The sequence below is a fragment of the Cyanistes caeruleus genome, chromosome 11 (genome assembly GCF_971803275.1).
Source record: "Cyanistes caeruleus chromosome 11, bCyaCae1.hap1.1, whole genome shotgun sequence".
NCBI classification, from domain to species: Eukaryota; Metazoa; Chordata; class Aves; order Passeriformes; family Paridae; genus Cyanistes; species Cyanistes caeruleus.
This window is the reverse complement of record NC_141711.1, coordinates 21,599,762-21,739,726: the sequence shown is the minus strand read 5'-3', so window position 1 is coordinate 21,739,726 and position 139,965 is coordinate 21,599,762. Positions and strand designations below refer to the sequence as shown.

The 139,965-nt window shown below is 46.8% G+C and overlaps 5 protein-coding genes, 2 long non-coding RNA genes and 1 pseudogene across 16 annotated transcripts in view; 6 read left to right on the top strand and 2 right to left on the bottom strand.

Moving 5' to 3' along the window:
• LOC111944907 (TOG array regulator of axonemal microtubules protein 2-like) overlaps window positions 1–16,317 on the top strand; it is an 18,955-nt gene extending 2,638 nt beyond the window's left edge. Inside the window, exons 1-9 of one of the 6 annotated variants that reach the window (XM_086846588.1) lie at window positions 1–126; window positions 3,539–3,671; window positions 5,847–5,952; window positions 6,666–6,854; window positions 8,425–8,577; window positions 9,757–9,874; window positions 10,836–11,498; window positions 12,870–13,074; window positions 13,996–16,317. The exon at window positions 1–126 is cut by the window's left edge and continues 2,638 nt beyond it. In XM_086846588.1, coding sequence (XP_086702714.1) covers window positions 81–126; window positions 3,539–3,671; window positions 5,847–5,952; window positions 6,666–6,854; window positions 8,425–8,523 — 573 coding nt within the window. In that variant the 5' untranslated portion in view covers window positions 1–80 and the 3' untranslated portion in view covers window positions 8,524–8,577; window positions 9,757–9,874; window positions 10,836–11,498; window positions 12,870–13,074; window positions 13,996–16,317. Of the gene's footprint in view, window positions 127–2,330; window positions 3,123–3,255; window positions 3,463–3,538; window positions 3,672–5,846; window positions 5,953–6,665; window positions 6,855–8,424; window positions 8,578–9,756; window positions 9,875–10,835; window positions 11,499–12,869 lie in introns of those variants that run through there. The other 5 variants (XM_086846586.1, XM_086846587.1, XM_086846584.1 and 2 more) reach the window with 5 other exon arrangements.
• A 5,898-nt stretch (window positions 16,318–22,215) lies between these two features.
• LOC111942938 (uncharacterized) lies at window positions 22,216–39,527 on the top strand. Its single transcript, XM_086846574.1, has 19 exons — window positions 22,216–22,414; window positions 23,530–23,601; window positions 24,241–24,348; window positions 24,633–24,704; window positions 24,793–24,864; window positions 24,949–25,038; window positions 25,455–25,574; window positions 26,065–26,142; window positions 26,242–26,331; window positions 26,784–26,891; window positions 27,545–27,616; window positions 27,718–27,893; window positions 32,785–32,940; window positions 33,140–33,590; window positions 36,420–36,588; window positions 36,714–36,785; window positions 36,988–37,059; window positions 37,147–37,245; window positions 37,822–39,527. The coding sequence occupies exons 2-12, from the start codon at window positions 23,571–23,573 to the stop codon at window positions 27,729–27,731; spliced, it is 855 nt and encodes a 284-aa protein (XP_086702700.1). The 5' UTR covers window positions 22,216–22,414; window positions 23,530–23,570; the 3' UTR covers window positions 27,732–27,893; window positions 32,785–32,940; window positions 33,140–33,590; window positions 36,420–36,588; window positions 36,714–36,785; window positions 36,988–37,059; window positions 37,147–37,245; window positions 37,822–39,527.
• LOC147651125 (uncharacterized) lies at window positions 28,367–29,797 on the bottom strand. Its single transcript, XM_086846537.1, has one exon. The coding sequence runs from the start codon at window positions 29,795–29,797 to the stop codon at window positions 28,367–28,369; it is 1,431 nt and encodes a 476-aa protein (XP_086702663.1).
• A 7,238-nt stretch (window positions 39,528–46,765) lies between the features above and the next one.
• LOC147651123 (uncharacterized) lies at window positions 46,766–76,354 on the top strand (annotated as a pseudogene). The gene is made up of 14 exons (XR_015275085.1): window positions 46,766–49,264; window positions 49,903–50,023; window positions 50,313–50,358; window positions 51,655–51,730; window positions 53,475–53,600; window positions 54,910–54,941; window positions 55,716–55,825; window positions 58,181–58,235; window positions 61,018–61,090; window positions 62,112–62,181; window positions 63,057–63,211; window positions 72,462–72,561; window positions 74,137–74,245; window positions 75,818–76,354. The product of XR_015275085.1 is annotated as an uncharacterized LOC147651123 (transcript).
• LOC147651124 (uncharacterized) lies at window positions 52,375–53,003 on the top strand. Its single transcript, XR_015275102.1, has 2 exons — window positions 52,375–52,458; window positions 52,916–53,003. It is a non-coding gene; the product is annotated as an uncharacterized LOC147651124 (long non-coding RNA).
• Window positions 76,355–81,622: 5,268 nt separating the features above from the next.
• On the top strand, window positions 81,623–88,895 carry LOC111942303 (E3 ubiquitin-protein ligase PHF7-like). 4 transcript variants are annotated; one of them, XM_086846530.1, is made up of 16 exons: window positions 81,623–81,895; window positions 81,991–82,266; window positions 82,594–82,685; window positions 82,771–82,872; window positions 83,128–83,252; window positions 83,329–83,491; window positions 83,578–83,684; window positions 83,901–84,014; window positions 84,161–84,279; window positions 84,439–85,251; window positions 85,572–85,857; window positions 86,752–86,878; window positions 87,327–87,397; window positions 87,610–87,697; window positions 88,408–88,490; window positions 88,706–88,895. In XM_086846530.1, the coding sequence occupies exons 2-10, from the start codon at window positions 82,224–82,226 to the stop codon at window positions 85,203–85,205; spliced, it is 1,632 nt and encodes a 543-aa protein (XP_086702656.1). In that variant the 5' UTR covers window positions 81,623–81,895; window positions 81,991–82,223; the 3' UTR covers window positions 85,206–85,251; window positions 85,572–85,857; window positions 86,752–86,878; window positions 87,327–87,397; window positions 87,610–87,697; window positions 88,408–88,490; window positions 88,706–88,895. The 4 variants fall into 4 exon arrangements, with proteins under 4 accessions (XP_086702656.1, XP_086702657.1, XP_086702660.1 ...); XM_086846531.1 differs by having other exon boundaries at window positions 81,812–81,895; window positions 85,575–85,857; XM_086846534.1 differs by having other exon boundaries at window positions 81,812–81,895; window positions 85,575–86,039.
• Window positions 88,896–102,531: 13,636 nt separating this feature from the next.
• Window positions 102,532–109,006, top strand: LOC147651122 (uncharacterized). The gene is made up of 2 exons (XR_015275111.1): window positions 102,532–102,754; window positions 103,644–109,006. It is a non-coding gene; the product is annotated as an uncharacterized LOC147651122 (long non-coding RNA).
• A 2,871-nt stretch (window positions 109,007–111,877) lies between these two features.
• Window positions 111,878–126,702, bottom strand: LOC147651121 (TOG array regulator of axonemal microtubules protein 2-like). The gene is made up of 6 exons (XM_086846610.1): window positions 125,272–126,702; window positions 123,502–123,590; window positions 121,575–121,736; window positions 119,306–119,438; window positions 117,025–117,130; window positions 111,878–116,297 (listed from the first exon to the last, which is right to left on the bottom strand). Exons 3-6 carry the CDS (start codon window positions 121,618–121,620, stop codon window positions 116,073–116,075), a joined length of 510 nt encoding a protein of 169 aa, XP_086702736.1. The 5' UTR covers window positions 121,621–121,736; window positions 123,502–123,590; window positions 125,272–126,702; the 3' UTR covers window positions 111,878–116,072.
• Between the last annotated feature and the right edge of the window lie 13,263 nt (window positions 126,703–139,965).

Below are 139,965 nucleotides of genomic sequence, written 5' to 3'. Positions count from 1 at the left end.
GTGTGCAGAGAAAACACCCTGGTAGTGCCTTGAAGAAGAAGGTCTTGAGGAAGCAGGACAATGTGCCCGTACTGCCCAATATGCCCATCATCCATGGGGATGGCAGCTTCCCACAAAATTCCTCAGGTAAGCCTGCTCCGAGGCAGCTTTTTCCCACACGGGTTTTTTCCTGCCCCAAGAAGCCCAAACTGCCACCTGCCTCACCCAGCACAGCTTGGATCTTGGGTCCCTAGCCTGTCCTGAGAATGAAGAGCAAATGTACTTTTGAGTCACTCCAGCTCTGCAGTAGTGGAGCAGCTGGTTCTTAGAGATCCATTGGAAAGTGGAGCTGAATAAAGTAGTGGTGAAGGCCTAAGCTCTGGCTTTTGCCCCACCTGATAGTCCAAACTTCAGCACTGGTGCCAGGAGGCAGCTGTAACTGCAGGTATGTGGTGTGGGGCAGTGTGCCAGGGTGTGCTCACTGGGCACCCACGAGTACCACCACGATCAGTTGTCCACTCACCATCTCGGCCCTCTGCCCGTGCTGCTGTCTGGCTCTGCAGCCAGCTTTCTGCTATCCCAGCAAGGGCTGTCTCTGCATGGCAGTCAGCCCTTGGTGCAGTCGTGCTGCTGCTCCCAGAAGTGCCCAGTGGCTCCTCACTGCTGCCATCCCACGGCCTGCAATGCCAAGAGGGAACAAGCAGTGCCTCCTGTGTCCCCCCAGCCAAGTACAGTGGCCGTATGTAGCAGGTGACAGCCGGGCGGGGCTGCCTGGTGCTCCCAGGCTGTTTGCTGCCTGCAGTAAATACCCAGCAGATAGTCCCCAGTGGCTCTTGTCTCTCCCTTGTGGGTAGAGTGCCTGTGCTATCATTCCAAGTAGGGAGAGATGAAAAAGAAAGGAGCTAGGATTGATACTTGGAATGCTCCTTTCTAGAGGTGCTACTTCCATGTTCAGAATTGACCAGAACTAGCGTGACGTGGCTCTCCATTGATAGTGAACCTAGATGTGTATGTCTACACACTTCTGCAGTGACATCACTGATGTCAGTGTCTGAGGTACATCAGTGACATCCACATTAGCTCCTGGCTGAATATTTTTGATGTTACAGTATACTTTGTGAGAACAGGCAAGGTAGCACAGAAACCCTAGAGAGTCTAGAGCAGTTCATCTGGGTTCTGTGCAATGTTTATACTCCGTCATTGTAGACAGCTCAGATGTTTTCATCCACACATTAGTAAATGATCTTTTGAGTGCACAACATGAAATTTTGGATGGACAGTGCTTTTGATGACAATTTGGTTTCATAAGAAATGTTTTTATCATCTGATATTTCTCATACCATGTTGTCGTGGTTTTAAACCAGTAACTAAAAAACTACTTATTTTTTTGTTGTGAGATATGGATTAAAACAAGAGCAAAACAGGCTTAAGACTTAAAAGGAATAAAGACAGTTTATTAACAAACTACAAGAATGAGAATACCAGAATAAACTTTCAGAAAACCCCCTTATCTTCTACATCTTAACTATTTCTCTGTACACATGACAACATAGAGACAAATAACTTTAGGACTTTGGTGGTTAAAAACAGTCTTAATTCTTGCTACAGTCTTTCATCAGTCTTTGTAGAGAAACAGAAGTCTCTTTCTGTTAGCTTACGGAGTTTCTCACGAGAAAACTATTTTTCATCATAGTTTTCTATTTCTCTAATGCCAGCTGCCCGGAAATCTGTCATTAGATCTTCTCCTCCCATTTCACATCTCTCCGAGGTGTGTATGGGTCACAGAGTTTAGGAATCTTATTTTTAAGGATAAGTTATTCAAAGGCAGAAGTCTTCTTCATTTGTCTCTGTGAGCCTTCCTGGAAAACAGTTTTCTCTTTGCCCCCAAAGCTTCAAAATCTTCACTCAACTCAATTCCAGCAACTCACAGTATCACAAGCACTCTCTCTCTCCCTCTTCTGCTCAAAAGTTACACTTTGAATATCTCATTCCTCCTAATACTCTTATCATGAATTAAAGGAGTCTTTTTATACTATTATTGTCCATCTCCATAGCTTTAACAGAAAGATATTTCAGCTGTAAAGCATCTCCTTATTCTCTCTTTCTTATTTAAACTTAACTCTTTTCTTCACTGTTTTTGGTGGCTCTATGATGTCTCCTCTATGTTGATTGTCTCTGTCTTTCTGAGAAAAGGAGTAATCTGTATGTTTATCCAGGTAGTAAAAGAATTAAAAGCTTTAAGAAAACTGCAAGAGTTCATGGTGTTAAGTTTCAGTCTAGCAGCAAAAACTGAAAATCAAGCCCGGCTGACCAGCGCTGCTTCTCTTCCCCCTCCCCCCCCTCCACCCCGCGGCCTTGTAGGCCTGGAGAGGGGGGAAGGAGGCCGAGACAGAGCCTTGCTACCTTGTCCGAAGCCGGAAACCAAAGAGAACAAGAGAATTCTGTCTGTACTTCTTAAGGGGGTGTTTACAAGTTGAATTCACTTTTTAATGGTCAGATCTGCTGTCAATTCTTGGAAATGACCGATAATTGGTCAGGAGGGAAAAACTCCCATCAGCCACCAGCAGCTTCAACTTCCTCTCCCTCCAAGCTGTCTTAAAGGTAAAGCTACCCCATGACACATGTACATTTTTTTCCTTACAAAAACTTCAAATAAGGAAAAGCCTGGACACCTGATTATCAAGAGCATGTGTCTGGCAACCATTTGCAGCTGCATTTGCATATTTTTATCAGAGTTTGTATTTGGAAGGCTATTTTATCAACTGTCTAGACTGGAAATTGCATTTTTCCACAAGTGAAGGCTTAGGCACTGCTGAGTTCACAAACATGAACATTTGATGACAAACAAATTTCACCTCAGCATCTTTGAAATACAGCCAGTGTGTACCTCTGCAAGAGCAAAGATTCATGATGCTTGGAAAGAGCAAAATCCATAAAGTACTCCCTGGCCAACTAGGCTACAATGTATGTGCAGTCAGCTGCCTGCTGTCTAGAAGATTTGAAGGCAATGGAAAGAGAGGCGCTGTCAGGAGTGAAGGGTCAGGTATCGCTGCTCCCTGGTCGCTGCTGCGTGGGGATTCAGCCGGGCCCAGCAGGGCTGGGTTGTTCAGCCTTGGCTTGGGACTGTGGCGAGGCAGCTGCAGGTGCTTCCTCAGGGAGCTGCAGAGTGCCTCTGTCCTCGGGGCTGGGGGAAATCAGGGTGCTGAGACAAGAGAGGCAGCTGAGGGGTTCCCTCCTGGGGTAGCAAGTGCTGCTGGTGGGCGCTGTCTGGCAGGCAGTGGGAGCTCGGCGGCCTCAGGAAGCTGCCGCTGCCTGTGGTAGCTGTGGCACTTGGGAGCTGGTGTGTGTGGGCAGCTGTCAGCTTTAGCCTGGAGCTGTGCCCAGCTGGGGGGGCTGGGAGAAAGCAAGCAGCCCAAGGAGCCAGGCAGCAGGGAAGTGTCTGAGCCAGTGCCACTCTGTCCCACATGGAAGCCTGGCTGGGAGGTGGGGCTGCAGGCCGCTCCATGGCGGGGTGCCTTGCCCGGGGCTGCAGCGCTCATGGCTGACCCTGTCCTTACAGTGACCTGGCAGACGGCCACTGGTGCCAAGCGTCGAGAGGAGCCGCTGCGTGGGAACAGGCAGAAGGACACAGCCTCTTGTGACCTACAGCAGGCCTTGCTCAAGGCACTCTCCTTGCTGGGCAGCGATGACTGGTAAGAAAGGCCCCGTTCACTCTGTCTCCCTCTTAGCGTTAAGGTAGCTCAGAAGTGGATCTTGCTAGTGCCTCTGAGCCCCAAGAGCCCAGAGGGCCAAGGAGCACCAGTGAAACCACTGCAGAGCAGTGGGAGGATAAAGATCTGACAGCAGCCTTTCCTTGGCCTTGGTCTGCAGCAGTGCTCCAGCTGCAGCAGGTCCCTGCTCTTTGCTGGCTTTGCCTGCTGCTTCATGGAGCTGCAAAGGCAATCTTGAGGGAAGAGAGAAAGCTGTGGGACAAGATGATTTGCTGGCTGAAGGCAGAAGCAGGACGGCAGCACTTTTGAGTGTAGAGATTTGGGTGCCTTGGGGCACTGGCCCAGTGGGATTGAGTAAGGTTTCTTCTCTCTGGTCCCACTGCTGACAGCGATGGCAGCTGACAGGGTCTCCCTGGCACCTCCTGCATGTGAATGCCACAGGCAGCTCCAGGGAGTTCCTCTTTCTGAGAAATGGCCTGACTTGTGCTTTCAAGTCCCTCAGCCTGTCATTACTGTAGAAGGGCTCATGGCAGAAGAGAAGGAAAAAGAAATATAATCCTCTAGGAATCTTGCACTTTTGAAATTCAACGTTTTCCTTCAACTTTTTCCTTCTCACTGCATCATATGGGCCTGAGATGCCTGGTCAAAACTCACATCGTGTCCCAAAATCTGACACAGGCAGAAGGAGGCCCAGAGGTGCTAACTTGACAAATGTTAGTTGGTATTGTTAGCGTTCAGGAACACATAATCATGGAATGATTATATGAAGGTGCTTTATTGAAGAGCTCTGGGTGTCAGGGGTACTCATACCCAAATCTGACCTGCCTTGGTTTCGTGCTGAACATGTTTTTATACTCTATCATTATATAACTTACATGTTAATTATTAAACTTACATTGTTCTATTGTATCCATTGTTTTTACTCAAGCAGGAATTTCTCATGATCCCCTCAAAACCCCCTCACATTGTTTCTCATGTTCTTTAAACAATAATTGTATCTAATCACATCTAACAATTGTATCATTCATCATATACTGATTACACAGGTGCAGTTTCACATGATCTTTAGCAAGCACAAGGCCGACCATTCCCAGGACCTACTTTTCCCAGGGCTTGCCAAGCCTAAATTTCTTTCTAAGTCCCCAGATTTTCTATGATTTTAAAAGACTTTACTATCAGTATTGATTGTCTTTTTGATGTCTGTGTTAGCATCCACTCACTGGTGGATGCTTCATTCACATGGGGATAAGGACTCCATTCACATTGGGATAAACATGAAAAATCTGCTACAATGCATCTCCATGTGCAGTCGCCTTTGCTTTGCCCTTTCTCTTCTGCTTTCTCTTCCCCATTTCTCTTTGGTGCCCTGTGAGGTGCAGAGAGCATCTGCAGGTGTGGGGGTGTCTGGGTGACACTCAGGGGTGCCCGTGGGATCATCACCAGCCCTGTGCTGCATCCCTGATGCCTCACCAACTTTGCTGTAGCTGAGGGCCTGCACAAAGGAGGTGCTGAGAGATGGAGTTGTTGTTTGCACCTTTTAAATAACACATTGCTGTTATGGGGGTTGTTTTAGGTAGGGGGTTTTGCCAGAGTTTCAAGTGTTCTTGCCCAGATGTGGAGTCTTCTGGGACATGCTGCTGCTTTTTTCTGGGCAATGTGGAAGAGGAGTGGAGTGGGTGACAGACAGGCGTAATTGCAGAGTGGAAAGTCAGCTCCAGAGTGCCAGTGCAGTCTCTTACTGCTGAACTGCCTGCTGGGGCTGGTAAAGAAGGAAAATGCCCCAGGAACAGCCCAATGGGACTGTGTTTCAGGGACAGGAACAGGGAGGTGACAGGAAACAGCAACTTGGTCTGGTCTCACAGCTTCTAGGAAGCAGTGACAGAGGAACTTCATGGGCCAGAGGTTTCAGAAAGGCTATCTTGTAAAATGGCCACAAATGAAGACTCTGAGAAAAATCCTCTATTTGCCTCGTCGATTTGTGTATGCTTTTGACAGCCACAGCATCCTGTGGCAACAAGTTGCACAATTTGCTTAAGTGCTCCTTGAAAAGCACCTCCCACTGAGGTGCCCCTGAGCTGCCAGCCTGGTCATTTCAGAGGGTGCTGCCTAGTTCTTGGGTGGAGAGAAAAACCAATCTTTTTGGTACTTGCCTTTCAGGGAGCTGAAGGAGAAGGCACTCTCCAGCATCAAACAGCTGGCTGGGTCCCATTCAGAAGTCGTGCTTTGCAGACTTTGTGAAATTTACCTGGCAGTTACCAGCGAGGTGAGAACATTCTTCTGAATTGTCCCCTGTACTTCATACATGGTGTGTAGAGTAGATATGTGCATGTTCATGTCCATGTGTGCTCAGGAATTGCCTCCAGTTCTGTTTTTAGACCTTATATTTCTAGTGTCTGTCAGCTAGGATGTGTGTGTGCATGTAGCTGTATTTCCTGGTAGGTTGGGTGTCTGACGCTCATCTTTGAGTGAGGTGTCATTGTAGTGCAAGGTGCAAATGCACAAACTGAGACACTAATTATGTTATTTACCAGAGTCTTAACCTCTGCCTGAGCTGTAATTCAACACTGCCAATTAGTCTGTAGACTTGAGCCTGTGCTTTCCGTTTCTTGGCTGAGTGCTTCAACTTCTGGTGTTGCTTTTTTGAACAGGAGCACATGATTCTTCTGTCTTTATGACTTGTGCCTTACGGTTTGCTAGCAGCCCGTGTTTAATTTGTTTGTTTCTGAACAAAAGGACCTCAATCAAAGGGGTGGACATTATAGAAGAGTTAAGTGAAATTGTTTTTAGGCCTGCTGTCAGCAGGTCTGAGGCCCGAAATTGGTACCAGACTAAGTGTCTTTCTGTGCTTGAGCTCTCCTGCTCTTATTGTGCTTTTTGTTCTCCTGGACAAAGTGTTGTCATTTCCTGAGACTTTTGTCTAAGGCCACAGGTTTTCTTTTCAAGGTGATTCTTATGTTTCTCTCATCACTTCCCCAGGTGAGCAACCTCCGCTCCAGGGTGTCCTACGCTGCAATCGTCACTCTTGGAGAGCTCTTTGCAACCTTGAAGAAGGACATGGACTCCGAGGTGGATGAGGTTGCTCAGGTCCTGCTCCCAATGGTTTGGAATTCCCCAGAGTTTGTTGAGAAAGCAGCCAATCAGACCCTGGGGATCATGGTTGAGAACGTGAGTCCTGCACGAGCACTGGCTGCTCTCATGGACAGGGAAGACAAGTAGTTTCTTCTTCTTTTAGTGATCTTCTTCACCTTCTTGTGTGTGGGTGGGGGAAGGGATGAGAGACAGAATGGGAATGGTGGGAGGGAAGGCTCCTGCACCCTGCATCTTCTGTGAACTCAGTGACTTTGTTCTCCCACCAACCTCACTTCTTTCGTCTTGTCACCTATTTCTGCCCTCCTGCAGCCTATTAGTTCACAGAATCACAGAGCTGTAGAATGTGGGGAGTTGGAAGGGGCCCATCAGGACCGTCGAGTTCAGCTCCTGGCCTTGCACAGAGCACCCCAAGGATCACACCAAGTGCCTGAGATTGTTGTTAAAATGCTTCTTCAACTCTGTCAGGCTTGGTACTGTGAGCACTGCCCTGGGGAGCCTGTTTCAGTACCCAACCACCCTCTGGGTGAAAAACCTTTTCCTGATATCCAACCTAAACCTCCCCTGACTCAGCTTCCTGCTGCTTCCTGGAGTCCTCCCAGCCTGTCAGAGCTTCCCAGAACTGGTGAATGGTGGGGAAGGGAAAGTGCCTGCAAAGGCTAAGGATAGAGCCTTGGGCTTTTGTGGGAAGAGGGACAGTTGCAGTTGCAGCTGTGAGCACTCTTTGATATTTCACAGTGCCAAGCACAGAGGCCCAGGGAAAAACCATGCATCCTCATTATGCCATTAGCTTGAGAAAGAAGGAGGGGACTTGCTGGGGTGAGGAGTACATGGGGGAGAATGTACTGGATGGGGCACAGCCTGCACAGCTGGTGCAACTCCTGCCAAAAGGAGTCTTGTAGTACTGTCCTGGCCTTAGAGCTTTACTTTCTATTCAAACTGATGTTTCATGTTAGCTTTGAGATGATGAATCACTCTACTGGCACCTTCACAGGCTGACTGCCATGGGACAGCTGAAGCAAATGCTGCCTTCAGTGTTGGTGCTGGGCCTGATAGTTCCCAAGAGACACTCTCTAGAACAGGACAACCTGGCTAAACTGCCTGCCACCCCTTCCTCAGCTTTGGAATAGGGTAAAACATTCAGATGTATCCCTTGCCAAGCCTCCCAGAAGGAACAGGCAGCATTGCTGGATATTCTGCAACGTCAAGCCCCACAGCATGTTTTTCCCTGCATTTCTTTTTTATCAAAGGTCTGCAGATTTGGGGATAAATGGGTGGAAAGAGCCTCAATCCTGCTGCAGCTCTGTGTAGTGAGTGTCCTCTGATAAGACAGCATGAGTTGTCATTAACTTCTAAAGAATTTCTATGTAATCTATTTCTTTAATCTTTCTCAGAGCAAATTTTGGGAAAGAGATTGAATATCAGATAATGCAGGGAGACTGAATTCCTCCCTCTTCCTTGCAGGCAGTCCTTCTGTTCAATGCTAACTTTGTGTTTAGCTGAGGACAGAACCTCCTACAGGTGTCTAAAGTTGCAGGAGAACCCAGGCCTCCTTTGCCCAGCAACAACAGGGAGCATTCTCTGGCCAAGGCCTGTGCTGCTGTGCCTCCTTCTCCCTGTGTCCCAGTGTTTGCTCTCTTCTTCCCAGGAGCCGCTATGTCCAGGTGCGGAAGTGTGCGGCCAAACTCCTCCTGTCCTTGATGGGGAAAATTGGAGTCACGAAGCTCGCAGACACACCCAGGGCTGAGAGCCTGGCACAGGTGGCAGGGAAGCTTGCTCAGGACTGTCACAAGGACACAAGGTAATGATCTTCATTTCACCTCCTAAAACAGGAAATCTGTTTGGTGTCTGGCATTAAAAGGGAAATCCAGAAAAGTGTAGGAACTACAGGAAATAATACTTTGCCTCTCCGTGTGGATAAGGGTCATAGAATCACGGAATACGCTGAATTGGAAGGGAATCATCAGGGTCATCGAGTCTAGCTCCTGGCCAAGTGCAGGACACCCCAAGAGACACTCCATGTACCCAAGAGCATTGTCCAAACGCTTCTTGAGCTCTGTCAGCCTTGTTGTTGTGACCAGTGCTCTGTGTTCCCTGGGGAAATGAGTGTACTGGGTAACCTGAGCATGTCCAGCAAGAAGGAGCATTGCCAACTTCCTGTGACTTTAAGGATTCTTGACTGTGATCAAAAGAGCTCAGATTAGCCAGACTAACAGTTTTGTTTGGCCTTAGGTGCACAACCCAATGCCAAAGTGGTGGCTAATGTTCATCACTGAAGGATCCCAAACATCAATTTCTCATTAACTTAGGACTTTCCTAGAAATATTTCAGGGACCTTTAGCCAAAGTATTCAGTCTTTCTAAACCTCTCTTGCAAATTTCTATAATGCTGCTATCTGTGGCTGAATGACCTCCAAATTTCTTCTTGAAGAGCACTGCGGTTTCCTAGTGGCAAAATCAACCCAAACCACCAACATCCCCTTACTTTGATAATTATATTCATTTACGTTGATGATTAGATTCCCATTAATAACTGCCAATAACACAGGAACAACTAGCTGCCCCTGTCCATACATATGGTATAGAAGAATCAATAGGAAGCATGAGGTGTTTTGTCCTGGCTTCCCTGCCAGTCAAAGGAAGGCAAATTATTGTGCAATGGCAGCAAGACACTGCTAATGGTCTCTGACAACAAAGCAGATGTGTTTTGCTTGTTCCCTGGGATCCATTGATCCAAGAGCCACACACACAGTTTCAGAATGAAATGGTATTTTCTGTTGCCTCATATTCTCCTCTTGCCTCTTGTGTTCAGCTGACAGCACTGTGCAGCAACAAGTGGAGGTAAATGTCTCTCTTTGCTGAGTAGGTAATGCCTTCTTATGCAAGGATTGCACCTGATGAGTTTGAGGTATCAGCCTCTTCTGTTAACACTCTTCCTATGTTTGTTCACTTTTCTTTCTTCTCCTTCCTTTGTTCCTTAGGCACTATGGACAGGAGATGGTGAAGATGTTGCTAAATCATCAAAAATTTAAAAGGCTTTTGGAGCAATCTGTTTCTACCCATGACCTGGAAGATATTCTGTCAAGAATTAAGAAGAAAGTAAGTGTTTGGCAGGAGAAATGTCTCCTTTGTGCAAGGATTGCCACTGCTAATATGAGTTCAAACATACCTAATCAGTCTTTATCTCATTCTTCTTCTGAATCACTTTGCTTCTGGGAATGAGCTGTTAATCCTCAGCCTGTTCATCTGCAGACTACAAAGGAACTGATATTCTTAGGGAAGAAGTGGGGTTTTGAATATTTTGAATATCACAAAGGGGAAAAGGGAAGAGGAGAAAATGGGGTTTCATTTCAGCGTAACCCCTCACCATGCTCTCCAAACTCTGCCCCCAGTAAAGGAATTAAGTGAGAATTGTGCTTCTGAAGATAACAGAATCTTTGGAAAAGACATTGGACATGTAGTAGTGCCATGAAAATTTCCAAATATACAAAAGATGTACATGTCAATCCCAATTACAACAATTACTGTCTGTCTGCTGGGAATACTGCCCTGCTCTCGAGCCCTGTGGAGCTAGAGGAAGCTTAGTGAATTCAGCAGAGTCCAGTGGAAAACCATAGGCTTGTTTGTGGGTTTTTGTTTTTGTTCTTCTTATCTACATTATAGAAGGGAGTGTGACTTTGTGGAGGAACAGGGAGAGCAGGTATTGAATCAAATCAACTTCCAACACAATGGGCCAGCCCCCAGAGAATCTAAATTTTTCTGCTGCTTCCTTTAAGAACACTCATTGCCTACCAGTTTGCATTATTCCCATTCCTGCTCAAGACTAATGAAATTGGGATTTTAGAGTGCTGCTCAGTATGGCAGCACCCATAACCTGCCTTGGGCTATTGAGAACAAAGAGTTGGCATCACTGAATCTCTGGTCCATTTCCTTCTGTAAGCCAGGAAATGTCTCCCTAAGCCTTGGTAGCTGTGATCCTGAGGTTCTAACCTTTGTTTTAAACAGGGACTGTCCTACTGTATATTCTAAAGAGTCATGGGCTTTCTTTATGTCTTTGTAGGAGATGGAAAACCAGAAGAGTGAAGGCCCATCTAGCTAGCTAGATGACTACTAGCCAGGCCTCTACAGCTGATGTTTTCAGGAGCATCCAAATAATCGGGAACATCAGGAACTCAAGGATGGTTTTGCTCTCCATTTTCTATAACAGGACATAAAAGACTAGCTCTGATTTTTGGAGGGCGGGGGCGGGGTTTATTTTCTTTTTTCCTTTTCTCTCCCATCTCCCCCCTCTTTAAAACAAACCAAACAATTATAAGCAAGGTTATTCTGTGTATTGGGGACACATGACCCGGCACCAGCAGCAGCACAGAGGTACATTTTGGTGTAAACTGGCAATTTGGGCTAGGCAACGAGGGCAAGAAGGGGAAGGGGGAGGGAGTTAAGAAGACTTGTGAACTGTCACAGTGTCAGGTATGACATTGGCAGTCGTCTCTCGTCGTGGCCCTGGTAGCAGGACGGTTTGGCCTCTGTCTGGTTGTTGGTCTGGTGGCAGGTCGGTTCGGTGGACTCCGACAACGTCTCCGTTTTCAGGCTGCAGTGGACTGCTGTTTTTCAGGACCTGTGTGGGTCTCAGGAGACTTTGAAAGTTCTGAGTCAAGATGCCAGTGAAGAAGAGCAGCGATTCCTCAGAGTAGCCCCAGGCCACATTGCCTTCTAGCAAACGGTACTGAGCACTTTTGTTAGATGGGACAAAGCACATGACAAGCTTTACATGTGTCTTCCTCAGGAAATTCTTTCTGCTTGAGATGACCTGTGCCAGAGATTGTTTCCATCCCCTGCAAATGTTCTATGATAAAAATTGGCTACTTCTGCATTACACTGAACACAGCTTCTCTGGAGAGGTTTCCACAGAAATTGGGTGACAAAAAGACACCCATTGGTTGTGGCTCAGACGATCCAGTGCACTGGCAAGGGCAGTGTTGTGGAGGCGTGGAGAGGGCTGTGTCTCTGCTGCCTGACTTGGGACAAGTAAATTCAATCAGGGCTGTTCTTTTTCATCAGAGAGGAGTCTTTTTCAGATTGGTGTTTTGATGAGAAGTCCCAGTCAAGAAGCAAGATGCCATTCCCCAAAAAAGCAGCTCCTGTGCAAGTTGTTTGGCCTGGCTGATTCATGGCTTTCTTACTCTCAAACAGTACCAAGTTTGAGTAGTAAGTATCAAGGCAATTCCTAAGCAACATTGGTCAACAGGTGTCTCAATGTGGATTTATGATATTCCTGTCCTTCACACTGTTTGCTTGATGGACAGCATGTTTGGTTTATTTCCCCCTGTGCTGCAGTCCAAATTCAAGACAGGAATTTGGTCCTTGCTGTCCTTTCTGGCAGGGGCAGAGCTACTTGTACCTGTTCTCCTCTGATAAGAAGAGAGTTATTTAGCTCTGTCATGCTCAGTGGTGGCAGAAGAGTGACCACATGCCTCAGTAGCATAGCTAGGATATTGGAATGCTCATGGAAGAGACAGGTTGATCCAGGAGAATTGTTCCCTGTGGGTTTGTTAAGTTGTGGATCTAGTCTCTGGGAAAGCAAACATCATGTTAGCATAGTGCTGGGATGTCTGTTTTGACTATTCTGATTTTATCTCTGTTACTGATTTCCTGGATCCTTCAGATATGCCCCTGTTCATCTGTTCAGATGCATCTGAGCTACTGTTACAGATTGTCATGCCTGGTGTAGAGACACTTCTCCAGAGTGATGAGTTTCCTTATTATAAGACACACATGTCCCCTATGAGGAGGCATTTAAACTTGGAAGTAATATCCGTCTGTCCCCACAAAGCAGTGAGACCTGTGTGCCTGGGAAGCCATCTGAAGGTAGATCAGATACATCTCATCCTTGGTTTTCCTGAGTGAGCACTGGTGAGAGTGTTACTCACAGACTGTCTCCTGTAATGATTGTCATGAGGTCCATGTTGTTTTTCAGAGCCTCATGATTTTCCAGCTTGAAATCACATCATTAGGGAAGCTCCTCGAGATGTTTTGCTCACAATTAACTGAAGGTATTATCACCACCAAGTTCTAATTTGGTTTTATTTCCCAGGGTGAAGTCTACCTCTGAGGAACACCTCCTACACCATGCAAAAGCCCAGGTCACGTTACCTCCATCTGTGGAAGAAACGGAGCCGCTCCAGAAGCTTTACAATCTCCTGGAAGCCAAGGGGTTTCAGACACAGCTGGAATGAGTGGCATTCCTTCTCGAGCTGTGCAAAACCAGCCCCCAGCTCATCTCCACTAACATTGTCCAAGTATGTAGGGTATCTTCATTGTTCCTTTCCTTTAGCTCCTTTCCCAAGCCTGGAGCAGTGAAGTTCATTCTGTGTGTCTTGGCACTACATCCTGGCAGTTTGGGACAGGCTGGTCCCTCTTACACAGACAAATTTCATTTGGGTCCAGGCTTCAGAACAAGTTCTTTCAGTCCAGCTGTATTTGTCAGGCAGGGGCCTATTGATGCTGTTCATCAGATGATGACAGAGTTTGCTGCTGCTGTAGCTCCTGCTGTCTCCTACTCCCAACTGGGTTAAGTGAAGGGAATACCAGCGCTGAAAGCATGGCAATTATTCTCTCGATAAAAAATGGTTGATCATGAGGAAGAGAAGTATCAGGCTGGGTTGGTTTAAACCCATATTTTTTGAAAGGTTACTTCTGTAAAGACCACCTTGTCTTGCACAGGCACAGCTCCGGGTTACTCATATCTATCTTTGTCCCTATTCCTCTTGGTAGAGATGGTGCTCACCCTCCCTATGGGGGGCCTATTTTACTCTCTGGAAAGGGAGGAAAATGACTAAGAACAGATCTGTGCCTTCACCTCCCAGAAGCTGCATTTCCCTTTCTCCAGAAAATGGTGCCTGATAATGTGGTTGTCAAGTGACTGAACCTGCTCTAATGAGAGCTGTAGAGCACATTAAATTTCAGAAGCCTTCCTGTTAGTTAGACAAATGGTGTGGATCCTGGAAGAGTTGATCAGAGCCCTGCACTTCTCCAGACCCAGAGACAGACAAAAGAAAACTTAGATCTCCTCCAGCCATAGTTTTGACAAAATCAAAACTGCCCTCAGTACTTGAGGCAAGTGCATAGAAAAATGGGCACATTAAATATCTGGTTCCATACTTCTAAAGCAAAGGTCACCTTTTTGAATTAATAAATGGAATTAATTTAATGATTTACAGGTGGAGAGAAACACCACAGGAATTATTCTTTCCCCACTCAAACCTCTTCAAAATAGATGAAAATCTTTCAACCAGCATGAGGTTGTGCAACCACTCCAGTGAGTGGCCCCCAGGAAAACAGTGACATTGTGCAAGCAAGTGCTGACCTGTCCAAAAGGATCAGATTCATCTTTTACGTTGCTGAGTGCGCTTGTCCACATCCCCTCTTCAAACAAGGACATTGTAATCCAGCAGTCATGTTGTTTGCTCTCTCCAGATTTTTGATTATTTTGTCCTGAGAATATCTGACAGCCACGAGAAGGTGAAGCAGAAGGTGCTGGACGTGCTGTCAGAAATCACAGGCATCCTGGAAGATGCCTTGAGCCCGGTGATCATCCATTTGGTTGAAGGAGTTACAAAGAACCTGAACTCAAAGGATCCCGGGGTTCATGCTGCAGCTGTGAAAGCACTGGAAGAATCCATTTCTCATTTAGACAAGGCTGAGCCCTGACATGGACTCTCCTCAGCTGTGTCTCTGCCTCTGCCACACAAGAGATCACTGAGAGCCCTGATAGCTCTTGTTGTCTGTGGAACACTGCAGCTGACATCCACCAGAAGCTGTGGAGCTGCAGTCCCTACACACCAGTCCCCCAACAGGCTTGAATGTGCATCAGCATTTCCCAAAGGTCCCAGGAGCCCTTGGCTCTGTGCTGCTTGTCTGAAGAGGAAGCCCTGGACTACAGCTTTGCTAGAATTCAGAGCCAAGGGGGTTTTGGAGTTTGCTTGGGCCCCATTTGATTTCCCAAATGAATAGCTTGGCTGTTGGCATGAAGGGACACAGGCCCATCAGAGCTTCTGCAGAGCAGCCTCCTGGAAGGCTCTACATTATAGGCATTCGCTGCCCATTTCCCACCTTTCTTCTTTGGCTTCTTTTTTCAAAGGAGAACTTTTGATTCACCAAGTTCATTTCCTTATAACAAACAGGTAGAAATCCAGCTGTCAATGATGCCTTGTTCCACATGTTGTTTTGCATGGGGCAAGATGGCTGTAGCAAATAGCTACCTAGGCAAGGGCTGCTGCAAATTCCTTTGCCACACAGATTGATGTCAGCTCTGAAAATGCCGCACTGGAGAATGTGCCTGAGCAATGAAGTGTTAAAAAGGCAGGTCTTCCAGGGGAGTTTCCACTTTCTCCACCTCAGCTGCTCTGTGAGCACATGAACTGCCTGACTCAGTGCCTTTCTGTGTTCCAAGTATGGGATTCTTCCTTTTTACTCTGGGATGCAAACCCTTTCCACTGTTTACATGTGATTGAACTCTTGAGGTCCCTGGTGTGAAATGTTTAATGTAGCTCCTGGTACAGCAGACGACTTTGGATCTACAAATGTGAAAGGAGAGCTTTTCTTCTGGAATTAAAAAGCCCTCCCAAGGAAGCTGGAAGGAAAGAAGAAAAGGATTCAAAAATAAAATTTTATTTTATAAAATGGGCTTGCCCCTGCCCTTTCCCACCCCACTGTCCTTTCACTTAGGACTTCTGAAGAGTGAGCAGAAAAGTGTGTTTCTCTTGTAGATAAAGATCTACTTTATCAGTAGATAAAGTATCACTGATGAAAGAGTTTGGCCACCAATGGAGTCAACTGAGTGGCCAAGCTCTGCTGGATGTCACAGAGTGTATCACAGGTATGGCCAACCCTTCTAAGCCAAGAGGTCTTCCAAGGGAGAATGTACAGGGAATGCCTGTGAATAGACAGTAGAGTAGCTCCTCCAAATCAGGAGGTGCTGAGCTTGTCCCTCCTGCCCAACACCCATGGCAGGTGTATTGGGCAGGTTTTCCTGGCTGCTGCTGTGGTGTGCAGCATCTGAGACGGGGGCAGCGCTCGGCCTCGGGGCTGAGCTCTCACTGGGGCATCTCAGAACCCACCTCTAGGAAAGGGAAGGGCTAAAAATACCCTAGCTGGCTCCTCTCTTGGAAGTTCAGGGGCATCTGTGATCCTTGAGGGAAAGTGGTGGCAAATGCTGTTTCAGGGGATCAGTTTGTTTTGTCCTCACAGAATCCTTATTTTGGTCTTGGAAGGTTTTGAGGCTGAACCCTGCAGGGCCTGGGGCTCACAGCTTAGGTCAAAGCTCAACACACATATTAGAGGCACAGATTTAGTGCAAGGCAGACACCTGTCTTCTAAAACCGAGACACAAAGTAAGTTTCCCAAGTTAACAGGGTCCTCCATGTGGACTAGCAGGAATTCCATTCCATGCTCTATCTCCACAGATTAGGAATATTGAACTAGGTAATCACCTTGGTAATTGTCCTTTGAGATTGCACCGTGAATAAAAAACTTTACTTTCAGTGTGAGTAATGAGATCAACTATAGGACTGACTGTAACCCAGTGTTGCACCACTTTGTTGGAATGACTTTTTGTCGGGGACTCAAACATTATCCATCCACCTGAGGTATTGGTGGAGCCTAACAAATCCAATTCTTCTGGGGGCCCTATGGTAACATTAAGAACTTCAATAATTTTTGCTTGCCAGCAGGCTTCAAGTTATTTTGATGTGAAGCCAACAGTGTGATTGTACTCTTGTAATATTGCCAATCGATTCAGTCATGTCTCGTTACTAACTAAACCTTTAAATGCTTGAGGATCCCATTCAGGGACTCCTCTGGGACAGGTGTGAAAAGGATCTCCAGGTGTGACTAGGCTAAAACACGTTGATTTTTGGCCACTCAAGTGTGCTAGAGTGACCCATATGTTCTGTCACTTTTGGATGTTAGTTAGCAGACAGCTGGGACTATACACAGCACAATTACCATAAGCAGTGTGTTCCATGCAAATGACACCATGCCTGCAGACTCACAATTAAGGCATTAACGTTAAATGAACTTTCAACTATGGTCACATTAACTCTTGAAGGGGGAATACTTATACTTTATAGTAATATCTTTTCTAAACTTATCAATAACCTACAAATAACAATTATCACACAAGCTACACTCTTTATCTTAAACTATTATCTAACTACTTTTAACACATGTGCTCTGGTATTCATGCAATCAAGGCATGCAAGCAATTTGCTGAAAGGGTAAAATACAATTACAATTTGCTTTTATATGCAGTTAGATGGAGTCTCTACACTCTTCTAGATCTTCTATAAAACTCTTCTCACAAACAATGATTTAACGTGATTCAGTCTTGGAACGTCCGCTGCTCCTGTGATGTCAACTGGCAGCTGATCGGTGACTGACTGAGGGCATCGAAGTTCAGCTTGTTCTTCACATCCTTCTAAATCTTAAAACAGAGAATAACTGAAAAAAATTCGTAGAGACACAACATCATGATAACAACATAAAATTTCTGTTGGCAAACTGTCTGTGTAGAGCTCAGACACAACTGTGTCCTGACAGCTCCACTTCTGATTTTGTTTGGAGTACCAAGGTTGTGTGGTGACGTCTGTGTTTACTGGATCTCATCTGTTCAGAGGCAGACAGTCTGGTCAGATGAACAGGTGACCTTTTTGAACCTGTCAACAAAACACAGGCATTTCTCCCCTTGAAGTTAATGAATTACATTAATCAAATGCTTCTAAGGCATCAATTTCCCCCATTTTTTAAAGAAAAAAAAAAAGTACATGAACTGCCCGCTCTGCTGCTGCTCTCTGCTGTTATCTCTAGAAGGCTTGAGCAAAGTCTCCGTCATCCCCCACATACTCTCGCAGAGAGGAAAACAGAAAGAAAAACCTCACAAAGTTAACTTTAACAAATGCAGTTCTTTCTCTCAATATTTTTCTCATTGTTCACAGATAGAGGAAAAAGGGCACCATTTTACTAAAACAGGCGATGTTACACGAAAAGCCTCTCAGGGCCAGGTGGTAACAATGGTGACCATTGCAGCTTATCAACTTTTAATTACAGTGATAAATTTCAAAGTTAGCAGTTTTTTGGCTGTTTTGTCTCTCTTTGAAGCTGTCTGAGCCACCTGTTTCTGCTCAACTGCTCCTGTAATTGCCCAGCATGGCCTTGCAGATTTTTTTTCTGCTCTGCCTCTGCCCTGGGGGTGCCTTTGCTCTCTGTGCACACCTCAGTGCTTTCCCCCGTGTCCCCCTGGTTTGGGTAGAAACCAATCTAAATTTGGCTTCTCTTCTTCCAGGGTAATAAAGTTGGAACTTAAATAATACTGTAGTGTTAAAAGTGTCTCCAAAAGGGAAGCAAATAGTTCAGGACGTATCACATCCTGCCATAGCTGAAAAGATTCTGTTCGTTGTTTCAGCATTTGCTGTGGAATTTCTTTCTCATTATTTTCTTCTCTTTGACTCTCCCTCCCTCTCTCCAAGGACGGCATAGACAGGAATGCTCTCCCAGCAGAGGGAGGCAAAGACATCTGCTGCTGTGACGCAGGTAGAATTACGGGGCTCACAGCCTCAGCATATCTCGCTTTTCTGGTTTTTAAGGTATTAATTACAATCTGCCAAGTGGGACTGAGAGACAGTGTCCTTGCTTTTCTCTGTAATTATTCTCTGTCACAACAAATCTCCTATATCTTTCGATTCTTCCAGGCGCCCACGCCTATTATCTCTAGCCCATAGAACGAGCTTGTCCAGGTCTTATCCCCTGACTGCTTTGCCTTGTTTAATGAGAATAATCAGAAGCAGCTTTTTCGCTGCCACAAACTCAATTTCCATGCTAGCAGCGCACGGCAGGGGGAGGGTCACGACCCCTCACTTACTCCTCCACCTTCAGTCTCCCCCAGTGACCTGACTCCTTTTTCCACATCTCACCGTGCTGCGTCTCACCACGCTCAGGTCGCCTATTCGGTACCGATCCGTGTCCGCGGCTTCCAGCGCCCAGATCCGCTCCACCAGCTCCACTACTGAATCCCCTCAGCCCGTGAGAGGTTCCTGTTCAGAGAGCCAGATGTTGAGAGACCGCCAGACTATTCACGAGTCTTCACAGAAGTAAAAGTTAACGCCATTTATTCCTATCTTTAGCACCTTTTAAAGGGTTTGCAGTATCTGCGGTCTAAGCAAGTTACTATTGGCTAATACACATTGGTTTACATTTTTTCTCTCATACACAAGGATATTGTTTTGCTTCATTCTCTCTGCTTCAGGAAAGTTTCAAGGACATTAGCCTTTAATATCATGACTTATACCAAAGGCTGGTTTGTGCAGACAGGCCTTTACTAAAATATCATGCCCACCTTCTGTTAAAATATTCTCTTCACCAGTGTCTCCATCTGTCTGCTCTGTGCAGCTACGGAGAAGAGCAGAGAGGGAAGGGGACAGGCCCAGGGCTGGGCCCCAGGGCTGGGCCTTGTGTGGCTCCTCTGCTGGCCTCAGGGAGCCTGAGCTGCTCCTGTTGCCGCTGCCAAGCTCTGGCCCTGCCTGAGGCTCAGTTCAGAGCTGCTGGCAGCTCCAGTCAGCTTCTCCCCTGACTGCCATGCAAGGGGCTCCTTCCATCCCAGTGTGGGGCTACTGCAGGCACGTGGTCCCCCTGCCCCTGCTCCTGAGTGGAAGGCAGAGATGAGGGAGTGCCTTGGAGGGCAGCAGTCACCCAGGTGCATTCCATGCCCCTCTGGACTGAACGAAAATCTTGAGCACTGTCTAGGACCAGTCCTGTCCTGCCTTTCTTTGCAGCTGAGCCTGTTAATGAAGGTGATCTGGCTTACTATCCCATGTCCTGAACTGTGCCCCTGGGATCCAGGAGTGATTCTCTGGGAGATGGTGATGGTAGGTCAAGGCTTTTCCCACTGGGAGAGCTGCCACTGCAGAGCCCAAAGGTCAGCCCCAAGAAACGGGACTCATGCACCAACATCACCCCTCTAAAGCTGCTCCCGGAGCTGGTCAGGAGTGCCCAGAGGCCCAAGGCACAGGAGCAGCTCTGAGTGGGAGCCCTGCCATGAGGGCAGCTAGCCCTGGCTCCCAACTGGGCAGGGTCTGCACTGGCTCCTGACAGGGTTAGGAGCTGCTGGGGGAGCAGTCACAGAGCAGAGAGGTTCAGGGGTGGCTGTGGCTGCTCAGGAATGGGTCCGGCCCATGTCCCTGGAAGGAGCCACTGCCCAGGCAGCTGCACTGTCCCTGGGCTCTGCTCCTGGCCTTCTGGGCTCTGTTGGGTGGCACAGCCTGTGCCAAGGGGCAGCAAGGTGCCTGTAGGCCCCAGCTCTGGGGCAAACAGAGAACATCCTGGAAGTATCCAGTGTGCTGTCAGCTCAGCAGAGCACAGCACGGGCTCACACTGCCCAATGCTTCTGTAGATGGAGCCAGCACCACAACTCATGTTCCTGATTCCCAGAAGGACATTGAAAGGGCTTTCTATCAGGGAACACGCTGCTGACTAGAGATAATGGCCATGGTAGTGAGTGGAGAGCTTGTCTTCATGTTGTGCTGCTTTGGAATCTGCTATGCCTGGAAGAGAAAACGGTGAGTGTTTTGTTCATTTTTCCCTCAAACAGCTTCTTTTGAAAGTCTATTGCAGACAGGAAATATTCTCAGTGAGACTGCTGTGGACTTGTGGGTAGTCAGTGGTTGTCCAAATAACTCCACTGAGAGTTCTGCTGCTGCTGCCCAGGCCTTTCTTTGGCCTCTTCACTGCGGGGCCTTGTCTTGCGGAGCCCGCTCGGGCTGCAGCCAGTGCTGGCTGCCACTGAGGCTGCCTGGCCCAGAGCAGCCCCAGGAGCAGCAGGCAGAGGCAAAGCAAGGCAAGGAGGAAGAAGAGAGGGGAAGAGATTGCCCTTGAAAGGCAGACATGCTCTGGGGCCTGCTCCTGGCCAGGGACGCTGCCCAGAGCCATCCCCTGCTCGCCGGGGCCTTGAGGGGCAGCTCTCCAGCTGGGCCAAGCTGTGCCAGCAGCTGCAGCTGTGCTGGGGAGCCTTGGCTGCTCTGGGCCCTGCTGTGCAGGAGGGTCTCTGTGTGCCAGCGGCAGCTGGGGGCCTCAGCCATCTCCTCTCTCCACAGGAGCATTTCTGGACAGCATTTGAATGACAGTGGCTGCACTAAACACCCTGACAGCTTGAGCAGCTCTTCTTCAGTAATGAGGGCCTGGGCAGCTCTCTCAAGAGCTCTGAGAAGAGGACCCCAGAGCAGCCATCCCAGAACAGGAGGAATCCTCCTATAACCCTGTAGATCCCACAGTCAACTCTTCTCCCCATGGGTATCCCCAAGGTCCCTTCAGTCCCTTTTTTGGTCTTCCTCTGCCCCAGCCTAGACCAATCCTTAGTTCTTGTAGAGACACCAGGACCAGCCCAGCACCCTTCAGCCCCACCTGAGACCAACATGGCCCTTCCTCTGTCCCTGAGGCCCCTAGCCCTGCCCTCTAAACAGCACTGCAGGTGAGCCCATCTGCCAGTGTAGGTGATGGCCCCTTCATCCATTCCAATAAAGAGATGGAGCTGTTACCCCAGTGTCCGGCTGGTAGCGCCAGCAAAGCCCACACAGCACCAGCCACAGCTGAGCTGTCCACGTCCATGTCCAGGAGCTGCTGGGGCTGACCACGGTGCCAGGAGCCAGGCAGGGGCTGCTGTGACCAGCGCTGGGGCCCCGAGGGGCTGGGGGAGTCCAAGCTGAGCATCCCTGGGCTGAGGGCACATTTCCTTCAGTGGCATCACCTGAGCCTGAACCTCCTCCACTGGAGTGCCCAGGAAACCATCAAGAGCAACACCAGGGACGCAGCCTGACTGTGGACATGATTTTCGGAACCTGAGAGAATTTCATGCTCTCGGGAGCTGATTGTTCCCAAGAGAAAGTCTTTTGAGGAGTTTTTCTCTCTCAAGGACTGTTTATGAAAATAAGCTTTGGTTTCCCAAAACAAGACACAGATGTTCTGAGAGTGTTTTTCTCTTGTCCCACCAGTGGGATGAAGGAGGTCTTGTTCCTTCTACCAGTCAAGATAACCTGTATCAGAACACCTTATAAAAGTGCTGAAAAACCCCAGAATAAAGGATTTTTGCCTCTTGAAAAAAACTCTGGTTGCTGTGTGTGATTGGAACCCTCGTTCTATAGTTCGTGTCCTCTAGCAACACCTGACCAGCAATGTCAGCAGGCAAAACCAAGGTTTTGTTTAGCAATGGCCCTTTGATGAAGTAAAAGATTTACAATCAGGGCAGTCAGATGGGAAAACACTTGAGGGGTACAGCCAAGGCTGTGAGGTCACAGCAGGCTCTGGGGTTACACAGGTTGAGGTCACGGCAGGCTCTGAGGTCAGAGAGGTTGCAGAGCCCCGTGGTTGCACAGCACCACAAGGACGGAGCAGTCAGTCCTTTACGACTGTTGCAGCAGCAGCGGCGGCTATGGCAGCGGTGCTGACACTGGGACAGCGGTGTCAGGACAGTGGTGACAGCAAGAGTTGGAGGACTGGCAGTGGGCAAGGCACCATGGCCTTTGCTCTGCGCCTCTTCCTCCTGCTCCTCCTGGCAGTGGCCCTGCCTGACAGGGCTGCCCAGGCTGCTCCCTGGTGAGCACAGGGAGCAGGTGAGCAGGCGGCCTGGTTCCCCTTTCTCAGGACAGCACTCCCTTCTCCCTGGGAAGTGCGGCGAATGGTTTTCCCCAGGGCATAAGGGAGGGTTTCCTCTGTGGGAGGGAGAGAGTCCCCAGGGGCCCCAGGCTAGTCCTGTCACCCCCCCAGGGATGTTGCACAGGGCATGGAAAGAGGGTGTTGAGAGTGACCAGAGCCAGCCCAGAGCTCCCCAGGTCTCTCTGCAGCTTTGGCCATGTCCATTGACATCTGTCTGCCACGGCCTACCCCAAACCCCTTGCAGTGCCCAGTTCCCTAGAACACAAGGGGATCCCAGAATGCACCATGGACATGGTTCTGATCTGTACTCCAATCTAGATTGGAATCATCACATGGATTACCTGGAAGTAATGAATGATGGCTTGAAATTCTTGGAGGATGTTGGAGGCAAGTTCTCAATACATCTTTCCTGACAGAATAATCAGTGTCAAGGTGGCAAGAGCTCAGTCATGTGCCATTTCCCTTAACATAATCTCAGGGGTGATGCATTTGGAAACCTTGTCCCACTGGAGCCCTGAGTGATCCCACAGGATTGCTGTCAGTGGGAGGAAGGAGCATTTAGCTGTCAATGTTCTTCCCATGTGCAATGCCATGTCCCATGTAATTCCCTAGTGCAGTGTCTCCTTCCGTGTGCTCTGTGCAGCCACGGAGAAGAGCAGAGAGGGAAGGGGCCAGGCCCAGGGCTGTGCCACGGGGCTGTGCCTTGTGCAGCTCCTTTGCTGGCCCCAGGGAGCCTGAGGATCTCCTATAGAGCCATGGGAGCTGTTTTGTCCTGCCTTTCATTGCAGCCAAGCCTCTTGGTGAAGACAATGTAGCTTCTCATCCAACACCAAATACTGAGGCTGTGGGAGATGGTGAGGGTAGGTCAAGGCCTTTCCCCCGAGAGAGCTGCCAGCTCAGAGCCCAGAGCTCGGCCAGGGCAGCATTGCTGCAAGTGCCAGGACAGAGCCGTGCACGTGTGTGCCCTCGGCCTGCACGATCCCCTCACCTCTCCTGCACCTCAGTGTTGCCTGTGCAGATCAGCAGAGATGAGAGAAGCTTCTGTGACTGTTTAGTTACAGGTGTGTCTGCAGGGAGGACTTTGCCAGCTCCTGGGATGGTTACTCCACACAAGCCCAGCTCCCAGGGTAAGTGGTGTGTCATGGCTGACCCCACAGACTGAGCACTGGTTTTGGGGGATCCAATCCTGGGAAATGGAAATATTCTGTTCTAAGGTCCTCCAAGAGAGAAGACCCAAGATACAGCATTAAAGAAAACCCTGAAACGATCTGAACATATATGGCAAATGCTGAAGGAAATGTAGCAGGGAGGACAAGGTCGGTCTGTGTCCCTCAGCTTTCTCCTGACACTCAGCAGCCGGGGGCTTTCTCTGCACATCTGGACACGCCGTGCCCGGCACTGCAGGAAGGGATCCATGGCAGCCTCTCTGCCCCCTGCTACTTTCACGGCCTGCAGGGCTGTTTCCCAGCCTGGCCTGGCTGCAGCTTCTCCCCAGCCTCAGCAGGAAGGCATTTGGCATTGGCTGACAGGGAGCCCAAACTGCACCACAGGCCATGCACACCCTGAGATCCCCTGCAATTTCTCAGTTGCTGAGTAGATCAGGTCGAGGGGCTGTTTGGTGAAGGGACCAACCAGGGATAATCCTGAAATCCTGGGTGTTTGCTGATCCTCATCCATGCCTTTCACAAATATTGCCTCCTGAAGATGGCACCTCCACAATGAGGAACAGCCCCATCTGATCCAGCTGTCCCTCTTCCATTCTCCAGAAATGAAACGAGAGCCTGTGCAGCAGGAAACAATTACTGAAGGAATCAGTGACTCTGTGCCAGCCTCTGCTGCAGGAAGGGAGGCCATGCCAGGCACAGTAACAAAAGGTAATTGCTGTGCCTCTGGGCCTGAGCCCTGCTGAGGCTTGAGCTGCCATCTCTGCTGCTTGGCAGTGCCTGCCCTTCAGGGATGTTGCACAGAGCATGGAAAGGGTGTTGAGAGTGACCAGGAGGCAGCCCAGAGCTCCCCTGGCCCCTCTGCAGCTTTGGCCATGTCCACTGACACCTGGCTCCCACGGCCTTACCCAGCCCCATTGCAGTGCCCAGTTCCCTAAGGCTGAAGGATATCTCAGCACACTCTGAAAAAGGTTCTCATCTGTGCTCCCTTCCAGATAAGGTTCCTGGCAAGGCTTCTCCATTAGCTTGGCTATATAAAGTTTTGAAGCCCAGTCAGCCTCCTGCAGGTATGTTCTCAGTGTCCCATGGAAGAATAATCATTGATAGCCTGTCAGGGACCAGGTGACAGAAGCTTCTGTGACTATTGAGTTGCAGGTGTGTCTGCAGGGAGGACTTTCCCAGCTCCTTTGCTGATTGGTGTGCAGAAGCCCCACTTCCATCGCAGGGGTGAGTAGTGTCTCCCTGCTGACCCCACAGGATGAGCACTGGTTTTGTGGGAACCACTGGGAAATGGAAATGTTTTCTGTTGAGGTCCTCCAAGTGACAAAGACAAACGTACAGGAGAGAAGGAATCAAACAACATCCAGAAACAAATTGTGGACGAACTGCAGAAAGGGCCTGGTGGGTTCATGTCCCCCTAAGCCTCCTCCTGAGACTCAGCAGCCAGGGGCTTTCTCTACCCATCAGGACACGCTGTGCCCTGCACGGCCCCCTGCTGCTTTCATGCCCTGCAAGGCTCATGAAAGCTGGCCTGGCTGCAGCTTCTCCCCAGCCTCCACAGGAAGGCATTTGGCATCAGCTGACAGGGAGCCCAAACTGCAGCACAGGCCATGCACACCCTGAGATCCCCTGCAATTCCCCAGTCTCTGAGCAGATCAGAAAGGGCAGCTGTTTGGAGGAGGGAGGGCCCTGGCCCAGGCCAAATAACCTGGGCACTTTCCTGGTCCCTGTCATTGATAAATACTGGGTCCTGAAGATGCCACCACCCAAATGGGGAACAGTTCCATATGATCCAGCTGGCTCCTTTCTTTCTCAAGACATGGACATACAGGTTCTGTGGAAGGCAGCATTTCCTGCAGGCAGCAGTCACTCGTCGGCAGCCTCTGCTGCAGGAAGGAATGGGATGGCACACATGAGTACGGGCCCAGACACAGGAGGTAATTGCTGTGCTGGGCTCAGCCCTCGGCGGGGCTGTGTGCCAGCAGCTCTCCCCCCAGGGCCGGCCCTTGCACAGTGCGGCGGCAGCCAAAGCTGGAGGTGCCTCAGCTCCGAGGCCTCTGGAGCTCGTTCCCAGCCCTTGGGAAATGGGACTCATGCACCAACATCACTCCCTCTGCATCTGCTCCCGGAGCTGGTCCTGAGTGCCCAGAGGCCCAAGGCACTGGAGCAGCCCTGAGTGGGAGCCCTGCTGAGAGCCCAGGGCCACAGCCAGCCCTGGCACACCCTGGGAATGATTCTCATCTTGGTTTACTTCTAGATTTGGTTGCTGGGAAGGCTCCTCCCTTAGCCTTGAGATATGAAGATCTGAAGCTCTCTGGGACACCTGCAGATATATTCATTATATATATATTATTATATATATAATAAGGAATATTCATTAACAACCTGGCAGGGACCACGTGACAGAAGCTTCTGTGGCTGTTTTAGTTACAGGTGTGTCTGCAGACAGGATTTCCCCAGCTCCTGGGCTGGATGCTGCACAAAAGCCTGACTCCCATCACAGGGGTGAGTAGTGTGTCCTTGCTGACCCCACAGCCTAAGCACTGCTTTTCTGAGATCCATTCCTGGGAGGTTGAAATATTTTTTGTTAAGTTCCTCCAACAGAAAAGACCAAATACACCTCAGAGAAGAAATCCCAGGAGCGATTTGAAGTCATGTGGAAAATGCTGAAGGAATTCAAGCAGGGAGCACATGGTGGGTCCATGTCCCTCAGCTTTCTCCTGACACTCAGCAGCCAGGGGCTTTCTCTGCATACCTGGACACGCTGTGCCCAACACAACAGGAAGGGATCCATGGCAGCCTCGCTGCCCCACTGCTGCTTTCATGGCCTGCAGGGCTGTTTCCCAGCCTGGCCTGGCTGCAGCTTCTCCCCAGCCTCTGCAGGAAGGCATTTGGCATCAGCGGGCAGGGTGCCCAAACTGCAGCACAGGCCATGCACACCCTGAGATCCCCTGCAATTTCCTGATCTTGGGGTAGATAAGGAGGGGCAGCTGTTTGCAGGAGGGAGTGCTTTGGCCCAGCCCCTACAGCCTGGACATTTTCCTGATCCTTAACTGTGCCTTTGACAAGCATTGCCTTCTGAAGATGCCACTTCCCCACTGGGGAATGTTTCCATCTGATCCAGCTCTGCCTCTTCCTTTCTGCAGAAGTGCATGAAGAGGCTGTGCTGAAGGCGGTGTTTCCTGGAGGAAACAGTGGTTCACTGGCAGCCTCTGCTGCAGGAAGGGAGGCCATGCCAGGCACAGTCCCAGGAGGTAATTGCTGTGCCTCTGGGCCTGAGCCCTGCTGAGGCTTCAGCTGCCATCTCTGCTGCTTGGCAGTGCAGGCGCAGCCTGGACAAAACCGGCAGAGCCCAGAGGAATTATCCCCAGCAGGCTCAGGGCACTTGGCTACTGAGCGGTCCTGCTGAGGTCCCTTCATGAGAGACACATCCTGAAACCTGGCAGTGGCTGCAAAGGGGTGCCCATGGTGGGGAAAATTCAGAGGGGGAGGTCAAGGCTCCACTGCATCCTGAGAGGGCCTGGCTCTGTCCCCCTGGGCTGTAGGAGCTGTCCCAGCAGAGGGAGGGCAGGAGGGATGGAGCGGGGAAGGGATATTTGTGGCACTGCCTGCTGTTGTTTTCCCCAGGGCTTTAGGGAGGGTTTTCTCTTTGGGAGAGGAGAGAGCTCCCAGGAGCCCCCGGCTGCCCCACTTACCTCTCCACGGAAGTTGCACAGGGCATGGCAAAAGGGTGGAGAGTGACCAGGAGCCAGCCCAGAGCTCCCCAGGCCCCTCTGCAGCTTTGGCCGTGTCCATTGGCACATGGCTCCCACAGCCTTCCCCAAACCCCTTGCAGTGCCCAGTCCCCTAAGGCAGAAGGGGATCCCAGAATGGACTGAAAAGGGTTCTCATGTGTGCTCCGTTGTAGATTGGGATCGTGATATGGATTATGTGGAAGCCCTGGTGGAAAATGGCTTGAAATTCTTGGAGGATGTTGGAGGCAAGTTCTCAATTCCCTTTTTACTTACAGAATAATCAATGTCAAGGTGGCAAGAGCTCAGCTGACGCTGCCCCTGCCGCGGCTCTCCTCGCCCTGGCTAGCTCTTGCTCCCTAGCCGCTGGCAGTGCCGGGAGTGGGGAACGGTCTGGGAGCCTGTTGTCCCAGACTGAACCTTCAGAGCCTGTAAGCCACCAAGCTCTGCGGTCTCAGGTGCGTCGTGGGTGCCCGATGAAGGCAAGGAGGAGGCTCAGAGTCCCAGGTTCTCTCCAGAAACCAGGTTTTATTCCAGGGTCGGGAGCAGTGGATGGGGGAAGGACTGGAAAGGTCAACGGTGGGACGGTCTGAGCAAGGAGCACCTCCGTGCGCTCCAATTTAAGGTGGGGAGGGTACAAACACAGGAACCAATCAGGGCATCTCAGGGGAGGAGTTGGGGGAGGGTTTACAATGTTGGGGACCAATAGGAATAACACGTGGGAGGGGCGGCAGTCACAACGCCAATGGGGCTTCGAGTGAGGGATAAATGACAGGGAAGGAGCTAGAACAAGAGGTGGGGTTTACATAGATTGATGGGGTTCAGGGGCAGGAACAGGGTGATGGACAAGGAAGGTTCAGGAAAAAGGGGAGGGGTTTACAAAACTGACAAGCGGGTAAAACCATTACAACTCATGGGGGGAATAACATCAAGAACAAACCATTTAAATTAATAACCTGAACAAAATAAACGGACGGCAACATCTCCCCCTTTCTTTTTTAGAAAGAGGAGGTTGCATCCGCAGGAGGTGCAGAGGGCTCAGGGAACCAGTCTTTAAGGGAGGGAGAGGGTGGAGGAGAGGAAGAAGGAGAAGGAGCATTCACACAATTAACTTGGGGAGGAGGAGATACAAGGTGGAGAACGGATTGAATTAAACATCTTCTCAAAATGGCGAACGCAACTAAAACTATAAAAATGATGAAAACAATCCATAAAACAGTTTTCAGAACGGATGAGAGCCATCCGGACAGTCCCCAGTTAGAAAAGATGTTGGTGGCCCAGTCTTCGTGTTCTTGTTTTATCTGGTGGACCATGCCTCTCATTTGCTCAATGGTCTGGCGAATGGAGGGACTTTTTGATGTTAAGTTCATGCAGCAAAGCCCCTCAAATTCCCTGCAGTCGTGGTTGTGCAGGAGCAGCAGGTAGTCTATGGCTGCCCGATTTTGGAGGGTGGCTTGCCTGGTGATTTCCTCGTCTTTGAGGAGGTCGCTTAGCGCAGCTGACATTAAATTTGCTTGTTTTACTACCCAACACTCGAATTGGCCTAATTCTCCAAGGGCTTGAGCAGCGGCCAACCAGGGCAGAAAAACAGACACTGCTACCCGTTTTAGCTTACTCCAATGGAAAATTTCTGAGTCGCAGTCTGGGTCTAAGTCGTCCAGGCTGCGCTTCTTGATGGCCGAATTATTCTTTTGGCTCCAATTTTCGATTTGGGTCGTGTTGGGTGAAAACAAGGACAGCCGGCCCAGTGTGCACGGCCCTCCGAGAAGGCGAGAGGGGATGCCTGCCCATGCCCGATCCCCACAGATCAAAAATAAACCTTTGGGCAACTGAAGAGGGGTAGGGTTAAGGGTTGAGGGCATCTTCACGTGGGCAATGTTTTGGCACCATTTGGCTGCCTGAAATTGCTTGTTCACTTGCACCACTTTGGGATAGGGGGCAGGGTCAGAAGGGTAGTAACGAAAATGAACACAAAATGACACTGGGGAGGAATCCAGAAGGTCAAACTCTTGGGGCTCAACGGTCGCCTTCTCCAGCGTGGCTTGCCAGTCTCTCCAGAGGAGGAGGGGGTTCTTCGCTGGCCTTCTGATCTTATACATCGGCGCTGAGCGGACGACACGTTGAGCCGGCCTTCCCCGGTTGGCGTCATGGAGCAGGGTAGTAAGGGAGTCGGGAAACTCTTCAGGCTTCAAAGGGATCCCCACCAGGCATGTTGACATTGGGTTTCCCGCTGCTCCGGTGGAGAGGCACAGCTCATCACGCTGCAGGGACTTCGCCAACATGACCCACACGTTTTGCTTTGGCTGAGGCACGATCCACCCTTCCATCTGGGCCACTACCAACATCACACCGAAGATGATCTCGGCGACGCTTGGGGCTGTCATGTCTTCAGGGATGGCTCTCTCTAAAACAAAGCAAACACAAAACATAACTCAACTGAAAAGAGGAATCTTCAAAATAAAAGATTTGGGGTTTTTCTCCTCCTCCTCCTTGGGGGGTCCGGAGATGACCTATTCGGACGGGACAGAACCCTCATATTGATCTGGTGGCCTGCTTGGATGTTTTGGGACGTACGGTTTCACCCACTTTTGTGGGATCCACCGCAGTCCTTGGGGCGAGGAAACGCAAGCGTATCCCCGTCCCCAGGTCACCAGATCGAAGGGACCCATAATTCGTTGGGTCTCGGGGTCTCGGACCAGCACTGGAGGGCGCTGCTGCAACTTGTAGCTGTTGGCGGATGTAAAATGCCGGGCCACTGGAGGGTTAGGATCACTGTCTGAGCAGTTTAAGAAGTTTAGGGTGTAAAGGGCTTTGCACAACCGTTCTTGTGGGGTGCAGCCCTTCACTGTCTCCTTTTGATGGACGAGGACGTGCTTGAGCGATTGATGGGCTCGCTCAACAATCGCTTGGCCTGTGGGGAAGTGTGGGATGCCTCTCTTGTGTGTCACTCCCCACTCTTGCAGGAAATCCTCCAGTTTCCTGGAGGTATAAGCTGGGCCATTGTCCGTTTTGATCTCTTTGGGGACCCCCAGCACAGAGAAAGCCTGCATGAGGTGTTTACATACATGCTCGGCTTTCTCCCCTGTGTGGGCAGAGGCATAGATAGCACCTGAGAAGGTATCAATGGAAAGGTGCACATAGCGGAACCTGCCGAATTCTGGGACGTGTGTGACATCCATTTGCCACACCTCACAGCTCCCCAGGCCTCTGGGGTTGACCCCAGCTCCCAGAGAGGGCATTGCAGTGGACTGACAGTGTGGGCATGTGGCCACGATGGCTCTGGCTTGATCTCGCCTCAGGTGGAATTGGCGGATCAGCCCAGGCACGTTCTGGTGGAACATCTGATGACTCAGCTTGGCTTGCTGGAATACATCAGGGAGCTGAGCCATAGTGACAGGAGTAGCGAGGGAATCAGCTCTTTCATTTCCCTCGGCTACTGGGCCAGGGAGTTCAGTGTGCGACCTCACATGCATCACGAAAAATGGCTGCTTTCGGTGGGAAACGGTAAAGATTAACTTGGAAAGCAGCTCAAACAGTTGCGGATTGGAGACCTCCTTTAGGGCGGCATTCTCTGCCCTAGCTACCACCCCAGCAACATATGCTGAATCTGTAACCAAATTAAATGGTTCAGGAAATCTCTCAAAAGCTCTGACGACAGCATCCAACTCAGCGACCTGTGGAGATCCTTCCACATACTTAACATCCGCTTCCCACCGCTGAGTTTGAGGATCCACCCAAGTCACAACTGTCTTGTGGGATGCTCCAGATGCGTCAGTGAAAACTGTCAGGGCCTTGAGGGGTTTTCGACTCCGAATTGAACTTGGAATGATGTTAAATTTAGCATTGAAGAATTTGTGTGCTGGGGCGTGGACTGAAACTTGTCCACTGTAGCTATCAAATGCGATTTGGAGAGCCTCGTTCTCCTGCAGCAGCTGTTCAAACATCTCCTTTGTCAGCTTATCCGGGGACGCCCTGTCCCGCGACAAGCTGACAGGCACCCGTACACACGCAAAGTCGCACCCTGCCATCTCCCTGAGCCTGGCTCGAGCCTTCCTGACAAGCTGAGCCACCAGCTCTTGTGGCCGGGTGATACTCTTGGATCGTTGATGGCTCAGGAATACCCACTCTATGATCAAGAGTGGGTCCCTTGAGCCTTGATCCCACTGAAAGATGAGCCCACACAGGTGCGGCAACCTTCCCAGAATGATGCACTCGAACGGCAGGGTCGGCTCATATCGATGTGCCTGCCTTTCCATTAACGCAATTTGTGCTTTCCTCAGTGCTTCCCTCGCCTCTGGAGTCAGGGTCCTAGAAGAACTAAGCTCCTTCTCCCCCTTCAAAAGCATGAAGAGGGGGGCTAGGTCTTCGGTGGTGAGGCCCAGCCAAGGCCTGACCCAGTTCAAGGTCCCGCACAGGGAGTGAAGGTCTGCCAAAGTCTTTGGATTACTGTTGATAGCCAATTGTTGAAGAACAATGGTCCTCTCAGTAATCCTCAGTCCCAGATACTTCCAGGGTGGCATCCTTTGAACTTTGTCTTCCTGGAGCTGGAATCCTGCAGATGTTAGAACTCTAACCACTAGGTCAAGTGATTGAGTAAGCATATCATCATGGGGGGCGCACACTAGGACATCATCCATATAGTGATAGATGATGACCTCCCCCATTTTGGCGCGAACGGGAGACAGCAACGAAGAGACACTGGCAGATGGTCGGTGAATTTTTCATTCCTTGGGGTAGCACTCGCCAGTGGTATCTCTTCATTGGGGCTTCTCGGTTAAGAGTGGGCACCGAGAAGGCAAACCGTGGGGCATCGTCAGGGTGTAGGGGAATTTGAAAAAAGCAACCTTTGATATCAATCACTGCCAATTTCCAATTTCGGGGGAGCATGGTAGGGGTAGGCATCCCTGGTTGAAGGGGTCCCATGTCCACAATGACCTCATTGATTTCACGAAGATCGTGAAGGAGCCGCCACTTATCCTTCCCCGGCTTACGGATAACAAAGACCGGGGAATTCCAAGGGCTTGTGGTTTCTACTATATTTCCCTTATTAAGTTGCTCCTCCACGAGTTCGTTGAGCGCCTTTAATTTATCTTTTCTTAGCGGCCACTGGTCAATCCAGACGGCTGTATCAGTTGTCCAATCTAATTTCTGGAAAGGGCGCTCTACAGTGGCCGCCTCTAAAAATCCCGAGGGGTTTTCGGGATCTCGATTTTAACCCCCCACTGGGACATGAGATCTCTTCCCCACAGGGGAACCTGATAGTCAGCAACAAATGGGCGTAAATTTGCCAATTGCCCATCTGGCCCCGCAATTTGCACCACGCTCTTTGAAATTCTTGCCAATTGGGTACCCCCTATGCCCTGTATCTTGCCTGCCACGGGTTGCAACTCCCAATGTGACGGCCATCTCCTTTCAGGGATGATCGTCACATCTGCTCCCGTGTCAAGCAGTCCTTTCATCTGAAAGGACTCTGCACCCTGCTTGACGCTGCAGTCCAGAATGGGCTTTTCCTCACCCACCACTTCTGCCCAGTAGACGCCTGGTGCGTGGTCGTCTACTGGGACCTGCTCAGGTATTGGTATAAACTGGGCAATGATTTGCCCCTTGGGCAAAAAGAAGGGTGGGTGAGTGCAGCGCGCCAGGAGAATGAGATTCTCCGGACCACCCAAAAAGGTGATCGGCGAAATCTCAATCTCCGGGGGTGTGTGCTTGGTGTCCCCGATGGCGATGCACTTACTGTCACGTCCGGTGTCCATTGTCTTTTCCTCCAGTGGGTCCACAGCTACTACCGTCCAGCGCTGGGACCGGAAGAGGATGTCCCGTGTGGTTACTAAGTGTCTCGTCCTGTGAATAGGCCATGTCCGGCTTTCGTTCCCACCCCCCCTCTGCGATACCTGCCCCATTTGTAGCTTCGCGCGGGGCAGGTTCGCGCCGCGCTCTTAGTTTTTTTTATTAAAAACTCCCTCTCCCCCTTTTCCCCCCATGTTGCCCCTCGCAGGTCCAGGGCAGGGAAGTACAGCAGGGCAATCCCGGGCCACGTGCCCCAGCTGCCCACAGCGGTAACACTGCAGAGGCCTTCCAGTTGGTGGTGGTAGTTGGCCTGGTGGGTGCTGGGTCACTGCAGCTGTTGGTAGTCTCCTGGCCGCTTGCGGTGGTGGTGGCACCCTGGACGCCCCCATTAACGGGACCTTCTTTTCGCAGGCGTCAATGAGGTCATCCAAGGTTGGCGGCGGATACATTGGCAGGCTAAAAATGACTTGCTTACAAATATCATTACAATTAGCTTTGGCCATTTCTAGAATTAGCTGCTCTTGCATCTCTGGTTTATCAACCTGCCTCTCGATTTGTTCCTGCAGGCGGTTGATAAAGATGTTAAAGGGTTCATTGGGGGATTGTTTAATGTTAGAAAAATTCGTGAGGGGTTCCCCCCCCGGCAAGATGTTGAACGCCTTCTCAGCGGCCTCTGTTATTTTGATTAGGACAGACCGGGGTAAGACCCTGGCCTGTTCTTCTGGCTTTCCCCAATTCCCTTCACCGCACAGGTGATCTATTGAGAGGGGGTTTTCGTCCGCGTCAACTGCGGTCTCCTCGCTGCGCAGCAGCTCAGGAAGGATGGCCTCCAACGATTTCTTCCACCTCTGTTTCCACAACCTATAGTCAGCTGGGGAAAGGAGGCAGGCAAACAATTCTTTTAAATCATGGGGGACCATCTCGTTCGCGGAGAAGGTGGCCTTTAACAAGCCTTTAAAATATTCACTTCTCCTGCCGAACTCCTTCTGAGCCTTGCACAGCTCCCTCTTTGTTTGGAAGGAGAAGGGTTCCCATTCTCGGTACCTCCCCCCCCTTCCTCTAAAACTAACCGGTGCGGCAAAGGGAATTATAACCTGTTCCGGGCTCTGGTCCTCAGGCTTGTCACTTCCGGTTCCCGAAGCGTGGGAACTGGTAGGAGGGGCGTGGGAACCGGAAGGGGAGGCGTGGGAACCGGGAGGAGGGGCATGGGAACCAGAAGCCGGAAGAGGCAGGGCTGGAGGACCGACTGAGGGGGAGGGTTGAAGGGAGGAGCGGCGGCCGGAAGGGGTGGAGTTTTGGGTAGTAACACCTTGGGGACACACCCCCGAGGAGGAGGAACCATCTGTGGACAAGTGGGAGGGGTCAGGGTAGGAAGAGAGGGAGGAGCTAGGGAGGAAGGGGTTGGACTTTGAGGGGAGGAAAGGATTGTGGGAAGAAGGAGCACAAGGGAGGGGTCCGACCATGCGGTCTCCGCCATCTTGTGTCCCTCGGGGGCCATTTTGGGAATCAAGTAGGGTATAGGGAGACTTAGGGGAAGATTTAGGGGAACACCGGGAATGAGGGAGTGTAAGGGAACCAGGGTTCTGGGAGAGTAACTGGGGATCAATAACTTTATCAAACTGGGGATTTGGAACTTGGAAAGGGGAAAACTTGGAGTTATTAACTGGGGAAGTAGGAGAATGGGTAAGGGCTCCGGCAGCTTGGCCAGGGCTACCGGGGCAAGGGTTCTGAGGGAGGCTTGGGGAGCCAGGGAGACTACTGCCGACTTCGGAGCCCTGCGTTTTACGGGTTGCTCCGCAGGTCTCCCCCAACTTAGGGACAAGGGACGAGGAGCAGGGGTTTGGGGAAACTGGGGAAACTGCAGAAACTGGGGAAGGCTGCGTTGGCTGCTTCTGCATTTCCTTCTTTTCCACTAAGGCGGTCCGAATTAGAACGAAAAGCGGGATTAATTTGGCGGCTGTTTTGTCCCCCTGAACTGCCAAAGCTGTTAATTTGGACCCGACCGAATTCCAAAATGACACAGAAAGAACATCTTCGGAGGACACATGGGGAAAATGCAGAAAAAGCCAACGTACAAGCCTCTTAACCAACCCACGCGAATACTTATGTTTCCCACCCTCAAGGAGACCCACAACTTGGAAATAAATCCCCCTCTGCGGAGCCGACAAACGTGCGCCCATCTTCTATCCCCCGGCTCCGCAGTTCCACCGCCTCCCAACAGCAAACGGGAACTTAACAAACAAAAGAATAAGGGTCAAGACCCAGCTCACACACAATACTCACACAATGCTCACAGGGGCCACACACACACCCCCTTTTCCCCCACCGGGGAATACTCACCGGGTCCTGACTTGGGCTGTGGGAGACGTCCGAGCACCCCAGAAGCGGTCTCCTGCGCACCGGGAGATTGTCGCTTCTTCCCCTGGGAGCGCTGCCGGACAGAAACCGGCCTGCTGCAACCAGGGTAGCCGCCGCCCAAAGAGTCTTTATAATTCCACACAGACTCCTCCGGGGGTCTCCACGGGCTGTAGAGGCCCCACGTTGGGCGCCAGCTGACACTGCCCCTGCCGCGGCTCTCCTCGCCCTGGCTAGCTCTTGCTCCCTAGCCGCTGGCAGCGCCGGGAGTGGGGAACGGTCTGGGAGCTCGTTGTCCCAGACTGAACCTTCAGAGCCTGTAAGCCACCAAGCTCTGCGGTCTCAGGTGCGTCGTGGGTGCCCGATGAAGGCAAGGAGGAGGCTCAGAGTCCCAGGTTCTCTCCAGAAACCAGGTTTTATTCCAGGGTCGGGAGCAGTGGATGGGGGAAGGACTGGAAAGGTCAAGGGTAGGACGGTCTGAGCAAGGAGCACCTCCGTGCGCTCCAATTTAAGGTGGGGAGGGTACAAACACAGGAACCAATCAGGGCATCTCAGGGGAGGAGTTGGGGGAGGGTTTACAATGTTGGGGACCAATAGGAATAACACGTGGGAGGGGCGGCAGTCACAACGCCAATGGGGCTTCGAGTGAGGGATAAATGACAGGGAAGGAGCTAGAACAAGAGGTGGGGTTTACATAGATTGATGGGGTTCAGGGGCAGGAACAGGGTGATGGACAAGGAAGGTTCAGGAAAAAGGGGAGGGGTTTACAAAACTGACAAGCGGGTAAAACCATTACAACTCATGGGGGGAATAACATCAAGAACAAACCATTTAAATTAATAACCTGAACAAAATAAACGGACGGCAACACTCAGCCATGTGCCATTTCCCTTAACATAATCTCAGGGGTGATGGATTCTGGAAATCTTGTCCCAGTGCCTCCTGCAGCCTGGAGGGATCCCACAGGATTGCTGTCAGTGGGAGGAAGGAGCATTTAGCTGTCAATGTTCTTCCCATGTGCAATACCAGTGTCTCTTTCTGTGTGCTCTGTGCAGCCATGGAGAGGAGCAGAGAGGTAAGGGGCCAGGCCCAGGGCTGTGCCACGGGGCTGTGTCTTGTGTGGCTCCTTTGCTGGCCCCAGGGAGCCTGAGAATCTCCTACAGAGCCACAGCAGCTGTTCTGTCCTGCCTTTCTTTGCAGACAAACCTCTTGATGAAGGTGATGCAGCTTCACAACCCACACCTAGGACTGAGCCTCAGAGAGGTGGTGAGGGTATGTCAAGGCCTTTCCCCCAGGGAGAGCGGCCAGCTCAGAGCCCAGAGCTCGGTCAGGGCAGCATCGCTGAAGGTTCCAGGACAGAGCTGTGCACGTGTGTGCCCTTGGCCTGTGTGATCCCCTCACCTCTCCTGCAGCTCAGAGCTGCCTGTGCAGATCAGCAGAGATGAAAGAAGCTTCTGTGGCTGTTTAGTTACAGGTGTGTCTGCAGGGAGCACTTCCCCAGATCTTGAGGTGGTTACTGCACCCAAGCCCGACTCCCATCGCAGGGGTAAGTGGTGTGTCCCTGCTGAACCCGCAGACTGAGCACTGGTTTTGCGGGATCCATTCCTGGGAAATTGAAATATTTTGTGTTAAGGTCCTCCAAAAAGAAAGACCCAAGATAATGGAACCAAAAAGTCTCTATTGTCAAATGATTTCCTGAGACCAACAGAGAAAGAAGTGCAGGGAGGACAAGGTGAGTCCATCCTTCTCCTGACACTCAGAAGCCAGGGGCTTTCTCTGCATACCTGGACACGCTGTGCCCGGCACAGCAGGAAGAGATCCATGGCAACCTCGCTGTCCTGCTGCTGCTTTCACAGCCTGCAGGGCTGTTTCCCAGCCTGGCCTGGCTGCAGCTTCTCCCCAGCCTCCGCAGGAAGGCATTTGGCATCAGCTGGCAGGGAGCCCCAAGTGCACCACAGGCCATGCACACCCTGAGATCCCCTGCAATTTTTCAGTCTCGGGCTAGATCAGTTGTAGGGGGTGTTTGGAAGAGGGAGGGCCCCAAAGCAGTTTCAAAAGCATGGGCTTGTTCCTGATCCTTATCCATATCTTTGACAAGCATTTTCTGAAGAAGACCAGCACAGCGAAGAGGAATTATACCATGCAAGCTCAGGGGTTTGGGTACTGAGATGTCCTGTGCAAAATGGGGTGGCAAGGTGCCTGCAGGCCCCAGCTCTGGGGGAAACAGAGAACGTCCTGCCATATCCACTGTGCTGCCAGCTCATCAGAGGAGCACAGAATGGACTCACGCTGCCCATTGCTCCCACAGCTGGCACCACAACTCATGCTCAGAATATCGGGGAAAGCATGAGAAGAATTTTCAGCCCAGGAACACATGGTTTGATTAAGCTAATGGCCATTTTGGTTGCTGGAGCCCTTTTCCTGATGATGTGCTGTGCTGGAATCTGGTATTGTTGGAACAGAAAAGGGTGAGTGTTTTGCTGATCTCTACCTCAAACAGCTTCTTGAAAGGTTGCTCATAGTAAACATTCCCAGTGGAGGCTGCTGTGGACTTGTGGATAGTCCTTCGTTGCCCAAATAACTCTGCTGAGGGTTCTGCTGCTGCTCAGCCCTTTTATTGGCCTCCTAATTGCTGGGCCTTGTCCTGGGGAGCCCACTTGGGCTGCAGCCAGTGCTGGCTGCCACTGAGGCTGCCTGGCCAAGAGCAGCCCCAGGAGCAGCAGGCAGAGGCAAAGCAAGGTGGGCAGGACAAAGAGCGGGAATGAGATTGCCCTTGAAAGGCAGAGGCGCTCTGGGGCCTGCTCCTGGCCAGGGACGCTGCCCAGAGCCATCCCCTGCTCGCCGGGGCCTTGAGGGGCAGCTCTCCAGCTGGGCCAAGCTGTGCCAGCAGCTGCAGCCGTGCTGGGGAGCCTTGGCCGCTCTGGGCCCTGCTGTGCAGGAGGGTCTCTGTGTGCCAGCGGCAGCTGGGGGCCTCAGCCACCTCCTCTTTGCTCAGGAGCACCTCTGCACCTTCAGAAGACCTGACAAAGACTTTAGTCAGTGAGCACTTGACCTGTTATCCCTGCGCTTCAGCTCTGTCCCCATCTGCTTTGCTGCGGGTGCAGCCCTGTTTTGAGGGCGTCATAAAACCCAAACCTCCAAAGCGAGACCCTCTGCCCCTGAGCCCCCTGGCCCTGCACCCTGGCCAGGACTGAAGGTGGGCAGCCCCTGTCCACCAGAGCAAGCCTTGGCCCATGTTTTGTGTTTAAATATTGGCCCATGTTTTGTGTTCAAATATTGGCCCATGTTTTGTGTTCAAATAAAGAGTTGAAACTGTTACCCCAGTGTCTGGCTGGTAGCACCAGCAAAGCCCACATGGCACCAGCCCCAGCTGAGCTCCATGTCCAGGAGCAGCCGGTGACTCAAGCCAGAGTTTTCCAGCTAGCTCAAATACAGGTTTTCTTCTCTCTCCGGCCCACTGCCAGGAGGGATCTTGGCCAGAGCTGCTGTCTGGGTTTAGATCAGGATTTGAGCAGTCCAATTCCCTCTGAGCACAGGTCTATAGACCAAGTAAAGAAGCTGTAATAAATTTTTATTATTTGTTAATCAAATTAAATATTATTACTAAAACATGATTGCTAAGGTTGTTTTAAAAAAGCTAACATAGCAGAAACGCCTAACCACAATGACCACATATGCGGCTGTGAAGGCAAGAAGCTGAAACTGCAGAGCTGGAGCTGCAAAATGCCATCCAGCTGTACAAAGGGGAAGTAGAACATCTCCTTATTAAGGACAATTGCCTACCCACGACCACCAAGAGGCAGAAGAAGACCCCTAGCAACAGGAGGCGCAGGTGCTGATGCGATCCAGGAAGACACAGATGCAGGGACTGTATAAAAAAGGGAACCTCCTCAGCCAAGGCGCGCGCCATGTGCAGGACACTTAAGAGGAAGTGTCCTCCAGCTCGCCCCCAGCTGGGTTTTTGCTTGCTTTACTGCTTGCTGAATTAATAAATTTGGCTTTCATTAATTATTATATAAATTGTCCCTTCTATTTTGTCACGACAATTTATAACAGAAGCCATAAGGGGGACTCTTCTGGGTTATATTTCACAATGTATTCTTGCAAAGGGAACGCCAGGAAGAGGCAAAGGTTTGGGGGTCTGGGCTGATTATTTTAACAGGACTTCTTTGAAGGGTGCGAGTTTCAGAAAGAACCAATTATTTTTCACAGCTAGCAAACTTAAAAACTTTTTACAAATCAATGTTAAACACGCTAAGATAAGAAATAACAGACACAGACTCCTTCGAATGCCTACAAAGGTGTAGGAGTAAACTCACAGGAGGGGACTTGGGTATTCGGGGAGAGCGGGGCGGTGGACAGTCACCCGACCTCCTTTAGATGGGACACAGGAGACGGAAATGCCCCAGGGACCACCGGCGAGAACACTTCACTATCCTCGGGAAACCAAAAGGCTGAGTCCCCCGCATGTTCCTGGGCTGGGGCCGGAGAAACACGGAGCGGCCCCGACTGCTGGAAATGACAGCGGCGCTTTCTCTCCGTCCCCTCAGGCTCCCCGCTGCATCCCCGCGGCGGGGCAGAGGGGGAGGGCGGTCGGCACAGCCCCCGGTGGCGGCAAGGACTCAAACAGAGGGGTCCGGAAAAAGGAAACTCCAGTAACAACGATAAACCCGGGCCCCGGCAGGGAGCAGGGAAGGACAGAGGAAAAAAGCCTCAACCTGTGGCGCTCCCCCCGGAGTGGGGTAGGGGGGAGGAGTGGGCACTCCCCGAGCTGACAGCCAGAGGGGAATGACACAACAAGCCGGGGCTGACCACGGTGTGGGCAGGCAGGAGCCAGGCAGGGGCTGCTGTGACCAGCGGTGGGGCCCCGAGGGGCTGGGGGAGTCCAAGCTGAGCGTCCCTGGGCTGAGGGCACATTTCCTTCAGTGGCATCACCTGGGCCTGCACCTCATGAGGCACGCAGGGCAAATTTCGGCTCTCTCCTGAAGTGTGCAGTGTTCCCACATGAGGTGTGCAGTAGGGTTTAATTGAGAGGGTTTTTTACTCTTCTCAGCACAGCAAAGGGGACACTCTTGGCTGAGGTTTTGCAGTGCTTGGAGAAAACCTCTTGCGAGCCCTTGGGCCTTGCCTGTGGGCACAGTGGGCAGGTAAAGCCCATCCCTTGAGGCCAGTCTGGGCTGCTCAGGCCGGGCTGGGCCTGGTGAGGGCCCTGGCAGGGAATGGCCGCAGCTGTGAGGTCTGATGAGGCTGCCAAGCTTCAGCCTGGCCCTGTGCTGCAGCCAAACACACATTTACAGCTATGGCCATTCTCTGGGGCACAGGAGGCACCCAGGGGTATAACTGGGGCAGTGGCTTCTCACCCTGAAGGGAGGCTGGCTCTCTTGGTTCCGAGGGCACAGCTTCGATCCCAGTTACCTTTGTGAACCTGCTGGGGAAGTGTTGAGGGGCAGAGAATTCCAACCCTTCTCACTGGGAAGCATGGCTGCTGGTGTGGCATTTTTAAATTTTTTGCCCTCTAAATTTGTGTCCTGGCAGAGGGTTAAGTTTGCTTGCTCTCAGTAAGAACCTTTTCTTCTTGGTGCTTGGGGGGCTGCAATGCAGCCAGGATTGAAGAAGGATCAGCAGCTGCTTGGTCCATGTTTGTGGGATACCTTGTGGGGCACCTTTTGGCTGTGATTTATGGTAGTGCTTATGCAGGCATTTTACAAAAACGGGCTTCAGTTCTTTCATCTTGTCAAAGTTGGGAATAAATGTCTTTAACGCAGCTTTAATATTAAGAGCCAGGCATTACTTGCTTGAAGTGCTGCATGCACAGGTCATTGGAATCACAGGCCCAAGGCACAGGAGCAGCCCCGAGTGAGAGCCCTGCTGAGAGCCCAGGGCCACAGCCAGCCCTGGCTCCCAACTGGGCACGGCCTGCACTGGCTCCTGACAGGGCCTGGCTCTGTCCCCTTGGGCTGGGGGACCTGTCACAGAGCAGGGAGGGTCAGGGGTGGCTCTGGCTGCTCAGGGATGGCTTTGGCCTGAGTCCCTGGAAGGAGCCACTGCCCAAGCGGCTGCGCTGTCCCTGGCTCTGCTCCCAGCCTTCTGGGCTCTGATGGGTGGCACAGCCTGTGCCAAGGGGCAGCAAGGTGCCTGCAGGCCCCAGCTCTGGGGCAAACAGAGAACATCCTGGCCGCATCCAGCATGCTGCCAGCTCAGCAGCAGAGCACAGCACAGGCTCACACTGCCCATTGCTTCTGTAGATGTTATCACTGAAACAGGAGTCTATGTCGAGGATGCAGTGAACTGTCTGCCCCCAGGATGTCCACAGGTCCTGCATGATAGGCACAGTAGTGACACTGTTCACTGTGCCACTTGTCCTGATATGCTGCTGTTTTGGGATTTGGAAGCTCTACGAGATGAGATGGAAAGTTGTTGACTTTTGTCCACAGTCATGCTGTTGTGCACTTGTGGGTAGTCCTTGGTAGCCCAAATAACTTTGCTGAGAGTTCTGCTGCTGCCCAGGCCTTTCTTTGGCCTCTTCACTGCAGGGCCTTGTCCTGGGGAGCCCGCTCGGGCTGCAGCCAGTGCTGGCTGCCACTGAGGCTGCCTGGCCCAGAGCAGCCCCAGGAGCAGCGGGCAGAGACAAAGCAAGTTCACAATATTTGGCAATCATTTCATGATAGGACAGAGGTTATTTAAGAGCTCAAGTTTCATGGTAACAGTGATGTTACTGGACAAGCAAATTTGCTACAATTCAGTGTTAAAACCAATCCAACCTGATGAAATTTTGGCTTTGGCCTTGAGACTTCGCTCTTTGTGTGAGCCCTGTTCTGGATTGACTCCCAATCAGTCTTGGAGCCAGTTCTGGGTGAAGGCTCATCCCAGCCCTGACCCTTAGCAAATTTGGGCTCCAAGAGGAAACTGAGGCTGCACTGCACGTGACTAGGCTGCAGGGCTCCATTATCAAAGGGCTTTGAGAAGTTTAAATGACTATATTTTTACTACATGGCTTTGTGTATGAAATTAATTTACTTTTTTTAAACTTAGTTTTAGAAAAACTTATTTTCCAGTTCTTTTTCCAGTTCTTTGATTAATTGAGTGTAATTGAGTAAATTACAGCATAATTATCCTATGGCTGAATTACAAGGCTGTAAGTACTATAAAATGAAATAATTTTTATACTCTTCTGTCTTTCACAGACTATTCAAACTTACGTTGGTTTGATGTGACCAGCAGAAGAGTTTTACTCCTCTTTTACTTCAAACAAAGAGCAGAGCTGGAATCTGTTGGAATGAATCTTTTCACTTCATAGCTTATGCATACTACCAGGGTTCTTTCATTTTTTTCCAGCTCTGGGCTGGAATATAAAAATATAACAACAGCAAATATCCTGTGTTGGAATACAAAATAAAAGCTTTAATACGTAAATGAGTATAAGCAGAAATTCTGTATTTATTTTAGGTTTGATGATGTCCACAGTTGCACAAGCATAGTGTGACAGTAATGACATTAATATTTAATACTAGTATATTTTGAATTGCAATATATAACAAATCAAGTATGTCTCATTTTCTGCTATTCAAAGAAAACTAATAATAAGCCGATAACATGCAGCTTGGGAACTATTTCGACACTTTTGGTTAAATTACCACTCCTGACTGTAAAACCCATGATAAATAACAATTTTAATCTATTACTCCTCAAAATAAAATAATTGTGACATCATGGCTGTCATAGGGTGGCTTTACCTTTAAGATAGCTTTGGGAGCTAAGGAAGTTGAAGCTGCTGGTGGCTGATGGGAGTCTTTTCTCCTGACCAATTATTGGTCATTTCTGAGAATTGGTGGTGGTTTTAACCATTCAGAAGTGAGATCAACCTGTGAACACCACCTTAAGATGTAAAGCCAGGGTTCTCTTGCTGTCTTTGGTTTCCTGATTCTGAAGAGGTAACAGGCTCTGTCTCGGCCTCCTCCCCCTCCCCCGTCCAGGCCGGACAAGGCTGCAGAGGGCGGGGGGAAGAGAAACGGAGCCGGCCGGCCTGACTGGGTTTGCAGTTTCTGCTGCTGAACTGAAACCTGACACCATGAACATCTGCAGCTTTCCAAGACTTTGACTCTTTTACTACCTGGATGAGACTTACAGATTACTCCTTTTTTCCCAGAGAGAGACAATCAACATAAAAAAAGACATCATAAAACCATCAAAGACAGTGAAGAAAAGAGTTAAGTTTTAGATGAGGAAGAGAGAATAAGGAGATGCTTTATAAGCTGAAATATTTTTCTGTTAAAGCTATGGAGATGGACAGTAGTGTTCTGAAAAAGCTCCTTTAATTCATGACAGAGTATATTGGGAGGAATGGAATGTTCAAAGTGTGGATTTTGAGCAAAACAGTGAAGTAGTTGTGATACAGTGAGGTGGTGGAACAGAGGAGAAGAAGTAATAGTTGAAGATTTGGGGCTCTGTTGTGGTTTTAAAGCAGTAATTAAAGAATTACTAGAAAACTTACTCATTTTCTTGCTGTGAGATATGGATTAGAACAAGAGCAAAACAGGGGTAAAACTTAAAAGGAATAAAGAAAGTTTATTAACTAAAGTACAAGAATAAAAAAACTAAAATAAAACTTCCAGAAAACTCCTTTTTTTCTCCCACTACCCAACCATTCCCTTGTTTACATGACAACATAGAGACAAAAAACTTTGGTGTTTAAACAGTCCCCAATTCCTGCTAGAATCTTTTCATCAGTCTCTGTAGAGGAACAGAAGTCTTCTTCTGCAAATCCATGGAGTTTCTCACGAGAAAACTATTTCTGTTATAATTTTCTATTTCTCTGATGCCAGCTGCCCAGAAATCCTGTCATCAGTCCTCTCCTCCCATTTCACATCACTCTGAGGTGTGTATGGGTCCATGAGTCTAGGGATGTCATTTTTAAGGATGAGTTATTCAAAGGCAGAAGTTCTCTTCATCTGTCTCTGTGAGCCTCCCTGGAAACAGAAGTTTTCTCTTTGCCCCTCAAGGCCCCAAATCTTCAACTATTACTTCTCCCCGCCCTGTTCCAGCACTTCACTGTATCACAGTTACTCCACCTTTTGCTCAAAATCCACACTTTAAACACTCTATTCCTCCCAATATACTCTGTCATGAATTAAAGGAGTTTTTTTCAGGACACTATTGTCCATCTCCATAGGTTTAACAGAAAAATATTTCAGCTTATAAAGCATCTCCTTATTCTCTACCTTTTCTGAAGCTTAAATCTTTTCTTTACTGTCTCTTATAGCTTATAAAGTCTCTTTACATGTTGATTACTCTCTTTTTCTCTCTCTGGGTAAAAGGATTAATCTGCAAGTCTCATCTGGGTAATGAAAAGGTTAAAATCTTGCCCAGGCTTTGTAGATGGTTTTGTGATCTCTGCCGGAGCAGCGGCTGGAGCTGTCTGCGATGGAAGATTCTTCATGGCTGCTCTGGAGAGTGTGGTCACTGTCTCAGCCCGCCACAGGTCAAGAGCTTTTTCTCTCTTTACTCGGCAGTCTGTGGTGAATTCAGTCACAGCAAAAACTGCAGCCGAGCCAGGGACCGGCCAGGCCCGGCCAGAGCCCAGGGCAAGCCCCGCAGGCCCCATCTCCCGGCCTGGAGCCGCTGGGCCCAGCCCAGCCCCTGCCCGGGCCGCATGGGCTGGGCCGGGGACGGGAAGCCAGCTGGAGCTCTGTTACCTTTCACAGCTAGGAAACAAAGAAATTCCCAGGCTTAGGTCTTAAGGTGGTGTTCACAGGTTGATCTCACTTTTCAATGGTTAAAACTGCTGTCAATTCTTAGAAATGGCCAGCTGTTGGCTAGGAGACAAACTCCCACCAGCTTCCAGCGGTTTTAACTTCCTTAGGTGTTTCTCTTTGTTTTCTTAAATGCCAATCTATCACAGGCTGCTTGAGGCAAAGAAAAAACTTCTGTTTCCAGGGAGGCTCACAGAGACAGATGAAGAGAACTTTTGCCTTTGAATAACTCATCCTTAAAAATGACATCCCTAGACTCATGGACCCATACACACCTCAGAGTGATGTGAAATGGGAGGAGAGGACTGATGACAGATTTCGGGCAGCTGGCATCAGAGAAATAGAAAACTGTAACAGAAATAGTTTTCTTGTGAGAAACTCCATGGATTTGCAGAAGAAGACTTCTGTTTCTCTACAGAGACTGATGAAAAGATTCTAGCAGGAATTGGGGACTGTTTAAACACCAAAGTTCCAAAGTTTTTGTCTCTATGTTGTCATGTAAACAAGGGAATGGTTGGGTAGTGGGAGAAAAAAAGGAGTTTTCTGGAAGTTTTATTTTAGTTTTTTTATTCTTGTACTTTTGTTAATAAACTTTCTTTATTCCTTTTAAGTTTTACCCCTGTTTTGCTCTTGTTCTAATCCATATCTCACAGCAAGAAATAAGTAAGTTTTCTACTGATTTTTTAGTTACTGCTTTAAAACCACGACAATGGCATTAACATTAAAAATTATATTCTTGCATACATAACACAGAACTTTATCAAATACTAAAATGTATTGAAAATCTATTAGGTAATTGCTTTTATGTGTTCTGTGAATACAGCAAATTACCATACTCTACTGTTGCTAAAATATAATTTTAATGTATCCAGTTTCTAGAGTGTATATAGTACAAGAACAAATATATGCAAAGGTCTGGTTTCACTTCTAACTTCTTCCAAATAGTTGTGTCTAGTCTGCTGCATTTATTTTAGTATTTTGATTCTGGTTTATGATATGGATTAAGACAATGACAAAATTCTTGGTCTTTTCAGCTACATACTGAAAAATTACATACATAAGAAATTAAAAGCCTTACGTGAATGAATTTACCTCTCAGAGACAAATTATAGTAAACACGTGCCTATCTTTGGTACAACAGTAGTTTCTGTCTGAGCATTCCTGCACAGTGTTGAAATGTTTTTGGTAGATCTTCAAGCATTTCCCATCTGAGGTTTTTTTCCTCCATAGTAATCCTGCAGAAAGATAAACCTGAAAACTTGTTGGTAACACATTCAAACAAGTCACATCTAGGTATATAACAGCGAGAGAATGAAGAAAAAATTTTGGGTGGTCTAACAAGCATTGAAAAGAAGCAAATTCTTTTTCTAACACAGTAGGCCCACAAAAGCTAAACTGACTGAAGAACACTGGGTTTTCTTACCAAGGCAGAGCAAGATGTTACCACCTGTCTAGAGGATATTCATAATAATCCCTTAAAAAGTACTGGAAAACAACTTTTTTTTTTTTTTTTTAATTAAAAATACAGTCACACTGTTAAATTATCACATTGGCCATATTCACTGTTTTTCAAGTATTACTGTTGGAGGGTAATTTTCTCACAGATGGGATGGGACCACCGGGTGAAGCTTTTATTTCAGGCACCAGTCTCAGCTTACAGACACAGGAGATGGCACAAGCTCACGTCTACCACAAGCAGCTCCAAAATCTCTTTGTTACAGAACATTTTATAAGTTTTGCAGGCAATAGCATACTGCTAAAGCTTACAGACAGTTGTTCTAGCCAAACATTAAAAGCACATGTACACCTCCAAACAATGCTTGTTTGCTTTCTATTAACAGTTTGTAATACTCTATTACTAAGCTTAAAACCTTCTACTATTTTGTAAGCTTGTTTTTCTGCAGTCTTAAGGTCCAGCTTAGCCAAGCCTAACAACTCAACTATTGTTTCATGTCCTTGCATATTGTATCTTCTTTACTTTTAGGCTTTGCAGCTGCAGCTAGCTCTAAGTTCTCTGCTTTTTCTCTCATGAGGCCTATTTTCACAGCTTCTGAAAGTCCTCTTACCTTTACTGTTTCCCACATATTATGTTCAAATGACATTTTTCAGAGCATATACAAAGAAATATTCAGAATGCCTAAGTACCTTCCCCTGCCTTGGCACAGATTCTCTTCAGAAGCAGCCAGGACTGGGAGATACTGGAATTGCTCACCAGAGAGTATTGCCATGTCGCTGTCACAAAAAGTCAATCTCAGACAACTTCCTGTGCCCAAACCTCACCTTAAGAGCTTACCATGTGTTTTATATAAACCAAAAATACTTTATTACTGGATTATTATTTTATTACCAAAAATATTTATTTACTGGAATTGTTTTGAAACACAAAATGGAATAAAATTCCTAAGTGCCTAAACATCTTAGGCATTAATTTGAATAGTTTTGCATGGCACATATCTCAGTTCTTTAGAGTACAGCTGAAAGAAGCCATATAATAATTTTCTTAGAGAAGGGGAATGGAACCAGTTTTTTTCCTCATTTATTCCTATCAATGGACTATTGAGCACAAGAACGTAGTGTATAAAATATATTGATCTTGGACACGAAAATGTTGGAAAGACAGGCACACGTTAAATGTGGCTGTGGGTTAAACTTGATGAACTACATCTGCAAGCCTTCCCCCCTCAGCATTTTCTCTAGTATGGGTAAGAGGGGGAGGTGCATACAGTGTTCCAGGAATGACCAGAGGGTATCAGGAAGCACAGTAGTGCTAAGACAATTTAAAAAATAATGAATTGGATTCCAGCTTTTGAGGTCACTTTATCTGGCAGTAGTGCAGTAGGATTCCTGAGGGTGCTATCCTACTGTAAAACCAACTTAGAGCCGCCCATTTGCTATTGAAGAGCAGCTCAAGCAGGACATAGCCCTTGTTGCTGAGATGCACCCAAAAGGGTGGGTTTAGCTTTGTTAGTGAAGCTTGTTTTCCACTGCGTTATCTGCTTGCTTGAACATCATTTCCCCGTAGTTATCGATTTCCTGCTTGTGCATGAAATTCATGTGTCAATTCACTTCCTGACTCCCTAAGCTTATTTTCCTTTTCTTAAAACCAAAAGCCAGTGAAAATCGAACTGTTCTGCAGCTGCTGAATTATTCTCTACATCATGTCTTTACCAATGCTGAGGGGCTGCATCGTGCAGCTGCTTATAGGAACTGCACTTGAGATCATCCCACTGAGTGGATGGCGAGGGACGCTGTGTAAGTCCCTGGGTATTAACACCGTGGGAAGAGGGAAGATCTTTCAATTCCAGTCTTTCTTAAAAAGATGTAGTATATAAAATGTTCCAGTTACATAAAGGGAGGACAACAGGGGCTGCAGCAGAAGAGGAGCTGTGTGAGTCAGAAAAGGAAAAGAAAGACGTGCTGTGGTGGCTAAGGATCGACCCCCAGCCCCTCTCGTGGCAGGTCTAGTGCCTGCTGGAGCCTCTGTCTCATCTGAGATGCCACCTCAGCAGCCCAAGCCCGCCCAGCTCCAGCATCCGCCACCACCACGTCCTGCTCCGCTACCCCTCAGAGGAAAGGGGCTGGAGAGCTGCGGACCCGCTCTGGGCCACGTCCCTCCTCGCTACCTGCATCGGGGCTCGGCTGGGCTCGCCTGGGCTCGCCTTGCTTCGGCTCAGTTCGGCTCCATTCGGCTGGGCTAGCCTTGTTTCGGCTCCATTCGGCTCAGTTCGGCTCCATTGGGCTGGGCTCGCCTTGCTTCGGCTCCATTCGGCTCGGTTCGGCTCCATTGGGCTGGGCTCGCCTTGCTTCGGCTCAGTTCGGCTCGGTTCGGCTCCATTGGGCTGGGCTCGCCTTGCTTCGGCTCAGTTCGGCTCGGTTCGGCTCCATTGGGCTGGGCTCGCCTTGCTTCGGCTCCACTCGGCTCGGTTATGCTGGGCTCGGCTGAGCGCCACTCGGCTCCGCTCAGTCGGCAGCCCCGGCCCGGTGGACGCGGAGCGGAGGGGGGTCGGTAGGCGCCGGAGTTGTCCGGAGACCTTTCAGGCCGCCCCCGACTCTGGGAAGGCGGCGCCATCTCGCGTCTGGCAGGGCAGACGCTGGGCCGGCGTCCGCAACGGGGCCAGGCCTTGCTCCAGCGGGCCTGGGCTCTCCGCCCCACCCCGGGGGCAGCCGGGCACTGCTCGCCGCTGGTGCCGGCGGCGGCGGCTGAGGGGCAGCGGGGACGTGCGGGGGGGGCGGGGAGCAACGAGCTCTTGCGGGCCGGACTCGCGGGGATTCCCGGATCCGCGGCAGCCGGGGCTCCCTCTCAGGGGGTCGCGGGCCCCATGAGGCTCTGCGGAGGGGGCTGGGGGTTGCCGGCCCCGGGGCGGGAGGCCACTAAAGCTCCAGGGACCTCGGCAGAAACAGGTGCAGGGCAGCACAGCTGAAGACGGGGTGACCGTCTGCTCTAGGTCTGTCCTCGGATCCTGCTCAAAAATAGGCGCTATTGAAACGGACACTCCGATCAGCCTTTTGCTGACTGGTAGGAGAGTTCTCTCTGCTGATGTCCCCTGGAGAAAAAAACCTGCATGTAATCTTTTCGTATGACAGAACGAGATGTGATGAGGGGGGTTAGGACTTAACCTTTGACTCTCCTGCTTTGCTAGTCTGGCGTTCGGGGAGAGAGATGTCGTTGAAACCATTCACCTATCCATTGCCTGAAACAAGGTTTCTTCATGCTGGCAGGCATGTGTACAAGTTTAAAATCCGGTATGGCAACTTCAACAGGTACGTGTGTTAAAGTCAAGAAGTCAGCCTGCTGTCTGTTGACTGCATGTGGTAGTGAGTTAATACAAGACCTTAAAACACAGAATACAAGTGGGTAGAAAGTTCACACAGAGCAATCCTTGGAATAAGGGATGTTTTTTAAGAGTAATAAATGAGGAATTAATCTGCCTGTTAAGTATTTTTTCCTGTTCAGTGGGAATTATGTTTTGTTGCTGTTTAAACTCTTACATGAAACGTAGCTTTGTTGCATTTTGACTGGGATGGTTCCAGCTCTCTCTTTGTTTCACAGTTCTCCCAATCTCAGTCTCACTGAAAGTGCTGCCAAGGAGTCAGAGGTAGGAGCTGAGACAGGTCCATAGGACCTCAGATGGGTGTTAGGTGAGCAAATGCTTGTTATGGCACTGACAGTATTTTGTCAAATGCAGCATTTCAGGTGTGAATAATGGGGAACTTCCTGGAGAGTCTGAGTGTGGAAAAAAAAAAATTACATTAATGAAAAATATTCCTCAACAGACAAAATTTAGTGTAGAAGAGTCATGCTTTTGTTTGAAATATTCCAAAGAAGCTACTGACTCTTAAAATTGGACAAATGGAAACTGCTGTTTCCATGTTTCAACATTTCCTGTTGAGTTAGTGACAGTTTCTATCTGATTCCTCTTCAGAGTGATTCTTGCAGGAGCTCTTTCTCAGGATTTTAGTCTCAACCTCAAAACTGACCATCAATTTCAAGTTGTCAGGCTTGACTGGCTGTTAATACCCCTTGGTTTTTCAGGAGCTGTGGCAATACTGGTGAGCTGGCTCCAGTTTAGCTGGAGGCTAATCTAATGCTAAATTGCATGCGTTTTCCTTGCAGCTGTGGAACCCATGGGTGTTCTTTTAAGGATGCCATTGCTTTGTGTCCAAGCACAAATTGATGGTCACAATTGATGAGTTGTGTTATTATCTTCTTCCTGAGACATAAGAAGGCCTCTGCCATTACTAAGAAATTGAGACAAATATATTGCCTGCTTAAAAATGTTCCTTCCTATTAATTTCTAAAGATATTCAGAATATAGTAATAGCATTAAAAACCTTACTGAAGAAAATGTGCTGATTTTAATTGATAGGAAGAATTACATTTTTTTTCACTTTTGAAAATATTAAAAGGTATTACAAGAAAAAGTTTTGTGTTTGTAGAGGAGGAGCTTGTTGGGGCTTAACTGCAGTTCCCTTGTAACTGATTTGAGTCAATATTCAGAGAAAGAAGAGTAGGTAAATGCTATGTGTGTTTTGCTGGAAAAATGAAATGTCACTCCTTAAATTTAAAGCTTCTTAAATATAATTTTCCTCATTTTTCCATAGTAATTCTTCTATATTAATTCTAGATTAAGATACTCATTCACCTAAATTTCTATGAGTCTGTCAGTGCAGTGCACTCTAAAATGGCAGGAGGGAGTGGGGAGGAGAAGGGGAGAAGGAAGAGCAGAGTATATAGAACCTGGTCTTCCATAATTCAAACCTGGTCTTCCATAATTCACAGAAGCTGTAAAGTAATGTTAATTTTTTCCCCAAGCCTTGAAAGTGTACTTGACAGTGGAATTGTGATGATGTTTTTAATATTTCTCCTTTGTTTATTTTTTTGGCCTCTCCAGGAAGTTTTTCGAGTAATCCTTGGAAATCTTGATGATTTACATCCATTTTCTACAGACCACTTCACTGTCTTTCCATGTATCCTTTCTTCCCTACTCGTAGAAGATTCAATGACTTGTATCTTGTCTCCTTTGGGACCAGTCAGCAGATCTTTTCCATCTTCCCTAAAGTTTGCAGAGGCGTTGGGCTGCTGTCCACAGACAGTGCTGTAAAAGCTCTGTGCAGTTGCACAGCATGGTCATAGAGAAGCTGATACTATACATGAATATTGGCATGCACAGCTTTTGAGGAGTGTGGTTTCCTGGGATTTCACTTTTGATATAGAAGTGCTGTGGCATTTGAGATTGGATTATTCTAGCTAGCAGCTGTACTGCAGGCTCCTCTGCTTTCTAGGTGTTTTTTCATCAGAATGCACGGACTGGCCTTCGTTTTTGTCTTCTGGCTTGTGCAACTGGACAGAATTTAGTTGTGTCTGCCACATATTCTGCAGATTGTTAATTTAAAACAACATAATTTGAAAAAAGAGATGACTTCATATTTCTGTTGTAGTTGCTGTTATGTAATGGGTTAAGAAGTTACTCTCCTGAGGCTTTTGTTGAAGAGAAAAGTAATTCAGTTAAATGTTAGCATTTTCCATCTTAAAGGTGTGTCAGCTTTTGGATCAGATCTGGCATCACCTCCTGTGATTCTGAGTGCCCAGGAGTCATGAAGAGCTCCAAGGCATTCCCCTCCTGTCTTTGAAGACTGCATTATGCCTCCTAATAGCAGACAGGAATGAGGCCATCCTCTTTCTCTGTTTGAAGCAGGTACATACGACAGCAACCTATTCCTGTTAGAGGCAGGAAGATAATGTAGCCAAGAGCATCATTATACAGGAGGCAGCCAACCCAGCCATTATTGGTTTGCTTCTCTAAGCTCAGCCAGTTCTGCCTGTGTGTTGAGGAGTGTTTGGTTCACAAACTTGTATTTCTAGAGCTTGTAAGTCCATCCACATGCTCAGGCAGCATTGGGCCTGGAAGAGAACTGTGAGCTCAGAGGCCTGGCATGAGGAGTTGTCTTTCAGTTGGTGTGTCAGGCTCCTCTCTGTAGAGTGACTCTGTTAATCACCAGCTATGAGTCCTTCAAGCCAAAACGCAGGCAATTTCAGTCCTTAAAGGAACTGATTGTATCAATGTTTCATCATCGTCTGTCCCTGGGATGTTAGTTTCTGCTAACAAATGTGGACTGACAGTATACATTTCACCTTTTTCTCCCTGAGATCAGAGGTGTGTGAAGAGACATGTCCAGCACCATTTGTTCTTCCAAGCAGAAGCTCCTGGATGTCAGACCTGCACTCACATGAAGGAAAGGCTATAACTGTGGTGGCTGTCATGTAAATTATCTTTTTCCCCCTGTTTTGAACTTTGAAGTAATGATGCTGCTTCTATGAATCCAAATATTTTTCAATTTTTAAATAAAATTTTTAAATAAAATTTTAAAATAATTCCTTTTTAATTGGGAAGACTGCTGAGGGGTTTTTTTATTCATAGGTTTAGAAGAGCCTGGCATGGTTTTTTGCAGGAGGGTGCCAATACTAAAGGCAAACACAGTTAAGGGAACAGAACACTCTTAATACAGGTGACTGACGGGGCAGTGTGGATAAGTAAACCTGGGTAAGTGTTTCCTGTAGTGCGTTACACAAGTTCATAGTAGCAGGTTGTATTTGCTCCTTTGTGCACATGTGCAGTGTGCTGTGTCTTTTGAAGCTTTAGGAGATATCTTCAGGACTCGTGTTCCTTTGAAATGTTAGTGTTGTGTTTTTAAATCTTACCATTCTTCTCAGATTTGAGTAAATGGGAGCGAGTATCAAAGATAAAATTCAAACATGAGAATGTCCATCTTGTGCCTTATCCCTACATTTGTAAGTTGTACCTAGAACTGAACTCATTTTAGCGAAGTATATCTTGTGGTAAGTCACTGTGATTGTGTTTGGGTAATTTTGGGAAACATCTATGATCTATGTCTTGCTTTTCTCTTTTCCTTCTCCTACTGTATCTGAATCAGAGAAAGCAAAACTGCATGTGGGATAACTGTACCATGAGTCTGAAATAGAGCATAACAGGGTGTTCTTTGTTGTCTCACATTGCTTTTCTAAAATTCCCTGAATTTCCTGTTGTCTTTCCAACCACGGCTGACTCTTTAGTTGGTATTTTTACGAAGCAGTGCCCATTGGCTCCCAACCTTCATTTTTAATGTCAGTCATTGGGCTGGAGCCAGCACATGCATGTATATGGGACACCTTTTTCTTCCTTGTGCTTTACTATGTTTGTTGACAGAGAACATCCCACTCTTTGTTGCTATTTTACTAAAGAAAGAATGGATTTCTCTAAAAAAATAATGATAGTAATCATGGTAATAGCCTCTTTTATATAATTAGCAAACATTTTCCCCTCAACAGTGTCTCGTTTTCCAGGTTTTCTGTGAATTCTCTGAACAACCTCAGGCTGCAACTAAGGCCTCCTTAAGGACTCTACATTTAAACTTCTTTTGTGAAAACTGAGTATTCTTACTATTTCCTGTTCTGATTATCAAGCTCTGAAAAAAGTTACTGTTTTTTTTTCTTTTAATGACTGCTTAGCTGATAATGTGATCTTTATAAAATGACCAAGAGAAAGAAGTCTAAGAAACTAATAATTTCTTAGACTATCAAACATCCCATGTTTGGATGTAAAAGCTTCTAGCCATGGAGAGTTCACGAACTTCCCTCTACACCTGTTCCAGTATTTAATTGCCCTATCCAGATAGTTGTAGTGCATTACTGTTCTAAAATTAGGATCAGTATAAGGCTCTGTTCCTTTCAGACTTGATGTTTCAAATTTCTGTTGGTGGGGATTTGTTTTCAGGGAAATACATGTGAACCCCATACATCCTACAGCTGGCCAGTATTCTCTAGGGGCTGTGTTCCAGATGTCCTTGCATCTTCCATCTGGTGCCCAAAGCACAGTGAGATGCTAACTGTTCTTCAGGCCCTTGTCTTCTGAAGACACCTTTGACTTCTTGAAGACAAGCAATTGTCACATCCCATTGATATCTGGTGTTCATAGCCAGGAATTCTGGTTCAGGAAGAGCTGTATTTGAACATTTTCAATTTCAGTGTATCTTGTGCAGGTCCAGTAGTTTATCTTGCTCCTGGAAGAGGAACTGCAGTGCAAAAATGTATTTTTCAGTTGGTTAAAGTCCAGTCTAAATACTCACCAAGTTTTATACCTCTCTTGCAGGTAAAGGAGTAAAAAAGGGCAGTGATAAGCTTGTAAGTTGTGCATCTGGTTTTCTTTTGTTGTTCTAAGTATTCTTGAGAAGCAGAATATATGCCTTTAGGCAATGCTAGAGTTCTCCTACCACTAGGAGTTAGTCAGTCAGTGTAAAGTGGCACCAAATTCTCACCTGGAACCATCCAAGGGAGAGAAGTTCTTGTGGTAGTTCTGCTGTGCCTGGAAAGCAGTCTTGTATCAGGACCTAAGAGCCTGCTGCCTTGAGTTCCCCGGATTTCCTGCCAGCCTGAGTGAGCTGTCCAGTCTTTTCTCACTGGAAGAATCTGTGAGGTTGATATTTCTGAGTAATTTAGTTCCCCAGGTACTGTGTTGTAAACAGCAAAGTTATGCTTATTTGAGGAGTTTTTGTGTAATGAGAGCTCAGGGTAGGTTTATTTTCAATATAGGTAAGTGTCTGAAGTGAATTAAAGAAGAATAATTCAAATCCAAATTTCCCCAAAGAAGTGTCCAGATTCCCCTACGGATTTTTTTTCTACCTCTGCATTCCTGCTACTTACATTCCTTGGCAGTCCTCTGAAAATGGAGGAAATAAGATATCCTAGAAAGAAATACTTTGTTTAAAACGGTTGAGCATAATTCTCTGGCTGACCTGCCAGTGCTTGCTTCTTCAGTCCTGAATCCTTTTTTGGTTTTCAGTGTATAAGCAGGGACAATTTTTGCAAAATATGAATGTACATTAACTATGAATTTTGTTCTAAAATAGAAAAGTCAAAATCAATTGTTATCAATACCCAGTTTGCAATGTTTTGAAGGTCAGGAGAAGAAACGAAGTGTCAGAAAGTACTGCAACGAAAGAAGCAGTGAAGAGGAGAAGAGTGGAAGTCAGAGATGATATCTCATGCCCACAATCATGTATGGACAGGTCAGTTGACTCCAAAAGAGTCTCCCAGGACACATATTAATATTTTTAATGTCTCTTGTACCTTCTTCATGTTTCATTTCTGTGCAATCCTTTGCCCCATTTTTCTTCTTCCTTTTCTTCCATGGGTAACACAATCTAAGCATCGTTGCTTATATTGGGAAGAAAGTGGTCCTGTACTTTCCAAGTTCCCATACCATTCACCAAAGCTCTGCCTGTTTAATTCCTCTGTGTTCACATCACCTTTTGAGTCACAGTGAGGTGATAGCTCAGCAGCCAGACAGAACAGTGCACTGACTTGCACACCTGAGTTTAGGACAGCAAGGGAAGAACTGGAACCAGTTTTCCACCTGCCTCCCAGCCTGCTCCATTGAGCCAGCTGATGAATTCTGCCCTCTTGGCTCAAGGCTGATGGCAAAACACCTTGGAACTTGCTCTTTTCCAACTGCTTTAAAGTCTCGAGAAATTGCATATGTTGTGTGTACACAGGAGTATTCTCCCACAACTTCACCATGTGTTTCTTCTGTAGCTATACTTCTCATGGTGATTCCCAAGTAGATCTCTAGCTTTGGATTTTACAGAATGGTTGAGGTTGGACAGGTCCTTTGATACCATCGAGTTCAAGCCCTCCTGCTCAAGCAGGGTCACCCAAAGCAATTTCCCTCAGGTCTTGAGTAGACTCTGAGGGTGGAACCACCACAACTGTAGAGAGCCACTTGCAGTGTATGACCACAGTTCTAGTCAAAAAGGTTTTTCTTGTGTTCAAATTTAATTCCATGTTTTGCAGTCTGTGCCTTTTTCCTCTTGTCCTGCCAGAAGACAAGAGGGTTGAAGAGAGTCTGGCTCTCTGTTCTTCATTCCCTCCTATCAGGTGTACATTGGTAAGATCCCACCTAAGCCTTCTCCAGGCTAAACAGCCTCATCTCTCAAAGCCTCAGTTTACCCCGGTGAGTCCCAGTCATGTACTGGGGTTTCTGCTCCAGACTGGGACAGAGGTGCCTCAGCAGCCTTGAGCAGAGGGCAGAGATTACTGCTTGAGGACAGTGATTTGGCAGAGCTCTGCCTAATTCAGCTCAGGGTGTTGTTGGACACCTTCAGTGTGGGGGTACAGAACTGGCTCTTGGCTAACCTTGGGCTTAGTTCTTGACTACCTCTCAGAGACCCAGTGTTATTTTCAGGCTGGCAGGCTTCTTTTATTTTTTTTAAAAGAAGAAAATGTATACCTGTATTGGATCCTCACAAGTATGTGTCAAACAGTCGTGGATCCATCCATGGTCAGAAGTGTTTACACACACCTTTCCCCTCCCATGTACAGACTATATGCAATCATCTACCTTGTTGCCTTATATCCTTCCCAATTCCCAGATGTGTTTCATGCAGGGATATTAACAAAGTTTGAAGCCAGTTCTTCTCCTGCTCATGCAAATGTAGTCCTTTAATCCCTCCCCCATCCCCCTGGCTTGTTTCTACTCGCAGTACAACTGTTGGATATGAGGGAAGAATGAGCCCAGGATTCAGAATGCTTTTATTTCTTTTAGCCAAAGACAATCAAGTTGTAGATTAATAAAATACAAGGTGAAAAAAGACTATTTCATGATCCAGTCTAGCAGTTCTCTCTAGGTCCTGTATCTTGCCTCAGCAGGTATGATTAGAACAATCCATAATTCCTAAGTGTATGCTTGACTTCAAAATCAAATTTGTGAGCATTAGCTTCAAGCCTTCTGTCATTTTTTTCCAGTTACACTGTTATACTGGAGAGCTCATTCAGGCTGAGCATCTTCCCTGCCCCAGGAAGGAGTGTGTCTGCTGTAGTGAGACCAGCTCTCTGTCTTCTTTCTGGACAAGCTCTTTTGCTCCTAAATTCTCTTGGGGGGGTTGGGTTTTCTTGGGGTGCTACTGAGCATTGAGAAATCAGAATTTCCAAGTGACACTGCCAGTGATTCTGATCACCTCAAGTGAAGCCGGGATGGTTTTTCTGCACATGCATCCCTTTGTACTTCTCCATATGGAGTTTCCTCTGTCATTTTAATGCCCCACAACCAAGCCTTGCAAGATCTTTCTGTGGTTCTTTGCTATCTGCCCTGGTAACCTTGTAAGATTCACAAGCTCTCTCAGCTATCTGCTCATCCCCCTTTTCATTTAACACTTTTTAACTGCTTGTTTGTCATAGAAAAGCAAAATGAGTGCATATTTTCATTTTTAAGGAAGAGTTTGAAACATGAGTACAAATACAGATTAAGGGTATCTATCTTGTTGAGTAGAGTCTTACTATAGTCCTGGTTTCTAGTGATGTACTTGGAGTAGCTGATTCCTTCTTGTGACTTATTGTAAACTCAGTTTTTATTTGCTTATCTTTAGAACTGGAGCAGAGTGTCTTCACCAGATGAGTAAAGCAGAGCATGGATTTGAAAAGGTAAGCTACAGAATATTCAGAAAGAGACAACAGCATCAATTAATCCTGGACCCTTACAGTGGCAAGCATAAAAATGCCTGCAGGTAATTAGTCTCCTTTTTCCCTGCATTACCCTAATAAATTTTTACTCCTCTCCAGACTGCAAAGGGATGAATTATGTTTTTTTTTTAGATGACACAAGCTTTTCTGACTGTCAAGCTACAAGCTTGGGGGTAAGCTCAGCCTCTGAGAGGTGAGCCTGAGGGATGCCCTGCCTTTTCTCCAGGACTCCAGTCCTCTGTCATCTCACATGCCCCTTTATGGAGGATTCCACAAAGGGCCAACAGTAGATGCTGGCATCTTTACCTTGGCTTCGCTGTGACCATGTGCCACTCCCCACCTCTCTCTGCTGATGGCCATGCAGGCATCACCCTGTGGCTGAAACACTGCCATGCCTTTTCTCACTATGGCATCAGAAGGCAGATTCATGACAGGATTGTTCCAGAGGGATTGGCTGTTGGTCTCTAAAGCCACTGTTCTCCAAAGACCTTGTTAGGAGGAGAAGATTCTTTCTCTTGTAGCCCACAGGCTCCAAGGTTGCTCAGATAGAGCTGCTCTTAGGCATACCCCAATGCCCGTGGTCCTCCTGGCTGTTGCACATCCTCCCAAATACACTTCATCTATTTTCTGGATACCCATTCTAAATTCAATTCAAATCCCTACCACACTATCACCTTTCTGGCTTTCCCCCCCGTCTCTAACTCTTTGGAAGTGTTTTTTTTTCCAAGGAGGCAAACACATTTCTCTTGGGTTTGCCCACAAAGGAAGCCCAAAACTTTCTTTCAGAGCAGGGTTTTCTGACAGGTCTGTTGGATTTGCAAGACAGGAGAAGACTGCCTGGTAACTCCTTGGGAACATTCAGTAAAGAATAACTTCTCTAAAACAAGCAGGTTTATTTGTCTGTAAAACTTGTATCCCTTTTCCCCCCCAGCTCTGCTTACCTTTGCAGTATTAGTGACAGGTGTCTACACATGCCTTCTCTGGCTTTTCCTCAAGTACTCAAAGCACTGTTGGTGAGATAAGGATCGTTTTCTGAATGATGCTTTTTTATTCCCCACTTTGCTATAATCAGTGTCTCCAGAATTCCTCTGGTTTTTGTACAGTTTTCAAGACATTAGAGTCCTTGAAAGCTGGAGCTCCAGGTTAGCAGCTTGGACCCTGAGAAACATACTACAGGTGGCAGAGATCACTGCAAGTTCCTCTTGCGTTAACTAATGTGGGAGGACATGTCTTGAGCACTTTCTGGGTAAACTGGAACTGTGATGTAAAAATCAACTCAGCAGATACCAACTCAGGTGAGAAGAACCTTTTCTGGAGCAGCTGCTTGTGGCATCATTACTTGTCCTCAAAATTGTACTAGTCAAGGCACTGTTACACTGAGAGGGATGTCTGGACACTGTTCTGTTGATGAACACCAGATCAGGTGTCACTAGTGCTGTTGAAATCATGGGCAGAAGTCCTCTTCCTAACATGCATTCTTAGAAGATGAAAGCCAAATATTTGTGTGACATGCTTTCCATTTGGTTTTGTTGGGTTTTTTTCCTTTCAATTCAGGATGAGAAGAAAGATGAGGTTTAAGATAAAAACATGTCAGTAGCTCCTGTACTTTATCAGAGCTTTTCTGGTCATTCTTCCAACACTCTTTCTCATTTTTTCAACAGTGTATGGCTTTGGTTTCAAATCCACCCAGTATTTTATAATGCTTCTCAAAAAGAGAAGGGTCTCATTAAACAGGAGGTCAGTCAGTCTACATAGTACACGTGGGATTGACTTTAGGACGTTGGGTTTGGAACGAGGAGTAAAGAAGTGCCACAGGCACATGACTGTTAAATGGATTGCATTTTCAGCTGTCATCCAGATGTCTCCCAGGCCTGTGATGGTGACATCTGGTCAGGATGAATGTAGTCAAACCTGCGTGTCTTTTCACTTACACAGTGCACCAGTGAAAGTCAAAGAAAGAAAGAGACACTCTGCCTGTCATTCCAGACAATTTTCCTAACTTAATTAATGCTCTCAGACTAAACTGCAAAGATCTCAGGCCATCAGAGGTTTGGAATTTTGTGTTAACCTGAGTTTAGGTGTGGCATTTGGGGACAGGGTTTATTGATGGCTTTTGCAGTGCCCAGTTAGCAATCAATCTTACGGGGCTTTCCAACCTAAATGGTTCTGAGATTAGTGCAAGGGAAACACCATCAGGACCTGTCATTGTTTTAGGGTTTACTCTCTTTTAGAAGCTTACCTGCTGATTTTGTTGTGTTTTTATATGTTTCTTTTGGTTTTTTGTAGTACTTTGTGTTGTTGATCACCTTCCTAATGGGTATCCCTGGCCCACCTCTTGCTTCTGGCACTTTTCATTTTTGTCCCTTGTGAGTTAAGTCTATATCCCAGGACTATGTCTTAGGAGGGCTAGTGCCCAAGGGCCTGCACTGTCCAGGGACTGGCATTTCCCACAGCTCTTCATGTTTTTTGAAATCTCTGCTTATTCCATAGCTACTATTAGTTCACTGTCTGCTATGCTAAAGTCTTCTAAATGAATTACATCTTGTTATGTCCTGATGAGGGAGGTGTAAAAATACCTTAGTGAAGAAAGTCCTCATCATAGCAGAAAAAAATCCCCAAATGAAACCACACAACAAGGAGTGTAGAGCTTCCTTTTAATACTTTCAGGAAGCAAACCAACAAAAATTTCTGTACAATAGAATTTAGTATTATGTAACAGTTCTTGGGTTTCTTTTCCTTTTAGAATTCCTCCAAAGTAAATGAGCTTGAGTTTAACCCAGCATCCCTTACTAAAGACTGTGACCAACTGAGTTGCTGTGAGTAAGGAATTCCTGGATTCCACTGAGTTTTCATTCCCCTGGGTACACAGGAAGTGTGTAGAGTGTGAGGTTGTGGTTTTGTTCTTGCTGCTGTTTCTCACAGGGGAACCTGTGGAATTTGCTCCTGAACAAAAAAGAGTAGCCAGTCAGGCTGAGGGTGCAGTGCAGCTGCTACAGCAAATGGAGCAAACAGGAAAGAAAGGAAGCACAAAGTCAGAGGGAAGAGGTCTTTCACAGTTCTGGAGAAGGTACTAATCCTGCACTGATGAGCAGAGGCAATCCTGGCGCTGTCCAAGCCTATGTCAAAGGTTGGCAGTGCCAGGTTGTTTTCCATCATTTTGAAGAATGGAGACATCTTTTCTGTGATGGAACCAAAGTCCCCCAAGGCAAAGAAAGGGATGTTGTTTTATCTTGTGCTAAGGGGCAGCATTCCCACTAAATGTTCCTCTTCTGAACTGTCTTTAGGAAAAACTCCTGATAAGAGAGTCACTGAATCTCCATCTCAGCCCTTATACAAAGTGTCTTTCCTCAGCTGAGAAGTGCCAGCTAAAAGGGTCTTCCCAGATGGACCTTCAGCCCCATTAAGCTTCATGTGACCTTTATTTGGCCACTGAGCAAATCTGGACTTTGTAACTCTGACTCCCAAAGTCACCATTTCAAATGGAAATCAGTGTCACTGTGCAGACACCTGCTGTTTGCCTAAAGGAGTTATTTCATGCTGCTGAGGCTGGATCCTGTGAGTGCTGTCCATCACTGCACAGCACCAGCTGGATATTGGCAGCTGCTGGTTTTTGTTAGTGTTTTAAAAAATAAAACTCCTTGTTAATTGTAATGTGTGCCATTCCTTTAATGACTGAGACCAGACCATTAGTACACAAGTTATTGTTTCCTCTGTTTTTTCAGTTTCCCTTTGTATTATTTTGTACTGGCATTGTGTCTTTCTGTTGGACAGAAATTAGCTTTTTCATGATTTTCAGAGAAGTCTAATATGCTCTTTTTGTTGTTATTGTTTCCCCAGCATCTTTTCACCACTACAACATCTTTTTGGTGGAAAAAACTGACCTGGAAGTACTAATTGTTGCGGAAAGGTAGATTTGTAGTATGAATATTGGGTTGCACTGTTTCTTCTGTAATTCAGCTTTTCACATTGCATGTCTCAGCTCTTAAATGCTTTAAATTAAATTCTACTTTGCTAACGTTTTCAAAGTAACATTCTGAAGATGTTGGGTTAGAACAACCTGTTGGGTTTTTCTTCACATCTTAGAGGTTTTGGAATAGAGCAAGATTTTGACCCTTAAGTGTCGTAAATTGTGAATTTTACGTTATGTGGTATTCTAATAAAACTAGAATCAGCTTGGAACTGTGTGTTATTTTAATCAGACTTACCCATGCTGAAGATACTTGTCAGGAAAATTAATCCACAAACACCAGAGGTTTATGTCCAAAAAGGAGACAGAGGAGTCCTTTTACTTTATTCGAATAAAGGGAGAGGCCATGGGGCATTCCCCTGGGGTCTCTCAAATTTTTGGAGGGCGCAGCCTCCTTTTTATCCTAATTCCCGGCCGCTTGTCCCTTCTCCCTTTCCCCATAGGCTGAGGTACTTGAGAGGTACAGGCTTCCCGGAACGCCTGATACCGGCGGTGATACCTTCCCCCCCCACCCCCAATGCATAATCCCTTCTTAACTTTTATGGAATTCATAGTGTTCTTTCAGTGCCTCTTTGATCTTCTACTGGAATCCATCCCATTGTTTCTGTCATCTCTCACTGATAGCTACATCTTATCAACTGACCCACAGCTTGTTTGTAAAGACAAGCTCATCATTCCTCTCAATCCCTCCTCTTTTAATTTCTGTTAATAATTGTCTTTACAAACTTTAGTTATCATTGACCTAATTTCTTGTTCTTGGCTCTTTTTTGGCTTTGCAATTATTTGCAGTGGCATTACTTTCTGCTTTTTTGTAGCTATCTCTGGATCAGTAGGCACGGCTACTACCTACATTCCTTTGATCACATGTTGAATGAGTTGTATTAAGCAAGGGATCACGCATGGTAAAAAGATTAGAGTTGCTACAACACATAAGAGGAAAAAAGCATTTGTTTGACTTACATGCTACCAGGTAACTATGAAAACATGTCCCATTCCCATCCTTTCCATGTTTGGACCGGTACATGGGCTAACTTTTTTATTCCTTTTGTTATTTGTTTTACCACTTTTCTATTGTCATTTATTTGCAAACAGCAGTTTGAGTCAATAAATTTTCTACACCCCCCCCCACCCCGTTATCTGCTAATAAATAGTCTAATACCATCCGATGTTGAAATATTACATTTCTCATCTGAGTATACTGGTCAGCAAGAAGGTCAAGAGCTGTAGTTGTCTGGTTGATTATCATTTCAAAGACAGCTTGCAGCCTAATTATCTGATTTAGATTATAAATGGGTTCTCTGGCACCTGATATTAATTCATTTGGGTTCCAGGTAGCTGGTCCATAGTGTTGTATGATTCGTTCAGGTGGCCATTCATCTTTTCCCCACTTTTGGGTGCTCCTTCCAACCAGGGATGCATCAATGGACCGCTTCTCTCTAATTAGATCATCATATACTTTGATTCTTAACTGATTTCCTTGAACTTGTGGTAGCAGAAAGAACAATGGTCTAATATACCCCCACATAACATATTCCTGACCAGTTTGGAGATAGCCTGCGGTAAGCATTTTGGCCACAAATCCAGTAATGCCCCTTTAGAGCCCAGGTCCCATTAGCAAAGGGACCTTTCCAATTTTCATCATCAACTGGTGGGTCAAAATACAGCTTGCTTCCAGGGCCTAGGGGTCCACCCACAATAGTTGCCTCGCCATAAGAATCACAATATTTACATTTCTAACCTCCTACATGAGGTTTCTACTTGCAATCACATCCCAGATCTGTTTTATTAGATCTGGACCAGAACTTACTGAAAAGGGTTTGAGTTTCATTCTGGTGTTGCCATTTCCACTGATAGTCTCAGACAACATGTGTCTGACTTGTGGAATTATCCCGGGGGCAGCTTAAAAATAAAGGGTCAAAAAAACCTTATCCTTCCCCACTGCTTTACAGCCTTCAAAATCTTCTTGGTAATTATGGAAGGAACACTTTACCCAGCTACCATTAGTGAGCTTAACATGCGTTTGATTCCATCTGCCTCGATATCTGGAACAGTCATAAGGAGGGCAGTTGGGGGTCCAACAATCTAAACCTAAAGTCCAGTCACAAACGCTCTTTCCCACATATGTGCTTCTTGTTCTGTTTAAGCAATAAATGCCTCTTTCAGAAGAATGAATGCCATGGATTTCTTTCTTTGTCTCAAAATCTTGTTCTATTATGGACTTCACTCAGGGTGCTAACCCACCATTTAGGCTCGACTGGGCTGGCCACCCATGGCCAGCTTTCAGATCCCCCTGGCCCCCCGCAGACCCAACAGTTTCTAAGGTTAAAGGTCTTTGCTACTTGTTCTCTTAAAGTAAAAACTTATTTTCCCACTTTAGACTCCAACTTAACTGGAAATATAAAGGTAAAATTATTAAGAGAAACATTCTAATAGTGTTATAATCTAATTTCTAATTTTCAATTTCACGTTGTCTTCTACACCACCTGTGGCAAGTGAAAGCACAGAAACAGCTTAGCATAAAGAAAGCAATGACAGCCAGGATTGGCTCCCAGTGTCTGGAGATTTGAGAGTAGGGATGCAGACTATTTCAGCAGGCAGTCTGTGGGTAGGCACTCGGGGCTTCCTCCGATGTCGACGCACCAGCTACTGCTCTGGTCCACTCCTGTGGAGTGTCAGTCACGGCTTCCCATCCTTCTCCTCCAGCTGAGATGTCCAAATCTCTGGAGCTTCAGAGACCTTGACTCGAGTGTGATGTGTCCACCCGTGTTCAGCTGTCTTGACGGCTGTTTCTGTGGTCAGCAACACTTGGAAAGGTCCAAGCCACTTAGCCACCAGTGGTGCTTCTTTCCACTCCTTAACTAGGACCCGGTCTCCTGGCTGGATGTTGTGAACAGCAAAGTCCAAAGGCAGGGTCTGTGCCAGCTGAGTTTCCTGTTGAAGAGATTTCACAAGAGACAGTATCCGAGCCACATACTGTTTTAGATATACATCACTTATCTTTAGCCCTGCCCCAGGCTGAGAATTACAAGGATAAGGAATTCCAAACATCAATTCAAAAGGAGACAGTTGAATATCTTCCCTGGGTCTGGCCCTTATTCTTGCTAAAGCCAGTGGTAAGAGCTGCAGCCATGGCATTTTCGTTTCTATCACTAGCTTCAGAAGATGTTTTTTTATTTCTCTATTCATCCTTTCAACCTGGCCTGAGCTTTGGGGATGCCAGGGAGTGTGGAGGTTCCATTGTATCCCTAAAGCAGTCATTACTCCTTTAAGAACTTTTCCAGTAAAATGAGTTCCTCTATCTGAGTCTATCGCTTCCACCATCTCATATCTTGGAATTATTTGTTCTAAAAATACTTTAATAACTGACCCTGTAGTTGCTGAAACAGCTGGGAACACTTCTGGCCACCCTGTTAACTGACATAATATTACCAAAAGGTATTTAAATTTCTCCACCCGGGGCATCGCAGTAAAATCCACTTGGCATCTTTGGAAGGGACTACAGCCCAAGGCCTCCCTCCTCTGGCCAGTTTCTTTGTAACTTTGTTATTTGTCTTAGCACAAATCAAACAACTATCAACAGCTTGTTTTGCCAGAACAAAAAGACCCACAGCAGCGTACATTTTGAGGAAGGCTTCTGCTATCCCTCGGGAGCCCCAATGACTCCCTTTGTGGAGCTGTTTTAGCAGTTGTGAGGCTAAAGCTTTTGATATCCACTGCTTACTATCCCTTGTAAACCAATTACCCCCTCTTTCTTCTGCCCCACTCTTGCTAACTATCTCAAGTTCTTCTGGTGGAAAAGACAGCTTCTCTGGCAAGGGGGCAGTTACTGGGAGCAAGGGAAGTAACTTAGAGATTTCTGGCAACAATGCAGCTTTCCGAGCTTCTTCATCAGCCAGTCTATTTCCTACTGCCTCTTCCGAGCACCCCGCCTGGTGTCCCTTGATGTGTATTATTGCTACCTTTTTTGGTAAATTCACCACCTCCAATAGGCGGGAGATTAAATTCTCATGAGCCAACGTTTTTCCTCTGCAGGTTAATAAACCTCTCTCTTCCCACAGTTTCCCAAATGCGTGTATCACACCATATGCATATTTAGAATCAGTAAAAATATTTACTGTCTTGTCTCGGTATAACTTGCAGGCTCTCACAGGGGCATACAGCTCGGCCGTCTGAGCTGACCAGGTGGCTGGTAACCTCCCCCCTTCCTTTAATTGCTTTCCATTTAGGACAGAGTATCCTGTAAATCGTCTTCTTTCTATCACCCTTGAAGACACATCAATAAACACGTTTTCCCCTTCAGGCCACAGGATGTCTTGCAAATCATTCCTTGCCCTAGTTTGTAGATCTATTACTTGAATACAATCATGGAATTTGCCTTGGCTCCCCTCCTCAGGGCTATTCAAACAGGAGGCTGGGTTAAAACTTTCCTTGCTTTTAAATTCTAAATTTTCTTGTTCTAATAAACAAGATTCATATTGCAACAACTGAGAGCTGGTCATCCACTTAGAGGCTCTCTCAGTTAACAACGCTTTAATCTGGTGTGAAACTTTAACAATCAGATAACCCCCCTTGTCAGCTTTTGGGCCTCAGCCACCATCAGAGCTGTGGCTGCCCAGTTCTGCAGACAATGGGTCCAGCCTCTGGCCACCGGGTCTAACAGTTTTGAAAAATAGGCAACAGGCCTCCGTGTTCTCTTATGCTCTTGAACTAAAATTTCTTTTGCATGAATTTGTATAAACATGATTTAGTTTAGCAGCAAGTACTGCCACTGTTTCAAGCTAATTACATTACAACTACTCTCTATCTCAATTTTTTGCATCAAGTCTATCTTAGGCATAGGGAGGTGACTAACAAATTAACTTCCATTAAGGAAACTTTAATATTTATAACAATTTATAACTTTTAACATTTCTTAAAAATGAGATTCACTTAATAAATTATAAAAAGAATTTAATATAAACAAAAGACAATTAGGAGACAAAAGAAATAAAGCAAAGGGTTAAAACGGCCGGGTGCCCTGGTGGGTTGCCAGGAACACACCTGGTATTTCGGTATTTCTCTTTTATTCCCCCCTGCTGTGAAGGTTTAATGCATATTCAAAGCATCCCCTCCCTGGTTCTGGCTTCTTAGATCATGCTTTTGTACAGTTTTTATTTTCTGCTGGTCAGCATTTACTTTTGCTGGTCATCATTATTCTTGCAGATGAGCATTATTTTTGGAGTTTGGTTTCCTTTCTTTTGCACATGGTCACTTGTTGATGACAGTCCGGGCCCCTCATCCTTCCCCTGAGGTCAGCTGGTGTTCATATCTTCCGCTGATAACAGTTTGGGTTCTGTTGTTCTCCTGATAACAGCTTGGGCCCCATTGTCCTTGCCCTCTGGGGTTTCCTTGCCTTGTACCTAGGAAATTCTTTTAAACTTAAGACTTGTTAGCAAGAAAAAAAGTACATACATAGCTAAAAAGTATTTAATATATAATATTCATCTGCGAAAGCCAATATCACAATACAAATTTATAACAAACCCCTCCTCTTCTTTTTTCATAAATCATTTGGCTTGAGCAATAATTCTTGTTCTCTAGCTTCTAGCACTCGTTCATGAATTTTTTATTTTTTTTTTTGTGCCGTTCCAGATGTAGCCAATTTTGAGTCTGTAGGCATTGCTACTATTTGCATGCCTTGCACTACTTTGGTGATTAGCCAAATTAAACAGGGGATTAAACAAGGAAGAAATATTAAACCGGCTGTAGCACTGCTACAAGGAGAAGAAACTTAGCTTCTTCTACTACTCTATCCCTGATATATTATCCCACCAGTTAGTGGTCATTACTGATTTTCATTTTTGGACTGGCACATGGGCCATTTTTCTGATATCCTAGGCGATATCTAGAATGGCATTTTTATTGTCATTGAAAACAACAATCTTATGTATTAATTTTCTCACAGAACACCCCTTCTTTTAGCCAATAAATAGTCTAAAGCCAGTCTATTTTGATTTACTGCAGCTGTGCCTTTGCATCACTGACTGGCTATTAATTCCATAGCTCCAGCTGTTTCATTGGTTATGATTTCTACAACAGCCTGGAGTTTCATAATGCAAAAATTGGGGTTTGATATCCCCAACTTCCATCTTGTGCCCAAGAATGTTTCCAATATGCATTCAGGGGCCATTTCTCATCTCCCCATTTTTGAGGTGCTCAAACCATTCCCTTTTATTTCTTTTTAGGACCTCAAAAACCAACACCCCAACTGATTTCTGTCTCGTCCTGACAAAAAGAAAAATCCTAGCTGAATCATTCTCAGAGTACAACTCCCCTTCCATTGTGAAGGAAGCTTTGGGTATGCCCTTTTCTCACATATCCCAAAATAAGACCTCTGGTGCTTTCTAATAGTAATTTTTCTGTTGATTTATATTTCCCCAAAATTTGGCTATTTCCAGAGTAAGGATTTTTCCCTGTACTATTACACTGGAAGAATCTGGTTCTATTACTATGTACACAGTTTTTTTCTTTTACTTTCCTTGGGGTCTAATACAGAGTTGGTTTCTCTGGAACTTACTATGTACAAGTTTTATTACCAGCTTTATACTTTTTACTAGGAGTATTTCTCACTTCATGAAGAAATTTTCTCCATTTAATTGCTGTTTGAGCTTTGCTTACATGTCCTGACATGAGGTTAATACAGGTCTAGGTTGCTGTGTTGGCTTTATCTTTTCACTTACCATTTGCTCTCTTACCAAATCTTGCTTATTTCTCCTGGCAACAACTGTGAAGCAAATCCATCTTTTTCTCTTTTTTGGGCAGTTGTTTTCTAATCTGTTACTACTTGTTCCTAGATTTTCTGTGGTCTAATATTTTCCCTTTTATGCATACAGGTACTTAATTTGGATGGGTTATAACAGTGATTATTGATATTGGTGTGGGTAATAAGAAAGAAACCCCGGTGTCTTTCCATGTAAAGCTTTCAATAGCATTTGTAACATGGCTTTACTGGTGTCCCAAAAGGGAAAAAAAGGATAAGTGACAGAAGAAGGAATAATAGGGGTCCAGTATGGCTTACACCCCCACCAATCCTGCCTATGAGGTTGCAGCTCACAGCGGGTGTTTATATTCTTCTCGGTGGCGAGTTGTAGTGGTCAGTCTGGTCTTGCCCCCTAGTTCCTTGTCACTTCCTCTTTTGTAATTTCCAAGCAAATTTCTTTTGACGCCTTTGAACAGCAGTTTCCAACCCTTCCTCAGGTTCTTCCCACTCAACACGCACTAGTAATTTCCCATCTGGAAAAAAGTTATCATTTAAGTTATTCTTAATAGATTTGGCACCCAACACTTCCTGCAATGAGAGGCTTAACTTTGTGAACCACAATACCTATTATTCTCTAATTTTAACACTTATATTTAATGCAGATAGCATGTCCTGTATTGGGATGATTTAGACAAGGTATATGATGTGGCACTGATGGAAGTTGTGGTTCTCCCCCCTCCTTTATACAAATCACAGGCAAAAGTAAAAATATACGAGGATTTCCCAACCAAAACAGCCCCAGTCGTCCTGTTTGGAGTGCGAGTTTTCCTCCCCAAGGTGGATATCAAAGTGTCCCAGAACTTATCCAGGCAGGACTTGAAACTACTGATACAGGCTTGGTCTTACTTCCCAGTTAGGCGTGATTCTTAGCTCATTCCTTGGATCATTTGGATTGTCTCAGTTCATTACCGCCGGTCTCTGCCCAAGAGTACATTTGGTATCACTGGGTTTGGGTGTTACAGTCCAGTCCTCAGGTCTTTTGATCTTACTGGTGTGACTCCAACTTCACTCTTTGGTCCAGATTGCAGCTTCTCTGCCTTAATTATCAGTAGTACCTGAAAACAATTTCTTAATAACACAGGGAGAATGAAAACATCACATCAAAATTTTCCATCAGTATTCTTTAAAATTCTTGGGTTAAGCAAAATTTAACAGTTAACATAGGAGCCAATCTCTTTCTGCGCGTTCAAATTAGTTAAACAAGAAAGGCTAGGTTAGTTTTGACTTCAAATAAATTACATTCATTACCTTTTTACCCTTTGGTTACAATTTACTTGTTTAGCTTCACAAACTTATTTTATCGGTTTCTTAGACCCCTTCCTTTTAACAACAAGAGTAAAAGAAAGAAAGGGAAAAAAAAAATAAGAGAAAAAGAGATCCTATTTCAAGAAATTAAACACCTTGATGAGGTTTTCAGAACCTAACGAGCAAGACTACTTTTGCTTTGGTCTCATCATCCACCGGTCTGTTTCTCGACCTTTGTTCCGTTCCTTCTTTCCCACTGACAGCAGTTTTTCAGGCTATCTCTCTCCCCCACCCCTGCTGCTGCAGCTCTGGGCTGAGCAGGCTGTTTCAGCCGCTCGCTCTGCAGGGGCCCACTTGTGTCCTTGCCAGTCACTTGCTGACGTGCTGACCCTGGGGCAAAGCTCGTGTCCCCTCTTTCTCTGCTGTGCCGTCCCTTCACACACAGGACTGGCATTTTCAAACACACTCAGCTCCCGCCACTGCCGAGGGGCAGAGCCCGGAGTCCACAGCGCTCTGGTCTGGGGCTCCTCTGCTGGGCCAGCTTGCTCTTCAGCAGCAAACCTCACCCAGCACTGCTGCCGGGCCGGCGAGCACTGCCGGCACCCCGCACCCCTCGAGACCCCGGCACAGACAGGGCGGGTCCCGCTCCAGCAGCGCCACTCACGAACCGCGCTCTGCACCCTTCACATGGGGTGGGAGAGGACCGGGAACCGCCACACCAGGCCCTGCTGTTCGCCACTCACAGGGACCGGGTCCTGCTACAGCCGCTTTACATAAAAGCAATAAAACAACACCTAAACCTAGCAACTCCTAACCCAGTGCTCCAGATGCTCCTAACATCCCCTATTTCGGGCACAATTCTCATCTCTAATCGCACTTGAAAGTTTTTCTCCCCACAAGCCAGTGCTCACTCTTCGGAGCCAACAAGACACTTCTCGCTCTCTTTCTAAAAATCTTTACAACTCTAATGAAAGGAAACTCAAACCTCTCTCTCTTTCTCTCTGCCACTATCATCTCGCCACTCTTTACACCACATCTCTCCAGAATCTCCACTACACAAATCACTTTGCTTCAGAATCAACAACAAATTCTAACACCTCCTTTTGGGGACCCTCCCCAAAGCCATCAAAGGCGCTAGACACAGAGACCAGTCAGCTAGCCAGCTACTTTTACCAACTAAAACAAATCTGCAATTACTATTTCTACTGCCTTGAACAGATCTTCAGTCAAGCTAGAAATGAAGACAAAGACATCATTCTTCTCTAAATTTTCTTCTACAAGTACAAAGGAGTCCATCTTCACACAGCTGCTTAATGTGAATAATCTCTAGTGTAACTTTTCTCATGACAAGATATGATCAGGTCTTTTATTCTTACAGGCATTTAGATACATTGACAAGCTTCTGACAATACCTTTATGTTTCAACAGTACTATGAACAATCTATAGCAATAACCAGTCTTACAATTGTTTTCGAACTCTTCTTTCACAAAATAAGACTCATTCCAAAAACAAATGTACTTATTAAAATAGACCAAGTTTAGAGTCTCCACAATTGTCTTCTCAATTCAAAACACCAACAATCTTAATTCTAATCTTTTAACTGGGTCCACTTCTGCTTCTGTAATAAGCACAGCAGCAAAACAACACAAGCACTCCTAGAGACGTGCACTTTCTTGGCAAATTCAAAAGAACAAGAAATCATGGCAGTTCTGAGCCTGATCTTCAGCTAAACACACTATCACAATAACTCCTTAGCAATCATCAGAGAGATGATCAGCATTTCATATTGTGAAAAGAGACAAAATAATTTTCAGCAGCAGTAAAAAGATTTACAACAATCCAAAGGATTTTGCTTTTAGGCTGGTACCAGGTTCTGCTGTTAAGAGCCATGGGCTGTGCCCATCAGCACGGAACACAAACAACATTAGGGTTAACAGCTCACTTATTGACAACCTGATAAGTTTTCACCTCAAGAAGTGACTACTATGCAAATTACTGTAACTTGCCTTTAAAATTAAAATCAACCACAAAATTCTATGATATTTACTAAAGTAAAGAAATTGGAAGGCATACTAAGAAATGGGTTTGTTTCTCTACAAAATAAATATTGCAGTCACTCAAGAAAAAAAAAAACAACAAACAAACAGAGCTCACTTCTTTTTCACTTTCTCCCAGGATACATGCTCTTCCTGGAATCTCAAATTTTAAGCACCGACACAGCTGACTGCTGCAGAAGACCACAGCACCATCATACACGGAATTCTCTCAGAACCCGGTAAAACAAAGGCTTGCAACTTGCAGATCCCTTGGTTTGGAGCTGATACCATACGCCAGTACTGCTCCATATCTCACTCATACATCTGGCTAAGAAAAAGCTCTCTGAGACAGTTTGACACCAGTCTTTACTCCCGAAATCACAGAACTTAATGTGCCCGAGGTCTCATAAGACCCCGGCATAGAAAACCTGGGTCCCAGAGGTACTCACCTGGTTCTCTCACCATTGGGCTTGTTCCCGGCCTGTTTCACAGCTTCAGGAGGTTCCAGGAGTCACTGAGAGCTCCTCCAATCCCCCTGTGCCTGGAGCAGGGAACCTGAACCGGCATCTGTGGTTCAATCCAGCCTGCCTGCAGCCGCCTAAACACAGCTCTGCGGCTCGAGAGCTCCAAAATAAGTTTAAACAATGCAGGGGCACCAAGACTTAGAAGGCCCCTGCCCTCACTTTACTCAAAAGGGATGGGCTGAACTCATCCCCTCAGGGCACCCTCCGTGCCCTGATCTTATCAGGGTTCGGCCTGACTCACCGCCGGTCGGAGCTCTGGGAGTTCCCTTGCACTCCTGAGGCTGACCCGCCCCTCTGTCCCAATAGCTCGGCAAGGAGTAGCCCTGGGAGCACCATCTCCCAGGAAAACCTTTCACCGCCGCTACAGTGGGGCAAAAAAAACTTCTAAAAAAGCCCCAAAAAACCAAAAACCAAACAACTTCAAACGCTGAATCACATACCAGCTCACCAAAGCGACCCCTCCCCCGCAAGCACCTCTTGTTGCCCAGGGGGGAGGAAAGGCACGGAGGGAAGATCACCACTAAAGATTACCTTGGCTCTGCTCTGAGACCAGAGCTGCTATCCTGCTGAGAACAGACTTGATACAACACCCCCGCGGCTCCTGGGCTACAAGTCCCAGTTCTTGTTTGCCACCCCGGGGCTCCAAGACAGGAGCTCGCAGGGAGGAAGCGAATCACTCCATGTGTCCCCACCGTGATCCAGTCCCTGTGGAAGCATCGACCCGTGTTCACTCCTACTCCAGCACAGCACAGGAAACCTTTCCTCTTTTGCAACACAATTCCAAGAAAAACCACAAACTTTAACGCAACAATCACACCTATTTATGCTTTCTCACATCTGTTCATTCAACTCCACCCAGTCACAGCAAGACAATAAGGTGCTCTTTACTTCCCTTGTTAATATCCGCCCATGGGCACTGTAATATGTCAAATATCCCAAGTTTCTTGGATTATTCCTCAATTTGGCAGTTTTAAATCCAAATTTCTTGGATTTAATCCTCAACTTGACAAAGTTTTCGAGAATCCACATTTTACTCTGTTTTCCCAGTGGATTGTGCCAGGAAAACCTTGGGCTCCCTTTCCCGAGGGGCCAACCCCTCCCCTGAGACCCAGTCCCAGTAACCCCGGGGGTATCTTGCAACCCCCGCTTCCCGCTCCCCCAAAGATTACTTACAATCCGTCTTCTTCTTTGGGTCTTCGTGCACAAGAATTATGGAGCAAAAATACCGCAGTTTTAGGGATCCTTTTTTCCCCTTTCCTTTGCTTTATTCCTCTCCTTCTTGTCCTCGAGGTTTTGACCTGCAGCCGCTTGGTCCACGCTAGGAGAAATGGAGCGGGGTCTGCTGAACTCAGCAGGGGCGCGCCTGTTTCCCCGTTCTGGATCTCTGGTGGTCCTAGAGGTGAGGTGCTTATCCCAGAAAGAGCCCCCAAAAATTCTTAAAAACGAGATTCACTTAATAAATTATAAAAAGAATTTAATATAAACAAAAGACAATTAGGAGACAAAAGAAATAAAGCAAAGGGTTAAAACGGCTGGGTGCCCTGGTGGGTTGCCAGGAACACACCTGGTATTTCGGGGAACCCTCTTTTTTATCCCCCCCTGCTGTGAAGGTTTAATGCATATTCAAAGTGTCCCCTCCCTGATTCCACCTTCTTAGATCATGCTTTTGTACCATTTTTATTTTCTGCTGGTCAGCATTTACTTTTGCTGGTCATCATTATTCTTGCAGATGAGCATTATTTTGGAGTTTGGTTTCCTTTCTTTTGCACATGGTCACTTGTTGATAACAGTCCGGGCCCCTCATCCTTCCCCTGAGGGCAGCTGGTCTTCATATCTTCCGCTGATAACAGTTTGGGTTCTGTTGTTCTCCTGATAACAGCTTGGGCCCCAGTGTCCTTGCCCTCTGGGGTTTCCTTGCCTTGTACTCAGGAAATTCTTTTAAACTTAAGACTTGTTAGCAAGAAAAAAAGTACATACATAGCTAAAAAGTATTTAATATATAATATTCATCTGCGAAAGCCAATATCACAATACAAATTTATAACAGCTGGAAAAAAAGAACCCTGGCAGTTTGCTTAAACTATGAAGGGAAGAGATTCTTTTCAACGGGTTCTAGCTCTGCTCATTCTTTGAATTAAAAGCAGAGCCAAACTCTTCTGTTGGTCACATCAAGCCAACATAGTTGAGAAGTTTGAACGGTCTATGAAAGACAGAAGAATGTAAAAAATTATTTCATTTTATAGTACTTACAGTCTTGTAATTCTGACATGGGCTAATTCTGCTGTAATTCACTGTATCAAATAACTGGAAAAAGAAGTGGAGAAGAAGATTTTTAAAAAAAAGTTAAAAAATGTGACTTAATTTCCTACATGTTCTAAGTGCATATTCTATTATTGGCTTTTTGCAAATATTAAAATAGAAGTTATATGTGTAAGGTTAGAAAACTTTGTGCGTTAATATAGGTTCTTTTATTTCTGTTATTGATGAAACTTAGAAATACTGGTATAATACATATAGATGTTAGGCTATAACATGATATTTAAGCACAAACTACTTTTGTTTATATAACCCAGAGACTGAAAAGATAGTCAGAGACCCCCCTGCATTCTTAGATTACCTTGTCCAGATGAAGACAGCAGTCCTCCAAACCCTCCAAGAGAGGAATTTATTGCACCCGTTATAGGAGAGGGTAAAACCCAGTGGCACCAAGAGATTGATCTATTGAGAAGAGGGGAAGTTAAAAACTAAACAAAAGAACATCTAAAACTTAAGAAGAATGTCTGAATTCTGTATGAGAATTTATGACTATGTAGTAGGGTTCTGCTTTTAAGGGACAATCCTTTGTTAGCAAAGTGTGTTCTCTTAGCTGAAAGCAGAGACACCCGGCCACATCCGTATATTTTACATTATCTCCTATGATATGAGCAGACCTTACCTAAAATCAGGGTTTTTGACAAAGTGTTCTTTACAGCCTCTGTTCCAGGTTCTGAGTTAGAAGTGTTCCGGTTCTGAGTTCCATGTCAAAGTGTTCCTTGTTACCCCTACCCTATCACTGCCGGAGTTAGAGACTTCCCAACATGGCGACTGGAGACTTCCCAACATGGCGACCGGAGACTTCCCAACATGGCAACTGGGGTTTCTGTAAATTAGACACCGAAAAACACCATCCCGGACGAAAAACCCGATCCATGGAGCATCGGAACACGGAATAAAGAAACCAAGAGCAGTGCCCTGGAGTCGGGATCAAAAGACACTATCCGCCAACTCCGCTCTCCTCGCCATGACTGATAAGAGACTCGCTAGAGATGACACCCCTGGACTTTCAAGCCAAAGGGGACTCCGGGTTTAACCGCGAGGACGGAGATCCCAGCTTTGCCTACATTGCACCCCGTAGGAAGAGCCGCATTCCTCCTCCTCCACCGAGCTGCTTCAGGGAGAGACGGCAATGTGCGCATGCCCCGTCGGGCCCCCACCCCAAGCTGATTCTAATAAAGGCTTTAAAACAGGAGAAGAAGGTCTCTTAGCCCTGTTTTTATCATCCTACTTGTCTTTCTATTAGACTTCTAAATTCCATTTTAAAAAATGTGTACCTCATTTTTCACAATACACAAAGCCATGTAGTAAAAATATAGTAATTTACACTTTTCAAAGCCCTTTGACACTGGAGCCCTGCAGCCTAGTCACGGGCACCATCTCCATCTACTGAAGACGTGCAAGCAGTGCCGGTCTGTCGGCACGTCCCAGCCGTGTCTCCTGCCGGCGGCCCTGGGGTAGGAGCGGCCCCGGCGCTGCCATGGCGGGCTTTCCCTCAGGTGTGGGCACCTCCAGCCCGGCCCGGCCGGGAGGCCCTGGCAGTGCCACGCCGCACGGCAGCTCTGGCACTGCAGCCTCGGCCAGCCTCGGCCAGCAGCGAGATCTGCGGGCCGGGGCCCAGCAGCGGCCGCACGCTTCTCCCAGAGTCCGAGCAAGAGCCGCACGGCTCCCGAGCGCAGGCCGGGAACGCTCTGAGGGAGCAGCGCCAGCCCGGCTCTGGGCACCAACCGCCCCGGCCCTCGCGCCCGCCCTCCCCTTCCCGCCCTCCAGCCCCCGCCGCGCGGCGCCCGCGCTGTCATGGCGGCTCTGGCCCAGCAGGGAGCGCCCTGAGCCCCGGAATGGCGCCGCCAGCGGTCTGGCTCTCAGGAAGGGGCGGGCGCGGAGCTGTTGCAAACTGCGGCCTAGGTCACATTTCCTGAAGAAAGGATGGCCTTTCGTGCTTGAGCTTTACACACTTTCAAGCCTGATCCACAAGAAGAGACATCTCACCTGTGACACACACAGCAGCCTGTGAGCTCCAAGTGATGTCCAGGTGTTAGGAAAGCAAAGGGCTTGTTGCTACAATTGTCTTTTTAAGGCTCAGTTTCACGGATATCAGCCCCAGAGGGAGGCTGACAAAGCTTGAGAAGAAGGATGCCCACTGCCAGGGGACACAAAGGATGCAGGATTTAGGGGCCATAAAGACATCTGGTAGAACTGCCAAGATAAGGAAAACTTGGATAAAGTCAACTCAGCAAATAGGCTGAACTCAGCTCCAGCTGGGTAAAAAAAGAGTGTGATGTTTGCAGGCAACAGGGCTTTGGCACCAACATCATCCTGGGCCTGACCATGGGATGGTCCCGGTCACCAGAACACAGGTAAAGACGGCGCAGTGCGAGCGCTGGGCATTGTGCTTCAAGAACCCAGCTGAGAAAGCTGGCCAGACTGTGCTGGATTCTGTTGTGGAATCTCCCCCTTCTCTCCTCCTTCTCAAAATATATTGTAAGGCTGACTAAAAAAACCTAGTTAGAGCCATGCTGACTGCTTTATTCTGAAACCTCGCAGTCGACTTACACATTTAGTACCTTACAGAGCAGGTTGGAGGCCCTGGAACTGGAGGCTCAGACAAGCGATGAAGTGGACAAAAGTCCTTCTGGAATAGAGGGGGCATCTAGGGCAAGACACTGTGCATAATGATCACACTCTTTCCCAAAGAAAGACAGGGTCCTTGCAGGCCTTCCAGAAAGCATCTCAGGGGAAGCTTTCGGTCTCCCCTGCCCCGTTTCCTAGACTTGAGCCAAATCCTTCCCTCAGAGAAAGACAGGAAGCTCAGGTGTGTTAGGAGATAACTGTGAGCATTGGCACAGGTGAATGGTCAGGAATCCAGAGGCTTTTGCAACCCTCCTCCATGGAGAATCCCTTGTTGTGTATTTTTGATAAACCGGAGCTTAAATGGCAAGTCAGCGATTGGAGAAATACACCACTGAGACAAAAAAAGCTGTAAAGTGCCTTGTTTGGAGGAGGGACAAGTAGGATGAGAAAAGTTCAAAGAGCAAGTACTGAGAAGACAAAGAAGAAAACCTGGTTCTTTGAAGGTTCTCTAATTTTTGTTTTCTTCTCTGTGCCTTGTTGTCAGGGAAAGTAATCCCCAAACACCAGAGGTTTATATCCAAAAAGGAGACACGGGAGTCCTTTTACGTTATTCAAAAAAAGGGAGAGGCCATGGGGCATTCCCCTGGGGTCTCTCAAAGTTTTTGGTGGACGCAGCCTCCTTTTTATCCTAATTTCCCTGTCCCTCTCTCTTTCCCCATTGGCTGAGGTATTTGAGAGGTACCGACTTTGCAGAATGCCTGATACTTACGATTCTCCTTTAATGTATAACCCTCCCTCTTTATTTTTAATTCCTATAGAATTTTTGGGTTTTCCCCATTGTTTTTTTCATCTCTCAACATCCAGTTTCATTTACCAGAAAATCTACAGTTTGTTTGTAAAGGCAAGTATGTTTTTTTCCATTCATTAATCGGTGGAATCCTTCCCGTAGTTTTATATCTCTCAATGTTAGTTTTATCTACCAGCAGACCCACAGCATCTTTGTAAAGATAGATCTCTCATTTCTCTCACAGGGAAGACGTGACTTAGTATGAGAAATCTGCCATTGTGTAGTATTTCTGTCGTTAGTCAGTACTCAGTAAAAGAAGTCTGTTGTTTTGTGCGAGCATGGATGATCCCTGATCCATCCATGCAGGTTTCCTGCAAAGGCAATGTTTTAGTAATGGACTGTTGCAAAATAGGTGTTTTCTGCTGGTAGGCTGGTGCAAACACGTTCCTTTCTGTGGTAACAAACCAAAGGCGCTGCGCGTGTGCATCCTCACAGGCCTCTCAGCCCGCAGCATCGGCCCCAAGGGCTGCTCTGTCTCTGCCTGCGTGCCTGGCTGATGGGCAGGGCTGGAGGCCTTGGAGAGCAGCGGCCATTGCGGGCACGGGGCTCCCAACAGCTGCCCCCTGGCCCAGCTGGGCCCCACTTGAGGAGGAAGGAGGCTCCCAGCCCTGGCCTGGCTGAGCAGCTCCTGCCTGCCCCGGCCTCTGCTCTGGGCCCCACGCTGGCCACCCCGACAGCCCCTGGGCCAGGCTGTGGGAGGGCTGCTTTGCCTTTACCTGGCTCCCTGCCATACGGACACACGGCCTGAGCCCAGCCTTCCCTTTTGGGGCCAAGGGAAATCTCTGCTCCTGGCCCCGGCACTGGGCGCTTTCTCAGCCGGTCAGGCAAAGTGATGCTCCACAAGAGAGGCATGAGCATTGCAGGCAAGCCTACATCACTGCAGTCTTGCCAAAGGGCACCAAGAAGAAGCCAAGAAACTGCAGGCCCATCAGCCTCTCCTCCATCTCCCGACAGGTGACAGAACGCCTCCTCCTGGATGTCGTCTCCAAAGCTCGGGAATAACAGGAAGGGAAAACCCTGCTTGAGGAATCTCATAGCATAGCCACCTCTGCTGCAGTGACTGGCTGGGTTTGTGCGGGGAGAGCAGTGGCTGAGTTGTCAGCCGGAACTTCAGCGAGGCTTTGTCCCTGCCTCCCATCACATGCTCCTGAGGCAGCTGAGGGAGAGTGGGGTGGAGAAGTGGACAGTGGAGCTCCAAACTCAGAGGGGTTGTGACCTCAGGGGGCCGTGCTGGGGCCAGCCTTGTTTGCCTTTTTCCCCAGTGACCTGGCAGAAGGGACGGAGCGCTCCCTCAGCACGTTTGCTGATAGCACAGAAGCGGGAGCAGGGGCTGATGCACCACAAGGCTGTGCTGCCCTCCAGAGTGACCTGGACGGGCTTGACAGCCAAGCAGAGAGGGACCTAGTGAAGTTGCTCAGGACAAAGCCTCTAGAAGAGCTTGAAGCTTTTTAATTGCTAGGTAAGAATAGTTGTTTTGCATATTGGAATGTATAAGGTCATGTGGTGATGTCCAGTCAGGGGAACCACTCAATCTCTGTAAGTTACAGAACCAGTTCCTTAACGGTGTAAAGAAAGTCTTTGAGGCAAACTGCAAATTCAGAAACTTCTCCTAATATGAAGCTGGATGTTCACCATTTTCTGGCATGCTGGATGAAGCATAGGGATTCCAAAAGGAATGTGAAAGCAAGCCAATAAATCCTCTTTTAGAGATCACACGTGTTTCCTGCTTGTTCCTTGAAGAACTTGCCAAACAATGTTACTTTTGAAATCCATTCAAAGATCTAATAGGAAAAAATATTGGCCAAAAGTGTTAGCCTGTGTTTCTGAATAGGAACATGTTTCTTGTGTCAATTCAAGATTTGTACCAGGGTTTGGGGTTTTTGGTGTGTATGCTTTGAATGTAAGTTGCTTCTTTGCAGGACTTTGAATAATTAGACTTTTAGTAATTAGGTTGTGCAGCAGAGACAACATTTTACTGTGTGCTGCTGTCCGGTGCTGAAAAGGGTTGAGGAAGAGTCCGTGGCTGTGTGTTGATGCATAACGTGCGGGAGCAGCACCGGAGCAGTTTGCAGGGCCTGGAGAAGCAAACGGGTTCCTGGTGCTGAGGACAAAGTGTCCACAGCTCAGGATTGCATGGCTGAGCTCTTCTGGCTCCTTCTGCTTCAATGCCTTGCCGAGACACAGGTTCCCTGCAGAGCCCCTGGTGCAGCTTCCCAACTCTCCCCTTTTCTTCTGCCTCCTCCCTGCCTCCTGGATAAAGACATTCCCTGGCATTGCACCTGCTGTGCCTCCCTCCTAGTTCACTGAAGGCATTGTTTTCCACCCAAGGGGGCTCTCCCCTGGAAACAGGAACATGGATGAACTCCCGGTGCCCCAGCATCAGGCAGGTGCAGGGTATCTCTGCTTGTCAGCCCCTGCCCTGTTTCCCTGTGATCCTGCTGACAGTTCTAGCAGTCAATGATCTGGACTTTGCAGGAGCGTGTTTGCAAAGACGTGAATGCGAAAACTCTACAAGAACTGTTTTTATGTGTCCCATCTTTACTTTTTTCAAAATATTTGCTAGAAGGAAAGCATGGACCAAACTGACAAAGTTCTTTAATGTGGGAAAAGCATTTGACTCCTGAGCTGAGTACTGTTGCAAGCTCTCCAGTCAGATACAAGGTAATCTTTCATTGAATTTCCCGGGTTTCCATAGAGTCAGTGTAAAGGATGAGCTTTCTAAGGAGCTTAATACTAATTTTTCCACTTAATATGAAATGTCAAATTCATTAGATGGTTAGATGACATGAGAATTGAGGTTGGGATGTAGCTGCAGTGGTCCCCAGCTTCATCTCCTGTTCCCAACAGTGATCAGCACGGGCATGAAATCAGGTTCATCTCAGTTTACTGCAGAGAGGTCTTGAGGAAAATGTCAGTGCACCAAGAGCAGGTACAATCTGGAATCTGTGCAGTGCAAGAGACTCTGCACAAGCTCTCTGGGCAACTGACTGTCAGGGGCAAGAACCCTGGCGTGGCCGTGCCTGAACAGCACCTTTGTGCCTACAGTGCCACCCTGGGGCCTGGGATTGGACCCTGCACTTGCTGCAGGTGTCCCTGGCCTGGTTCCGTGCTGACCAAAGGCTTGGAAGCATCTCAGAACCTCGGTTCCCAAGGGGGCAGCCTCAAGTGGCTGCCGGGCAACTGAGGCCATGGCTGCCTGAACTTTGGGAGCAAGATGCTGATGTCAGAGTGGCCATTGTGACGCGTGCGACCAAAGCCCCAAAAGGGAAGGCTGGGCTCAGGCCGTGTGTCAGTGCGACCTGGCAACGGGAGGAGAAGGTAAGGCAGGGAAGCAGCTGCCCAGGGACCAGAGGGGCCCCACACCTCGGGCCTCTGGGCCTGTGCTGCAGGCTCACCTGCCTCTCACTTCCCAGAATCAGCGCAGGAACATCCAGAGGAGACGGCAGTGTTCCTCAACGCGACGACGGGAGCAGAAGGCGGACAGGAGCAGGGCTCACGCAGGGCTTACCAGGGAGTAGTACCCTCGTAGCTCTGGGCCTGTTCTCCAAACTCCCATCACTCTTCTTTCTCCCGCAGAGAGAGAGAGGTCCAGCACCTGGCGGAGGCAGCGGCGTTCCTGCACAGGGACTCAGCGCTGACAGCCGCCATGTGCGACAGGGAGCAGGAGGGCCCTGATGGCAGGGAGCCAGGTGAGGGCAAAGCAGCCCTCCCACAGCCTGGCCCAGGGGCTGTCGGGGTGGCCAGCGTGAGGCCCAGAGCAGAGGCCAAAGGAGGCAGGAGCTGCTCAGCCAGGCCAGGGCTGGGAGCCTCCTTCCTCCTCAAGTGGGGCCCAGCTGGGCCAGGGGGCAGTTGTTGGGAGCCCCGTGCCCACAATGGCCGCTGCTCTCCAAGGCCTCCAGCCCTGCCCATCAGCCAGGCACGCAGGCAGGGACAGAGCAGCCCTTGGGGTCGATGCTGCGGGCTGAGAGCCCCACAGAGCTGCTCATGCCCGCTGCCATTGGCTCTGTCCCCTGCAGAATGCGTGTTGTGTCACCGTGTAGAGGCTGACCCGGACATCTGCGGAAACAGAAAAGAGAAATACGGGCTCTGTGCCCACATGTTCTGCCTGGTGAGTGGCTCGGGGCACTCCACCCAGCATTGCAATGGGCAGTCCCTGCCACCCTGTCCTCATCAGCTCTTCCCATTTTCTGTAGTATTTTGCCACTCTTCTTTTTCGGCAACAAAATGAACGTGTTGGACTCCTGGGTTTTCTGCCTCGAGATATCCATCTTGCAGTCAGGCGCGCGGCACAGAAGGTGAGAGCCTGGCAAAAGAGCAGGGACATCTGTGCCAGGAGAGGCTGGCCAGAACTTATCCCAGACCCCCAGCAAGAAAGGCTGGCCATGCAGCCGGCTGTGGGACAAAGTCTGGCTCCCAGCAGCTCCGTGGAGCCTCTGGCACAGGAGCTTCCCTCACCAGCTGGCTCTGAGGGCTGAGAGCCAGCAGCGGCCCCCTCCTGCGCCCTGCCCGGAGCCCTTGGGCCGCTGATGGGGCTGCTTGTCTCATTCCAGCACTGCTGCGTCTGTGGCCAGAGCGGGGCCACCATCATGTGTTGCGAGGAAGGCTGTGACAGATGGTTCCACCTGCCCTGTGCCAAGGAGGGCGGCTGTGTCAATCTGTACATTGGCCCATACAGGTAGCCCCTCTCCCCTGCTGGCCACCCCCAGGGAAGGACCAAGTCTTTCTCATTATGCCCATCCCTTTGCCCCCAGGTCCTTCTGCCCTGAGCACCGTCCAGAGCAGGACGTGCAGGTGACTCCAGAGCCGGGCACCGAATGCCCCATCTGCATGGAGCCAGTGGAGGACAGAATGACCTACAAGACCATCGTGTGCCCGGCGTGCAAAAGAGCCTGGTTCCACAGGGACTGCCTCCAGGTGGGAGCCATGCCCTCAGGTCTGGGACACAGCAGGTGCTCAGCAGCACCGGGGCCTGGCTCAAACTGCTTCTGTTTGCCCTGCAGGGACAGGCCATGCGCGCTGGTCTTTTTTCCTTCTGCTGCCCCCTCTGCAGAGACCGTGAGACATTCCTTGTTGAAATGTTTGTCATGGGAATTCGCATCCCCATCAGGTTGGTGTCCTTCTGCGGGGCTCACAAGGCAGGAGGGTGCAAGTGCCGTGCTTTTCCAGGCCCTGCCCCAGAAGTCCAGACCCTGCCCCATCCAGGGAGTCTGGACTTCCTCTTCTCATGGGACTTGGAAAAGCACTGGAGGAAGAGCAGGGACACCCTGTTACCTCCATGGGGTCAGGGCAGCAGAAACACATCAGCTTTTCCTTTCTCCATTAGAGACCCAACATGGGAGGACAATGATGCCTTTGCAGATCTAGGAGAGAGGCACAACACGTGCAATGCCAGGGAATGCCTTTACCCAGGAGGCAGGGAGGAGGCAGAGGAAGAGGGGTGAGTTGGGAAGCTGCACCCGGGGCTCTGCAGGGAACCTGTGTCTCGGGAAGGGCTCAAAGCGGAAAGAGCCAGAGGAGCTCGGCTGCACAATCCCGTGCTGGGACACTTTGTCTTCAGAGCCATCAACCCGTTTGCTTCCGCAGGCCCTGGAAGCTGCTTCTGTGCTCCTCCTGTGCTGCTGAGGGCACCCACAGGCACTGCTCTGGCCTGACAGTGAGGACAACCCACTGGGAGTGTGACAGCTGTGCTGGTCTCGGCACAGGTATGAGGCAAAGCAGGCGGGTGTCCCTGGGCTGGGGCCAGTGCCCAGGCTGGGCACGGCAAAGCCCATGGGCTCCTGGAGGGCTGGGGGCAGTGCTCTGGTCGGGCTTTGCCTGCTCCAGGCCTGGCAGGCCTCTGACATTCCTGTTTGGCCTTACAGCCCCCAGGGATGAGCCGGAGCTCAATGGCCCCAGCCTGACCAGACAGTCAGGACTGGAGCCTGCTCATGGCCTGTCAGAATCCGAGGCCATCAGGCCGAGCTCCAGCAGCGCAGTGCCATCGCGTCTGGCTCCCCAGTCTCCAACTCCAGGGACCAGCAGCCACAGAAGCCTCCGGCGTCCAGCTTCTTCCTTGGCAGACACCGGCAGCCCACGCACAGCAAGGGCAAGATCCAGCAGCTGGACGGGCCCTGAGGACAGGGTCCATTCCAGACGTGCCGGGCCTGACAGCAGGCGAAGGCGCTCTCACCAGCAGAGGCGGGCCTCAGATGGAGCCGTCCGGTCACGGAGTCACCATGACAGGAGCAGCAGGAGAACATCAAGTGCAGAGAGGCGCAGGAAAAGGGAGACACCGTTGCGGGCTTCCCGCAGACACAGCCGCTCCCGGCAGCAAGCTCATGCCCAGAGTCCACCTGCCCGGTCGAGGAGTTGCCGAGACAGGCGCAGCAGGAGAACATCGAGGGCAGAGAGGCCCAGGCGAAGGGAGACATCCTCAGGGACGTCCCTCAGACGCAGCCGCTCCTGCCTGCAACGTCGAGCCTCAAATCAACCTGTCCAATCCAGGAGTCACCAGGACAGGAGCAGGAGGACAGCAGCAAGTGCTGAGACACCCAGGCGCAGGGGGACACCATCGGGGACGTCGCGCTGGAGCAACCGCTCCCGCCAGCCACGTCGGGCCTCAACTCGGACCTCTAACAGCAGCACGTAGTGTCATCTTTTCTTTCTAGTCCTTCCGTTTGCTGCTGTAAGTGAAGGTGAGAAGGGTCAGTACAGGGACCTTGAGATTTGCAGGTCTGTGGGAAAACCCGAATTAGCTCTTGGCATTTCTATGATTCTTGGTTTCTGTTATCGTGTATTGTTAAGTGAAAAGCCACTTAAGGACATAGCTAATTAAAAATGGACACACATTGCTGCCTTTAGACAGATATTTCCCCACTGCTTACCCTTGAACATGAACCAGTCCTTAATGGCTTGGATACGTTTAGGGAGACATGAAAAGAAAGGTGGCTCTTAGGGAAGCTGTCTTTGAAAAGGCCGTGTGCTGAGTTGCTATCCTTAACCAATCTCATTTCAGTAGAGCCTTCCTTCAGTAAAGCGGAAGAAGAAAGAAGAGAGTGAGACACTGCCTCAAGTATCTGGAGAAATCGATTGTGACACTGCTGCTGATTTTAAAGACTTGATTGGACCTTCAAAGATCAAACCAGAAAAGACTGTGGAAATTGCCTGGGACAAAGAGGATGCACTGGACTCTGCCCCAGACGAATGTCCGAGACCTTTGCCTGAAAAAGACAGAACTCAGGAGTCGAGTGTGTTCAAGTTTTCCTTCTTTGGAGACACAGAGGAGTTGGGCATCAAAGAAGGTAACAGCAGAACCCTCCTAACGGAGCCATTTCTAAGGAACGGCTTCTGGCAGGCACTGTAGAGCAAGATGGTGTAAAGAAGGTCATAATCCAGAGGATGATCAGCAGCAGAAGTCAGTACTTATGCTGAAGCATTTTGATCTTCATTGCTACTTGCCAAGCTTGTGGGAGATTAATGAGAGGTAACACCTGCTTGCATCTCAGGAATTTTGAGAGGCACGCCTTGAGAAGGCATTGGGATTTTTGCAGAGTGGTGAAAAAGCTTGTTGTCATGCCCTAAAGTTCTCAAACAGGGACAAAGGTGACACAGCAGTCATACCAAGTTATATGGAATGCAACAGGATTTTAAGGAAAATGGGTGTTAAGGCAGAGGGAGGTGCAAAATCCTGGAGTTGACCCCAAGCTCCATGACCATTCTGTTAATTACCTAATTCTATTCCTGGACCTTCAGAAAAGTGAAACTGAATGACACTGAAGGATCATTGGGGTGTCCTAAGCTCAGATAAAATAAGGCCTTATGAAATGAAGATGAAGGAATATTTAATCAAGTCACAGTCAGGTAGGACTGAAAGAAAGCCGTGCCAAGTTATCCAAAATATTAACAAACAACAACACAAAGCAACAAGCCCCCCACACTTGTGCTGAATTCAGAAGCTATTCACTGTCTTCTGGATGCGATGATAAATGTTGAAGAATACATAGGAGATGCCTTGAACAAAGTGGAAGATCCTGGAGCAGAGCTACAGCTCAGAAAATCAGGGAGGAGAAGATTCTGTCCTTCCTAAATCTGTCTTCTCCAGTGTACATATTCCACTTGAAAGAAGGAATTTTTCCTGGCAAGCAGAGAAATAATCTGGTTTTGGCTTGCTTTTTCTTTTGGTGCTGGTTTTGCAGAGCCTCACGTACTTGGAACAATAAAACTGGAAAACTTCCGGTGGCAAGAGGATTCACATTTCCAAGACCTCACTTCTGAGGGTGCTGATGAGCCTGAGATGTCAGAAATTGAAAAGCACCAAGAAAGGCAAGTTCCATTTGTATTTGTTGTCTACTTGGCTGTAGTAGTTGGATGCTGTGGGAATATGAATGGCAGCACTGAGGAAATGGGAAACTGACACTGCACACCTCTGAGCAAGGAAAGTCATCTTGGAAAAGCATTGGTTCTGTGTGGAGTCCCGAGTCCCAGCAGCCCCTTGGATGTGAAGTTGAATGTGAAGAGAGAGAAGATGAGCACAAGAAATTGACTGGGTTGTTTTGGTTTGGCCAACCCCAAACTGAGTTTTGCCAAAAGGCAAAGACACAGTCAGTTTTCTTGTAAAAAGTGGGGTTTTTTAATAGAAGGCTTTATTTGCATACTATGGAGTAGAGCTCTTCCGTGTATACCATTTCTCTGAGGCACTACAGCTCTAACTCATGCTCATGGGATTTGATAGGACCTTTTAGGATGCTAAAACCCCTTTGTACTTTTCTAGGGTTTTTTCTCTACCACGCACAGAAAGTGCTAGAATTTTCTTCTTCTCCATAGATGATGAACGCCTAAGAGGTACGACACAACTTGTTCAGCCCCTTTTGTATATTTTTCCCTTTTAAACCCTTACTGGACTTGAGTAAGGAGGAAAAAATGCTGCCTGATTATGAATGCTCTGTAGTCAAAATTTGCCATGCTTTCTTGTGGTCAAAGTTGTGGTGGATCCCATGAGAGAGTCCTGGTAAAAAATAAAGGCTGAGCAGCTTTCTGCCTTTCCTTTCTTTCAGATAATTGCCTCATAGCTATAGGAACTTGTAGAGCTTAGCAAAAATATAGTCACTAGACAGGTTACTGAGACATTTAGGATCCTTTCAGGTAGGTCTATCACCTTTAACTTTTTCCTGTCTTTCTGGTGTTAATCTGAGGAATGCCGAGTGCTCTTGTCAGTGGCATATGTGCGTGCGGTTCTTCATCCTAATGAATCTGGGGCTTTCTCTTCTGAACCCAATGAATTTTCGATTTAAAAACAAAGACAACAACAACAAAAGAAAACATACACAGCCCCCAAAAATTACACAGGCTGCCAAAACAATTGCTTGTTCTATTTTGTAGAATATAGTCTCAAGTCAGGCTTAAATGACGTTTGTTTCTTGAGATTTGTTAGATAACGCTGATGAAATGTATGGCTGTGTTCATACAGTTACTGCCCTGCAATCTTCCAGCCTGTCTGATTTACAGGGTGTGTTAGAATGGAGATCTCAGCCCCTGGCAGGCAGCACTTCTGGGGGCAGCTGTGGGATCCTGCTACTGAGCATTTAATGCAAGAGCTGCTGTTTCACTGCAATTTAGATTTCAGCAGGTTCAGGGAGACAGCTGCTGCCTTTCATTTTTCTTAGTACACCAGGCTGCAGTAGGGAACAGTTCTGCTGAAGCCGACATGTGGTGGGGGGCAAGAGAATAGGAGGGACGTGAAGAATAGAGCTTCTGACTTGACTGTTGTGTTGTTCATTCATGATTGTTGGTAGCAGCAGCAGAATCAGAAGGGTTGAACCCTACTGATTGATGTTGTGTTTTGTTTTGTGCAGAGGGCCCAGAGTTATTTTGTAGATCTGTAGAGCTCAGTGAAGAATAAGAGGGTTGGGAAGACAGATGTAGATTATTGCTTGAGGTGAGTATGGAACATCTGTTCCCTGGTAACTGTGGCTGAATGCTGGGCATGGGGAGGGAACACGGCTATGGATGTGCATGCAAAATTAATTCAGGACCTCCAGAAGAGCCTGAAACTTTGTAATTGTCAGGGAACAAAAGGTTGTTAGTATACTGGTGTGTGTAACATGATGTGATGTCCAGCCAGGTAAACCACTGCATCTCTGTATGTTACAGGAGCAGCTAGCTAACTAGATGTAAGGGAAGTGTTTAAGAGAAACAGTGAATTTAGAGACTTCTGCAAGTAGTGGATTCAAAAACTTCTCCTAGGAATATGTTAGATTTTCATTAATTTCTGGATCGTCTAAGGAAGCATAAGAATTCCAAACGGAAACTGAACCCAAACTAATAAACCCTTTCTTGAAAAGAATCGTGTCCTATTTGTTCCTTGAAGAAGTTGCCAAACAACTTTACCTTTTAAATCCTTTCAAGGATCTAACAAGAAACAATACTGGCAAACCCGCTTAGGCAGTGTTTCTGAGCTGGCGCTGATGCTCTCAGGCTCCGGGGAGCACGGGAAGGCTCCAGTCCAGACTGTCCGGTCAGGCTGGGGCCATTGAGCTCCGGCTCAGCCCTGGAGGCTGTGAGGGCAATCAGCAATGTCAAAGGCCTCCCAGGCCTGGGCCAGGCTGGGCCGCAGCATTGCCCCCAGCCCTCCAGGAGCCTACGGGCTCTGCCAAGCCCAAAAGGGGGCTTGGCCTGACAGCCGTGCCCAGAGCAACAGAGCTGTCACACTCTGCGCTGGTTCTGGTCACTGTCAGGCACGAGCAACACCTGTGGGTGCCCTGGGCAATGCAGGAGCAGCACAGGGGCACTTGCCAGGGCCTGGGGAAACGCAGGGGTCGGCCTTTACGGGACGACACAACACGCATGCTGCAGGGGACAGAGGCAATGGCAGCGGGCATGAGCAGCTCTGTGGGGCTCTCAGCCCACAGCATCGGCCCCAAGGGCTGCTCTGTCCCTGCCTGCATGCCTGGCTGATGGGCAGGGCTGGAGGCCTTGGAGAGCAGCGGCCATTGCGGGCACGGGGCTCCCAACAGCTGCCCCCTGGCCCAGCTGGGCCCCACTTGAGGAGGAAGGAGGCTCCCAGCCCTGGCCTGGCTGAGCAGCTCCTGCCTGCCCCGGCCTCTGCTCTGGGCCCCACACTGGCCACCTGGACAGCCCCTGGGCCAGGCTGTGGGAGGGCTGCTTTGCCCTCACCTGGCTCCCTGCCATCAGAGCCCTCCTGCTCCCTGTCGCACATGATTCTGGTCAGTGGTGAGTCCCTGTGCAGGAACACCATGGTGTCCTCCACGTGCAAGTCCTCTCCCTCCATGGCAGAAAGGAAGAATGCTCGACTAACTACGGAACTGCTACATAGCAGCATACTTCTCTTAATACTTACTCATGGTTTCCCTGGAATCAAAGCACTCAGCTCCCTTTACCTGGGGTATTTGAGGGGCAACTGTATCAAATCCCAGCATTACATTGTTAGAACTGCACAAAGGAATAGCTGACTGCTTGGTAAAGAGTTTAACATACTTGCAAAATTATGAAGGTGGCCCTTTTTAATGTTGGTTACACTTGGGAGGTTTTTCCTTTGCTGGAAGGAGCTGTTTCCCCAGTGATCAGGCCCAGCATGTCTATAACTGTGCTGAGGCCACTAAGTACTACTACTAATACTGCTACTACTACAACTACTATAACTACAACAGGCACTGCTCATGGTGCCCATGGCCTGGGGAGCTGCTGTATGTTGACCCTGCTATTGCCTCACTCTGTGTGCTGCAGCTGCTGCTCTCCAGAGAGCAAGATGGCAGCGACTCTTGGTATGCTTCATGTTGGGGGCTCCTGCGGTTGCTGGCCCCTGGAGGTGGAGCGTGCAGAGGCAAATTCTGATGGCCTCAGGTTCTGCGTAACCACAGGAAGGCTCCAGCCCTGAGTGTCTGGTCAGGCTGGGGCCATTGAACTCTGGCTCACAAGTGCAGGCTCTAAGGCCGAGCGGGATGGCCAAGGGCTCCCCAGGCCTCGGCCAGGCCCGAGCAGTGCCCCCAGCCCCCAGGGAGCAGACAGGCTCTGCCAAGCCCAGCCTGGGCACTGCCCCCAGCCCAGGGGCACCCGGCTCTTTGGCCTTATACCCGTGCCGATACCAGCACAGCTGTCACACTCCCATCTGCCACAGTTTTCCCTCCAGCACATGAGGGTGGCCCTGCTCTGGCCACAGACGCAGCAGTGCCTGGAATGAGACAAGCAGCCCCATCAGCGGCAGCCTCGAGGCCTCCCCAAGCGGCCCAAGGGCTGAGGGCAGGGCGCAGGATGGGGCTGCTGCTGGCTCTCAGCCCTCAGAGCCAGCTGGTGGAGGAGGCTCCTGTGCCAGAGGCTCCACAGAGCTGCTGGGAGCCAGACTTTGTCCCACAGCCAGCTGCATGGTTGGCCTTTCTTTCTGGGGGTCTGGCCTCTACTTTGGAGGGCCTTGGAATGGTGGACTGGAGGCCCAATGTGCCTGGTGGAACATTGGGATGCCTTGAGACACGTTGGGGGATGGATAACACATCAGGGGATGACCAGGATGTGTCATCCTGCAATGGTGTCTCCGTACACCTCAGCCAGTGCCCCGGGATCTCTGCTCATCCCTGCTGTTCCAGCTGACTGTTCCTCAGAGCCCTGCAGGAGTACCGGGACTGCCCGCCCGAGGGGGTTTGTGAAGCAAAGCCTCTCCTCCATCCCTTCCTGTCTCGGCCGAGAAAGCTGCCACAGGGTCCCTGGTTCTGTTTTCTTGCTAATGCTGTAGTTATTGTTGTTTGTTTGCCTTGTTATAAATACTAGTAAAGAACTGTTATTCCTGTCCCCAGATCTCTGCCTGAGAGGCCCCTTGATTTCAGAATTATAATAATTTGGAGGGAGGAGGTCTACATTTTTTTATTCCAAGGGAGGCTCCTGCCCTCCCCAGCAGACACGTGTCTTCTAAAACCAAGACACCAAGGGCAAATGGGGAGGCCTTACCAAGGGTAGAAGATGGAGACGCTGACTCAGTTGGGCTTAAGAAAGAAAACAGAAAACCTGATAAAGACAAGAGTAAATCAGAAAGGCTCACTAAAACAAGAAACTAAGAGCGCAGACAGACGCCCATCTGGCCCATTTGTCATCTTACCCTGAAAGGTAGGAAGGTCAAGATGCATTCCTTTCTCCCTTCCAGGACCACTACTCATAAAAAGACCACCGACTTATTTCAAAGAACAAACCAGGCGTGCTTAATTTCCTTTTTCCTCATTAACATGAGAAATGGAGAGTGGGTGGTAACTGAGCTATGAATATGTATTTGTATTCAATACTTTTGTAAATCAAAGCCTTTTACCATTTGTACTCAGGGCTGCGTGCACATTAGGGATGACCCAGCACCAGTCCAGCACTAATTAAACATATCCTTTCTAATTAAAACAATTAGAGAGTTTTTGTCCATCCAGTTGGATATTGATACTAGATCATATCCATATTTTGGTAAATCCCCTGATACCTAAGATTCCCCTCTAATGTATAACCCTGCCTCTTCATTTTTAATTCTTAGGAATTTATGGTGTTTCCCCATTGTCTCTTTCATCTTTCAATATCCAATTTCATTTATCAGCAAACCTACAATTTGTTTGTAAAGGCAAATATCTTTTTTCCATTCATCAATCAGTGGAATCTTTCCCATTGATTCTTTTATCTCTCAGTGCTAGTTTTACCTACCAGCAGACCCACAGCTTATTTGTAAAGACAAATCTGTTATTCCTCTCAATCCCTCTCCTTTTTTTTCTTAATAATTGTCTTTACAAACTTTAGTTATCATTGACTTAATTTCTTGTTCCTGGGTCTTTTTTTGATTTTGCAATTATTTGCAGTGACATCAATTTCTATCCTTTTGCAGCCATCTCTGGATCAGTAGGCATGGCTAATACTTGCATCTCTTTGATCACACGTTGAATTATTTCTACTAAGCAAGGGATGATGCATGGTAAAAAGGTCAGAGTTGCTGCAGCACAAAAAAGCATTTGTTTAATCTATAGCTCATGAGGTAACCATGGAAACATGTCCCATTCTCCTGTATATGCTTCCTGTTCTATTTAGACAATAAATGCCTCTTTCAGAAGAATGAAGCTGTCATGGATTTCTTTCTTCATCCCAAAATCTTGTTTCTATTATGGACCTCATCCAGGGTGCTAACCCACTATTAAGGTTTGACTGGGCTGGCCACCTATGGCCAGTTTTCAGATTCCCCTGGGCCTCTGCAGACCCAGCAATTGCTAAGGTTAAAGGTTTCTGCTACTTCTTCTCCTAAGGTTAAAAAATTATTTTCCCAATTTTAGCCCCAGCCTGACAGTATAAAGGTAAGATTATTAAGAGAAACATTCTAATGGTGTCATCTAATTTCCCCACCTAATTTTCACTTTCATGTTGTCTCCTGCACCACCTGTGGTGAGGGAAGGCACAGAAACACCTTAACATAAAGAAAGCCATGACAGCCAGGATTGGCCTCTAATGACTGGAGGTTGGAGAGAAGGGATGCCCACACAAACTATTTCAGCAGGCAGTCTGTGGGGAGGCACTCGGGGCTCCCCCTGATGTCGACGCACTGGCTCCTGCTCTGGTCCACTTCTGTGGAGTGTCAGTCACAGCTTCCCATCCTTCTCCTCCAGCTGAGATGTCCAAATCTCCAAGGCTTCAGAGATCTTGACCCAAGTGCGATCGGTCCACCTGTGTTCAGCTCTCTTGACAGCTGTTTCTGTGGACAGCAACACTTGGAAAGGTCCAAGCCACTTAACCACCAGTGGTGCTTCTTTCCACTCCTTAACTAGGACCCGGTCTCCTGGCTGGATGTTGTGAACAGCAAAGTCCAAAGGCAAGGTCTGTGCCAGCTGAGTTTCCTGTTGAAGAGATTTCACAAGAGTCAGTATCTGGGCCACAAACTGTTTTTAATATACATCACTTATCTTTAGCCCTGCCCCAGGCGGAGAATTACAAGGATAAGGATTTCCAAACATCAATTCAAAGGGAGATAGTTGAATATCCCCCCTGGGTCTGGCCCTTATTTGTCGCTCTATTGGGAACCACGAGAAGAACAACACAGACTCTCTTGTGGAGTCGAACTGGAAAATTTCTCTCAGTTCATTATCTCAGGTCTTCTTTATAGACCAATACGTGAAAAGTACAGAAAGGAAAACTCTTATTGGTTAGTAAACTAACACATTACCATCATTTCTTAGTGGAGTTCACCACCCCTCAACCTTGTCTTGCAAGAAAACAAGGAACAGACACACAGCACCTGCAAGGCTGTCTTCTATCTCTAAGGATTGTTTGAATTCCTCTTTATGAATTCCCAGGCCACTTTCCCAGGCAAGACTGAGAAAGGTATGTGGCCTGCTATTCCACAGGCACTATGCTCCCTGCTTCACTGTTAGCATCCATACTTACTCTAGCAAAAGCCAGTGGCAAGAGCTGTACTCACAGCATCTTAGTTTCTATCACCAGCTTCAGAATGTGTTTCTTCATTTCCCCATTCATCTGTTCAACTTGGACCGAACTCTGGGGGTGCCAGGGGGTTCCATTGTATCCCTAAAGCAGTCATTACTCCTTTAAGAAATTTTCCTGTAAAATGAGTGCCCCTATCTGAGTCTGTTGCCTCCACAGTCCCATAGCTTGGAATTATTTGTTCCAAAAATACTTTAATAACTGGTCTGGTAGTTGCTGAAACGTCTGGAAACGCTTCTGGCCACCCTGTTAACAGACATACTATTACCAGAAGATATTTAAATCTTGCCACTCGAGGCATTTCAGTAAAATCTACCTGGCATCTCTGGAAGGGATGTACAGGCCAAGGCCTCCCTCCCCTGGCAAGTTTCATTGTAACTCTGTTACTGTTTTTAGCACAAATCAAATGCCCCTCAATAGCTCGCTTTGCCAGAGTAAAAAGACCCACAGCAGCGTACATTTTGAGGAAGGCTTCTGCTATTCCTTGGGAGCCCCAATGACTTCCTTCATGAAGTTGTTTTAACAACTGTAAAGCTAGAGCTTTTGGTATCCACTGCTTACTATCCCTTGTAAACCAATTACCCCCTCTTTCCTCTGCCCCACTCTCTTTAACTATCTCAAGTTCCTCTGGTGGAAAAGACAGCTTCTCTGGCAGCGGTGTATGGATGCTAACTGTGAGCAAAAGCAGGGAGCACAGTGCCTGTGGAAAAGCAGGCCGCATAACTTTCTCAGTCTCGCCTGAGAAAAGTGGCCTGGGAAATCGTAAGGGGGAATTCAAAGGTTTACTCTCTCTTCTGCAGGGAAGTTTCAAGGACTTTAGCCTTTAATATCACGACTTATTCCAGAGGCTGGTTTGTGCAGACAGGCCTTTCATGCCCACCTTCTGTTAGAATATTATCTACAGTCCCCTGATTCTCTTTTTGCACAAACCAGGCTTTGGATGTGACTTGTTCTACATTTTTGCCAAGACAAGATAACATACAACTTAAAACCACCATCCCAATTGCATTATAAGTAAAATCCATCCCCCTTCTAGCACAAGAGGCCTCAGCCATCCGGTGATGCCCCAGCTGGCGAACCAACTTCCAATGGGGTCACTATCTTCTTTCAGGGCATGTAACCCATCCTGTAGCTGTTGTAGTTGCTTATGGATGGAAACTGAATGATCACCAAGATTCAAGCAGCACATGTCTTCAAACTCCTCACAACCATGGCCTTGTGCTAAGAGCAAAAAGTCAGTTGCAGCTCGATTTTGCAATACTGCATGATGTACACTTCTCACATCAGCTGAAAGTTCACTTAACATTGTGGATGTTTAGTAGAATTCTTTTCTAGTCCAGCAAGCGAGCCTTTTTCGAGTTGACAAGATTTTAGCAGCAGCTACTCCTGGAGTAAAGAAGGAGGTTGCCCATATTATTCCACAATCCCAAAAGTCAGGATCTCTAACATCATTACATTGTAATTCATTCAGGCTTCACTTTGACTATTTGATGTTTTTTATTTTATCAGCTACATTCAGCAATTGATGCAAGCTTGAATGGAACAAAGTCTTCCACGTGGACTAGCAGGAATTCCATTCCATGCTCTATCTACACAGATTAGGAATATTGAACTAGGTAATCGCTTTGGTAATTGTCCTGTGAGATTGTACCGTGAATAAAAGCTTTACTTTCAGTGTTAGTAACGAGATCAACTATAGGGTTAACTGGAGCTCAGTGTGGCATTACTTTGTTGGAGTGGCTTTATGTCAGGGGTTCAAACATTATTCATCCACCTGAGGTATTGGTGGAACCTAACAAGTCCAATTCTTCTGGGGGATCTATGGTAACACTGAGAACTTTGATAATTTTTGCTTGCCAGCAGGCTTCAAGTTGTCTTGATGTGAAGCCAACAGTGCGACTGCACTCTTGCGACATTGCCAATTGATTCAGTCGAGTCTCGTTACTAACTAAACCTTTAAATGCTTGAGGATCCCATTCAGGGACTCCCATGAGACAGGTGTGAAAAGGATCTCCAGGTGTGGCTAGGCTAAAACACATCGACATTTTGGCCACTCAAGTGTGCCAGAGTAACCCAAATGTTCTGTCACTTTTGGATGTCAGTTAGCAGACAGCTGGGACTATACACAGCACAATTACCATAAGCAGTGTGTTCCATGCAAATGACACCATGCCTGCAGACTCACAATTGAGGCATTAATGTGAAATGAACTTTCAAATATGCTTATATTAACTCTTGAAGGGGGAATACTTATACTTTATATTAATATAACAATTACTATACAGGCTGGACTTTTCTTAATTCTATTAACACTTAATCTATATTAAATAAAAACATAACATGATCTCATTCTGTTCCTACAAAAAGGCAACTAAAAGTTTGATATGTACCTTTTAAACACAATATAACGATAACATGGATTCACTATAAAGATTATAAAAATGTAACAAATACATCACAATTCTATGTCTTCTAGCTTTGAGAATAACTCACAATAACTGCAAATTTTACTAAAAATACTTCTTCATAACAGGAATTTGCCTAGTATATGCTTAAGTTGGTTAGGATTTTAAAGTGCAGTTTTCTAGAGAAAAACCACAACAACACAGGATTTGGCAAGTTGCCATTCAGCTTTTGTAGCACTTTTCAGAAACATCAAGTCCAATTCTTAATTGAAATCCAAAATCCAAATTGGTATATATGCAGTTATATGTATTTTATATAACAAAATTACTCCCATTGAAATGACCTTATTAAAGTTGTGGACAAAGCAATCAAATGGGTAATAAATGCTTTAACTTAACTTTCTCTTGTATAGTAAAGTTCTGTGAACTAATTATTTCTTAAACCATAAATCTCTTTGGTAGATAACATTAATTGGAAGGTTGTTTTCTTAGGAGCTGTACATCATACCATATTTTAACCTTAGGTTTTAAAGCTAATTATTGCAAGGTAACTTCTGTTAATATTCACCTTTAACCCCTTCTTTTGAAAAGGGGCCTTTTTAAACTTTCAAAGAATCACAATAATTTCTCTAGTAAAACTCTTAAAACTGCAACTGCATAAACTCATAATTACTTGAAATTATCTCTATTACTATAAAATTATCTCTAAAAGGGTATATAAAAACATTTTAAAAATCCAATGAATCATGACTTTTTAACAAACTGGGTGCTAACCTGGTGCTTTTTCTTAGAGAGGGAGCAGGGGGGAAGGACTGCCCGCTCTGCTGCTGCTGCAGCTCTGCTGTTATCTTTCTTTGTCATCCCCGACATACTCTTGCAGAGAGGAAAAACGGAGAGAAGGAAAAAAACTCACAAAGTTAACTATAACACATACAGTTCTTTCTCTCAATTTCTCTCTTGTTGTTCACAGATAGAGGAAAAAGGGCACGATTTTACAAAAGCAGGCAATGTTACATGAAAAGTCTCTCAGGGCCAGGTTGTAACAATGGTGACCATTGCAGCTTATCAACTTTTAATTACTTAATTACTTAATTAATTACTTTAATTAATTATTTAATTAGTGATGAATTTCAAACTAGATACCATATAGTTAGATATGTAGAGTAAGACTGTAGTGTTAAGAGTGTGTCCAAAAGTGAAGCAAATAGTTCAGCATGTATCACATCCTGCCGTAGCTGAACAGACTCTTCCCTGCTGCTTCAGTGTTTGATGCAGAGCTGCTTTCTCTTGATACCGCTGTACTTCGTTTGCACGTAGTGTCTGCTCAATCTGAGCTTGCAGCTGTTGCACGAGCTGTTTTATTTGTTGTTGCCTCCCTAATAGATCTTTTTTAGATGCACCATTACAATTGACTGATTCATCTGCTGCCGGTGGTTGCCTGTCTGTTGAATGTATCAACACGCCAAGGGGGGAGAGGGACGTCCTGCAGCTTTCCCCAGTGAACAGTAGATGGGGGCTGGCAATTGGGGCTTTGATTTCTGATGACGTGTGAGGCTGTGCCTGCCTGGGGCTGGCGCCATCTCCTTCCAGAGACGAGTCATTTCTACATCCACATCTGGCGGAGTAACTTCAGGTTTGGGCTCTGCTGCCATGGTCCTGCCTGCCCTGGCACACTCCTGAGCTTTTAAAATTTCCAATACGGTGCTACACTGCCTTCCTGTGAACCCCTTCGCTGGCCAAACGTGCCCAACCCCAAAGAAAGCTCCCAGACGGCTGATTGATGTGGCAGGAGGTGACTGTGGTGGCATGTGTGTTTCGGGATGTGCCATGGCTTCTACAGCGGCGGCTACGACTCTGGACTCTGCCTTCATATCCCTTAAGGTATTTAACACAATTTTCCATATCGAACTGAGCGCTATTACGTCTTTACTCTTTCCAGTGATTGCCATTTCCCACATCAGAGCCCTTCTATCCATCCATTCCACAACTGCAAAGAGCAGAGGGGGCACTGCCAAGTGCCCATGGTTTTAAGCCCACACAACAAGCTTTTCCAGGTCCTTTTCCTTGACAGCTTCACCTCGTTTAACGAGAATACTCAGAAGCAGTTTTTTTGCCGCTGCAAATTCAACCTCCATGCTGGCGGTGCACGGCGCGGGGAGGATCGCGCCCCCTCACTTATTCCTCCGCACTCGGTCTCCCCCAGCAACCTGAATTCCAATTCCACGTCTTACAGCACTGTTGCAGTGCATTGTTGTTCATTATATTTGATTCAATTACATTCTTTATTGTTAAATTCTACCACCCCCACCATGTTAATACTTTGGTCCCAGTTGTGCCCTCCTACCCCAGCTGCCAATCCACCCTGATATCTGCCCCTTGTTCCCGAATGTTCCCTGTTCCCCCTCCCATAAAGCTGTCAATCCTCCCTTGTGCCACTCCCCTTCCTGGACCACCCCCTTTGGAATTCCCCTATTCTTCCAAGCCCCATTGGCCCATGTGTGTTGCTGCTGAAGATGAATAGATCACACGGACACAGGTCGAGGTGTGGTGAGAAGAAAGAGAGAGTTTTCAGGGCAACACATGTGCCCCACTCTCCTCCCATTGTGTTCCCCATTGGTTTATGTATTATGTAACCCTGTCTTGTGCTCCTCCCCTAAGTCTTCCCTATTGGTTTATTATTTGTACACTCCCCTTGCTCCTCACCCACACATAAGTTGCTGTACCCCTGTATCTTTTGTCTTTCTTCCCTGGAACCTTCAAGAGAATAAATCCCTTTTGGAAACCACATGGAAGACCTCTCCCTCGTCCTTGCTCCTGCCCTCGACGCTGGACAGCCACTGCTGTAGAGCATCAGCCCTAAGCTGCCCTGCTTTCCAGGAGCAGCCCACTCTTGGCTCGGTGCCAGGAGCTGGCTGGGGAAAAATCCGGCTCCGTGTCACACCACCGCATCTCACCGCGCACAGGTTGCCTGTCCGGTACCAATCCGAGGTAGCGTCTATCCGCGCTCAGATCCGCTCCACCAACGCCGAAGCCCCCCTGCCCGCAGGGTCCCGTTTGGAGCACCCGATATTGAGAGACCGCCAGCTTATTCACGACTCTTCACAGAAGTAAAAGTGAACACCGTTTATTTCTATCTTTAGCACACCTATTATAGGGTTTGCCAGGATCTGCGGGCTAAGCAAATTACTATTGGCTAATGCACATAGATTCACATTTTTTCTCTTATTGTCATGGGGTGACTTTACCTTTAAGATAGCTTCGGGAGCTGGGAAGAAGTTGAAGCTGCTGGAGGCTGATGGGAGTTTTTCCTCTGACCAATTATTGGTCATTTCTGAGAACTGGCGGTGGTTTTAACCATTGAGAAGTGAGATCAACCTGTGAACACCACCTTAAGATGTAAAGCCAGGGTTCTCTTGCTCTCTTTGGTTTCCTGATTCTGAAGAGGTAACAGGCTCTGTCTCGGCCTCCTCCCCCTCCCCCGTCCAGGCCGGACAAGGCTGCAGAGGGCGGGGGGAAGAGAAACGGAGCTGGCCGGCCTGACTGGGTTTGCAGTTTCTGCTGCTGAACTGAAACCTGACACCATGAACATCTGCAGCTTTCCAAGACTTTGACTCTTTTACTGCCTCGATGAGACGTACAGATTACTCCTTTTTCCCAGAGAGAGAGAAGGAGAGAGAGAAGGAGAGAGAGAAAGAGATAACATGAAGAAGACATCATAAAGCCATCAAAGACAGCGAAGAAAAGAGTTAAGTTTTAGATGAGGAAGAGAGAATAAGGAGATGCTTTAATTAAGCTGAAATATTTTTCTGTTAAAGCTATGGAGATGGACAATAGCGTCCTGAAAAAAAACTCCTTTAATTCATGACAGAGTATATTGGGAGGAATGGAATGTTCAAAGTGTGGATTTTGAGCAAAAGGTAGAGTAATTGTGATACAGTGAGGTGCTGGAACAGAGGGGGGAGAAGTAACAGTTGAAGATTTGGGGCCTTGAGAGTCAAAGAGAAAACTTCTGTTTCCAGGGAGGCTCACAGAGGCAGATGAAAAGAACTTTTACCTCTGAATAACTCATCCTTAAAAATGACATCCCTAGACTCATTGACCCATGCACACCTCAGAGTGATGTGAAATGGGAGGAGAGAACTGAAAGCAGATTTCAGGCAGCTGGCATCAGAGAAATAGAAAGCTATAACAGAAATAATTTTCTTGTGAGAAAGTCCATAGATTAGCAGAAGAAGACTTCTGTTTCTCTACAAAGGCTGATGAAAAGACTCTATCAGGAATTGGGACTGTTTTAAACACCAAAGTTCCAAAGTTTTTTGTCTCTATGTTGTCATGTAAACAAGGGAATTGTTGGGTAGTGGGAGAAAAAGGAGTTTTCTGGAGGTTATAGTTTGATTTTCTTATTCTTGTAGTTTTGTTAATAAGCTTTCTTTATTCATTTTAAGTTTTAAACCTGTTTTGCTCTTGTTTTAGTTCACATCTCACAGCAAGAGATAAGTAAGTTTTCTAGAGATTTTCTAGTTGCTGCTTTAAAACCACAACACTCATACACAAGGATATTGTTTTGCTTTACTCTCTCTTCAGCAGGAAGTCTTCAAGGACTTTAGCCTTTAATATCACGACTTACTTCAAAGACTGGTTTGTGCAGACAGGTCTTTACTAATATATAAAATATTATCTACTAGGGACAGCTCTCCAGCTGGGCCAAGCTGTGCCAGCAGCAGCTGCAGCCGTGCTGGGGAGCCTTGGCCGCTCTGGGCCCTGCTGTGCAGGAGGGTCTCTGTGTGCCAGCAGCAGCTGGGGGCCTCAGCCACCTTCTCTCTCCACAGGAACATCTCTGTAGCTCCAGCATCGTGGCCAAGAATGTGTGACTCTCCCTCGCCCCTAGGAAGCCCAGAGACCATCTGGTTTGGCAGCTCTCAGACATGGTCTCAGAAGCACCCTGGAAAGAAGAGCACCAGCACTCCCTGCCACCCCACAGCACCCCAGCTCGGCTGTGAAGTAGAAGCTCCACTGTGGGTACACTCAGGGGGTACAGCCAAGGCAATGAGGTCACATCAGTTTCTGGGGTCACAACAGGCTGAGGTCACAAGAGGCTGAGGTCACAGCAAGCTCTGGGATCACAGCAGGTTCTGAGGTCCCAACAGGCTCTGGGGTCACTGCAGGCTGAGATCACAGCAGGCTCTGGAGACATAGCAAGCTCTGAGGTCACAGCAGGCTGAATTCACAACAGTCTCTGGCATCACAACAGGCTCTGGGGTCAAAACAGGCTGAGGTCACAGCAGGCTCTGAGGTCACAACAGGCCAAGGTCACAGAAATCTCTTGGGTCACAGCACACTGAGGAGACAGCAGACTGAGGACATAGCAGACTGAGATCACAGCAGGCTGAGGTCACAGTAGCCTCTGGGGTCACAGACGGCTCTCAGGTCACAGTAGCCTCTGGGGTCACAGACAGCTCTGAAGTCACAGTAGCCTCTGGGGTCACAGACAGCTCTGAGGTCACAGCAATCTCTGGGGTCACAACATGCTGAGGTCAGAACAGACTCTGAGCTCCCAGCATGCTGAGGTCACAGAAATCTCTTGGATCACAACAGGCCAAGGTCAGAGGAATCTCAGGGGTTACAACAAGCTGAGGTCACAGCAGGCTCTGGGGTCACAAGAGGCTGAAGCCAGGGCAGGCTCTTAGGTCACAAAAGGCTGAGATCACAGCAAGCTCTGGGATCACAGCAGGCTGAGGTCACAACAGGCTGAGGTGACAACAGCCTGAGATCACAGCAGGCTCTGGTGTCACAGCAGAATGAGGTCACTGCAGGCTCTGAGGTCACGTCAGACTGAGGTCACATCAGGCTGAGGTCACATCAGGCAGAATTCACAGCAGGTTCTGGTGTCACAACAGGCTCTGGGGTCACAGTAGGTTCTGAGGTCACAGCAGGCTCTGAGATCACAGCAGGCGGAGGACACAGCATGCTCTGGGGTCAGAACAGGCTGAGGTCACAGCAGGCTTTGGGTCACATCAGACTCTGGGGTCACAGCAGGCTGAGGTCACAGAAGGCTCTGTGGTCACAGAGGTCCCAGAGCCCCGCACTTGCACAGCACCACGAGGACCGAGCAGTCAGTCCTTGACCATGAATGTTGTGGCAGCTGCAGCGGCGGCAGCAGTGGTGCAGACATTGGGACAGCGGTGACAGGACAGTGGTAGCAGCAAGAGCTGTGGGACAGGCAGAGGGCAAGGCATCATGGCCCTTGCTCTGCACCTCTTCCTCCTGCTGCTCCTGGCAGGGGCCCTGCCTGACAGGGCTGCCCAGGCTGCTCCACAGCGAGCATGGCGAGCAGGTGAGCAGGCAGCCTGGTTCCCCTTTCCCCAGACAGTGCTCCCTTCTCCCTGGGGAGATTGGGGATCCCTGCCCCTGTTTGGAGCTTTCTGTCGCTGGATCTAAGCTGAGTTGGTTCCTGTGTTGAATAAATGGTTTCCTGAGGAGAAGCACATCTCCTTGGAGTCCCATGCCTGTCACCAGCAAGTGCAGCCCCCCTGGACTTGATCATGCGGCTTCAGAGCATAACACTTCTCAAGAACTGTCTGCCCCCAGGACGTGCTCAACTCCTGCATGATAGACACAGTAGTGACACTGTTCACTGTGCCACTTGTGCTTAAATGCTGTTATTTTGGGGTCCAGAAAGTGTAGAAGATCAGACAGTAATTTTTTGGTTTTTTTCCAGGGTTTTCTTAAAACTCTGCACACAGCACTGGTAGCCTGACACATAGTCATGCTGCTGTGCACTTGTTTGTAGTCAATGGTAGTCCACAGAATTCTGCTGAGAGTTCTGCTGCTGCCCAGGCCTTTCATTGGCCTCCTAATTGCTGGGCCTTGTCCTGGGGAGCCCGCTGGGGCTGCAGCCAGTGCTGGCTGCCACTGAGGCTGCCTGGCCAAGAGCAGCCCCAGGAGCAGTGGTCAGAGGCAAAGCAAGGTGGGCAGGACAGAGAGTGGGAACGAGATTGCCCTTGAAAGGCAGTCATGCTCTGGGGCCTGCTCCTGGCCAGGGACCATGCCCAGAGCCATCCCCTGCTCGCTGGGGCCTTGAGGGGCAGCTCTCCAGCTGTGCCAAGCTGTGCCAGCAGCTGCAGCCGTACTGGGGAGCCTTGGCCGCTCTGGGCCCTGCTGTGAAGGAGGGTCTCTGTGTGCCAGCAGCAGCTGGGGGCCTTAGCCACCTTCTCTCTCCACAGGAACACCTCTGTAGCTCCAGCATCGTGGCCAAGAATGTGTGACTCTTCCTTGCCCCTAGGAAGCCCAGAGACCATCTGGTTTGGCAGCTCTCAGACACAGTCTCAGAAGCAGGAGTCACCCTGGAAAGAAGAGCACCAGCACTCCCGGCCACCCCACAGCACCCCAGCTTGGCGGTGAAGTAGAAGGGTCACTGTGGGTACACTCAGGGGGTACAGCCAAGGCAATGAGGTCACATCAGGCTCTGGGGTCACAGCAAGCTCTGGGATCACAACAGGCTGAGGTCACAGAAGGCTCTGAGGACACAACAGGCCAAGGTCAGAGGAATCTCAGGGGTTACAACAAGCTGAGGTCACAGCAGACTCTGGGGTCACAAGAGGCTGAAGTCATGGCAGCCTCCTAGGTCACAAAATGTTGAAGAATGACTTGCTTCTCGAGGCCATAGCTCCCTAGAAAGCCTGCACAACCCTGACTTTGAGTTAGCATGAGTCCTTAGCAAAATATTGTGTCAAAGAAATAAAGAAGACTAATTGTTGATAAGACAATGAAGAATAGATGAGAATTTAGGATAAGAAATCTACTGAATGTATCTTGTGAATGTATCTTATGAAGTTTGTCAGGATGTGAATTCTGCAGAATGTATCCTCTATAACTGCTTAATGTATCTTAATAAGTTTCACTAAAATGTCTCTTATAGAGCTCAGGTGTTATGAGCTGGACCAATGAAATGTAGAAGTTAACACATGAAAAATAGCAATTATCCAATCATAATAGAATATAGATCGCATGTTACATGAGCAATCTAAATCCTCATGGAAGGCAGCCAGTAGGTGACATGATAATTACCACTTCAGGGGGAATGGAGATACGATCAGTCGAATCTCATAGTCGCTGGTCTGGAGTAATCAGGGATGTTATTTTACAAGGACAATGAGAAGCTGCAGCTGCCTGTTCTCCACACACTATCCAGTACAGCAAGGAACTCTTGATAATGGCCAGCCTGGAGCACAATATACACCTTTTGAATGGAAATTAATGCAACAATTACAAAATAAAATTACTCAATATGGACTACATTCAGAGCCCTCTAAGCAAATGATTAATTATATTTTTGCACCTAATATTTTGTCACCTGACGATTATATGGCCATAGCAAAACTATTACTCTGTCCCTCACAGTATGTACTAGGAGAGCGAGAATGGGAATCTGGCTGTAAGAGAATTATAAATACACCATGACAGCCAATTGATCCTCTTCATGGTGCCACTATCGATATGTTAATGAGCAAAGGTATCTATGCCTCAGCGGCACAGCAATTACAATTTCCAGCAGATTTGCATAATGCATCTGCTGAGGAAACAAAGCAAGCCCTGTGGAGGATTCCAGCTGATAAAAGGACACCAAGCTACACCACTATCAAACGGGGAATGAATGAGTCTTTTGATCTCTTTTATTAACAGACTTGTCATTTCACTCCATCAGGCAGCAGACCTAACTCCTGAAGTACGAGAACAACTAACAAGGACTTTTGCATTTGAAAATGCAAATCCAAAAGCTAAAATGATACGAACTGCTCTCCCACACACAGCTGACTTGGGAACAATGTTAGAACGCATGGCCAATGCAGTGTATCAACAACAAGCTGCTTTTATGTCAGAGGCTGTGGCTACTGCTGTGAAAAAACAAAATGAAACAATGTTAAATGTAATAACCACCCAAAACTAAGCTTTTGCTGCAGCTTTAAAACCTCTTGTAAAAGGAGGACGCTCCCGACCGACAAATGTTTGCATTCGGTGTGGAAAAACTGGGCATTTACAAAAGCAATGTGTAGGCCATGTCTGGTGTAATAATTGCCAATCTAATACTCATGCTACCATGGCATGTCGGTGTTCGGGAAACGGGCGAAAGAGCGCGAAAGGCAGTCACGCATGGATAACAGCAACTGCCCCCGAGACCCAGAGCTATGCCCCGCAACCGCAGGGAGCCTGGGAATCGACTTGGAAACAGCAGTAGGAGTTACCCTTATTGATAATCGGCCACAAAAGATACCTACAACTTTCAAAGGTCCAATTCATTCCTCTAAACATGATGTAGGAGCATTATTGCTAGAACGTTCATTGGCAGGCTTAAAAAGTATCTTAGTGATACCAGGACTCATTGATGCAGATTACACGGGAGTTATTCAAATGGTTGCATATACACTGCATCCGCCTTTGTTTGTACCTCAAGGCAGTAAAATTGCACAAATAATTCCCTTTCAAAATCTTGTATCTGCAATGATGAAAGGATCCAAACCTATGTGACCCATGAGAGGAGATGCTAGCTTTGGTTCAACGGGACCAGTTGCATATCTAACACTACAAATGCATGATGGTCCTGTTCAAAAAATAACTATCATAAATGGAAAAGAACAAATAAATATACAAGCACTGTTAGTTACAGGTGCAGATATTACCATCATTTCTAACAAAATTTGGCCAAGCTATTGGCCATTGCAAACAACTGCAACTGCTGTGGATGGAGTTGGAGGAGTGTCTGCAGCTGCTTTAGTCACACCTGTTCCTAACATTTGTGCTTGAAGGGAAAAAGGCCCGTGCAGTTGCAACAGTAATACCTTTGCCAGAAGGAACATTTGCCCTCATTGGTCAAGAATGTTTAACTCAATGGGGACTAGTACTAACTACCCCAGACTGGGTTTTCTCACAGCGGTCCCTGCAGTGCAGCCAGCCCCATGACAACTGACCTGGAAAACTAATGATCCTGTGTGGGTGGAGCAGGGGCCGCTAAGTGAGGAACAGCTGCAAAAAGCACATGAATTAGTTAAAAAACAGCTTAATGCAAGACATATTAAATCATCAGTAAGTCCATGGAATACGCCTATTTTTGTCGTACTCAAGGAATCAGGGAAATGGAGACTTTTGCATGATTTACAAAAGGTCAATGAACAAATACAGGCCATGGCAGCTTTACAACCAGGATTATCTTCACCTGCAATGTTACCACAGATGTAGCCACTGTTAATTGTTGATTTGAAAGACTGTTTTTTCACTATTCCACTACATCCAGATGATACAAAATGGTTTGCATTCACATTACCTGCAATTAATAAAGAGAAACCTAGTGAGAGATATGAATGGACTGTACTGCCTCAAGGAATGTGCAGTAGTCCCACCATGTGTCAGCTGTTTGTATCCACAGCTTTGCAGCCAATACGTGAACAATGGCCACAATCTATCAGCTATCATTATATGGACAATATTCTCATTGCACAGGAACACCCTTTTACAGATGAAAAATTAAAGGTGCTCACACAAATATTAGCTAATGCTAGATTACAAATTGCTCCTGAGAAAATCCAAGAAACTGCCCCATGGAAGTACTTAGGGTGGCAAATTAGTAACAGCATAATACGTCCACTGAAAGCAACACTGAATTACAAAATACAAAATCTTACAAATGCGCAAACTTTAATGGGTGATTTACAATGGGTCTGCACTGTTGTTGGAATTACTAATGAAGATCTTGCCCCCTTGTGACCTTGTGAACTAACCCTGCTGCTCCAATTGTCCTCACAGAAAAAAAGCAACAGTGTATTTCATATCTCGCTTCTTTACTTGTTAAAAGATGGTCGTCACAGTGTGTAACAAATTTGCCTCTTTGTTTGCTTGTTATTTCACAGCCTTGTTCAGTGTGTGCCATTATTGTCCAATGGCAAAAGAAAAACGGGGGAGAAGATCTGGTTTACGTAATTGAGTGGGTCTTTGTATCAATGCAACCTAAGCATAGCTTACAGACCCGGATGGAACAAGTGGGAGAGACAATTAAAAAAGGTTGTGATCGTACAATTGCTATTTCGGGAAATGAACCAGCGAGTATTCATATCCCAATGACTGCTGCTGATCTTGAATGGACAATGCCTCACTCTTATCCTCTTCAGCTTGCATTATTGGCATATAATGGGCAAGTAACTAATGAAATTCCAAAAAGTAAAGTTATTCAAATATTGAAAGATCATAACTGGATTCAATTGCCTAAACATTCATTAATGCCTTTAAAAGAGGGACATACAGTTTTTACAGATGCTCGTAAAACAACCAGATGAGCAGCAATTGTCTGGCAGCAACAAGGATCTTGGACTTATCATATTTTGCGTGCTGAACAGGGAGACTCATTACAGGCACTTGAACTAGCAGCTGTTTGTTGGGCTATGTGTCGGTGGATAAATTGTCCCCTTCATGTGGTTACAGATTCATTGTATGTTGCAGGTGTTTTACAAAGGATTGAGGATGCTTTTATTAAGGAAACTCAAAATAAACGGTTTATGCAGTTGTTTCAACAAATACAACAAGCTACACAATTAAGATCAGCACCATATTGTGTAATACATATTGGAAGTCATAAATTTCAAGAAGGCCTTAGTCTTGGCAATCATCTTGCAGATCAATTAGCTAGTTGGGTGCAGAGGAGAGTTCCTCTCAATCAGTTTGAGGCTGCTCGTATGGCTCATGAACAGTTTCATCAAAATGCAAGGGGCCTAGGAAGACAGTTCTCATTATCAATTTCAGAAGCACAAGGAATTGTACAAGCATGTCCACAATGTAGTCATCATGGTCCTGGGTTAGGGATAGGAGTCAGCCCTAGAGGGTTGAAAGCCCTAGAGGAATGGCAGATGGATGTTACCCATGCTTCTGAATTTGGCAGATTAAAATATGTACATGTTACTGTAGATACCTGCTCAAAATTGGTATGGGCTACAGCCCAGACAGGAGAAAAGAGTTTGCATGTAAAGAAACATTTAACCCAATGTTTTGCTATTATGGGGGTCCCAGAACAAATTAAGACTGATAATGGCCCTGCATATGCCAGTGACAATATTAGAAAATTCATGCAGCAATGGGGAGTTGAGCATATTGAAGGGATCCCAAAGTCTCCTACAGGACAAGCAATAGTGGAACGAACCAACAGAACCTGAAAGGAATATCTTAACAAATTCAGAGACATCTCTGATCCAAAAGAAAAATTAGATAAAGTTCTTTTTGTAATTAACCATTTGTGTGTTTTTGCAGATTGTCAAGATCCTCCAGTTGTCATACACAATGGATGTGTAAAATCAGGTGTTGTAACTAATGAAATATCTGTTGATTACAGAAATCCTAAAACAGGACATTGGATAGGACCAGCCAAAGTCCTATTTAATGGCCGAGGCTACGTGTGTGTTGATACCCTTACAGGACCGTTATGGGTGCCGAGTAAATGGACACGAGCCGCGATCAACCACATCAACAGCGGGATATCACAGCCAGACTGCGAGAAAGTAGATGGTGGCGAGAAAATAAATGGTGGCAACTTGCCCTTGAACCATTAGTGAGAGAAGTCAATTATCTATTAGGTGTACCAGTTGATTATAGAAATCCATATATTGAAAGTGTTTCTTTTTCTGTTTATCTACAACAGGTTAAAGAAAAATTAGAAGGTATAAGGTGTTACTATTGTAAAACCACAGAAAAATTGTAGATAAGAATTGTGTGTGGAGGTTGTAAAAGAGATTTGTGGAAATATCAGAGATCAAGATCTCATGGAGGGTGTCTTAGGTGTTATAGAGAAATTCACCATTTAATTCCGCTTACTGCATTGACAAAATACTTAAATTGTTCTTTAACACAGGCAGAAGCCTTAGCATTATGGGAAAATGTGGGTGCCTTAGAAAGAGCCAGTCTAATATTTAGAATTCAGAAAACAGCAACTTTTACAAAACTTGCTCAGAAAACTAATATAATTGCAGCACAGTGCAGAAACTGTACTATTTCACGTAGACAGTGGGAAAGAGTTCAAAATGGCAACTGGCATTTTCATTCTCGTAATTTTACCTTTAATAACAGGCACGTTAACATAGATCCACGGGAAAATGTATGGGTTTCACTTGCTCGTAGTTTAAATACCACGACTTTCTGTGCTAGTCTGTCTACACCTCAGACTCCTTTCATTACTTGTCTGATTGGTGTTCCAGTCAATGAATCAAGATGGACTTTGTTAGACAAGGCAATGAAAGAGACTCAGGACATTTTTAAGACAAAGCGTCTAGGGAATGGCCATAACAATTTTTCACAGTGTATAGAGAATTATGATGTTTGAAATGATCATCTTCCAGAAGGCCTTGAGCCACAAGAAATTGATCTAGCAGATTCATCAGATGCTGCTTATTGTATTTATCTAAATGCTGTTGTACTTTAAGGCCTTGCGGTGCGGAAGAAATCAGGATGTAACGGAAAGGAGTAACCCACCCCTCTCTCTAGGATAGTAAAACCTCCTGCAATTAGCCTGTAGCACCTAACGATGACGTAAGCAGATGGGAGTAACACAATGACCCTAGGTTATAAAATGTTAAATTCCCCTGCAATAAAACGCCATTTATGCCATCCATCACATTGATGCTGTGGGATATGGCCCGTGTGGCTGGAGATAGCCACCGTGCTGGCGCTGGCCAGGGTGCCTGCCTTGCTTAAAAACCTTCATATGGTGCCGAAGCCCGGGAGGAAAAGTGGGAAGAAACGTTACAAGAAACTCAGAAAGCAAGGATACCCTGGACCACCGAGCAGCGGCCAAGATAGCTGGACTAATCTTGGCGAGGGAAATCCTGGGCCCAGAAGAAAGATGGAATCGTTGATAAAGGTCGTATCTGAATTATATAAACAGTGGGGGGTAGATTGTAAATCTAAGGATTTTATGCTTGCTGTTACACAGCTTTTACAAATCGGTGTTATAGAGCAGCCAGTGGACATTCTTCACCCTGAGGTGTGGGAGAAATGTACCAGAGCTCTGGCTAATGAAACTAGATTCTGGTAATATAAAACATCTTAAGTCATGGGGTAAGGTCGTTAAGGCCTTGAAAAAAGCTAGACAAAAGCAAGAAACCTGGACAGCAGCAAAAAGCTGTCTGTTGGTCACCCCAAAACTAGGAGTCAGTGCTACAACACAAACTTTAGAGCCTCCAGATGAGAGCAGCTCAGCTGAGCAGAAGGGGACACAGGAGGACGAGATGCCCCTTAAAACCCCAAACCCTGAGCTGCCCTCAGAAGGGCAACAGAAAGCAAGAGATTTTTGGAAAAATTTAACAGAAGAAGCCAGAAATGTAGCAAAGACAGGAAGGGGAGAAACATCCCCCCAAAGACTCAAAGATGGCGCTGAGAAAAAAAGTTATAAAGCAGGAAAAAATGTCTTTAACAAAGAACAAAGACTGGCCTTGAAAGATGGGCACAGGCAGGAAGTTGAGAGAGGTAAGAACTGTGGAGAAGAAAGTGGGGGATGGGTGCAGAATGATTGGAATGCAAAGGGAGGAAGAGGAGAGAACAGGGGGCAGAACAGAGCCTGGAGTGAGGGGCGGAGTGAAAGGCAGGGTGAAAGGCGGAATGGAGGGTGGAACAAAAGGCGTGGAGAACCAGGAGGGAGGGAACAGCCCACCCACAGGGGTGGCAGGCGGGGCCGGAGCCCAACAAAAAGGCACAGAAAACAGGAAGTAACCAGCCAGTCGAACTCTGACGCTGATCGAGATACGAGCGATGAATGCTCAGAGCCCGAGTCCTCAGAAAAAAAAAACAGTAGAAAATGTGAAGGGGCATGGGAGCAGAGCTACAACAGCAGAGCGAGCGGTTCACCTCCCCCCGCCCCCAGCCCCCCATAAGACTGAAAGCAAAGCAACAAAACAAAAGAGAAACAACAGAAAGCTGGACATTTTGGAGAGGGATAAAAAAGAGAGTTTTAACTGGACAATTCAAAAATTAGAAGCTTTGTAAATTGTATTGTTTGTAAATCAGCAAATTGTTGTAATCAAGATTGAGATTTAAAAATAAGTTTCTATTGAATGAAGTGCCTTCAAAAATAGATTAAAAAGTTTATAGATATTTTATAGTGAAATATATATAGATGTTGTATTTTTAATAATATCTGCTGGTTTTGTTTTTACAAAATAACATGGAAAATGATGATATTTATGCATCCCAAGAAACTTAAAAGATTTTTGTTTTGTTTCAGTAATCTCAAAGTTATGTTAACCATATATTACCCATTTGCTTGTTTTTTTGACAATTTTAATAAGGAAATTTTAATGTGAATCTTTTTGTTATATAAAACATATATAACAGCATATATACCAATTTGGGTTTTGAATTTTAGTTTAAAAATTAGACTTGAATGTTTTTAAGTTAAGTTTTATAACTTGGATATTTTTTTAAAGTTAAGTTTTGTTATTTTCTTTTGTCATAAATAATTATTGTTAAGTTGAAATATTGTTTAATTTGAATTGTTTTATGTTTTATTGGAGACACTTGTTTAAATTACATAGTTATTTTCCTAGAGATATGAAGACAGCTACAACTGAAACAACTGTGATAGAACACTGATGAACGCCTGCTTGTGGACAGAAATAAATACAGTCTGTGACACCCGTGACTTCACTGAGAGCTCTATTGAGTTGTTGCAATCTCTGCAGTTTTGTTTGTTATAGCTTTCTTATTTTTCAGTGTTTCCAGAATTTTAAGAAGATGTACCATTGCTGAAGATCAGCTGCCATGAGAGAGGCTTCAGATTAAACCAACTGCTGAATGATTAAATTAGTCTGGTACCTAAAGGTTTTGATTATTTGCTTTGTACAAATGCATTTTAACAGTTTGCTGTGCTGTAAGCATCTCAGAGCTGCTACTATTGAGAACCTTGTTTTAGAAATGAGTTTAGAGGCATCTTTCCAGTTTAAAGCCTAGGCCCTGGCCAAGCCTTGACTTTACCTGGACAGAATGTTTGCCAACAGATCCAGATGTTTTCTGTACCAAATCACTATTTGAGTCAGTTTTTGACTCGGCAATTTGACCCTATTAATATGACAGCTGGATCAATTTTAAAGTGGGCTTGGAGAATCATTTCCGGAGGTGATTATCCAATCCTTCACTGATGATTTTTTGTTGTTGTTTGTTTATTAACTATAGGATGCTGGTACAGTGTTTTAGTAATCAATGGTAGTTTTATATTACATATGTTATTAATAATGTTTATGATTTATTTGATTTTTAACTGTTATAAGTTTTTACTAACTGTGTATATAGTTTTGTGTTAATGTTGAACAAAAGTACATTTCATTTTTATATTTTAAAGAAAACCGGGGAGATTGATACCCTAAAAGCATTTGATTAGTGTAATTCATTAACTTCAAGGGGAGAAGTGCCTGGTTTTGTTGGCAGGTTCAGAAAGGTCACCTGTCCATCTGACCAGACTGTCTGCTTCTGAACACATGAGATCCAGTGAACAGAGAAGTCACCACATAGCCTTGGTACTCCAGACATGGATCAGAAGTGGAGCTGTCAGGACACAGTTGTGTCTGAACACTACACAGACAGTTGCCATCAGAAATTTTATGTTGTTATTATGATGTTGTGTCTTTATCAATTTTTCAGTTATCCTTTGTTTTAAGATTTAGAAGGATGTGAAGAACAAGTTGAACATCAAAGGCCTCAGTCACCGATCAGCTGCCAGCTGACATCACGGGAGCAGTGAACATTCCAGGACTGAATCATGTTAGAGAAATTTTATAGAAGGTCTAAGAAGTGTAGAAACTCCATCTAACTGTATATAAAGCAAATTGTAATTGTATGTTTATCCTTTCAGCAAATTGCTTTCACGCTTAGACTACATATATACCAGAGCACGTGTGTTAAAAGTAGTTAAATAATAGTTTAAGGTAAAGTGTTTAGCCTGTGTAGTAATTGCCGTTAGTATAAAGTGTAAGTATTTTTCCTTTAAGAGGTAGTGTAAGTATCTTTGAAAGTTCATTTAACTTTTAAGTTTTAGCTGTGAGTTTGCAAGTATGGTGTCATTTACATGGTAAACTGCTTATAGTAATTGTGCTGTTTATAGTCATAACACCTGAAGCAGTGGGCTAAGCCCCTGCATTTATACCCAAAGCTTTAATTCCTCTGTTGACTTTTGTGCATTAGCTGTTATCATTCCCAGAGTTCTATACCACTCCAAAGAGGAAGTGAACCAGTACCTTGAGCGAGCAGGCCGCCTTCAGAAAAGGGAGCTGCTGGCAGGACTGTCAATAGCAATGCTGCTCGGCTTGGGAGCGACCGGAGCAGCCACGGGTGTCTCCGCTCTGGTAACCCAGAGTCAGAGCCTCTCTCAGCTACAGATGACTGTAGATGAGGATCTACAGAGAATTGAGAAATCCATATCCTTTCTAGAAAAATCAGTCTCCTCACTCTCTGAAGTTGTTTTGCAGAACAGGCGAGGTCTCGACCTTCTATTCATGCAGCAAGGAGGCCTCTGCATCGCCCTGAAAGAAGAATGCTGCTTCTACGCAGATCACACCGGAGTAGTGAAGAGACACCATGGCAGAGCTGCGAGACAGGCTGTCTCAACGGAAAGCAGAGAGAGAAGCCCAGCAAAGCTGGTTCCAGTCCTGGTTCGATCAATCTCCATGGCTAACCACCCTGGTGTCTACCCTGATTGGACCAGTTGTGATGATTTTACTCGTGCTAATCTTTAGACCATGTATTTTAAATAAGCTTGTGTCCTTTGTTAAAAGCCAACTAGAAAAAGTTAACATTTTGTTTATAGAAAGGCAACAGATGCTTTAAAATATACTTAGTTACTGCATGTGCTTTATATTTACTAATGCAAACTATAGTATCCATTTTATAAGCTTTTAGCTTTTTAGTTAAATATAGTGTATTTTGTATTTTACTCAATTTTATATTATCCATTTTTAAAACTTTTTAATACAGATAAGTAGACAAAGTGTTTAGAGATACATATATAAAAATAACATTAGAATTTTTTAAGACTAATATACCTTATATTTTAGCAATTAGTTATTCATAGAGAGGGGGGAATATGTTGTACTTTAAGGCCTTGCGGTGCAGAAGAAATCAGGATGTAACGGAAAGGAGTAACCCACCCCTCTCTCTAGGATAGTAAAACCTCCTGCAATTAGCCTGTAGCACCTAACGATGACGTAAGCAGATGGGAGTAACACAATGACCCTAGGTTATAAAATGTTAAATTCCCCTGCAATAAAACGCCATTTACGCCATCCATCACATTGATGCTGTGGGATATGGCCCGTGTGGCTGGAGATAGCCACCGTGCTGGCGCTGGCCAGGGTGCCTGCCTTGCTTAAAAACCTTCAAAATGCTAGCAAAAAATTGTGTGCAAAAAGTACTGATCAAAGATGTGAACAATCCAATATCATCACACTGACAAGTCCAACTGGCAACTTTTCACAGTGGTGTGCTAAAATGGTGAGGAATGCATCAAACCCTGTATTTGGGACTCAATCCCAAATCAATCGTAGACTACCAACAGGTTATTTTCTAATTTGTGGTAACAGAGCATGGGCAGGTATCCCATCACAACCTGTGGGAGGTCCTTGCACAATTGGACAACTCAGCGTGGCACTTCCACTCCATCATCCTAATAGCGCACGTCGTGTCAGATGGAAAAGAGATCTTAGTCAAATTTTGAGTTCTGACTGTGATGATAATTTAGATTTATGGAACAGATGGCAAGTGTTTTTTGCTTCAACCTTTTTGCCAGGTGCTGCTGCTGCTAGAGCTCATTGCAATTCAAAGAAACTTAGTTGTTGGGTTGTAAAACAAGCAAAAGGTACTAGCAGAGTACTTTCTGAATTAGCAATTGATATGTCAAAAGTTCAGCATACAGTATTTCAAAATCGAGCAGGCATTGATTTTTTGTTATTTGCACATGATCATGGATGTGAAGACTTTGATGGTATGTGTTGTATGGACTTACAAGATCATTCAAAATCCATCCACAAGGAAATTCAAGAACTTATACAGCATACACAGAAGATCAAAGGAGATGTGAGATTCTTTAGGATTGATGGACTGGCAGATTAGCTTGGATTGACAGGATGGGTTAAGAGTTTATGTAAAACAGGATTATTAATTTTCTGTGTTATGATCTTTGGTTTGTTATGTGTTAATTGTGCAATATCTATAATCAAGCGTTTGTTTGTTAAGGTTACCAAAGTCATGGTTGTGCAGAAGAAAAAAGGGGAATTGTTGGAGAATGACTTGCTTCTCGAGGCCATAGCTCCTTGGGGGCCTGCACAACCCTGCCTTTGAGCTAGCTTGAGTCCTTGGCAGAATATTGTATCAAAGAAATGAAGAAGACTAATTGTTAATAAGACAATGAAAAATAAGAATTTTAGGGTGAGAAATCTGCTAAATGTATCTTAATAAGTTTTCCTAAAAAGTATCTTATAGAGCTTGGGTGTTATGAGCTGGACCAATGGAAATGTAGAAATTAACGCATGAAAAATAGCAATTATCCAAACCTAGTAGAATACAGATCGCATGTTGCCTTTTCAAAATACTATAAAAATGTAGCTAAGGTTGTAATAAATTTAGAACAAGCAGCTAACTCATATTGGGTCCTCTCTTGATTCCCAAATCCGTCTCCTACAAACCATGATCCCCAGGGTCTGATTGGCTGCTTTCTCAACAAACTCTGGGGAATTCCAAACCATCGGGAGCAGGACCTGAGCAACCTCATCCACCTCGGAGTCCATGTCCTTCTTCAAGGTTGCAAAGAGCTCTCCAAGAGTGACGATTGCAGCGTAGGACACCTTGGAGCGGAGGTTGCTCACCTGGGGAAGTGATGAGAGAAACATAAGAATCACCTTGAAAAGAAAACCTGTGGCCTTAGACAAAAGTCTCAGGAAATGGCAACACATCCCAATTTGTCCAGGGGAACAAAAAGCACAATAAGAGCAGGAGAGCTGAAGCACAGAAAGGCACTTAGTCTGGCACCAATTTCGGGCCTCAGACCTGCTGACAGCAGGCCTAAAAACAAATAATTTAACTTAACTCCTCTGTAATGTCCACCCCTTTGATTTTAGGTCCTTTTGTTTGGAAACAAACAAATTAAACAAGGGCTGCTAGCAAACCATAAGGCACAAGTCATAAAGACAAAAGAATCATGTGCTCCTGTTCAAAAAAGCAACACCAGAAGTTAAAGCACTCAGCCAAGAAACGGAAAGCACAGGCTCAAGTCTACAGACTAATTGGCAGTGTTGAATTACAGCTCAGGCAGAGGTTAGGACTCTGGTAAATAACATAATTAGTGTCTCAGTTTGTGCATTTGCACCTTGCACTACAATGACACCTCACTCAAAGATGAGTGTCAGACACCCAACCTACCAGGAAATACAGCTACATGCACACACACATCCTAGCTGACAGACACTAGAAATATAAGGTCTAAAAACAGAACTGGAGGCAATTCCTAAACACACACATGGACATGAACATGCACATATCTACTCTACACACCATGTATGAAGTACAGGGGACAATTCAGAAGAATGTTCTCACCTCACTGGTAACTGCCAGGCAAATTTCACAAAGTCTGCAAAGCACGACTTCTGAATGGGACCCAGCCAGCTGTTTGATGCTGGAGAGTGCCTTCTCCTTCAGCTCCCTGAAAGGCAAGTACCAAAAAGATTGGTTTTTCTCTCCACCCAAGAACTAGGCAGCACCCTCTGAAATGACCAGGCTGGCAGCTCAGTGGCACCTCAGTGGGAGGTGCTTTTCAAGGAGCACTTAAGCAAATTGTGCAACTTGTTGCCACAGGATGCTGTGGCTGTCAAAAGCATACACAAATCGACGAGGCAAATGGAGGGTTTTTCTCAGAGTCTTCATTTGTGGCCGTTTTACAAGACAGCCTTTCTGAAACCTCTGGCCCATGAAGTTCCTCTGTCACTGCTTCCTAGAAGCCGTGAGACCAAACCAAGTTGCTGTTTCCTGTCACCTCCCTGTTCCTGTCCCTGAGACACAGTCCCATTGGGCTGTTCCTGGGGCATTTTCCTTCTTTACCAGCCCCAGCAGGCAGTTCAGCAGTAAGAGACTGCACTGGCACTCTGGAGCTGACTTTCCACTCTGCAATCTACGCCTGTCTGTCACCCACTCCACTCCTCCTCCACATTGCCCAGAAAAAAGCAGCAGCATGTCCCAGAAGACTCCACACCTGGGCAAGAACACTTGAAACTCTGGCAAAACCCCCTACCTAAAACAACCCCCACAACAGCAACGTGTTATTTAAAAGGTCAAACAACAACTCCATCTCTCAGCACCTCCTTTGTGCAGGCCCTCAGCTACAGCAAAGTTGGTGAGGCATCAGGGATGCAGCACAGGGCTGGTGATCGATCCCACGGGCACCCCTGAGTGTCACCCAGACACCCCCACACCTGCAGATGCTCTCTTCACCTCACAGGGCACCAAAGAGAAATGAGGAAGAGAAAGCAGAAGAGAAAGGGCAAAGCAAAGGCGACTGCACAAGGAGATGCATTGTAGCAGATTTTTCATGTTTATCCCAATGTGAATGGAGTCCTTATCCCCATGTGAATGAAGCATTCACCAGTGAGTGGATGCTAACACAGACATCAAAAAGACAATCAATACTGATAGTAAAAGGTTTTAAAATCATAGAAAATTTGGGGACTTAGAAAGAAATTTAGGCTTGGCAAGCCCTGGGAAAAGTAGGTCCTGGGAATGGTTGGCCTTGTGCTTGCTAAAGATCATGTGAAACTGCACCTGTGTAATCAGTATATGATGAATGATACAATTGTTAGATGTGATTAGATATAATTATTGTTTAAAGAACATGAGAAACAATTGAGGGGGTTTTGAGGGGATCACGAGAAATTCCTGCTTGAGTAAAAACAATGGATACAATAGAACAATATAAGTTTAATAATTAACATGTAAGTTATATAATGATAGAATATAAAAACATGTTCAGCTCGAAACCAAGGTGGGTCAGATTTGGGTATGAGTACCCCTGACACCCAGAGCTCTTCAATAAAGCACCTTCATATAATCATTCCATGATTCTGTGTTCCTGAACGCTAACAATACCAACTAACATTTGTCAGGTTAGCAGCTCTGGGCCTCCTTCTGCCTGTGTCAAATTTTGGGACACGATGTGAGTTTTGACCAAGCATCTCAGGCCCATATGATGCAGTGAGAAGGAAAAAGTTGAAGGAAAAAGTTGAATTCCAAAAGTGCAAGATTCCTAGAGGATTATATTTCTTTTTCCTTCTCTTCTGCCATGAGCCCTTCTACAGTAATGACAGGCTGAGGGACTTGAAAGCACAAGTCAGGCCATTTCTCAGAAAGAGGAACTCCCTGGAGCTGCTTGTGGCATTCACATGCAGGAGGTGCCAGGGAGACCCTGTCAGCTGCCATCGCTGTCAGCAGTGGGACCAGAGAGAAGAAACCTTACTCAATCCCACTGGGCCAGTGCCCCAAGGCACCCAAATCTCTACACTCAAAAGTGCTGCCGTCCTGCTTCTGCCTTCAGCCAGCAAATCATCTTGTCCCACAGCTTTCTCTCTTCCCTCAAGATTTCCTTTGCAGCTCCATGGAGCAGCAGGCAAAGCCAGCAAAGAGCAGGGACCTGCTGCAGCTGGAGCACTGCTGCAGACCAAGGCCAAGGAAAGGCTGCTGTCAGATCTTTATCCTCCCACTGCTCTGCAGTGGTTTCACTGGTGCTCCTTGGCCCTCTGGGCTCTTGGGGCTCAGAGGCACTAGCAAGATCCACTTCTGAGCTACCTTAACGCTAAGAGGGAGACAGAGTGAACGGGGCCTTTCTTACCAGTCATCGCTGCCCAGCAAGGAGAGTGCCTTGAGCAAGGCCTGCTGTGGGTCACAAGAGGCTGTGTCCTTCTGCCTGTTCCCACGCAGCGGCTCCTCTCGACGCTTGGCACCAGTGGCCGTCTGCCAGGTCACTGTAAGGACAGGGTCAGCCATGAGCGCTGCAGCCCCGGGCAAGGCACCCCGCCATGGAGCGGCCTGCAGCCCCACCTCCCAGCCAGGCTTCCATGTGGGACAAAGTGGCACTGGCTCAGACACTTCCCTGCTGCCTGGCTCCTTGGGCTGCTTGCTTTCTCCCAGCCCCCCCAGCTGGGCACAGCTCCAGGCTAAAGCTGACAGCTGCCCACACAGCGCCAGCTCCCAAGTGCCACAGCTACCACAGGCAGCGGCAGCTTCCTGAGGCCGCCGAGCTCCCACTGCCTGCCAGACAGCGCCCACCAGCAGCACTTGCTACCCCAGGAGGGAACCCCTCAGCTGCCTCTCTTGTCTCAGCACCCTGATTTCCCCCAGCCCCGAGGACAGAGGCACTCTGCAGCTCCCTGAGGAAGCACCTGCAGCTGCCTTGCCACAGCCCCAAGCCAAGGCTGAACAACCCAGCCCTGCTGGGCCCGGCTGAATCCCCACGCAGCAGCGACCAGGGAGCAGCGATACCTGACCCTTCACTCCTGACAGCGCCTCTCTTTCCATTGCCTTCAAATCTTCTAGACAGCAGGCAGCTGACTGCACATACATTGTAGCCTACTGTTGGCCAGGGAGTACTTTATGGATTTTGCTCTTTCCAAGCATCATGAATCTTTGCTCTTGCAGAGGTACACACTGGCTGTATTTCAAAGATGCTGAGGTGAAATTTGTTTGTCATCAAATGTTCATGTTTGTGAACTCAGCAGTGCCTAAGCTTTCTCTTGTGGAAAAATGCAATTTCCAGTCTAGACAGTTGATAAAATAGCCTTCCAAATGCAAACTCTGATAAAAATATGCAAATACAGCTGCAAATGGTTGCCAGACACATGCTCTTGATAATCAGGTGTCCAGGCTTTGTCTTAATTGAATTTTTTTGTAAGGAAAAAAATGTACATGGTATGAGAAATATCAGATAATAAAAAGCATTTCTTATGAAACCAAATTGTCATCAAAAGCACTGTCCATTCAAAATTTCATGTTGTGCACTCAAAAGATCATTTACTAATGTGTGGATGAAAACATCTGAGCTGTCTACAATGACGGAGTATAAACATTGCACAGAACCCAGATGAACTGCTCTAGACTCTCTAGGGTTTCTGTGCTACCTTGCCTGTTCTCACAAAGTATACTGTAACATCAAAAATATTCAGCCAGGAGCTAATGTGGATGTCACTGATGTACCCCAGACACTGACATCAGTGATGTCACTGCAGAAGTGTGCAGACATACACATCTAGGTTCACTATCAATGGAGAGCCACGTCACGCTAGTTCTGGTCAATTCTGAACATGGAAGTAGCACCTCTAGAAAAGAGCATTCCAAGTATCAATCCTAGCTCCTTTCTTTTTCATCACTCCCTACTTGGAATGATAGCACAGGCACTCTACCCACAAGGGAGAGAGAAGAGCCACTGGGGACTATCTGCTGGGTATTTACTGCAGGCAGCAAACAGCCTGGGAGCACCAGGCAGCCCCGCCCGGCTGTCACCTGCTACATACGGCCACTGTACTTGGCTGGGGGGACACAGGAGGCACTGCTTGTTCCCTCTTGGCATTGCAGGCCGTGGGATGGCAGCAGTGAGGAGCCACTGGGCACTTCTGGGAGCAGCAGCACGACTGCACCAAGGGCTGACTGCCATGCAGAGACAGCCCTTGCTGGGATAGCAGAAAGCTGGCTGCAGAGCCGGACAGCAGCACGGGCAGAGGGCCGAGATGGTGAGTGGACAACTGATCGTGGTGGTACTCATGGGTGCCCAGTGAGCACACCCTGGCACACTGCCCCACACCACATCCCTGCAGTTACAGCTGCCTCCTGGCACCAGTGTTGTAGTTTGGACTATCAGGTGGGGCAAAAGCCAGAGTTAGGCCTTCACCACTACTTTATTCAGCTCCACTTTCCAATGGATCTCTAAGAACCAGCTGCTCCACTACTGCAGAGCTGGAGTGACTCAAAAGTACATTTGCTCTTCATTCTCAGGACAGGCTAGGGACCTAGGATCCCAGCTGTGCTGGGTGAGGCAGGTGGCAGTTTGGGCTTCTTGGGGCAGGAAAAAACCCGTGTGGGAAAAAGCTGCCTCGGAGCAGGCTTACCTGAGGAATTTTGTGGGAAGCTGCCATCCCCATGGATGATGGGCATATTGGGCAGTACGGGCACATTGTCCTGCTTCCTCAAGACCTTCTTCTTCAAGGCACTACCAGGGTGTTTTCTCTGCACACTGGAAGCTGTGCCATTGACAGGCAGTAGGCTAAAGCCTGTGGGGAGACCAAAGAGGAGCTTGTAAGTGAAGGCTGCTGCACAGGGTGACGATGGAAAGGGCCAGAAAACTTGCTGGAGTTGGGTAACATCTCTTTGTTATCCTAAAGAACTTCAAGTATAACACTGGCACGCTAACATGGGACAGTGATCCCAGAATCCCAGAATCCTAGAAGAGTTTGAGTTGGAAGGCACCTTTAAGCACCATCTAGTCCAACCCCTGTCAGCAGGGACATCTTCATCTAGATGAGATTCCTCAGAGCCCCATGTAAATTGGCTTTGAACACTTTCAAGGTTGGATCAACAACAGCTTCTCTGAGCAAACCCTTCCAGTGCTTCATCCCCTTCATTATAAAAACATTCCCACCAGTACCTAATCTGAATCTACCCTCTTTTAGAGTTTAAAACCAAATTGCAGTGATGCTTCCCCTAATAAACAGGGAAAACCCGGTATTGCTTTGCTTTTGTTTTCCTGTTTCAGAGGCTGGCTGGGGAAGTTACCAAATGAAAGTGCAGATAGCCTTGCATGATGCCCTGGGGCTGAGTGCTGCCTCCTAAGGTCCCTGCTGCCACCCTGGGGGCAGCACATACAGCACTGCAGTCAGAGCCCCTCAGCCAGGATTCAGTCAGGAACACTGCTGGCTCCTGGGGCTACAGCAGAAGCACTGGCTTGGGGCTTCAGCACAGCTCTACAGTGCCAGCTCCTCTGCAGGCTATGGCAGGAGGAGGATCTCTGGTGTTTCCATTAGAAGAAGTTGAATTTTGTTTCTTCTCAGTTCCACCATGGCTGAGGAGCATTCTTTTGGACTCCCCTTCCCTGGAGGCTGCTCTCCAGGAGAGAGTCTTAAACCTCAGTCAACTTTGCAAGACAAAATTTTCTTCTCTGAAAGGCATTTGGAGGTGAAGGTGGGAAGCTGATATTCTGTTTTTGACTCAGTGAGGCTATGGGCTTCTGTATATTTCTTGGGGGAGAAGAAAGAACTCCTCTTCAAGCTTCCACTCAGATGCAATCAGAGCAGCCCCCCAGTCTGATTGCAGCACTGTGCAAAGGGCAAGCGAGTGGTCAAAAAAGACTACAAGTGTAGCCACCACCTACTTGCTTCTTCTGCATTCCCACTGTCAACTGTCTGTGCAGGCAGCTGCAAGGATGTTTTCCTTTGTGTCCTTTTCTTCACTTCTTCCTCAATAAGCTCCTCAACCTTCCACTCTAAGTTCTTTTGAGCCAACTTGCATAATGCATTGCAACTAGGTCTAGTTGCAATGGAAATACATCACAGATGTAAGCAGAGACACCCAAACCAGACACAACATCTCATCAGGAGCACAGGGTCCATAGAGTGCCACAGCCTTTAATGCAGCTCCATATTCATTCCAATAGTTTCACAAGCATGTCTCCTGTCCTCACCTTGGCAATTACACACAGGGAGGTGGAAGACTTTAGGGCCACAACCTTACACTGCTCCAACTGCAACCTATGACAGGAAGCCCTGCTTGAAGCACAAAAGTCATCAGAGTGCTCCAAGACAGATGAAGAGCTCACATGCCCAGTGAGCAGGCAGTTCAGTTCCTACAGGCCATGGCAGCAGAATAAAAACCACGTGCAATATGCAGCAAGGAGGGGTAATTGCTGTTGCATAACACTCCTGGCCAGGAATGGCAGCTGTTTCTCACTTCCTGGCTTCTGAAGGACTCAGTTCTGAGGGATTCTGAAAGACTCTGAAGGACCCTGAAGGAAGTCTGCTCATCTATGTCTTTATCCCTTACCTTTCCAAAGCCATCCCTCAGGTTTTTGTCACTCCTAAGACCAGTTCTGCTGGGATAATCCTTCTCCTTGGCTTGGCTCAGTGGGAGGCCTGGTAATGGAAGCAAAGGTTCGTGTAAACCTCTGGCAGACTTCAAGCCCTCAAAAATGCCATGTGGGCAACAGGCAAGACAGGTTCCAGACTGCAGAGCTCTCATAAGACACAGAGATTGTGTAGGAGAGCAGCAAGGTACATATGCCTGGACCCTCTCCCAGTGGATGTGCTACTGGCAGCAGACAGGACATTACTCTGTTGGCCAGCAGACTGAAACCTGCTGCATGATGAAGGCCTCAGCCCCTGGATGCTGGAGAGCCTCGGTGTTTGAAAGAGAAGGGCAGAGATGGAGATTGCTCTTGGCAGAGATTCTTATCTGCCCTTATGCTGATTTTAGTAAACATCTTCCTTCGGGTTTCTAAAAGAAAACCCTGGTTCTAATACCTGTGGGCATTTAAATCAACACTTTCTTCTCTTTGTTGGAGTATTTTAGAGGAGATTGAAAGAAAAGCTTAGGAGTGCAGGAGTGATACCCAAAGGTGAACTCTGTTCTTGACACTAGATAATTTGCCTTCCCCAAGGATTTTCATTCAAAACTGTATGAGATTGGGCCACTTTTGGGACAGACTGACTAAAAGCTGGTTTTCTTAATGCAAGTAGAATAATGCAGCTCATTCTGAAATACTATCCAACAGAGCTGTAAAAATTCAGAGAACTACTCATTCTATACAACAACTTCACAGAGGCTAAAATCAAGTGGCAGCAAAGCAGAAAATAGCCAGTGTTTTAAATCAGGATTTTTTACCCCTGCAGAATGGTCAGCTTAAAAATAAAGGAGAGTTAGATAAAGTCTTTGAGGGAAAAAGGCAATTCTAGATGGAAGGCAAGGCCTTGGAAGGTAAGAGCATCTGGGAAGTTGGCAAGGAAACTCCTGACGCCAGGGTAACTTCCTTGGGACCACTGCAGTCATTCAGGTCTGCAAAATGGACACACAAAATGTAACAGAGGCCACAATGCAAACCTAAAACATCTGGAGCTCCATATTTCATGGGACAGACTTCCTGCAAACTTCTAAATAGCTGCACAGGGAAACATGCTCCTGCCAGCAGCCACTTGAAGTGAGCCAGGGGGAAAACCCTGTCCCACTTGCACAGAGCTACCACAGGAACCCCCTGGCCTCTGGGCTGGCCTGGGACAGCAGGGAGCCCAGAGCCCTGGGCTTTGCAGCCATGGCTCAGCTGCACATGCAGCCTCCTGCTCCTGTCCCTGCCCCACAGCTGAGCAGCCCTACAGCTACACGGGGCACTGGCAGCAGCACAGCTCATTGCAGGGGGCACATGCAGGGCAGAACTGTTCCCTGGGGATGAGCACAGGCTCTCTGGGCTGGCACAAGACCCTTCCTCCTGCCAGAGAGCAGCCCAGATCCCACCTTAGCTCTGCATGAGGTTGAGCTGTGCTCAGCCTTCACCTTGTCCTCCCTGGCAGTGACCCTGGGGGCAGCGCTGCTCTGCTGCCTCTGCCGGGGCTCCTGGGCCCCGCTGATGCTTTCACAGCCTGCAGGGCTGTCTCCCAGCCTGGCCTGGCTGCAGCTTCTCCCCAGCCTCTGCAGGAAGGCATTTGGCATCACCTGACAGGGAGTCCCAAACTGCAGCACAGGCCAGGCACACCCTGAGATCCCCTGCAATTTCTCAATCTCCAGGTAGATCAGGTCTAGGGGCTGTTTGGAGAAGGGACCAACCTGGGACAATCCTGAAATCCTGGGTGTTTGCTGATCCTTATCCATGCCTTTCACAAATATTGCCTCCTGAAGATGGCACTTCCGCAATGAGGAGCAGCCCCATCTGATCCAGCTGTCCCTCTTCCATTCTCCAGAAATGAAATGAGAGCCTGTGCAGCAGGAAACCATTCCTGAAGGAATCAGTAATTCTGTGCCAGACTCTGCTGCATGAAAGAAGGCGATGCCAGGCACAGGCCCAGACACAGGAGGTAATTGCTGTGCTGGGCTCAGCCCTCGGCGGGGCTGTGTGCCAGCAGCTCTCCCCCCAGGGCTGGCCGTTGCACAGTGTGGCGGCAGCCAAAGCTGGAGGTGCCTCAGCTCCGAGGCCTCCGGAGCTCATTCCCAGCCCCTAGGAAATGGGACTCATGCACCAACATCACTCCCTCTGCAGCTGCTCCCAGAGCTGGCCCTGAGTGCCCAGAGGCCCAAGGCACAGGAGCAGCAGGGAGTGGGAGCCCTGCCATGAGCCCAGGGCCACAGCCAGCCCTGTCTCCCAACTGGGCAGGGCCTGCACTGGCTCCTGACAGGGCCTGGCTCTGTCCCCTTGGGCTGGGGGACCTGTCACAGAGCAGGGAGGGTCAGGGGTGGCTCTGGCTGCTCAGGGATGGCTTTGGCCTGAGTCCCTGGAAGGAGCCACTGCCCAAGCGGCTGCGCTGTCCCTGGGCTCTGCTCCCGGCCTTCTGGGCTCTGTTGGGTGGCACAGCCTTGTGCCAGGGGGCAGCAAGGTGCCTGCAGACCCCAGCTCTGGGGCAAACAGAGAACGTCCTGGCCGTATCCAGCATGCTGCCAGCTCAGCAGCAGAGCACAGCACAGGCTCACACTGCCCATTGCTTCCGTAGATGGAGCCGGCACCACAACTCATGTTCCTGATTCCCAGAAGGACATTGAAAGGGCTTTCTGTCAGGGAACACTCTGTTGGCTAGGGATAATAGCAGGCCTGCTTTGTTTGGAACTTATCTTCATGTTGTTCTGCTTTGGAATCTGCTATGCCTGGAAGAGAAAACGGTGAGTGTTTTGTTCATTTTTCCCTCAAACTGCTTCTTTTGAAAGTCTATTGTAGACAGGAAATATTCTCAGTGAGACTGAGGCAGGGAGGAAGAAGAGAGGGGAAAAGATTGCCCTTGAAAGGCAGACATGCTCTGGGGCCTGCTCCTGGCCAGGGACCCTGCCCAGAGCCATCCCCTGCCCGCCGGGGCCTTGAGGGGCAGCTCTCCAGCTGGGCCAAGCTGTGCCAGCAGCTGCAGCTGTGCTGGGGAGCCTTGGCCGCTCTGGGCCCTGCTGTGCAGGAGGGTCTCTGTGTGCCAGCGGCAACTGGGGGCCTCAGCCACCTCCTCTCTCCACAGGAGCACTTCTGGTCAGCAGTTGAAAGACAGTGGCTGCACTAAACACCCTGACAGCTTGAGCAGCTCCTCTTCAGTAATGAGGGCCTGGGCAGCTCTCTCAAGAGCTCTGAGAAGAGGACCCCAGAGCAGCCATCCCAGAACAGGAGGAATCCTCCTATAACCCTGTAGATCCCACGGTCAACTCTTCTCCCCATGGGTACCCCCAAGGTCCCTTCAGTCCCTTTTTTGGTCCTCCTCTGCCTCGGCGTAGCCCATTCCTTAGTTCTTGTAGAGACCCCAGGTCCAGCCCAGCACCCTCCAGCCCCACCTGAGACCAACATGGCCCTTCCTCTGTCCCTGAGCCCCGTGGCCCTGCCCTCTAAACAACACTGAAGGTGAGCCCATCTGCCAGTGTAGGTGATGGCCCCTTCATCCATTCCAATAAAGAGATGGAGCTGTTAGCCCAGTGTCCAGCTGGTAGCACCAGCAAAGCCCACACAGCACCAGCCCCAGCTGAGCTCCATGTCCTGGAGCTGCCGGGGCTGACCACGGTGTGGGCAGGCAGGAGCCAGGCAGGGGCTGCTGTGACCAGCGCTGGGGCCCCGAGGGGCTGGGGGAGTCCAAGCTGAGCATCCCTGGGCTGAGGGCACATTTCCTTCAGTGGCTTCACCTGGGCCTGCACCTCCTCCACTGGAGTGCCCAGGAAAAGAGGGAACCACCAAGAGCAACACCAGGGACGCAGCCTGACTGTGGACATGATTTTCTGAACCTGAGAGACATTCAAGCTCTCAGGGGCTGATTGTTTCCAAGAGAAAGTCTTTGGAGAACATTTTCTCTCTCAAGGAATGTCAGTGAAAGTAAGGTTTGCTTTCCCAAAACAAGACAGATGTTCTGAGAGTGTTTTTCTCTTATCCAACCAGTGGGATGAGGGAGGTCTTGTTCTTTCTACCAGTCAAGATAACTTGTATTGGAACACCTTAAGAAAGGGTTGAAAACCCCAAAATAAAGGCTTTCTGCTTCCTGAAAAACCTCTGGTTGCTCTGAGTGATCAGAACCTATTGGAGTCTGGAATACAGAGTGTGTGCCCTTGTTTCTGATACTTAGTTATAAGATCCAGAAAAACACTGAATTTCATATAACATGAAATTCATGAGCATGTTTTCATGGTGATATATGAGAACAAATGTTAAAGGTAGATAATAAAAGCTAAAAGTGTAAGTGTGTAGATTAGAAAGTTTTTTTAAATCACTGGGTGAAAAAGTTAGTTTAGAGAACAGGAGACAAGATGGAGGATTTAGAGTGTTGTCTCTTGTCCCTTCCTCTTTCTTCTTCATGTTCTTCTTCTAGAGGTTTTTGGGTAATAGTAAGTGATTGGACAGAAAATGCCACAGTGCTGCACACAGGTGATGGGTCTTTGGGTCATTAAGAAAGATAATATACGTGTCTATTGTTAATTAGGTAACAATAGGTATAAAGATAAAAGAACTGCGTAGTTCAGAGCCATTTTGTGCATCAGACACAAAGTGTGCCACAAGGCCTTGTTTGTACCATCAGTAGAAAGAAATGTACCAGATTGCAAAGATTAACCTTGTGTAGCCAGCCTGGAGAGACCTGTTAAGTTTTGTGATGACCTTTTAATAAACATGAGAAACGAGATTCTTATGAGCTCCAGAGTTTTCTTCAAATCAGAAGAACTGAGATAAGCAGGGCTCCCCACGAGGGAGAATCCCAAAAGAATTCAGTCCAAAGGAGGCTGAGAAATCCGGGAAGAGACAGAAGAGTACAGAAGAGATACAGCAGAAACAGAGAAACAGAGAAAGGAGCTTTTAAAGAAAAGTTACGCTACACTTCTATGAAGACAGGATAACATACAACTTAAAACCACCATCCCAATTACACTATAAGTAAAATCCATCCCTCTTCTAGCACAAGAGGCCACAACCATCCAGTGATGCCCCAGCTGGCGAACCAACTTCCAATGGGGTCACTATCTTCTTTCAGGGCATGTAACCCATCCTGTAGCTGTTGTAGTTGCAATATTGCAAGTATTTTGCAATACTGCATGATGTACACTACTCACATCGGCTGAAAGTTCACTTAACATTGTGGATGTTTAGTAGAATTCTTTTCTAGTCTGATAAGCGAGCCTTTTTATAGTTGACAAGCCTTTAGCAGCAGCTGCTCCTGGAGTAAAGAAGGAGGTTGCCCATATTATACCACAATTCCAAAAGTCTGGGTCTCTAATATCATTACATTGTAATTCATTCAGGCTTCGCTTTGACTATTTGATGTTTTTTATTTTACCAGCTACATTCAGCAATTGATGCAAGCTTGGATGGAACAAAGTAAGTTTCCCAAGATAACAGGGTCCTCCATGTGGACTAGCAGGAATTCCACTCTATGCTCTACCTCCACAGATTAGGAATATTGAACTAGGTAATTGCCTTGGTAATTGTCCTGTGAGATTGTACCGTGAATAAAAGCTTTACTTTCAGTGTTAGTAACAAGATCAACTATAGGGTTAACTAGAGCTCAGTGTTGCATTACTTTGTTGGAGTGGCTTTCTGTTGGGGATTCAAACATTATTCATCCACCTGAGGTATTGGTGGAACCTAACAAGTCCAATTCTTCTGGGGGCTCTATGGTAACATTTAGAACTTTGATAATTTTTGCTTGCCAACAGGCTTCAAGTTGTCTTGATGTGAAGCCAACAGTGCGATTGCACTCTTGCGACATTGCCAATTGATTCAGTCGAGTCTCGTTACTAACTAAACCTTTAAAAGCTTGAGGATCCCATTCAGGGACTCCTATGAGACAGGTGTGAAAAGGATCTCCAGGTGTGGCTAGGCTAAAACACATCGATTTTTTGGCCACTCAAGTGTGCCAGAGTGACCCAAATGTTCTGTCACTTTTGGATATCAGCAGACAGCTGGGACTATACACAGCACAATTACCATAAGCAGTGTGTTCCATGCAAATGACACCATGCCTGCAGACTCACAATTAAGGCATTAATGTGAAATGAACTTTCAAATATGCTTATATTAACTCTTCAAAGGGGAATACTTATACTTCATACTAATATCTTTTCTAAAGTTATCAATAACCTACAAATAACAATTATCACACAAGCTATACTCTTTACCTTAAACAATTATCTAACTACTTCTAACACACATGCTCTGGTATTTATGCAATCTAAGCGTGAAAGCAATTTGCTGAAAGGGTCAAATACAATTACAATTTGCTTTTATATACAGTTAGATGGAGTCTCTACACTCTTCTAGATCTTCTATAAAACTCTTCTCACAAACAATGATTTAACGTGATTCAGTCTTGGAATGTCCGCTGCTCCTGTGATGTCAACTGGCAGCTGATCGGTGACTGAGTGAGGGCATCGATGTTCAGCTTGTTCTTCACATCCTTCTAAATCTTAAAACAGAGAATAACTGAAAGAATTGGTAGAGACACAACATCATGAGAACAACACAAAATTTCTGTTGGCAAACTGTCTGTGTAGTGTTCAGACACAACTGTGTCCTGACAGCTCCACTTTTGATCTTGTTTGGAGTACCAAGGTTGTGTGGTGACGTCTGTGTTTATTGGATCTCATGTGTTCAAAGGCAGACAGTCTGGTCAGATGAACAGGTGACCTTTTTGAACCTGCCAACAAAACACAGACTCTTCTCCCCTTGAAGTTAATGAAGCATTTTGGCTTAGCTATGGTTCACCCAATAGGAAATTTAAGTTATATGATCTTTCTAAACTTTCAATATAAATATTTCATTATTGTGGTCCAAATTTCTAATGCACATATTACACTAATCAAATGCTTCTAGGGCATCAATTCCCCCCGTTTTGTTTTTTTTTTTAAAAAGAAATAATAAAATGAGATGTACTTCTGTCATACACAACATTAACACAAAACCATATACACAATAAATAAAAACCCATAGCAGTTAAAAATCAATCAAATCATAAACATTATTAATAACATATATAATATCAAACTACCACTAACGAATAAAATACTGCACTAGCATCATGGGGTCTGCAAACAAACAAAAGAAATCAGTGAAGGATTGGACAACCACCTCCAGAAATGATTCTCCAAGCTCACTTTAAAATTGATCCAGCTGTCATATTAATAGGGTCAAATTGCTGAGTCAAAAAGTGACTCAGATACTGATTTGGTACAGAAAACATCTGGATCTGTTGGCAAACATTCTGTCCAGCTAAAGTCAAGGCTTGGCCAGGGCCTGGCTTTAAACTGGAAAGATGCCTCTTAACTCATTTCTAAAACAAGGTTCTCAATAGTAGCAGCTATGAGATGCTTACAGCACAGCAAACTGTTAAAATGCATTTGTACAAAGCAAATGATCAGAAGCCTCAGGTACCAGACCAATTCAACCATTCAGCAGTTGGCTTAATCTGAAGCCTCTCCCATGGCAGCTGACTCTCAGCAATGGTACATTTTCTTGGAATTCTGGAAACACTGAAAAATGAGAAAGCTATAAAAAACAAAAACTGCAGTGATTGCAACAAACAAAAGAACTCCCAATGAAATCAAGGGTGTCACAGACTGCATTCACTTTTATCCACAAGCAGGTTCATCAGTGTTCTATCACAGCTGTTTTAGTTGTAGTCATCTCCATCTCTCTAAAAGAAATAACTATCCGTTATAGTTTAAACAAATATGTTTAACAAAACATAGAACAATTCAAATTAAACTATACTTAAACACGATTAAAATTAGTTATAACAAAAGGAAATAACAAAACATTAAAAGAAAATCAAATTTATAAAACTTAACTTAAAAACATTCAAACTTAAACATAATAAAACTTAGTTTTGCTTAATTCTATTAACACTTAATCTATATCAAATAAAAGTGTAACTTAATCTTCCTCTATTATTATAAAAAGGCAGCTGAAAGTTTGGCATATACTTTTTAGACACAATATAACAGTAGCATGGATTCACTATAATAATTAAAAAAAAATAAGAAATACACAAGAATTCTATGTCAATTGGCTCTAATAAAAACTCATAATAATTACAAATATTGCTAAAATACTTATTCATAAAAGGAATTTGCCAAGTATATGCTTAAATTGGTTAGGATTTTAAAGTGCACTTTTATTAAAGAAAAACCACAGCAACACATGATTTGGCAAGTTGCCATTCAGCTTTTGTAGCACTTTTCAGAAACATCAAGTCCAATTCTTAATTACAATCTGAAGTCCAAATTGGAATGTTTATTTACATGTTACGCGTGTTTTTTATAACAAAAAACATTGACATTGAAATTATCTTATTAAAATTGTGGAAAAAACAAACAAATGGGTAATATATGCTTAACTTCACTTTGTCTTTTACAGTAAAGTTCTCCTCGGTAATTATTTTTGAAACCATAAATCTCTTTTGTAGATAACTTTAATTGGAAGGTTGTTTTCTTAGGAGCTGTAAATCATACAACATTTTAACATTAGCTTTTAAAATTAATTATTGCAAGGTAACTTTTACTTCTGTTAATATTCACATTAAACACTTTTTAAACAAGGGGCTTTTTAACCTTTCAAAGAATCACAATACTTTTCTCCAAAAAACTGCAACTGCATTAACTCATAATTACTTAAAACACAAAATTCACTCTAACAGGGTATACAGAAACATTTTAAAAACCCAATGAATCATGACTTTTTAACACACTGGATACTGTCCCGGTGCTTTTTCTTAGAGAGGTAGCGGGGGGGTGAACTGCCCGCTCTGCTGCTGCTCTGCTGCTGTTATCTCTAGAAGGTCTGAGTAATGTCTCCATCATCCCCCACATACTCTCGCAGAGAGGAAAAACAGAGAGAAAGAAAAAACCTCACAAAGTTAACTTTAACAAATGCAGTTCTTTCTCTCAATATTTCTCTCGTTGTTCACAGATAGAAGAAAAAGGGCACCATTTTGTAAAAACAGGCGATGTTACACGAAAAGCCTCTCAGGGCCAGGTGGTAACAATGGTGACCATTGCAGCTTATCAACTTTTAATTACAGTGATGAACTTCAAACTAGATACCATATAGTTAGTGATTTTTTGGCTATTTTGTCTCTCTTTGAAGCTGTCTGAGCCACCTGTTTCTGTTCAACTGTTTCCATAATTGCTGATATTTGTCCAGCGTGGCCTTGGAGCTTCTTCTGCACTGCCTCTGCCCTGGGGGTGCCTTTGTTCTCTGTGCACACTTCAGTGCTTTCCCCCATGACCCCTGGTTCAGGTGGAAACCATTTTAAATCAGGTTTCTCTTCTTGCAGGGTAGTAAAGTTGGAACTTAGATAAGATTGTGGTGCTAAAAGCGTCTCCCCGCACACGGGTGAGCCTACCCAGTACCGATCCGAGACCACGTCTCTCCGCACACGGATCCGCTCCACCAGCCATGGTCCACAACCACGTCTCTCCACACACCGACCTGCTGAAGCCCCCTGCCCGCAGGGTCCCTGTTCGGAGCGCCAGATATTGAGAAACAGCTCAGACTATTCACCAGTCTTCACAGAAGTATGGCAAACATCGTTTATTTCTATCTTTAGCACACTCTTATAGGGTTTTACAGGGTCCGCGGGCTAAGCATGTTACCATTGGCTTATACGCACAGATTTACATTTTTTCTCTTAGACACAAGGTTATTGTTTTTCTTCATTCTCTCTGCTTCAGGAAAGTTTCAAGGACATTAGCCTTTAATATTGCAACTTATACCAAAGGCTGGTTTGTGCAGACAGGCTTTTACTAAAATATCATGCCCACCTTCTGTTAAAATATTCTCTACATCCTAATATAATTCACAGACTCTCACAAGCCCACACAGTTCTGCTGTCTGAGCTGACCAGGTGGGCAGTAACCGCCTCCTTTTTTTCTTAATTGCTTTCTATTGACGATAGAATATCTTGTAAATAATTTCTCTTCTAGCACTCTTGAAGACTCATTAATAAACACATTTTCTCCCTCAGGCCAGGGACTATCTCATAAATCTTCTCTCATTTGCATCTGGAGATTTACTACCTGAATGCAGTCATGGGTTTCTTCCTGTCCCCCCTCTTCAGGGCTGTTCAAACAGGAGGCTGGGTTAAACCTTTTCCTAATTTTAAATTCTAAATCCTCTGGTTCCATTAAACAAGACTCATACTGGAATAACTGAGCACTGGTCATCTACTTAGAGGGTCTCTTAGTTAACAAAGCTTTAATCTGATGTGAAACTTTAGCAATCAGATACCTTCCCCCTTGTCAGCTTTCAGGCTCTAGCCATGATCAGAGCTGTGGCTGCACAGTTTTGCAGACAAAGGGGCTAGCCTCTGGCCACCGGCTCTAAGGGCTTGGGAAAATAGGCAACAGGCCTCCGTGTTCCCCCATGCTCTTGCACCAAAATTCTTTTAGCATCACCCTGTTTTACGTTCACATATAGTTCAAATTCTTTTTCTGAGTCAGGAAGGGCTGAGACTGTGGCATTAACCAATTTGTATTTTAATTCTCTAAAGCTTTGCTCTCCTTCTGGTGTCCATAGGATGACATTAGGATTGTCTTGGGTTAAAAAGAAATATAAAGGTCTGGCCACAACAGAAAAATCTTCAGTCTATACTCTGCACTACCCCAATAACCCTAAAAACTGCTGTAACTCTTTTTTCGGCTGGGCTAATGGTACCAGTAAAATCTCTTGTATTCTTTCTGGATCAATATACGTAACATTCCAGTCAGAATATGTCCTCAACATTTGACCTTTTTTTCTACTAACTGTCCTTTTTTTTTGGACACTCAAGTCTTTTATAGCAAGAAAATTAAGCAGCTTTACAGTAGCCTCTTCAACTACCTTTTCCCTTTTCCCTGATAAAAGCAAATCATCCACACTCTGTAACAACCTAACTCCTGAGGCAGGAGTAAACTCTTTTCATATTTTTTGCAAAGCTTTCCCAAACAAAACCGGTGACTCTGGATATCCCTGCAGGAGCACTGTCGATGTCAATTGTTGCTTCCCTATTTTCTTTCCTTCCTCTTGTTCCCACTCACAGGCAAAATACTCCTTACTGTCTTCTGCAATTGGACTCCTCTAGAAAGCATCCTTCAAATCCAGGACTGAATAATACTGATGTGAAGAAGGGATCTGGTTCAGGATTGTATAGGGGATCTAGAACTGTGGCATGCCTTGATCTGACAATTTCATTTATTATTTTTAAATCTTGCACTATCTTGTAGATTCTAGCTGGTGCTTTAACCAGCAGGATAGGGGTGTTGTAGGGAGACATACACGGCCCTAAAAGACCTGCTTGTAGCGGGGACTCAATGACAGGCTGTAACCCCTTCTTTCCCTCCCTTGAAAGAGGGCATTGCTTTTTAGACACCACTTGTCCTGGTTGCTTCAAAGTCATTTGGAGAGGCTCTGTGTCAAGTTTCCTGTATTTCTTTGGGCCTTACCACACGTCCAGGTTTATTTTAGCATAAGCCTTTTCAGACATTTTCCACAAAGATATTACAGTGTTGGACTCCGTGTCATTTTTTACAATCCTAATTTGCATTTTCACTTTAGCCATCAAATCTTTTCCTCTTAAATTACAATCACAATTAGGAAGAAAGAGGAATTTATGCATTTTAAACCTGTCCTCCACATCTACTAAGAGAGGTTGAATAAAATGCACTCCTTCATCCTTTCCACCCATTCCTTGAATAACCAATGATCTTTTTGGCAGTTTCTGCCCCTTAGGTATAAAATTTAAGGTGGATCAAGATGTCCTTGTGTGTGTACCAGAACACACCTCCTCTCGATCCAGACCCACCTTAAAAGTTCTCAAGGGCTCTAAAGTGGTGGGTCCTTGATATCATGGGAGCTCCTGACACTCTTAACAATCCATTATAATGATCCTCTGGACTTCCTCCTCCTGAGGGTCCAGCTGTTTCTGTGGACATTCCCTTTGCCAATGCCCTTCTGCCTTGCAGGCAGCACACTGGTTCCTCCCCAGCCGCTGTTTGGGTCGGCTCTCCCTGTCAAGGAGGGAACGCCTCTGCCACTTCCTTGTGGCCAACGCCGTCCCCTCTGCCCCAGGGGACCCCTTGAACCCTGTGGTGTATTCATTTGGGGTTGCAAAAAGTCTGCAAATATTTTCACCTTAGCCTTTGCGTTTTCCTCATCCCTTCTTACATATATTTGCTGGGTTTTCTTAACCAATTCCTCTAGAGGCTTCTTCTGCCACTCTTGATCTTTTGTAACACTTTCCTTAGATCAGGCTGGGCTTTAGTAACAAATTGTACCTTCAGTCATGTGTCAAAGGCTGGTCCTTCAGGATCCATCCCCCCATGCTTCCGCAAGGCATCCCTAATCCTCTCTAACCAATGAGAGGGGCTTTCATGTTTTTCTTGTTCTAACCACATAGCCTTAGCTATGTTGTTAGTTCTGGGAGCTGCTGATTTGATTGCCCTAATCAAGTAAGCATGCTAATTGCAGAGGTGAGCCATACTGGCCTGTTTATTTGGGTCCCACTGGGGCTCTGCCTGGGGCTTGGCATCATCCACTGTAGGTGCATTAGGTCCAGACTCCCCCACTGCTTGTGGATGTTCATCTTCCCACAGCTGCCCAGCTTTCTGCAAAATCGTTTGTTTCTCTGATGACCCAAACAAAACCCCCAAAAGAAAATCTCAATCTTTCTCGGTATAATCTGCATTGCCCAAATCTTCTTCTATCATTTCCCTACCCCTATGGGATCATCTTAATATGGGGGTAATTCTTTATTCAATCCACTTATATCCTGGGTGCTAAGTGCTACAATTACAAAGCCAAACCCTCCCCCCTGACCTCCCAAAGGAACTTGGCCGAGTGGCATCTGATGTACCCCTGTCTCTTGGGTCTGGGGGGCTTCTAATGCCCTAAACTGAGCTCCTCTTCTAGTTCTAGGGGGTGGTATGATATGCTGCTCCCCTCCCACTACACCATTATTATTTGCAGGCGGAACCATAGGAACAGCATTGCCCTGATCCCTTTGCTCCAGAAGCTGAGGATACAGGGGACCTGCAGCTGGCAACACTGGCTTACAAGACAGGGGAAAGTGCTGAAAAACATCCTAATCTTCACTGTTTTCCTCTTCCTCCTCTTTCTCTTGACACATAGATTTCTCTTGCTGCTTGTCAAAACCATATCAATCTACATTCCCTTTCAGTCTATTTTTTCCAATTCTCCTCTACCTAGTTCCATAAAATGCGACACAAACAAATTCCATTGGTTTTATAAGGCGGCCATATAAGCCCCTTTGGCAATTTATATTCTGGCCACACAAAATAAGAATATTTTACCATTATCTCCCCAGTTACCTCCGGGTGAATGCATAATCTGTCCCAAGAGCTCAGCACTCTCCCCAAGGGATTTTTGGGGACTATTATGGGACTGTCATTGCTTTTGCTGGGGGCCCTTCCCAGCTTTACCTTTGCAACCCTCCATGGGTGCGCTCTCAGGTTTGCTCCACAAGGATCCCATTTTACTCACCAGTGAGATTTTCAGTGGTCCTTCCCTGTGGACTCTTCATGGACACCCCTGGTCCACCTCTCATCTGTCTCCTGGACAGTCTCGGGAACCCAATCGATCGCCCGGTGCTGGCCACCACCAAGGGGAGCTGGCCACCAAAACTGGGTGAGGCGCCTTCAGCTGCGCTCGCTGCCCACCGCCCTGGATGGTGCAAATATCCCGGACAGAGCCACCATTTGTCAGGAAAATGAATCCACAAACACCAGAGGTTTATGTCCAAAATGGAGACAGAGGAGTCCTTTCACTTTATTCGAATAAAGGGCCAGGCCATGCATTCCCCTGGGTTCTCTCCAATTTTTGGAGGACGCAGCCTCCTTTATATCCTAATTTCCTGGTGACACATCCCTCTCTCTTTCCCCATAGGCTGAGGTACTTGAGAGGTACAGACTTCCCAGAGTGCCTGATACCTAAGATTCCCCTCTAATGTATAACTCTCCCTCTTAATTTTTAATTCTTATAGCATTTATGGTTTTTCACCATTGTTTCTTTTCTCTTTCCATATCCAATTCTTATTCCTCAGCAGACCCACAGCTTGTTTGTAAAGGCAAATGCGTCATTCCTCTCAGCCCCACAAAGATGCTGCTTAGATTCTGCAGACCCCATGTGCTGGAACCAAGCTCAAAGTTCTCCACAGAAGCCCAATTATCCACAAGTGAGCCAAGAGCAGCTCCAGAAGCTCCAAGGGATTCTGACAGATGAATTTCTGTCCCTCAGGAAGGCAGGGCTGGTTCTGAAGGTAAAGGGTCTGACCCGGCACCCACCTGTGCATGGCAGCAGCCGGCCCATGCTTTGTGCAAGGCACACAATGTGTGACACTTCATTCAGCACAATACTTTTGGAAGTAAAAATATTTGTTGAGATTAATGGTGTTAGCACTGGCTTAGTCAATCTTAGAAAGCTCTTAAAAACATCTGCCTGGGCACAAAGTGATCTTTTCGATTTGGTTTTTTTTGTTGTTGTTGTTGTTGGTTCTTTGCTTTGGTGCTCAGAGATTATAGAGGGAGGGGCAGATTTTCTGTTCAACTTGCCTGTCAGTGTGCAGGGGGCGAGAAAAGAAGAAGATCCGTTCACCAGCTGCTTTAGGAGCTCAAAAAGCAATTGTGATGTCCCTAATGAAGGGCTGGGGGCACTGCTAACAGCCTGGATTGTCCCCACCTGTGTTCCTCTCCTTACCACAGTGCGGTGTAGATCCGCAGCCTTGTACCTCAACCTGATGGTGCAAAAATGCCCCCAACATCCCTCCGTTTGCAAAAATAAAGGCTTTGTGCTCATTAATATGAAAAGCTGTAGGGGTGGCCTGCACTTAATGTTCTTTTGTTGCCTGGAGCCCTGTCAGTGCTCACATCTAAATGACTGACACAGCCTCAAACTGCTCTTAAGACTGATTTGATCAAAGGGACTGGAAGCTCTGCTGGCTACAAATTCTCTAGGAAAACCAACACAGGAACTAGGAGAATATTGGTGACAAAAGCAGAGTGCAGAGCTGAACCTTTGAGGCCACCTCACTGCTGCCTGCCCCCACCCTTTTATTTTTAATTGATTTAATATTCTGACTGCCAGTCCTTGCATGAAATGGGCCCTCAGCAAGGAGCTGCTGGGCCTCCTGGGTGTGTCTCTTTGTGCTTCCAGTGCTTCTGGTCTGCTCTGGCTGGGAAATTTGTCCATCATGTGCTCTGGGGCTGTTTCCTGTCATTCCAATGCACAGCCCTTTCCTGCTGCTTGCCATAGAAATACTCGGATTATTTTATCAGGTAACTTACATCTTGCAGTTCATGACATTAAATTGTGTGCATCAGACTCTGTCATATCACGAGTTTCTGGAACACATTTTCAAGCCTTCCAGCTGCAGCCCAAGGGAAGCTGTTTCTGTCTTGCATCACAGAAGTGGCAGGTGTTTTGCAAAGACAGCCCTTTACAAAGGACTTCTTGCTTGCATAAACATCCAAGGAGCTCCTTTCAAAGACAGACAAAAAACCCGTGAGCAAACAGCAAACCAACTGTTGTGAATTCATGTTTTAAATATTGGCTTTTCACAATTATTCTGATAAATATATTATATGCTTTCACTATATTATTTTCTCTTAGCAAGTTACAGGCTTAGATAGGAATTCTGAATGGTAAGGATATGTCTCATCTGGAGAAGGCAAGATAACTCCAACAGGCAAGACAATGGGAGGATCAAGCTGTGGAAAACAGGCTATTATCAGCAGCAGGAAATGGAGAGCAAACTGTTACCAAAAAGCCGGTACCAGGACGTTGGCAAGGGGGAAAGATATGAAGCCCATCTGCTCTCTGAGGAAGTATAAGGGGCCTGGACTCTTATCAATAAGTGACCATCTGCAGCAAAAAGGAAACCAAACTCCAAAATAATACTTGACCAGCTAGAATAATGATGACCAGCAAAAATTATGCTGACCAGCAGAAAATAACATGATCCAAGAAGGTGGAACCAGGTGTCAGGAAAATTAATCCACGAACACCAGAGGTTTATGTCCAAAAAGGAGACAGAGGAGTCCTTTTACTTTATTCGAATAAAGGGAGAGGCCATGGGACATTCCCCTGGGGTCTCTCAAATTTTTGGAGGGCGCAGCCTCCTTTTTATCCTAATTCCCGGCCGCTTGTCCCTTCTCCCTTTCCCCATAGGCTGAGGTACTTGAGAGGTACAGGCTTCCCGGAACGCCTGATACCGGCGGTGATACCTTCCCCCCCCACCCCCAATGCATAATCCCTTCTTAACTTTTTGGAATTCATAGTGTTCTTTCAGTGCCTCTTTGATCTTCTACTGGAATCCA

Coding starts and splice junctions, on each gene's coding strand:
- LOC111942938 (XM_086846574.1), top strand. CDS start 23,571: ATGGTTACTCCACACAAGCCCAGCTCCCAGG. Junction 24,705..24,792: donor GCCCAGTCAGCCTCCTGCAG/GTATGTTCTCAG, acceptor ATTGAGTTGCAG/GTGTGTCTGCAGGGAGGACT. Junction 26,143..26,241: donor GCCTGACTCCCATCACAGGG/GTGAGTAGTGTG, acceptor TTCCTCCAACAG/AAAAGACCAAATACACCTCA.
- LOC147651125 (XM_086846537.1), bottom strand. CDS start 29,797: ATGTTTTGTGTTTGCTTTGTTTTAGAGAGAGCCATCCCTGAAGACATG.
- LOC111942303 (XM_086846530.1), top strand. CDS start 82,224: ATGTGCGACAGGGAGCAGGAGGGCCCTGATGGCAGGGAGCCAG. Junction 82,873..83,127: donor TCAGGCGCGCGGCACAGAAG/GTGAGAGCCTGG, acceptor GTCTCATTCCAG/CACTGCTGCGTCTGTGGCCA. Junction 83,685..83,900: donor GGAATTCGCATCCCCATCAG/GTTGGTGTCCTT, acceptor TTTCTCCATTAG/AGACCCAACATGGGAGGACA.
- LOC147651121 (XM_086846610.1), bottom strand. CDS start 121,620: ATGCCCATCATCCATGGGGATGGCAGCTTCCCACAAAATTCCTCAG. Junction 119,439..121,574: donor CTTCCCACAAAATTCCTCAG/GTAAGCCTGCTC, acceptor CTGTCCTTACAG/TGACCTGGCAGACGGCCACT. Junction 117,131..119,305: donor TTGCTGGGCAGCGATGACTG/GTAAGAAAGGCC, acceptor CTTGCCTTTCAG/GGAGCTGAAGGAGAAGGCAC.